The 144,179-nt window shown below is 39.7% G+C and overlaps 3 protein-coding genes, 2 long non-coding RNA genes and 1 pseudogene across 11 annotated transcripts in view; 2 read left to right on the top strand and 4 right to left on the bottom strand.

The window, feature by feature from the left end:
- Positions 1–3,567, top strand: part of LOC137636096 (uncharacterized) — a 59,102-nt gene extending 55,535 nt beyond the window's left edge. For 2 of the 7 annotated variants that reach the window (XR_011042924.1, XR_011042926.1), the window contains one exon: positions 693–3,567. The gene's annotated coding sequence lies outside the window, so the exon portion shown is untranslated. The remainder of the gene's footprint in view (positions 1–692) is intronic. The other 5 variants (XR_011042923.1, XR_011042925.1, XR_011042922.1 and 2 more) reach the window with 3 other exon arrangements.
- Positions 3,568–15,374: 11,807 nt separating this feature from the next.
- LOC137636095 (uncharacterized) lies at positions 15,375–25,586 on the bottom strand. The gene is made up of 2 exons (XR_011042919.1): positions 18,438–25,586; positions 15,375–18,182 (listed from the first exon to the last, which is right to left on the bottom strand). It is a non-coding gene; the product is annotated as an uncharacterized lncRNA (long non-coding RNA).
- A 43,397-nt stretch (positions 25,587–68,983) lies between these two features.
- On the top strand, positions 68,984–70,884 carry LOC137636094 (piggyBac transposable element-derived protein 4-like). Its single transcript, XM_068368514.1, has 3 exons — positions 68,984–69,294; positions 69,772–70,050; positions 70,603–70,884. Exons 1-3 carry the CDS (start codon positions 68,986–68,988, stop codon positions 70,882–70,884), a joined length of 870 nt encoding a protein of 289 aa, XP_068224615.1. The 5' UTR covers positions 68,984–68,985.
- Positions 70,885–74,560: 3,676 nt separating this feature from the next.
- On the bottom strand, positions 74,561–85,577 carry LOC137636093 (uncharacterized). Its single transcript, XR_011042918.1, has 3 exons — positions 85,531–85,577; positions 75,246–76,344; positions 74,561–74,753 (listed from the first exon to the last, which is right to left on the bottom strand). It is a non-coding gene; the product is annotated as an uncharacterized lncRNA (long non-coding RNA).
- A 7,415-nt stretch (positions 85,578–92,992) lies between these two features.
- Positions 92,993–95,113, bottom strand: LOC137636092 (uncharacterized). Its single transcript, XM_068368513.1, has 3 exons — positions 94,537–95,113; positions 93,581–94,402; positions 92,993–93,336 (listed from the first exon to the last, which is right to left on the bottom strand). The coding sequence occupies exons 1-3, from the start codon at positions 95,111–95,113 to the stop codon at positions 92,993–92,995; spliced, it is 1,743 nt and encodes a 580-aa protein (XP_068224614.1).
- LOC137636091 (WD repeat-containing protein 55 homolog) lies at positions 94,422–136,816 on the bottom strand (annotated as a pseudogene).
- Positions 136,817–144,179: the final 7,363 nt, after the last annotated feature.

Genomic DNA, 144,179 nt, shown 5'->3' with positions numbered 1-144,179 from the left:
CCTTCGGTAGAAGGCATTGGAGAGGGCGTAGAACCAACCCCTTAATATAGGGACAGTAGTGGGAAAGAAGATAAGTATCCAGAGTAGAAGTGTGTATCCAGGAAGGAGATACTGCTGTACTAGAAGATATTTCAATCCAGTGATTTCTTAAGGCTACCGAATGCAGGTTGCAGTACAATCCTCTCTTGCATCTTTGAACTTTGATGTTTTTGTGCCCAGCTGTTCCCCTTTTTTAGCTGTTTATTCCTATGGTGTCCACCTTACGTTCAAGTAAATTCTTGATAGCCTAGAGATGTGATTGCTTGGTTTTTCGAAGACTGTGTCGAGGAAGTCATTTCCATTTCATATTGTTTAAAATCTGATATCACCAAAATTTTATATGGTACCTTTTAAGGTAATTTATGTGAGCCTTAAAATTAGACATCTTTGTACCCAGCTGTTTGCTTTTTTAACTTGATATTTCTCTGGCGTCCACCTTTCCTTAACGAAAAATATCTCTATAGCATAAAGATATGATTGTTTGGTCTTTTGAAGACTTATGTCAAGGAAGTTAGGTTAGGTTAGGTTTACCATTCATGATGTGTAAGTTCTTCAATATCACCAGAACTTTTTTATCGTAGCTTTTCTGTGATAGTTCATGTGTACATCAACTTTATAATACAGTGATCTAATTATCTTCTCATATCTTTCAGGTATGCTTGCTCCCCTGTTTCGTATTTTGAAGGGGCCACGTTCCAGTAGTCGACATTCTCCTGTGGAGCAGCTGCACTTACTAGTTCGGCCTCATCCCTCGGCCTTGGACATAATCTAAACGTTTATGATATAAATAAAAGCTTGGTGTTATCTTTATAACCTTTGCAGTGAAGGATTTTGTTGTTTTTACATTTTTACTGCCAAAATCATGAAACTTAGTGGTTTTTATTATCTATTTTGACTCTGTTAGAGTGAAACAATTGTGGTTTTTGTCTATTTTGACTTATGAGATTTGGTTCTGGTATACAGTATATGTTTGCTTTGATCTGAAAAAATTTTCAGGTTGAGGAATATGTAGACAGTAATTTCAAACATTATGTAACTAGTCTTCTAAATCATTGGGAAAAGACTAATGAATTGGAGGTATGGGGCCAGAACCATTATAGGTTTATTCATGAATTATATCTTGGGTCAATGTTGAAAGCTGTGAATTGAGTTACTCTGTAGAGGAGTAATATATTTCAATAGGATTGCCCCTGTAGAGGAGTTGAAATAGGATTGCCTTTAGATATGAGTAATATCCTGTATTAGAATTGTCTTAAGTGGAGTAAATAGATTTTTTTTTTGTATTGAATATTTCTGCTAAAATCCCATTTTAGATTTTTTTAATTTGTGAAATGGAGACTAGATTCCAAACCTTTATGTTAAATTTAACTGGTGTGACAGGAGTTAAGTTGAAGGAAGTCAAAAATTCTTTGATTATTGATAACTTAGATGTTTAGTAAAGTTTTGTCCAATGTTCTGTCAAACTAAAGAGAAAATTATTAATCATTTTGTCTGTTGGTAATAGATTCGGTCTCTGACAAGCCATTGAACTCTTCTCTTTGTTTTCCGGGCATTCTTTCACCTGAATACTTCTACAAATTTAACATTATCATTGTTAACTTTTATAGACGCATTCGTTCTCAACTGTTTTGATCATTTATGACATTTCCATGCAGCCTTACAGTACTTACGGAAATGCCATGTCTTGGACGGTGGGGGTCAGTTATCTCCACCTTTCCCTCTCCCTGACTCTAGCCATTTGTATCACTTCATTTGTTTGTATAATTACCCTCAAAGACCACCACAATACTTTCCATGTACTTTATTCTCTGCTTTCCCTTCTATCCTCCCAGTGAGACATTATGCTCAATTTTCTCTTCTTATGAATAGCCCAAGAAAACTGTTTTGTCTCTCTTATTTCCTTTGCCATTGCTCTCTGCACTCCAAAACTTGCCATTATGTTTTCATTTGTTACTTTGTCCATCCAAGGCATTCTGAGCATACTCCTGTAAAATATCATTTCTGCTGTATTTACCTTGTTTCTCAACTCATTATTGTCCAGCTTTCCGACCCATCCGTAAGGGTGGACCACACATATGTTCTTAAAGCCCTAATTCTTGTTTGTACACCAACTCTATTATATGTCGGCATATTTTTTATATTTTGAAATGCATTTTTGTCTATCAGGATTATCTATTTCTCGGTTATTTTCTACCATCTTGAGTCACCATACTACCCAGGTAAACAAAGTTGTTTGATTGTTACTTTTTGGCAGTGTCAGCAATGATCACTGTCATATTGTTATTTATATTTACTCCTCCAATACTAATACTGTATCTATAGTGTTTCTCGAGGTATTTTCCCCATATATTGCAAATAGGTTTGGAGACAAAACACATCCCTGGTGCATTCCTCTCTCTATTTCTATCATTGCAAATAGGTCTTGGGACAAAACACATCCCTGGTGCATTCCTCTCTCTATTTCTATCATTGCAAATAGGTCTTGGGACAAAACGCATCCCTGGTGCACTCCTCTCTCTATTTCTGTCCTCATTGCAAATAGGTCTGGGGACCATACACATCCCTGGTGCATTCCTCTCTCTATTTCTATCATTGCAAATAGGTCTTGGGACAAAACACATCCCTGGTGCACTCCTCTCTCTATTTCTATCATTGCAAATAGGTCTGGGACAAAACACATTCCTGGTGCACTCTTCTCTTTATTTCTATCCATGATATCAGATTGTTATTGATGTTGACTCCAGTATGTTGGAAAGTGTCTCTTTTTCCATCTAGGTTTAATCTTAGCAAGATTAGTTTTACGTGTGTTCCTCACTGTTCTATTTTGTTCACTTTTGGCCTTCATTTCCATTTTCTACTGTACTGTGATTGTTTGGAACTTGTAACTTATTAAAATGGGTCTTGTTACTTTTACGGGTTCATTTCTCGCCCTTCATCAGACACTAAAGTCTGTTCAGGCGGGCCTTGGTGTATGAAAATAATTTCTTTCCAGTTAATATTCTGCTCTGTATCTTATCAGTTATTTCGCTAGCATTTGTATTCAGGCTTAGTAGTTTTCAGGTCACTATTATAACACTTTCTAAAAAGATAAATCTTCAGGTTTTTCTTGAAAGCTGCCACATTTTTTCTATTCTTGACGTCAAGTGGAAGGTCAACTTTGTTCAAGAATTTATTTTTTATCTTGGGTCAACATATTCATCTGTAATTTCTGTTATCGGGCCTTCCTGTCACATTGTTTATGAATATCTTTTATAATCATGTTTTCAAACTTTTTCATTAGCTATAATTCTTCACTATAGTTAAAAGCATTTCTACATTGGCTACAAATTTTTGTGGAGTTACGCTTGATATGATAGTCGTCCACTGTCTTATTTTTGTCCTGTAATTCATACCCGAATTCCTTTTATGTCTTTTGTCCCCAATTTCCTGGGCCTTCTTACAGGTCTGCTTATAGTTATTTCCATATCTACTGGTTTTCTACAAATTTTTAGACATTCCTGGAATACTGTATCGTCTTGATTTAATCTTTTACTGAAGTGGATGTTGCAGACTTTATTTAAATTGCTAACTTTTTTTCTTTTTTTAGCTCTTGCTTGAAGGGCCACTCAGGCACAGTATTCTATATTATTTCTCTTCGTTTTATTTTTCATAATATATATATGAAATATCCATTATGTTAGTTTTTAAAAATACTTTATTTAACTATTCATTACTTGTAGTTTGTTTATTTCCTTGTTTTCTTAACTTTCTGTGCTATATTTCCCTGTTGGAACCCTTGGGCTTATAGCGTATTGCTTTTCCCACTAGGGTTGTAGCTTATCTAGTAATAATTATGGACTCTTTATCCTGTGTTTAATCCAATTTTCAAGTCTACTTTAAGAATTTCTTTTTCTTGGGTCGACATATTCATTGGGAATATATTTAACCGATTCTTCCTTCCATGTTCTATATATGAATATCTTGTTCAATACACTTCAAACTTTGACGCTAGACAACTCTTCACTACATATATAAACGTTTCTATGTTGACTATAACTTAGGGGTTTCTATGTTGACTATAACTTAGGGGTTTCTATGTTGACTATAACGTAGGGGTTTCTATGTTGACTATAACTTAGGGGTTTCTATGTTGACTATAACTTAGGGGTTTCGATGTTGACTATAACTTAGGGGTTTCTATGTTGACTATAACTTAGGGGTTTCGATGTTGACTATAACTTAGGGGTTTCTATGTTGACTATAACTTAGGGGTTTCTATGTTGACTATAACTTAGGGGTTTCTATGTTGACTATAACGTAGGGGTTTCTATGTTGACTATAACTTAGGGGTTTCTATGTTGACTATAACTTAGGGGTTTCGATGTTGACTATAACTTAGGGGTTTCTATGTTGACTATAACTTAGGGGTTTCTATGTTGACTTGATTTGATGGCTGTCCCCTGTCTTCTTTCTGTCTTGTAATTCATACCTGAATTCCTGGTGTAATTCAAACCTGAATTCCTTGTGTAATTCAAACCTGAATTCCTTGTGTACAGTAATTCAAACCTGAATTCCTGGTGTAATTCAAACCTGAATTCCTTGTGTAATTCAAACCTGAATTCCTTGTGTACAGTAATTCAAACCTGAATTCCTGGTGTAATTCAAACCTGAATTCCTTGTGTACAGTAATTCAAACCTGAATTCCTTGTGTAATTCAAACCTGAATTCCTTGTGTAATTCAAACCTGAATTCCTTGTATGTTCCCCCCCCCCCCCTTTATATTGTACAATTCTGCTCCCTGTTATTCCCTTATCTACTGGTTTTATACAAATTTTTAGAATTTTTCTGGAATACTCCGTTAGTCTTGATTTTATCTTTCACCAAATTAGATGTCGTAGACCTTTTTTAAATTGATGACTTTTCTCTTTTAGCTCAGACCTTTTTTAAATTGATGACTTTTCTCTTAGCTCAGACCTTTTTTAAACTGATGACTTTTCTCTTTTAGCTCAGACCTTTTTTAAATTGATGACTTTTCTCTTTTAGCTCAGACCTTTTTTAAATTGATGACTTTTCTCTTTTAGCTCAGACCTTTTTTAAACTGATGACTTTTCTCTTTTAGCTCAGACCTTTTTTAAATGGATGACTTTTCTCTTTTAGCTCAGACCTTTTTTAAATTGATGACTTTTCTCTTTTAGCTCAGACCTTTTTTAAATTGATGACTTTTCTCTTTTAGCTCAGACCTTTTTTAAATTGATGACTTTTCTCTTTTAGCTCAGACCTTTTTTAAACTGATGACTTTTCTCTTTTAGCTCAGACCTTTTTTAAATGGATGACTTTTCTCTTTTAGCTCAGACCTTTTTTAAATTGATGACTTTTCTCTTTTAGCTCAGACCTTTTTTAAATGGATGACTTTTCTCTTTTAGCTCAGACCTTTTTTAAATTGATGACTTTTCTCTTTTAGCTCAGACCTTTTTTAAATGGATGACTTTTCTCTTTTAGCTCAGACCTTTTTTAAACTGATGACTTTTCTCTTTTAGCTCAGACCTTTTTTAAATGGATGACTTTTCTCTTAGCTCAGACCTTTTTTAAATTGATGACTTTTCTCTTTTAGCTCGACAGAACATTGGTCAGAATTGTGCTTACAGTGAGGGAAGTCAAATTAAAATGTGCAGTTGATAGGTTCGATAACGTCAAAGCATAGATATATTCATTGACAGTTTTATAGCAATTAGAATTTCTTTGTTTTTGTTTTAGAAAACTGGTCCAAAGAAAATTAGTTTATTAGGCTTATATTGGTTGTCTGAGAGTTGGGTAATTTATAATTTGTGTATAGCCTCAGTGAATTTTTTTTTACCATTGGCTCAAAGCGTTTTTAATTTGTCTTGTTGAATAGAGTTTCATGATGAGTAAAATCAAATGGCAGAAGAAAGTATTTTAAGGTAATCACAATTTTGGTGCTTATTATAATTGTTTATTATATAGTGTATCTGGAGACAGTCACGAGAGTTTGTTCCAATGCAAATTGTATCTGGAGACAGTGAGTCATGAGAATTTGTTCCTATGCAAATTCAAACCATCGTTCAGATAAGGGGTATGTTTTCAGCCTGATGCTGGAGTGACACTGAATAGTTTAACTAGCAGTTAAGCAACAGGTTGGACCAAGGGGGGAGGAGTATCGCCCCCTTGTCAAGGTCTCTTCACTTTTGGTTTCTGGCCGCATCAAACTTTTTTCTTTCTTTTTTTTTCAGGAAGTGAATGCTGTCTACAGATTATGTGAAGTGAGACACTCGATTGTGGGAAGATGGACTTTACATCCAGGTTTATTTTTTTTTATATAAAACTGGCTGTAGATCCACACCCATTGCTCTAAGGGCATAATTATTTGCAGTCAATCCCATATGTCGAGTGTTGGTTGTGACCTCTTTGTGGTTGCAGACGCATGCTTTGAGGGGGAAGGAAGAGCTATGCTTTTTCTTCACGCTTATCAGGTGCGTCTGCTTTAGGCTGGAGGAACGTAGAGAGTAGAGGTCCCCTTTTTTGTTTTGTTTCTTGTTGATGTCGGCTACCTCCCAAAATTGGGGGAAGTGCCTTTGGTATATGTATGTACTTACTCCTCTGGCTCAATCCCCAGGGAATGTTATAAGAGCAAGGAGCCCTCTGATCTATGTCTGTGAGCTCTCAAGTTCTGGTGGCATATGCGGTTCCTATTGCAATCGCCCCAACCCTTTAGAGGTTGGAGGCTCTTCTACATTTGCCTACCACTGAGGATGAGTGTAACCTAAGGAGGTTTTGGTCCCCTTAAGTCTTCCAGGTACAGTAGGCTAATCATGTCATTGTTTCTGATGGTGTCTGCAGTGATTTCCCTCCTTCGGGCAGGGAGGACAGTTTCTCCGGTGGCAGGGGTTACCTGTGCATCTCCTTCACCAAGTCACCCATCCTACCTTTCCCTTGTGCTTCATCTCGATTTCTTATTTGGGGTTTCGCTCCCTGTAAATGTGACTATCCCTCCACGAGACATTATTCCCCAGTGTTGTGGTTCTTGTTGGAGCAACCCCTGTGGTTTCTTCCCTTGGGGAAGAGTTGTCTGAGTCTCTCAGACTCCGACTACTGTGCTTTTAGTGCCTGAATGGAGGCTGGGAAACATGCACGTTCTTCCTCGTCGTCCTCTTTGGTTTCCGACTAACTTCTTGGATGGAGAAGTAGAGAAAGTCTTGGTAGCTTTATGAAGGGCTCATTATTGACACTTCAATTCCCAAGGGCCAATGCAAAGGACGAGGGTCACGACCTCCATCATCTGCCCCATTAGAGCCAGGCTTGGGTCCCTTGCTACCAGAATGGTTTTATGGCTCTGTTTTTTTAGGCCCACAGGGCTGATGTACATGGTCTGGGTTGTGATCTTTGGTCGCAGCTTCGATCCTCGGTCCCACTGTGACTGTCCTTAGGTTCTGGACTGCCTCTATAGTCACTGATGCTACAGCTTAATACCCTCTTCTTCCCATTGTTCCTCTCCCCTTTTCTCTTTTTCCAAGAGTATACGCATCCATTCTTCCGAGAGCCCTTGCCTTGCAGGCATAGGTAAGAGGGAGTTTTGAGTGGATCCGCGAAAGAATCCCATAGGGTGACGACTTTATGCTTTCAGTGAATCTGAAAAATACATACTTTTATTACCTATGCATTAGATCATTATTAGTGCTTCCCTTCTGTAATGGTTTCATATGCTATTTTCGTGTCTCTGGGCTTCAATCTGGGTACTGCTCCTCAGTTCATTCAGATGATATTCTGGGTAGTAATTTACGGACCCTTTTTTGGAATACTGTACGTTCAAATGTGGATGTATTCCTCAAGTTGGCGATCCTGGTCTTCTTCATGTGTCAGTAGTGACATGATTAAGGTTAACTTTCCGCTTTAGTCATGATATTGTAATTGTGATAATTGAGACAGTTTAATTTCTTACCCAAGCTGAGGTTAAAACACTTGGCGATGCTGGTAAGTTATATTTGATTGCACAAAATAATCTTGGCTGCTGTTCTGCACTTGAGAAGCTAGTACGGTACCTCAAAAGCAAGTGGCTTTGCATGAGATCTCTTCAGGTACTTTTTGAAGAATCTGCTTCGTCACCGGTGATTGCCATCCCTCGTGCTGATGGGAATAGGACATGGGTAGATCGTGCCTCTTTGCTAAAGAGGAACCCTTGTATGAGAGTCCCACTACTTTGCGTCTTGACATGCAATGGTACGCGGATGTGTCACGGGTTACCGCACACCTTAATAGGGTTGTTATCATATTTGTGGTCAGATGAAGCAACTACTTTTAAAGTCCTGGAATTAGCAGCCGTTGTAGTGCTACAAGCCTTCCAATAATGTTAAGGAGACATCCAGTTAGTTGCTGACACACCACCACCATATGTGTAGCTCTACAAGCTGAGAAAGCAAATGCATTTCAGGACAAAATTACATGCCAGGGAGTTGTCGGTTGGGAACATTCCTGGCAAGGAGAATGGTCTGGCAGAATGACTAGTTGCCAATGGTCATATTGGTCCCTACATACAGATGTATCAGATAGACTTCTGGTTGTAGGGCTCTACGGAAATCGACACTGGTTCACCTTACGGCTAGATAATAAGTGCCCTAGGTTTCCCCTCCTTATCAACCCCATGATCTATCAAAAAGTTGCCTTCCAACATCCATGGGATCACTTAGATGGTTACACCCTGTCTCCATTCAATCCTGTTCCTTTTGCTATTCTGTTGTGGGGTATTAGACCAGTACACATTGATTCGAGTGGCTCCCAGATGGTCTCGTGGGAATGGTTTCCTTCTCTGCTTTGTCGAGATCCTCAACGAATTCTTGGCCTTCGAGTTGGAGCATTTCTACACCAGATCGCAGTTTCTGTTCATCCTGGCTGGGAGAAGCTCCTCTCGGTTGCCTAAGTCAAGGCTACCCTCAGACTTGAGTTTGGTTCTTCTGATGGTAGGAGAACTCGCCTCAGTCTTGCTGTTTTTCAATACCTTGTCCGAGCCTTTTTAGAGAAGACCTCACTCAAGATTCTGACTCGCAAGACTGTCTTTGTTGCCTTTTAATCGTTGAAAAGGTTAGGAGAGTGACTTGATATCTCTGCCTTAGTCTCCTATTCTAAGAGGTGTAGGAATTCCTTAGTCTATTACCAAAGCACATGGAAAAACTCTTTAGCTCATGGGACATAATTCCAGGTTTGAGTCCTCTATCCCATCTCTGTGTAGAGCCTGAAGTGGTACGGAGAGAAGAGGCTTTAGTTGCTCTTTTTAAGATTCTGCAGTGGTGTCTGAAGAAACCCGGTGTGTCTGTAACTTCACTAGCACGGGCAGAAAGAGTAAAGTGTCTAATACTATCGCTTTCAGACTTCAGGTGTCTATTAGTAAAGCATATACTGTACCTCGACTGCAGAGATATTTTAGGTAGGACTGGAACTCTCGAGATCTCTTCAGGTACTTTTTGAAGAATCTGCTTCGTCACCAAGGATTGCCATCCCTCATGCTGATGGGAATAGGCCATGGGTAGATCTTACCTCTTGGCTAAAGAGGAACCTTTGTATGAGAGTCCCATTCTACTTCGCATCTTGACATGCAATGGTACGCAGATGTGTCAAGGGTTGCCGAACACCTTAACAACAACAGGGTTGTCATATTTGTGGTCAGATGAAGCAACTACTTTTGAAGTCCTGGAATTATCAGCCATTGTAGTGCTACAAGCCTTCCAATAACATTGAGGAGACATCCAGTTAGTTGCTGAAACACCACCACCACGTGTAGCTCTACAAGCTGAGAAAGCAAATGCATTTCTGGACATTACATGCCAGGGAGCTTTCATTTGGGAACATTCCTGGCAAGGAGAATGGGCTGGCAGAATCACTTAAGTTGCCAATGGTCATAGTGGTCCCTACATCCAGATGTATCAGATAGGCTTCTGGTTGCAGGGCTCTACGGAAATCGACACTGGTTCACCTTACGGCTACACAATAAGTGCCCTAGGTTTCCCCTCCTTATCCAACCCCATGATCTGTATCAGAGTTGCCTTCCAACATCCATGGGATAACTTGGATGGCTACACCCTGTCTCCATTCAATCTTGTTCCTTTTGCTAATCTGTTGTGGGGGTATTAGACCAGTACACGATTCGAGTGGCTCCCAGATGGTCTCATGGGAATGGTTTCCTGCTCTGCTTTGTCGAGATCCCAAACTAACTCATGGCCTTCACTCCCAGGGAAGTGGGGCTTTTTCTATGATGGATATCACAAAAGATTCTTCTCAAGTTTGATCATTTCTACACCAGATCGCAGTTGGTTCTTCCTGGCTGGGAGAAGCTCCTCTCGGTTGCATAAGTGAAGGCCTCAGACTTAGACCTTGGTACTTCTGATGGTAGGGGATAGAACTCTCCTCAGTCTTGCTGTTTTTTAATGCCTTGTCCGAGCCTTTTTAGAGAAGACCTCGTCAAGATTCTGACTCGTAACTGTCTTTGGTTAGGCGAGTGATTGGATATCTCTGCCTTAGTCTCCTATTCTAAGAGGTGTAGGAATTCCTTAGTCTAGTACCAAAGCCCATGGAAAAACTATTTCGCTGATGGGACATAATTCCAAGTTTGAGTCCTCTATCCCATCTCTGTGTAGAGCTGCAAGTGGTGTGGAGAGAAGAGGCTTTTGTGGCTCTCTCTAGGGTTTTGCAGTGGTGTCTGAAGAATCCTGGTGTCTGTAACTTCTCTAGCACGGGCAGAATAGAGTAAAGTGTCTTGAATCCTATCTCTTTCGGACTTGAGGAGTCTATTAGTAAAGCATATACTAAACCTAGACTGCTGAGAGATTCTAGGTAGGACTGGAACTCTCGAGATGTCTTCAGGTACTTTTTGAAGAATCTGCTTCGTCACCGGCGATTGCCATCCCTCGTGCTGATGGGAATAGGAGACTTGGTTAGATCTTACCTCTTGGCTAAAGAGGAACCCTTGTATGAGAGTCCCACTCTACTCTGCATATTGACATGCAATGGTACGCGGATGTGTCACGGGTTACCGCACACCTTAACAACAACAGGGTTGTCATATTTGTGGTCAGATGAAGCAACTACTTTGAAGTCCTGGAATTAGCAGCTGTTGAAGTGCTACAAGCCTTCCAATAACGTCAAGGAGACATCCAGTTAGTTGCTGACACACCACCACATGTGTAGCTCTACAAGCTGAGAAAGCAAATGCATTTCAGGACAACATTGCATGCCAGGGAGTTGTCAGTTGGGAACATTCCTGGCAAGGAGAATGGGTTGGCAGAATCACTTTAGTTGCCAATGGTCATAGTGGTCCCTACATCCAGATGTATCAGATAGGCTTCTGGTTGTAGGGCTCTACGGAAATCGACACTGGTTCACCTTACGGCTAGATAATAGTGCCCTAGGTTTCCCCTCCTTATCAACCCCATGATCTATCAAAAAGTTGCCTTCCAACATCCATGGGACAACTTGAATGGTTACACCCAGTCTCCATTCAATCTTGTTCCTTTTGCTAATCTGTTGTGGGGGTATTAGACCAGTACACGATTCGAGTGGCTCCCAGGTGGTCTCGTTAGAATGGTTTCCTGCTCTGCTTTGTCGAGATCCCAAACGAACTCTCTTGGCCTTCACGCCCAGGGAAGTGGGACATTTTCTATGATGGATATCACCAAAGATTCTTCTCGAGTTGGATCATTTCTACACCAGATCGCAGAGTTTCAGTTCTTCCTGGCTGGGAGAAGCTCCTCCCGGTTGCATAAGTCGAGGCTACCCTCTGACTTAAGCTTGGTACTTCTGATGGTAGGGGATAGAACTCTCCTCAGTCTTGCTGTTTCTTATTACCTTGTCCGAGCCTTTTTAGAGAAGACCTCGGTCAAGATTCTGACTTGTAACTGTCTTTGGTTAGGAGAGTGACTGGATATCTCTGCCTTCGTCTCCTATTCTAAGAGGTGTAGGAATTCCTTAGTCTAGTACCAAAGCACATGGAAAAATTCTTTCACTGATGGGACATAATTCCAAGTTTGAGTCCTCTATCCCATCTCTGTGTAGAGCTGGAAGTGGTACGGAGAGAAGAGGCTTTTGTGGCTCTTTTTAGGGTTTTGCAGTGGTGTCTGTAGAAGCCTGGTGTCTGTATTTTCTCTAGCACGGGCAGAATAGAGAAAGGTGTCTCGAATCTTCTCTTTCAGACTTCAGGAGTCTATTAGTAAAGCATATACTGTACCTCGACTGCAGAGAGTTTCTAGGTAGGACTGGAACTCTCGAGGTCATGACTTTAGCCCCAACCTTATCTTCTGGGAATCTTGCAGGGCAATTAGGGATAGGGTGTGTATGCTGTAGACCATGTTCACGGTCTTTATTCTGCAAGAGTACCCGCAAGCCTCTTGACGCATTTGTTTGGTCCTGTGGTGGCTGCTCAATTACTGGTGTAGCTAGCCCAGATCCCTTACAGGACAGTAAGCATCTTGTATGTAGTAGCATATAGATGCAAGTCTGGTATGAAGCCTGAATGACTGGCACTCCTCCATTCTTTCTGCTCCTATCTTAAGGTCAAAGTGTTTCTATCTAGATCTGACTTTGTTAATGAACTAACTTTCGAGTTCCATTTTTTAGATCGTGAAGAACTTCTATCCTCCCTAGGTGAGGGTGAGGGTTGTGGAATATATACTAAATCTTGGGTCTCCACATGCCTTTTTTAAGTAATTTGTATTTTTCTTAGCTATACAAACCAGTCGTTTGGATTATACTTCCCTCAGCAACCACACCTCTTGGTTATTTCACTTATAACTATTGGTTTCCTGTTGTCATTTGTAGTTTCAACAGTTGAATGTTATGACACCATTAACTTAGGTTGCTTTCCTGGTTTTTCCTAGAGTTCCTGCACATTTCAAAGAAGTCTTTGAAAATAATTGGCCTGCATTGTGTCCTCTGCATTACATTTGATAAGCAAGAAGTAATGTTCTTTATTGTAACTATTTGGACCAGCTTTGCATTTTTCATTGCAATTTCTTTTAATTTTTCTTGACATGGTTCTTATCAACCGCCAGATAAATTCTATTGGTTGATGAATTGGTCACTCATTCAAAATAAGGGAATTATTTGTTAAATATATTTAAAGGTATGGTTATATCTGTACCTTGGTTTTATTTTTCTGCACATTGCTGCTGCTTTACTATGTTCCCAAGGCCTGTAGGAAACTACTGCTCCTGAGTACTGCTAATAATGGTTGCTTTTTCTAATTCGGGATTAGTTTATCAAAGGTTCCTGGACTTGATAGCCTTTTGCTACTCTGTTTGGCACCTTGCAACTGCACCTTTTATAATTGTTCAAGCTCAGTTTTCAACCTTTGGACCTTTATTCTATAGTCCAATTGTGTTGTTTTTGCCACCTTTCTTACAGCTGGGCTTCCAATCTTTGCTATAGTGCAACTGCACTGTTTTCTCTACCTTCTAGCTGGGATTCCAACCTCCTGATCTGTGGTTCAACTGCGCATATTGCTACTGTACTTGCAGCTAGGGTTCCAATCTGGACTTTTGACCCGTAGTGCACTTTTTGCCACCTTTCAAACTAAGGCTTTCCAACCTGTGGACCTCTACACTAGTGCAATTGTTCTACCAGGTGGGTTTCCAATCTCTGGACCTTTGCTCTAATGTACTTTTTACCACTTTTCTTCCAACATTGTTTTTAACCACTGGAATTGCAACAGCCAATTTATACCCCATAGTTTTAACTCTGTACTAAATTTCCTACCAAATGAACACTGTTGGAAGAGACTTATTCTGATAAATCTCTCCTTACACCCTAACCAGGTTTTGTACCACCCGTGTCTTTTCCTCCCTAATGTTTTATTGCTGATAGCTTTTATGCTTTAGCCTCAGTGACTAACTGACCAGATATAATCTTGTATACTTTCAGCCATTGTGTAGAGTAGAAAATATTACGGCACTAAAGTCCATTTTCAATTTGAGACTGTGCCAGTTCAAGGTATGAATTAATGAAGATCAAAAATGAAAAACTAATATAAGATAAATTGAACTTTGATTAAACGTACTGCCTTTAGTGCTTGCTGCTAGAATGAGTATAAACAGTAGGTCAAACTATATTTGCTTTATATAGTGTAGGCAATATTGAACAAGCTAGCTTTGCAACAAACATCTTGCACTAAAGGCATTTTTCCAGGGAGAGTATTTAATGTATACTGAATTGCATGTAAAATAATAATGTATAAGAGGATACAATAAAAATCAAAGAAATAAACATGGTAATTTTATTAACATCTCAAATACCTTACATAAGTTAAAATGCCTAAAAGCACCTCGGGTTGCATGGGGCAGGGAGTGCAGTGTGCCACCTGAAGAGGAGGAAAAAGTAAAGAGGAAGAGTTGATGGAGAGGTATGGGATCCCAGACACTTCTTTTTCATAACCCCCTTCTCTCTCCCTCCCTCCCTACCCCCTTTTCTTATTGACTTGTGTGTATGATTCTTTCCCTCAGTGTCTCTCCTCTCTCTCTCTCTTTCTCTCACCCAGGTCTCTTTCCAACCTGTTTTCTCCAGATGTTCAGTTCTTTAATTTTGGTCTAGAATACGTCATTTAATATTGCCATGTTAGGTGGTAAAATTGGCTTCCTGGAATATGATGTTTTAGAGTGACCCTTAAATAGTTCAAGTCAGTAAGTTTCAAGTGTCCATCTAAAAGGGCTTAGTCATGTTCCTCATAAAAAAATTTGGGTGAAATAAGTATTGCATTTAAGAATCATAAACTTTCTCAGAGTGAGGTTACTTTGATCCAATTATTTTTGGTACAGAAGTTTTCTAATGAATAAATACCAGGATTTAACCTGTGATATTATTTCTGTAGATTATTCAAATGCAAATTTAGAAATGGTGGTCAGAAAACACAAGTACATGATTTGATGTATATTTACATGAGAAAATAACAGACTTTACATGGATAAGGAAATATTTAAAATCCTTCATGTTTCCCAAAGGAACAGGAAAGCACTGTCTCTAAGACTTAGCAAGATTGTTTTTTTTTTTTTTTTTTTTTTTCTTTATAAAAAGAGAAAATGAAAACCCAACCAAGGCCCACCCCAGGTCCCACCTAGTAACAAATGATTAAAGCCGTTTTCATTCTTGAAAAAAAGGTGTCACTAGGTCCTTGAATGTTTTCATTTTCTCTTTTTTTTTTTCTTGTTTTTTTTTTTTTAGCAATTTATTTTCATACACAGATTCACATAGCATAATTATAAACTGCTGTTTTTACTGCTTACATTCTAACCTTCAATATCACTGGTTGAACAATCTCTTAAGAAACTTGAACAAAACTTTAAATTAAATTTTAAAAATCTATTCTAAATTTGCTGCTTGTCTTAAAATAATAAACTCAAACAAAACTTTAAATTACATTTTAAAAATTTACTTTAAATTTGCTACTTTGTCTCAAAATTTCTTTGGTTGCTAAAAAGGCCACATTATATTCAGAAGAGATAAGATACAAAATTTTTCATCTAAAATATCATCCTCGGTCAAACGCAAGTAAAAGTCACTTTAATAAAATGGTATCAAAAGACTTTAAAGTATTTCTCGCATTAGCAGTAATTGCGGATATATTTCTATTCAATTTCCATTAAAAATTGCCCGAAATCCGTAAACACCAAAATGTACAGACAGAGACACAGAATATTTCATGGGTCACACGCATCCATCTCTTGAGCCATGAGAATTTTCCAAAGAGAACCATAGCCAATATTTGACCGAATCCTATGCGAACCTCTTACGCTCGACTTGTAACAAATCCTGAATAGAAGAACCATGGTATCGCCAAGTGCTTATCAAAGCTATGTGAGGAAAACATCATCTGTTGAATACAGTATGAAACACTTGTGTAGGGTTGCCATTATTAATCGGCATTTTAACTCCCTTTCAGTTTTTTAATATGGAATGCTGATGCCCAGGGTATATGAGTCACCTCTGTTCAACAAACAACGTTTCAGAACCAACTTAAGAAACACACTTCCGAGTATTATGAAGTAAATGAAATCATGACAAATCAATTAAATTGGTTTTGCTTCAGCATGTAAATACAATAATTTTGTAACTATCTATGTTACAAGGAAGAAAAATACAGTACAGCACTGCAAGATACAAGAAAGGACAGTAATTACATAAGGGTCCAGACACCTACTGTAACTTCTCAAATCTTTGATCACAAAATTGAAGATCTGCTTCCATTAATTCACTACATAAGTAGTTTCATTGGAAAGTACCAAACTGTATATTAATGCCCTTCAGTTACATCTACTGAAGTTTGGCCAAACAATCTATAATTCAAGGTAAAGTCCAAAACAAAGAAGTGAACTATGCAAAAAACCTGACTACGAAACATGGTCATCGAGTTACCAAAATCCAGAAAATGTCGATACAAGAATAACTATTAAAAGTAAAGAATCACTTCTTGCATATGTTCTGCAAAGAAAGGGCTATTCATCAAACCTGTCCAAGATGTGAACTTGCTGTTAGATTAGATATAATCTTTACATTATTACATTGAAGGAATGTTGATGAAATCACATGCAAGAGAGTACAATATCCTACATTGAAAATTTCATTCAGCATCTCAATGCAATAAAATCTGAAACTGTCATCTAGAAAAGAGATCCCAGCTGGAATAAAGGTGGCAAAAACATACTGCATGTATGCAGTGTAACATGTTAATGATGCCATCCTCCAAAATAAGTTAATGTAAGTCATCGTGAACATAGATCAGATCTTTAAGGAAATTCCCAAACCAAGGAAAGAATTCTTTAACTGCGAAAGCAATCATGAGATTGGCACATGCCTAGTTCAAAGGATCATGCAACATTTCCCAGATCTAAAACCTATAGGGCTACTATGTAAGAAAAGATTATGATGGTATGACAATCTCAGAGGATTTTTTCAAGTACATAAGGCATAACGTGGAGCAACCTCATCTTAGAAATCAAAACTCAGAAGCTTTTTAAGAGAGACCTTAGAAGACTTGAGAAGTCAGTACAAGAAACTATCAAAGTAAGGTCACAAGTAGTCTATGTACTTGAGTGCCAAGAATACTTAAAATTTCATTTCCAAAAATGATTTTGGATTACAGACTGCATATATGAAATACCAATGAGGTTTTATGAGTCAATCCCACAAGGATACGAGGCTAAAGATGTACGAGGGCAATGCCTCTACTAGGAAATCAAGAAATGCTACTTTTCCAGTGCTGTAGTTCCCTCCTAATAGATTAGGAAGATGCAATAAGAGGAAATACAAAGAGAAGCAATTCCCTACTCAAACACCACTGCAAATTACAAAACCTTCACATTGCCAACAGTAAACCAAACTACGAAAAAGACCCAACCTCTCATCACTATACCTGGCAAATGTGGTGTACATGGATAAATACTAGAAATGGAAAAACTGATTCTATACGACTCAAGTTACCTTAAAGCATGAAATGACCTTCAACTTTCCACTAATAGGACTCCACCAAAGTAAAAGAATAAAAGTCCTGTCTATCGGCTTCTCTCTATGCACTTTTATAATCGAACAGTTCAACCACGGAGCATTTGGCATCCTTAATGTTGCAGATGCAAAACAAAGGATCAGCTGACCATAAAAAAATTGTATAGGATGTGGATCACTTCATCAATACTGGAGATTTGAGTACAGAACTAAGACAGATGTCAACCAACAATATCTGGTTTCTCATTGCCACTATCAATGTAGTTTCATTTATGGAATGAAAATAGAGGCTAATTCATTAGATTGAATTTGATATAAAAATATCTACAAATACATTTCTACCGTCAATATTTCCTTTCCAAGTATCCGTGTGTATGACCAATTCAAAATGGGAAACCAGACTCAAAACTTATTTCCAAAGAAACAAGGGAAAAAAATGAATATGGCAATTAACTTATTGTCAGAAGTTCATCAAAAAAGGTTATCTGCCACTAGAATTATTCAAGAAAAGTAACGAGAGGCAATTCCTTCACAGAACACTGAAACAAACAGCATTCAAAGATAATGCCCTCAATAATACAATTCAAACGGAATTTCATTTCCTTTCGCTCTTTCTACACCTGGCTATCTGATAACCAGACTTTTCTTGCTACAATTTTCATCTCTCAATAAAGATCCTCCGATGCCTTAGATGACCGCGGAGGTAGCAGCAGTAGGGGATTCAGCGTTACGAAGCTTCATCTGTGATGGATAACAGGGGAGGGTGGGCTGTGGCACCCTAGCAGTACCAGCTGAACTCGGTTGAGTCCCTTGTTAGGCTGGGAGGAACGTAGAGAGTAGAGGTCCCCTTTTTTGTTTTTGTTTCATTTGTTGATGTCGACTACCCCCCAAAATTGGGGGAAGTGCCTTGGTATATGTATGTAATAAAGAACAAATGATCCACTAGTCAAAAGAAAGTAGGAAGTTGTCTCGGTAGTCAGGTGGTAAAACTACTAAAACATTATTTAATCAGAAAACCTTTTTAATCAGCTTCAATTAAACAACAAAAGGCAGAGGATCCCCACCAACCTTCAGAATAAAATAGTCAATAAATAAGACTTAAAAGACTGATTCCATTTCAAATTAGTATCAATGGAGGCAGAAAACCACCACCGATATACTATTCATGCAGTTTTAACCTTCCTTTAAACAACATGACATTGGTTTATACTTGCAGCCATCCTGATTGGAAATGGTAATTAAAGTCACCATGGACATAGATGAGAAGTTCTTTAGGGAAACTCCCAAAGAGAAAAGATCTCTTTAACCAAGAAAGCTCTTGTGAGACTGATAGGCACAAGTCTAGTTCAAAGAACTATATAACATTTCCTAAACCTAAAACCTATAGGCTTAATATGAAAGAGAAAAATATGATGGTATGACAAATCTAGAGGATTTATTTGAGTACATAAGCCATAGGTGAAGCATCCTCAACCACAAAAAGAAAATTGCTGGAAAATCTTGGTTTGTTGGAAACAAGGAAAGGAAAAAATAAAGAGTTTTGCTGCAAACAACCTTTTTTTCTAATTCAAAAGGTTAATGGAAGTTATAACCTTTTTATAGCTCAAACACAAAAGAAAACAAGAAAAATTACAAAGAGTGAAAGGTTAAGGGAACTTAACCATTAAAGACAAAAAAGTCTTTCGTACCTCTTGAAGGAAGGAAGCCTAGACTAAATCAATTTCATTTCTTAAATGTAGACCAATGGTTGCCAAATCCCTTAATAGAAATCTTGAAATTAGTTTATGGTACAAACTATGGAGCATAAAGTTGAACCCTAATAAAACTTAAAAGTATAAGGACAAGTAGGTTGAGGACAGTGGCTCCTTAACATCCAGATCTCTACATTGGCAAGGTCTGTTAACGTTAAATGGATTATTTTCCCCGTTGGAGCCCTTGGGATTGTATCATCCTATTTTTCCAACTAGGGCTGCAGCTTAGCTGGTAATAACAATGATATTGATGTGGTGAGGAGGGATATAGGTGCGGTATAGAACTCAATTAAGTTTAGGTGTGATTCTTGATTGCAAATTCACTTTTGAGAAACACATTTAGTGTTTCTTAAATTGCACAGAAAAAATTGGCTTCTTGAGAATATCTTTTATGATTTCCAGTGATTAGTCTATCGACAGGGAATGTTTTAATTCTTTCATTCTACCATGATACAGTACTGTTGTCCTGTCTGGTCTTAAGGTGCTGACTTTCATATCAATTTGTTGGACAATGGTATATTAAATTAATTATTCCTGCTCTGGATATTCCCTGGGAACTTTGTTGAATTACTTCTTTATGCATATTACATAAGATTCTTAATTCAGATCAACCATTACATTCAGATCTTCCCAGTCTGTACCATCTTGTATGTAGAACTAGGTAATAAATTTTGCACATTTAGACATGTTTTTAATATTCAAATAAGCCATATATTATCCTCCTCCTAATATCTGGATTCTCTCTAAACCTCAGGATCAGAGACCCAAGGGGGAATCGACTCAAAGATAATAGCTTCTGGTTGGCCGGGGAATCGAACCCGGGTCCGAGAAACTGAGGTGACGGTGAAATACCATCTAGCCGTTAATTCTAACAGCTTTGTCTTCTCCATCAAAAGGCTCAACATTACACAGTATTCTAGAAATTTTATTCCACCTGTGACCAGATTGTAGAGTGACCTTCCCAATCAAGCAGTTGAATCAGTGGAACTTCCAAAGTTTGAACTTTTTACAAATGGTTTTCTGTTGGACTCTGTTGGACAGGTTGACTTAAGTCTTAACATTATTACTGAACCATGCTGGAGCCTTTAGGCTTGTAGCATCCTGCTTTTCCAACTAGGATTGTAGCTTGGTAGTAATAACAATATGTCAGGAAAAACAATGAAGAAAATTCCACATCGTGTACCTGGGTCTTGAAATAATAAAAGTCACAGGAACATGAGAAAGATTATCCAGGAAGATTGGCACCCTGGACAAAAAAGTTAAGGATATTGTCCCTTAACTTGTGAAAATTTCAAAAATTGAACCCTCCTAAGAATCAGAGAAGCAGTAATGCTATAACTGTACTTTAAAGTGAAGTACCATATAGCATTTGAAGTTTTACCCGTCTTTATCAACTGGGTACGAGAATATTCCTTTCTTTTTTCAAAATTAGGACATTCTACTCTGGAGAGGACTATCCGTCCATATGGAAAAGGAGATAATTATCTTCTTTGGTACAAAATTAACTACTTTGTATGCATATAAAATAAGCACACTACTACCGAGCATATTTCTTGAGAAGACAGACTGGACGTGAACTGTAAACAAGAAAGCTCCAAGTCTATGTGAGAAGAAACAAACACATGCTCATCTTTGGTTCAAAATGAACTGCTTCGTAAGCATATAAAAAAAGCATGCCTACCACCGAACATATTCTTTGAGACAACAGTCTGAACATGAAACGGTACAAAAAAGGGATTTTAAAGAAGGAAAAATCTATTTCTGGGCTCAACCTGTGTCGCCCAGTGAAATGCTCCTTAAAGCACCATTTCAAAGATATAGATACTGCTAAATATACCAGAGAAAAAAGTTGCATGGAATGCCAGGAATATATCCAGCTCGCTCACCCGTAAAGGGTGTCGGTACTAAAACTGGGGCGAGTGATACCACTACCAAAGGTCCCTTTCCAATTAGACTTCTCCCTCCTCAAAATCCCCCGTTACTACGAGGTGTCGTTCAAAAGCTTCAATGTACAGTATATGTGAGCTTATGGAATGTGGAAGATAAAACTAGAGACCTTCCCTTATTTTCTCTAATTCTGCTTTCTATCCTGAAAAATCAAATTTTCAGGATTCAATTTAATAAAGACTTCAAGAAGTCTCTGTTATAAATATTGCAGTTGCCATCTTCATCAACTTTTGCTTATCCCTTTCTTAGAAGATTCAAAAACAATATTTTTTCAAATCCATTAGATCATGACTTGAATGATAAGCAGATGACAAATTGAAACCAGTCATAATTTGATCTTCCAGAAAGGAGAGATGACCATTAAATGGGTCGCACATAATGTTTGCTCTTTCTTTTCCCACAGCCCTGGGTACATTAGGCTCTTTGAGGCGTCAATTTGAAGCCTCGGTTTTGAACGGTCGTCTGCTCTCTTAATTCTATCTGGTTGCATTTGTGTAACTTCAACTTTGTTCCAGCACTCACTTATTTCTAAGGACCAAGCCTATAGAATCCTATGAACCAACTAAGTGTTCTGTTCTACTACAATGGAACACTGTAATAACAATCTCAAATCGATAAAAACAATGGAAGAATGGAGAAGACCTTGAGCCTTTTACCCCCAGGCTCTTTGGAAATTTCCAACCCTTAACCCCCAGGGGGTTATTTTTTTCCCAGCACATTTTGCAATATATTTTTTTTTAAATTGCTCTAACAGCCTTAATTTTTGTCATAGAGAGGTCAGGTTGGTCTCATTCTCTTGGAAAATGCCTGAATTTTCTCAAAAAAAAACATCATCAAAAATATGAAAAAAATAATTTTTATAGCATTTTTTTGCAAGGACGTACCGGTACGTCCATGGGGGTAAAGGGATGGGTTTTTTGAAACGTACCAGTACGTCCTTTGGGGGTAAAAGGGTTAATAAAAGTTATAGGCATCCCCATGTAATGAAATGGATTGTACTGGTATAAGATTTAGGCAACAGGCCAGGAACTTGGACGGGTGAAGTCACTCAGCGCTATCATGAATAGTCAACGAACCATTCTTGTGGATATCTCTTTCAACACAGTACCTAGTGATAAATAGCCATTTCTAAGACAAAACTCAAAACAGTGAGCATGAGTTAACAAGAGCTAAGATTTTACAGCAGTAAAGACTGCTTTTTACTTTGTCCATTTGGGTGGATGGATGGAGTGAAGGAAGCTCTGGGTGATAGGAGGATAGATGTGAGAGAGGCAAGAGAGCGTGCTAGAAATAGGAATGAATGGCGAGCGATTGTGACACAGTTCCGGTAGGCCCTGCTGCTTCCTCCGGTGCCTTGGAAGACCGCAGAGGTAACAGCAGTAGGGGATTCAGCGTTATGAAGTTTCATCTGCGGTGGATAACGGGGGAGGGTGGGCTGTGGCACCCTAGCAGTACCAGCCGAACTCGGTTGAGTCCCTTGTCAGGCTGGGAGGAACGTAGAGAGGAGAGGTCCCCTTTTCTGTTTGATGTCGGCTAACCCCAAAATTGGAGGAAGTGCCTTGGTATATGTATGTATGTATTATCTCTCTCCACATTTGTTTAAAACATCGGAAAAGTAAAGGAACTTTCCCAATACACTAAATTTGTCTCAAAACTTGAGCCAAATGTGTTCTGCATACAGGATATGTATGTTTATTTATCATTTCCATCAGTAGTTTAACTATAATCTTTTGTCTTTCTTTGTCTCAAGACATAAGGGGTGGAAAGATACAGGACTTTGAGCCAGTTTCTTTGAGAATAATAATAACAACTATCTCCCAAAAACATGGTAATAGTACCAAGCGTTCTTCAAATACAACAAATAAACCGGGCATAAGAATGCATAAAAGTTGTCAGCACAGCGACTAGATGAGACTGAAGGCCAAACATCCAGAGCTTTGAATGTTCCTGGAACAAAAACAGGAAACAAAGGACACAAGCCTTTTCTGGGATACATAGAACAAATACATTGATCCCAATGATTCCTCCAAAGGTCCATACTATTCAACCGACAATGTTTCCTAGATTCCCAGACACCTGAAAACCCACCAGTTCAGCGACATAGCTAAGACAAGGACGAGACGACAACATGACACCCCTATTCAGAATTTCCTACAGGGCCGCTAAAGGTCTAAACGGCAATACTAACTATGGCCCCCAGTGTCCAACGCCCTGTGGACCAAGAGATCTCAACGCACCCGCAATATCGGCGAGTCTGTCTGTACATATGGTGAAAACAGTTGACGAGTATTCCTAATGACAATTTAACAGTTTTCAATTCAAATACTGCAGCTAAAGAATACGATACAGTCTTTTAAAGCCATTATACAAAAGTGGGTTTTACATTTCATGTGACTCGTTTAAATGATCATTTACAATTCATTTTACATCTCAGTTCAACTGAAAATAAGCGACATTTATATCAACCAAAGAAATGAAAAAACTTTCAATACTATTTAATTACAAAGAAATGCCATTATCCTTTTTTACTTTAAACACTAAGACTTAAAAATATTATCAACCAGATCACATTGGTTAGATTGTAAGTTGTAATTACAATCTTGCTACCCATTTATATGAGACAGTACATTTCTGTGTTCCTTAATGAGAACAAGAAGTATTTAAAATAAACCTTGAAAGTGTTAAGCACTACATGTAAAGTCATATTTTCTCTTGCAATACACATCAAATCATGTACATAATCATTTCTAAATTTGCTTAAAGAACAGAAATAGCACACAGGATAAAAATTACATATACATTCATTAGAAAAATTTCAGTACTAAAATAATTTGATCAAAATAGCTGCACACAATGAAATAAGCAAATGATTTTAACAAATGCAATACTCACTTCAGTAAACAATTTTTTATGAACATTATAGGTCCTTTTACTAAAGAACAAACTTACTGGCAAGAACCATTTAAATTCACTCTTACATATAATATTACATCGTCAATTTAACTAACAAGGCAATTAAAGACGTATTTCAGACCAAAAATTAAAAAACTGAACATCTGGAGAAAACATTGGAAAGAGACCTGGGTGAGAGAAAGAGTGAGAGAGAGAGAGGAGAGACACTGAAGGAAAGAATCATACACATAAGTCAATAAGAAATGGGGGTAGGGAGGGAGAGAGAGAGAAGGGGGTTATGAGAAAGAAGTGTCTGGGATCCCATTCCTCTCCATCAACTCATCCTCTTCTTTCCTTTTCCCTCCTCTTCAGGTGGGTGGCCACACTGCACTCCCTGCCCCATGCAACCCAAGAGGTGCCAGAAGGCAAATTGTTTTTTTTTTGTAAAACTTTCGGAAAGCTGTTGGGAAAAAATGGTCATAGTTAAGATTATGTACTTCAGCTATCACAACATAACTAAAATCCTAAATTTCTAAAAGTAATTTGTATTTTTCCTAGCTGTACAAACCTGAGTCCTTTAGGTAGGGAGTGTGTTTTCAGCTCAAAGCTGGATGGCCGCTGAATCGCTGAACAAGCAGTTAAGCAAACTTTTGGGAGCAAAGGCGAGAGCCCACCCCCTTACCTGTCATAGTCTCTTCAATTATAACCTTTTGGCTCAAGACTGAGAGGAGTGGTTAACCCTTTTACCCCCAGGCTCTTTGGAAATTTCCAACCCTTAACCCCCAGGGGGTTATTTTTTCCCCAGCACATTTTGCAGTATATTTTTGTTAAATTGCTCTAACAGGCTTAAGTTTTGTCATAGAGAGGTCAGGTTGGTCTCATTCTCTTGGAAAATGCTTGAATTTTTTCAAAAAATTATCAAAAAAAAGGAAAAAAAAAATTTGATAGCATTTTTTTGCAAGGACGTACCGGTACGTCTATGGGGATAAAGGGATGGGTTTTGTGAAACGTACCAGTACGTCCTTTGGGGGTAAAAGAGTTAACGGGTTAAGTATAATCTAAAGAACGCGGGTTTGTATTGCTAGGAAAAATACAAATTACTCAAAAAAATTGTGATTTGTTCCTACTCAAATACAAAACATCGTCTTTTAGGTAGGGAGACTCACTGCTTTAAGTGTCGGAAGTGGTACGTACTTTTTCTTCCCTGGAGATGTTCAAAATTTGTACTTGGAAGTGGTACGTTCTTTTTCTTCCCTGGACATGTTCAACATTTGTACTTGGAAGTGGTACGTTCTTTTTCTTCCCTGGAAATGTTCACCATTTGTACTTGGAAGTGGTACGTTCTTTTTCTTCCCTGGAAATGTTCAACATTTGTACTTGGAAGTGGTATGTTCTTTTTCTTCCCTGGAAATGTTCAACATTTGTACTTGGAAGTGGTACGTTCTTTTTCTTCCCTGAAAACGTTCAACATTTGTACTTGGAAGTGGTACATTCTTTTTCTTCCCTGGAAATGTTCAACATTTGTACTTGGAAGTGGTACGTTCTTTTTCTTCCCTGGAAATGTTCACCATTTGTACTTGGAAGTGGTACGTTCTTTTTCTTCCCTGGAAATGTTCAACATTTGTACTTGGAAGTGGTATGTTCTTTTTCTTCCCTGGAAATGTTCAACATTTGTACTTGGAAGTGGTACGTTCTTTCTCTTCCCTGGAAATGTTCAACATTTGTACTTGGAAGTGGTACGTTCTTTTTCTTCCCTGAAAACGTTCAACATTTGTACTTGGAAGTGGTACATTCTTTTTCTTCCCTGGAAATGTTCAACATTTGTACTTGGAAGTGGTACGTTCTTTTTCTTCCCTGGAAATGTTCACCATTTGTACTTGGAAGTGGTACGTTCTTTTTCTTCCCTGGAGATGTTCAACATTTGTACTTGGAAGTGGTACGTTCTTTCTCTTCCCTGGAAATGTTCAACATTTGTACTTGGAAGTGGTACGTTCTTTCTCTTCCCTGGAAATGTTCAACATTTGTACTTGGAAGTGGTACGTTCTTTCTCTTCCCTGGAAATGTTCAACATTTGTACTTGGAAGTGGTACGTTCTTTTTCTTCCCTGGAAATGTTCACCATTTGTACTTGGAAGTGGTACGTTCTTTTTCTTCCCTGGAAATGTTCAACATTTGTACTTGGAAGTGGTATGTTCTTTTTCTTCCCTGGAAATGTTCAACATTTGTACTTGGAAGTGGTACGTTCTTTCTCTTCCCTGGAAATGTTCAACATTTGTACTTGGAAGTGGTACGTTCTTTTTCTTCCCTGAAAACGTTCAACATTTGTACTTGGAAGTGGTACATTCTTTTTCTTCCCTGGAAATGTTCAACATTTGTACTTGGAAGTGGTACGTTCTTTTTCTTCCCTGGAGATGTTCGAGAAAATTTGTACTTGCTCAAAGGCGGGATCCCTTTCCCGCCAAAGGGGTTTGCAGTCAGGAATAATATACCTGGCTTATGATGACTAAGTGCTGGTATATAGTCTACCATCCTCATCCTTGTCTATGGAGGATGGATGAGAACTTTCATAGGTTTTAAAGATGGAGCTCAGAAGTGTAGTTCACATCATCAAGCCAGATCAAGCGAGTAACACTTTGACCACCTTGTCCCTAAGATAGAGGCAGAAAGAATGGAGGAGGGGTCAGTCATTATTCCTCCTTTACAGAGTTAAATTTATATGTTACCAGAGAGGAGATGCTTACTGTCTCCTAAGGGATCTGGGCTAGCAACCATCACAAGACCAAGCGCAAGTGTGTCAAAAGCTTGAGTACTCTTCAGGAATAAAGGCCATGAAAATGCTCTGGTACATAAACTACCCCCTTTCCTGCTGCTTCCTCCGGTGCCTTAGATGACCGCGAAGGTAGCAGCAGTAGGAGATTCAGCGTTATGAAGCTTCATCTGTGGTGGATAACGGGGGAGGGTGGGCTGTGGCACCCTAGCAGTACCAGCTGAACTCGGTTGAGTCCCTTGTCAGGCTGGGAGGAACGTAGAGAGTAGAGGTCCCCTTTTTGTTTTGTTTCATTTGTTGTTGGCTACCCCCAAAAATTGGGGGAAGGCCTTAGTACAGTGATACCTCGGTACTCGACCATAATCCGTTCGAGATCCGTGTTCGACCTCCGATTTGTTCGAGTACCGAATTTTTTTTCCCCATAAGAAATAATGGTATATATTCTATTCCGTTCCCAAGCACTCGAACAGGCCCAAAATATTAATAAAACGTGTACCTAAACAACAATAATTATCTAAATGTGTATGAAATTGGTCAGAAAATCCTATAAAACAATTTTAAACCATTTACTGTACTAAAATAAAACAATTTTAAACCATTTTCTGTACTGTAGTGAACATACCTTTGAGCAGCGGTTCGATGGCATACAGGGATGGATGTGGAGAGGATGGAAGGGGGAGGTTACTGCTTGGAAGGAGAGTCCCCTTCCATGATGTGGCGGGGTAGTTCTCCTTCAGGAGTTGTTTCTCTCTCCAATGAAAGGGTGGGCAGATCTATTTCAGGGGTTTCTTCTCTTCTTTGTCTCTTCTTTGGAGGAGAAACAGGCTTTGATGTAGCAGCTTTCTTTTCTTTTGTGAAAAACTGGTCTATTGTTAATTGTTTCTTCCTCCTCTGCAGTATTCTTCGAAAATGATACATGACACTATCATTAAACATATGCACTGCCCGGTTTGCTACTGCAATTTCTGGGTGGTATTTTTCAGCAAAAGCCTGCACATCTGCCCACTTGGAACAAATTTCATTGATGAGAGAACTTGGAACATCCTCCCTTACCTCATCCTCTTCTGAAGATTCCTGCTCCACAATCAGATCCTGCTGCTGTTGTTGTTGCAGGTGCAACAATTCCTCCACAGTCAACTCGGTAGAATGGCTTTCTACAAGCTCATCAATATCATCCTTGTCGACCTCAAGCCCCAAACTCCTGCCCATGACAACAATTTCCTCAACGACATCAGTGTCATCAGAAATTACAGGGGTAGCAGTGCTTGGACCCGCCTCTGGTTGGAAACCTTCAAACTCCCTCTCTGTGACACATGATGGCCACAGCTTACGCCAGGCAGAGTTCAATATCCTATAGGTCACACCTCGCCAAGCTTGGTCAATCATGTTAACAGAGTTGAGGATGCTGAAGTGTTCCTTCCAGAATTCCTTTAGGGTCAACTTCGTGTCACTGGTCACTTCAAAACACTTTCTGAAAAGGGCCTTGGTATAGAGTTTTTTGAAGTTTGAAATGACCTGTTGGTCCATGGGCTGGAGTATGGGAGTAGTATTGGGGGGCAAGAATTTGATTTTGATAAAGCTGTATTCTTCTTTCAAGTCATCCTCGAGACCTGGAGGATGTGCAGGAGCATTGTCCATAACCAGAAGACATTTCATTGGCAAGCTCTTTTCAATGAGGTAAGCCTTAACCTGGGGGGCAAACACTTCGTTTATCCACTCAGTAAAGAATTGTCTTGTGACCCAAGATTTAGTGTTCGAGCGCCACATAACTGGTAGTGCACTTTTACAAATATTATTTCGTTTGAACACCCGGGGGTTGTCCGAGTGGTACACTAACAAGGGTTTGATCTTGCAATCGCCACTTGCATTTGCACACAGCAACAATGTTAGCCTATCTTTCATTGGCTTGTGACCTGGCATCTTCGTCTCGTCCTTGGTAATGTACGTATTGGCTGGCATTTTCTTCCAAAATAACCCAGTCTCATCACAATTAAAGACTTGTTGTGCGATCAAATTTTGTTCATTTATGTACCGATCGAATTCCCCCACGTATTTATCGGCTGCAATTTGATCCGAACTAGCTGCCTCCCCATGCCTAGTAACACGATGAATACCTGTTCTATTACGAAACTTTTCAAACCAACCCCTGCTCGCTTTAAATGTAAATGAATCACTTTCACTGGTACTCGGACTTTTCTTCACTAATTCTTCATAGATATGCAACGCTTTTTCACAAATGAACGCTTCACTAACACTTTCCCCGGCCAACTGTTTTTCTTTAATAAATATTAAAAGCAACTTTTCCATCTCCTCAATCACTTGTGGCCTTTGCTTAGTTACCGCCGTAACTCCCGTTGCAACATTCGCCTTCTTAATCATTTCTTTATGCTTTAAAAACGTAGAAATGGTCGACTTCGCCATTCCGTATTCTACCGCTAAATCGGACACTCGTACACCATTCTCATATTTCGCTATAATTTCCTTCTTCAACTCGATCGTTGTTCGCACTGTTTTCCTCTTCTCCTTCCCCTTAACACTCATTACTTTCTTGGGACTCATTATGAAAGCTAAAAAAGCAATTAAAAGCACTGAAAATCACTAAATCACAACGAATGCTGATCGCGCGTTGTCTGAGTGACGCTCTCGAGAGAACTGATGCTTCCCGAACAAGCGAGAGTGGCCGAGATGGCGCGATCATCACAAAGCCCATGCGGTCGTCACGTGTTCGGCTGGTCGAGTACCGAATTTTTGGTCGAGCACCGCAGCAAAAATTTCTCGAAAATTTTGGTCGAACTCCGAATTGTTCGAGTATAGAGTCGTTCGACTACCGAGGTATCACTGTATATGTATGTATGTACATAAAATACAACAACCAAACCTTCACACTATGCTAACTGCAAGACTCCTCTTGAAGACGAGGGTGGAGCCTAGTCCCGGACTTTGCAAGTTCCCGGTCCTACCTGGAACCTAGACTCTCTCAGCAATTCAAGCGTTCCCATTACGGATAGACTTCCGAAGTCCAAAAGAGATTTTGTTATACACGGCTCTTTCTTGGTTCCGCCCGTGCCAAGGAAGAGTCTCCGTCACCCAGGTTCTGAGCAGTAAGACCTTCTTCAGACAGCACTGCAGAGCCCTCAGGGTGCACAAAAGCCTCTTCTCTCCGTGCCACTCCACACTTCATACAGAGATGGCATGGAGACGGGGTCGTATCCTGGCACTATTAAATTAATAATTTGTAAAGAAATAATACCAGTTTGTATGAAAATGAAATTAATTTATACATTTTCATACTGATCATTTTATAATTATAACACTTTAACCATAGTTTAGCAATCAGCCATCTTATCTCATGACTCTTTTCTTGTTTTTTAGGTTAGAAAAACGCCCAACTCGCAGTACACCAGGCAAGATGTACCAAAACTACATGACCTGAAATAACCCAGATTTTATTTGTGATGAGATCTGTGAAGTAACCTGCCTAAGTTGGCAATATACCTTATGCAGAGGATACTGTATATCATTTTATTGTAATCGTGTAAAGCCACAAGTCACATTGAAAACTGTGGAACAAGAATTCAGTCACAGTCCAGCTCTGAGAAAGCAGCCGAGCGACATTTCTCGTGTCGTCAATCCGGAGCAAGACCATCCTGGTATGCTCTGCTGTGTTCAAAATTAAATTTCTTGACATGTGTTGGTTGTAAAGGTTAGATGTGATATTTCAATCTGGTTTAATGGTCAGTGTGATGTCCTAAACCTTAATGAGAGACTTAATTTCATGATGAGCACATTATTATCATTAGTCATAGAATGACTGCAAATTTTGTATAAACTATTTTTGGGCTCAGGCCATGTCGTGCTGATGGAAGGGTTCCTATAGGTAGCCTTCTAAGGGATATTTTCTACAGTGATACTCACATAGAATTAAAACCAAAGGTCTCCAAGATTCCAACTCCTGGCACGAGTATCCAATAAAGGATATCGTGTAATGTCAGGGGACGTATTTTTAGATACGACACATGGCAATCTTCACCCCGAATAGATTTAAGACTTCGATGAAAGGGGGAAGAGTGGCAGAAAGGAAGGAGTGCCGTTCTAGGTACCCGTTGGATCCCCTTCCCTACTACTACAGTGACTCCATTCCTATTCTTGTAGCCTGCTAAGAGTGTGTGTGCTCTCCCTTAGCCCGATGTTTTTTCAAGATCTGGATTATATTTCAACATGCAATCATCAGTATCTTCGTCATCTGGAAAGTTGAGTATTCACTCTTTCCTGGGTGTAATTTTGGTTTCACTTTTCACGGTTAAATTCAATAATTTAAGTGTGTTTTGTTGAGGATTTCCGATGCCGGAGGCAGCCATTTCATGACTGCTGTCGCCCCTTATATTATTGTATATTATTTTGATAGTCTGGCGACCCTTTCCTAGCTACACGCTAATATGTTAGCTATTTAGGCAATTTATATAAGATGTGATATTGCATGCATGAATTTCAACTTTTTAAGTTATTATTTGATTTTACAGTAACGTATTCGTGCCGGAGCCCCGGTGGTACTCGATCGCCTTTGCGTACCACCGGGGCTCCTACCGGAGTAGAGTTACCTTTGCTCGTATTATGCGTTTGTAAAGTGTTTTCCCGTCTTTATCTTTTTTTTTCGATTCTGATGAGTTTATATATTCTCTCGAATCTATGGAGTATTCCAGATAAGTTACGATAAAAGTCCTCTCTCTGAGAGAAGAGGTTAATCCCTTCCTTCCCTCCCTAAGTGGTGGTGCCCCCGGCATAGGCGGCCGTCGCTGTCAGTCCTCGTTGTTGTTGAGTAGAACGATGTTCTTCCTGCCTCCGGCTTTGAGACAGACAGTATCACACTCAAGGTGCCCTTTTCTTGCCAACAGCAGCGTCGTCAGCACAAGAATTCCTACTTCCCAGCTCACTGTTTAGAGGAGGGCGACATGGACTGCCGCCACCTCTTTCGACAATGAGCTATAAGACCCTTGCCCCTCCCCCTCTGTCGTCTTGTCTTTCGCTGGTATTCTGACAATCACCCCAGCTAGCTGGGACGGTTGCGTTACCGGCAGGTGTTCTGCCGGTGGCAGTTAGATCCTTCGTCTCGCTGCTGCCTTCTCCCTGACTTTCCTTCCTTGATAGGAAGTTGATGAAAATGAGGGAGGGCTGAGATGTTCTCTGACGCACATCAGCATGAAACCTGATATACTTTTGAAAGTCCTCAGCTCTCTCTTGAGCTACCATTTGTATTCTTTAGCTGCCGGCAGGCTAGTATGCAGTTGGGTGGGAGCCAGAATCTGCCAGATTCTTCCGCCTTCCATTGGAACTTTAACTCTAGAAGGTAGATTGTAATTGGGCATATAGTCCTCTGATACTTCCCACTATTATGTCCATTCATAATAGTGGGAAACCCTCCTTCTTTGATCTTTCTCTCTTTCTTTTGGTTAGCACTGTCAGGTACTAACCTACTGCCGACGGTGACTGCCGACGGTGACTGCCGGCAGTCTGCTGAATATAATTATACAGTAGTATATATGTTTTCCAACATATCCTGTGTTCCCAATCCCAGACGATTGTAGAGACCACACTCTTTTATTGAGGTTGAGTAATCCCTCAACACCCAGATGGTTTTCTTTGATCATCTGGGATTTACAATACCCGATCTGTATTAATACAGTACTACAGGTGGATGATGTTGGTATAAATGACTTACTAACACTAACTCTACTTTCTAGAGTTTCTCACCCTTGTAACCTTCCCTATAAGGGAAACTTAGTATTAATACGGATGGAGGTCTCAGCAATAGTCTGGGAAGAGAATACACTCGGATATGTGTCTTTTCTTATTTCCCTTCAAGCTTACTATCCTAAGCTACCATATACTGTACAATAGTGATTACTATTGTTATTATATAATGCATGCTTTATATATCCCTGAGATACAAGATGTTATAATCACTGAAATCTTCTTTACAGAATGATCCTGGGGAGAAATGTGGAGCGATTTTCTGCAACCACAAGGGGAGGGACTTTCGTGTCCACACGAAGTGTAGGTCTCATGCCCCCTGCTGCATCATCACAGGAGTCCTGAAGTATTGGGACCCGAAAGGCTGCCCCATTTGCTCGACTCTTCTAACCAACGGCTTCGGCGAAGTCCCTTTAGTTACCCTACAGACTAGGGACACAGCGAGGGATACCCTTCGCAAGTGGGTAAGGGGGTTCCAGAAGAACTCACCGGGACCATACCTACCGAACGACTCCCTGGGGTGTATATTGTTCCCCAAGGCTCTTCCTAGCACGGTGGTGTCCCAGGAACAGCTTCAGTCTCCCTTCATTCAGCTGAAGGTTGACTCTGACACCAGTAGGACCGTAGAGGACATGGACATCCAGCAAGAGAGGATGTCAGAAGTGTTCTCCGACACAGAACAAGACCTGCTGCACGGCATCCCTGAAGAGAACGAGGATCTTCCCCTCATGGAGGAAGAGGAATCCCTTTCGACGGCGACAGAAGACCCCCAGTTTGCTTTGGCCGCCTACCAGTCGTTACCATCGACGTCCTCTGCACCAACTCCACAACCTGTTGCTCAGGCCAGTGCGAGTGATGAGATTCCGGCGCCTCTTAAACTCATGATGGAGTCGTTCCAACAGGAGCAGAAGGCCATGCAGGAGTCGTTCAGACAGCAGCAAAGGACCATGCAGAAGACTGACCGTCTCGGGGCCGTCAAGGGCACGTCTAAGAAGCCTCTTAGAGTGTCCGATCTCCCTCATTGCTCCGAAACCAATCGCTGGAGGTATGCGGAGCACATGCCCATGAAGAATGGGAAACTGTTCGTTTCTGAGAAGCTGGGAGCCAGACCTATTGAAGACCTCAAGTTCTGGCCTAGCTTCTTTGTTTATCCCGAGTGCTACGGAGACTGTGGGACGAGAGTGTAACCCGAGAAGAAACGGTCCCTAAAGAGGTCATCGTGTTTGAACACGATAAGGCGCAGGCCATCCTTCTGAAGACCCTGAAGGGATCGGACTATACTAATACTAAAGTTTCAGCGCTGACTGAGCAAGAAGCACGCTATTTTTCTTGCCCCTTCCTCGATCTCCTTTCCCTTTACAGAGAAAGTGTTCGACTCTGTCGTCAAGGCTGCCGACGAGGGAAAACCCTGCCCGACTTTGGAAGAATGCAAGCCATTCTCCCTTGCACTGCCTACTAGTGAAGGAAAGTGGAAGGATGTCCACCTAACCTTCTCCGTCTCCAAACTAGACCCGGAGATTGCTGGACAGCAGTTCAACGAGAACCTTCCTATGTTGCCAGACCATCTTCTGAAGGAGAAACAGGAGTCGAAGGAGAAACTTGTGGCCTCTCTCTCTCTTCAGAACTGCTTGGAACTAAGTGAGAGCAAGCATAATGCTCCAGAAATATTCCTTTTCCTGGCCAAGTCTCACATGGGTACCCATGTGAAGGACTCTTACGCTTTCCTCAGAGCGAGGAGAGCTTGCAGAGTTCATCCTGGCTGCAGTGACCATTCAGCACGAACAACGAAAATTGATTACATACTTTGTTGTAACTACATTTTGATAACCTAGTTCCCTAATAAAATACATAAACTGTATTTGCATTTTATTACTGCTCCCTCAGTTATAAGCTAATAAAGTATGTTGGAGTTTTTACTAAACCTTTTATGGTGTTTAGGTTCTTGAGGTCACAATACTATTTTCCTAAAGGAATAATCATGACCTTATAGACTTGAGGTAAGTTAACTAACGTTTCAAACTCTACCCTTTTTGTTCCGATGGGAAATACAAACCCTTATTGTCGAAATCGACATTTCCCTGCTGGGGGGCAGGATACACTAACTCGGCTTCAGGTTATGTATGGGTCAGAGATCATTGGATTTCCACATATAGGTCTAGTTGACCAGATGAGGAGAATCTATTCAAGGTAAAAGGCACATACACAAACTCACATCTAATAGTAATTTCAAGACATTTCTCTAGCATAGAGGGGGCTTGGGTGCTGATTATGTGTATATATGGTCAGTCTCTAGGGCATTGTAACTGTTCCTTGCCGCTGCCATTCATGATCGACCTTTAAACCTGTTTATTTTTTTCATATTTGCAGAGTTGGTGATACTTAACTCTTTTACCCCCAATCTATTTGGAATTTTCCAACCCTTTACCCCCAGGCGTTTTTTTTTTTTTTCAAACACATTTTGCAATATATTTTATTTTTAAATTGCTCTAACAGCCTTAATTTTTGTCATAGAGGTCAGGTTGGTCTCATTCTTTTGGAAAATGCCTGAAGTTTCTCAAAAAATTACAAAAAATATGCAAAAAAATGTATAAAACAGTTTTTTGCAAGGACGTACCGGTACGTCCATGGGGGTAAAGGGATGAGTTTTGTGAAACATACCAGTACGTCCTTTGGGGGTTAAAAGAGTTAAAGAGACTCCAATGAGGCTTTAACTTATGGAAAGTGCTTTATCCCAACTGTGATGGGTATTCTGGAAATCATGTTCATGAAATCATTCTTGTATTGTAAAAAATATTTCTTCCTCGATGAACAAAGATTGTCATATTTGTATAGATGCATTTTTTGCCCATGCATAATATACTAAGAATATGGTTTTGGTGATAAAAACATACCACTATAAGTAGTAAAGCTCATAACTTTTTCTTAGTGTTAATTTTTCCATTCTAGGCATTGCCTTTTAATTTCTTTTTTCCCATTATAGCACATTAGGTTTTTCCTTTTAAAAAATAAATATTTCTCTTTATATCCTAAGATTATTATTTTCCGACGATTGCGTTACTGATTCCTAACCATTTAGATAGAGCAAATTTAAATTACTGAAATCTACCTAAAGATCTCAATTGCTTGTTAGATCCACTTGCCCAGAACTAAATCAAGGGGACTGGTGCCTAGTGCTCATACTATATAGTACTGACTTTTCTGGGTACAATTCCCTTAAGTATAGTGCAGTGAGAGTTGGGTCGGCATCTAGAACAGTCAGTCTATGTGCTACATTCCACCGCGACCCACTAACCACTACAGCACTACACTAAGTAGCTCCTACACACCTCTTAAGATTGGGAGACTAAGACAGAGAGACCATGTCACCAACATAAACTCATTGCTGATTATAAGGTAGCAGAAACAGTCTTGAGAGTCTGAACCTAAACCAAGACCTTCTCAAAGGCTCGGATGAGGTAGAGAAAAACCATTCCCTTCAATCAAAAGACAATGTTCAAGTCTGAGTGATAGCCTTGATGGCCGCTACTGAGAGGAGCTTCTCCCAGCCAAGAAGAAGTGGAACTCCGATATCTTGTCTACAGATGATCTGACTTGAGAAGAATCCCTTATTTGATATCCACCATAGAGAATGTCCTACTTCACCATGAGAGTGGAGGCCAAGGGGTTCATCCATATCTCGACAAGGGAAAACAGGAAACCATTTGGGATGAGGCCATCTGGGAGCCACCTAAATCATCCTGAGTCCCGGTGTAATCTCATACGTTAAACTAGTTGACAAACCAGGTTTCATTGGAGACAGGGTGTAACCATCCAAGTGATCCCATGGGTGTTGGAAGGTGACTTCGAATATACATAGAGTTAGAAAGGGGTGAAAACCCGGGGTTCTTCTTGTCTAGCTGTATGGCAAACACGTCACTTCCTGGAGAACTCTCCAACCAGGAACCACTTCATTACGCATAGTAGGAACCATCTGATCCTACAAACTTCCTTTGGTTACTGTGTCACTTCCTGGAGAACCTTCCAACCAGGACCCACTTCGTTACGCATAGTAGGAACCATCAGACCCTACAAACTTCCCTTGGTTACTGTGTCACTTCCTGGAGAACCTTCCAACCAGGAACCACTTCGTTACGCATAGTAGGAACCATCTGACCCTACAAACTTCCCTTGGTTACTGTGTCTGCTAGCCCATTCCTCTTGCCCAGAATGTGATTGGCTGACAACTCACCAGCATGAAATGCCTCCCCGAAAAGCATCTGCTTCAGGTTATGGAACTACACGTAAGCCAATAAGGTGGTGTTATCGCATCTACCAACCGGATTCCTCCTCAACGCTCTTGGAAGACTTGCAGCACCATAGGATTGCTAAACCCAAGCCATTAAAGTAGATGCTTCTGCTGATCCCACTGCTGAGACAACTCGGTTGTTCGGGCATGCCCGCCTTCCTTCTTTTAATGCACCTGAGCATAGTTGCATGTAAGGAGTCAAAGATTTAAGTGGGATTCCTTGTTAGTAAAAAGGTAAGATCAACCTAAATCTCCCATCCCAACAGCACAAGAAGGGATGGCAATCCTTATATGCTAACCAGCGATTCTTCCAACAGTGCTTGATGAGATCTTTAGCAAAGGAGCTCTTAGAAGGATGAGCTTCTCCAGTTAAGAAAGGCGGCTGAGAAGATTCTGTCAGAGCTGGGGTAGTTCTGTATGACAGAATATACACACTACCTACCTCCTTAGGCTTGATGATGTGATTACCTAATTAGTTGAATCCGATGCTACCCACATGCCCAAGTGTATCAACCTTGGCTTGGGTAAGCAATTCAACTTTGCCTTGATTATCACAATCCCCAGATCATGATGAAAGTGGAAAGTCGATCTCAATCTTGTCGCCACGGCCACACAGAGGCAAGGATCACCCACCCGAGACATGCATCTACAGTCGTACATATCGCTTATAGTGGCCCCAGTCTGAATGAACGCCTGAGGAGCAGTAACCTGTTTAGCACCCAGAGGACTGAACTGGTACATAAAACTGTATTATCATTATCCTTAGCTAACTAGAGTGCGGGGAGCAGTCACTCTCCCCCCAGCTCCACCTCTTTGATGAATGCAAGAGTTGGTGGGAGAAGTACAAGAGGAAGGCCAAGGTATGGGTGGATGGATGGAGTGAAGGGTTTTAGGAAAATTCGCCGTAAACAAGTTTGCCGTAGGATAACTCGCCTCAGGAAATTTCGCCTAATAGGAAAAATCACCGCAAGACAATTTTGACGTAAAATAAGAAAACAGAAAAAATGCAATTTAAAAAGAGTGCAGATTCCACGCAATACTATGCAAATAGTCTCTTTTCTGTGCAGAATTGTACCCAATTACTTGTCGATGGAGTCTTGTGTTGACATCACTATATACCTTTTTCATTCCTTCAGCGTTTCCTCGGTCTAAGTCACACTTTTTCTTTCTTGCTGAAATCTCTTCCTTTTTTAGATACGAAATAAGCTTCCATAGATTTGAATGCACATTTGTCATTGTGCTTTGCAGTGCATTATGGGAGCCTTCTATGCTGTTGTTCGTTCTGCTTCTATTATGCTCAACTCGTTCAAAAACATTCCATAATGCATGAGTCTTTTTATAGTTTATATATGACATATTTGTTTTTGACGTTAATAGTTTATATATGACATATCTCTTTTGACATTACTCTTTTAGAATGATTTATTGTTAATTTGTTCTCTTCAGTTATTTATTTCCTTATTTCCTTTCCTCACTGGGCTATTTTTCCCTATTGGAGCCCATGGGCTTATAGCATCTTGCTTTTCCAATTAGGGTTGTAGCTTGGATAGTAATAATAATAATAATCATAATAGGAAAGTAGGCTCCACTCTTCGTCTTCGCTCTCCTCTATAGTGCGTTTCGAAATAAGATACTAATTCTTGGGGTAAATCGTCATCATCTGATAACTCGATAAATCCATCAATAACATCTTGCACAGGAAGGAAAGCTAAGGCGGTGAAACATTTGATTTTGTTGTTGAATTCTGCGTCTGTTTGATAACGCGATTTTAAACCGAGATCCACAATGTGCCTATAAATATTCTTAGCCCTATGAAATAAACAACCTGTTACTTTTATTGTTGGAAATACAGCAGAAAAGGCGTTAACCCTTTTACCCCCAAAGGACGTACTGGTACGTTTCACAAAAGCCATCCCTTTACCCCCATGGACGTACCGGTACATCCTTACAAAAAAATGCTATGAAAATTTTTTTTTTTCATATTTTTGATAATTTTTTTTAGAAAATTCAGGCATTTTCCAAGAGAATGAGACCAACCTGACCTCTCTATGACAAAAATTAAGGCTGTTAGAGCAATTTAAAAAAAAATATACTGCAAAATGTGCTGGGAAAAAAATAAACCCCTGGGGGTTAAGGGTTGGAAATTTCCAAATAGCCTGGGGGTAAAAGGGTTAACACTTGCTTTTTTCAAAATCGACCATCAATGTTTCGGGTTGTAATGATGGGAGTAAGTCCTTCAAGGCACTGAAAAGTCTGCTGTAAGTTACTTGAGATTTGTCTGGTAGCAAGACAAAAATACGTGGTATACTAATATTCTTTATAACAATATGTAATGTGAGCAATTGGTAATATATCTCTGGGCTGCATGTAAACGTGCCGTCACACGCCCAGTCCTTGTTTTTCTCAAGGTCGTCTAGCCCAGCTTTTGTGCCAAAAACTAAAATTCTGTCCGGGCAATCTTCCCCACTATCGTATAATAACAACTGATCACCATTTTCAAGAAATTTATATTCTTCTGGTATGTGTTGAAGTGGTTTGGCCATGTTGAGAGAATGGAAAATGGCTGTCTTCTAAAGAAGGTGATGAATGCAAGAGTTGATGGGAGAAGTACAAGAGAAAGGCCAAGGTTTGGGTGGATGGATGGAGTGAAGGAAGCTCTGGGTGATACGAGGATAGATGTGAGCGAGGCAAGAGAGCGTGCTAGAAATAGGAATGAATGGCGAGCGATTGTGACGCAGTTCCGGTAGGCCCTGCTGCTGCCTCCGGTGCCTTGGAAGACCGCAGAGGTAACAGCAGTAGGGGATTCAGCGTTAAGAAGCTTCATCTGTGGTGGATAACGGGGGAGGGTGGGCAGTATTAGCCAAACTCGGTTGAGTCCCTTGTCAGGCTGGGAGGAACGTAGAGGAGAGGTCCCCTTTTTTGTTTCATTTGTTTGATGTTGGCTACCCCCCAAAATTGGGGGAAGTGCCTTGGTATATGTATGTGATGTACTAGCTAACACCAAGGGCTTAAATGGAAAAATAGCCCAGTGAGGAAGGAAATAAGGAAAAAAATATACTATACGAGAAGTAATGAACAATTAAAAAAAACATTTTAAAAACAGTAACATCATTAAAATAGATCTTTCATACATAAACTATAAAAATAGACTTATGTCAGCCTATTCATCATAAAAACATTTGCTGCAAGTTTAATATTTTGTAGTAGTGGGAGAAGAGTCACTAAGAAGGGACTGATACTTAGGTAATAAAAGTACACATCCTTCAGATTTACTGAAAGCAAGAGGTCTTCCTCTGATGGAATTCTTTAAGCGTGATCCACTCCAACATTCCTCCTCCCTTTGTCTGAAAGGCCAGGGTCCTCGATGTTGAAAAAATGGATAAGTACTCTACTATACCTAAGATGCGGGGGAGCAAAGGCCTGAAAATGTTGGTAAGTAACCATCCTGAAGAAATCACACAACCCAATGCTTCTGCTGGATTGTCCAAGGCACGACAAGGAATTCCCCTACTCTTAGATGTAAGATGGGGGAGAAAGCTGCAAAGCGTAACCATCTTCTTCACTTCTTCAACAGCCCCACTGCCTGGAAGAAACAGGTAGGGTAACACGAAGAGCTGCATGCCCCAGTTCCTTCCGAGAAGTTGCGGGTGGTCCCACTAGTCTGGTACCTAGGCCCCCGGGGGAGGGGCAATCACTGCAGACATCATCGGGGACACACTAACTACGTCCTTCAATGAAAGACCTAAGGACCCCAATACTTTCCTTCATTCACACTTGTTATCTGCAGTAGCACAAATGGAGAAGAGCCTCCAACCTCCAATGGGGTGTGACAAAAACAGGAGGAACCCGACGTGCCACCGGGAAAGATCGCCGACTTAGGACAGAGGGCGACTTGCTCCTGACACATACTCCAAGGGGATTGAGCAAGGAGAGTAAGCACAGGAGCAGCGATAGCATTGCACCCAACGAACGAAAGGAAGAAGCAAAGCTCTCTTTCTCCCCTTTAAAGCATACGCCTGACACCAAAAAGGAGGCCACGACCTATAGTCGGCAACCAGAGACGATTGCAAACAATCCTCCCCCTAGCAAGGGCAGTGAGAATGTTTATATATAGCCGGTTAAGTTCATCCTCTCATGATTGAGTGCCTTGCTTAACCTTCTAAGGATCAACAGCCAGAATGCACTTTCTGAAAAAGAAAATGAAAAGTTCTCATACAGGTACACTGGTATTACTGTACTTGATGTGGCCAAAAACATAAGTGAATAAACTTTGATAGGTAAGGAGGCAGGGCTCCTCATCCTCGCTTTCAACCGTGGCTTAACTGCTTGTTAAATGATTCAACGGCCGTCAAGCTTTGTACTGAAAACATACTCCCTACCTGTAGGACTCAAGTCTGTATTCGCATAAGAACAAACACTCCCGATGAGTAGCTATGATCCAAGATTAAAAATGTTATTTTTATTAATAAAATAAATTTTTGAATATACTTACCCGATAATCATGTAGCTGTCAACTCCGTTGCCCGACAGAATTCTATGGAGGGATACGCCAGCTATCGCAATACTAGAAGGGGGTGTATTTACCAGCGCCACCTGTGGCCAGGTACTCAAGTACTTCTTGTTGACACCTCCTCAATTATTCCTCGGTCCACTGGTTCTCTATGGGGAGGAAGGGAGGGTCGATTAAATCATGATTATCGGGTAAGTATATTCAAAAATTTATTTTATTAATAAAAATAACATTTTTCAATATTAAACTTACCCGATAATCATGTAGCTGATTCACACCCAGGGGGGTGGGTGAAAACCAGTGTACAAGATTAAAGGATAGCTAAGTATCCCATATTTCATATAATCAGTTATCCACAATAACAATGAAATAATAAGTACCTGGTAAGGAAGTCGACTTGAACCGTTACTCTGCCTTTAATAAGATCGTCTTCCTTACTGAGCGCAGCGTTCCTCTTGGGAGGCTGAATCAACTCAAAGGTGCTAAAGTATACAGGGCTGCAACCCATACTAAAGGACCTCATCACAACCTTTAACCTTGGCGCTTCTCAAGAAAGAATTGACCACCCGCCAAATCAACAAGGATGTGGAAGGCTTCTTAGCCGACCGTACAACCCATAAAAAGTATTCAAGAGAAAGGTTAAAAAGTTATGGGATTATGGGAATGTAGTGGCTGAGCCCTCGCCTACTACTGCATTCGTTGCTACGAATAGACCCAGGGTGTAGCAGTACTCGTAAAGAGACTGGACATCTTTGAGATAGAATGATGCGAACACTGACTTGTTTCTCCAATAGGTTGCATCCATAACACTCTGCAGAGAACGGTTCTGTTTGAAGGCCACTGAAGTAGCCACAGCTCTCACTTCATGTGTCCTTACCTTCAGCAAAGCAAGGTCTTCTTCCTTCAGATGAGAATTTGCTTCTCTAATCAGAAGCCTGATGTAGTAAGAAACTGAGTTCTTAGACATTGGTAGAGAAGGCTTCTTGATAGCACACCATAAGGCTTCTGATTGTCCTCGTAATGGTTTTGACCTTTAGATAGTACTTAAGAGCTCTAACTGGGCAAAGTACTCTCTCCAGTTCGTTCCCCACCATGTTGGACAGGCTTGGGATCTCGAACGACTTAGGCCAAGGACGGGAAGGAAGCTCGTTTTTAGCCAAAAAACCGAGCTGTAAGGAACATGTAGCCGTTTCAGATGTGAAACCTATGTTCCTGCTGAAGGCGTGGATCTCACTTACTCTTTTACCTGTTGCTAAGCACACGAGGAAAAGAGTTTTTTAATGTGAGGTCCTTAAAAGAGGCTGATTGGAGCGGTTCAAATCCTGATGACATCAGGAACCTTAGGACCCCGTCTAGATTCCAGCCTGGAGTGGACAACCGACGTTCCTTTGAGGTCTCAAAAGACCTAAGGAGGTCCTGTAGATCTTTGTTGGAGGAAAGATCCAAGCCTCTGTGGCGGAAAACCGCTGCCAACAAACTTCTGTAACCCTTGATCGTAGGAGCTGATAGGGAGCTTACGTTCCTTAGATGTAACAGGAAGTCAGCAATCTGGGTTACATTGGTACTGGTTGAGGAAAACTGCATTGGCCTTGCACCAGCTTCGGAAGACTTCCCATAAAGACTGATAGACTCTGAGAGTGGATGTCGTCCTTGCTCTGGCAATCGCTCTGGCTGCCTCCTTCGAAAAGCCTCTAGCTCTTGAGAGTCTCTCGATAGACTGAAGGCAGTCAGACGAAGAGCGTGGAGGTTGGGTGTACCTTCTTTACGTGAGGTTGACGCAGAAGGTCCACTCTAGGAGGAAGAGTCCTGGGAACGTCGACCAGCCATTGCAGTACCTCAGTGAACCATTCTCTCGCGGGCCAGAGGGGAGCAACCAACGTCAGCCGTGTCCCTTTGTGAGAGGCGAACTTCTGAAGTACCCTGCTGACAATCTTGAACGGCGGGAATGCATACAGGTTGAGATGGGACCAATCCAGCAGAAAGGCATCCACGCGAACTGCTGCTGGGTCTGGAATCGGAGAACAATACAAGAGGAGCCTCTTGGTCATCGAGGTAGCGAATAGATCTATGGTTGGCTGACCCCACAGGGCCCAAAGTCTGCTGCAAACATTCTTGTGAAGGGTCCACTCTGTGGGGAAGACCTGACCCTTCCGGCTGAGGCGATCTGCCATGACATTCATATCGCCCTGAATGAGCCTCGTTACCAGCGTGAGCTTTCGATCTTTTGACCAAAATGAGGAGGTCCCTTGCGATCTCGAACAACTTCCTCGAATGAGTCCCTCCCTGCTTGGAGATGTAAGCCAAGGCTGTGGTGTAGTCGGAGTTCACCTCCACCACCTTGTTAAGCTGGAGGGACTTGAAGTTTATCAAGGCCAAATGAACTGCCAACAACTCCTTGCAATAGATGTGAAGTGTCCTTTGCTCCTGATTCCATGTTCCCGAGCATTCCTGTCCGTCCAGTGTCGCACCCCAGCCCGTGTCCGATGCGTCCGAGAAGAGACGGTGGTCGGAGGACTGAACAGCCAATGGTAGACCTTCCTTGAGAAGAATGCTGTTCTTCCACCACGTTAGAGTAGACCTCATCTCTTCGGAAACAGGAACTGAGCCTGTCTCTAGCGTCATGTCCTTTATCCAGTGAGCAGCTAGATGATACTGAAGGGGGCGGAGGTGGAGTCTCCCTAACTCGATGAAAAGGGCCAGCGATGAAAGTGTCCCTGTTAGACTCATCCACTGCCTGACTAAGCATCGGTTCCTTCTCAGCATGCTCTGGATGCATTCTAGGGCTTGGAAGATCCTTGGGGCCGACGGACAAGTCCGAAAAGCTCGACTCTGAAGATCCATACCCAAGGAGACAATGGTCTGGGATGGAACGAGCTGAGACTCCTCAAAATTGACCAGGAGGCCCAGTTCCTTGGTCAGATCCATAGTCCATTTGAAAATCTCCAGACAGCGACGACTTGAGGGAGCTCTTAAAAGCCAGTCGTCTGACGGAGCCGGACACAAGATCATGATACTGCTGCACAGTCTGTAAACTGTCAATCATGGGCAAGCGAGGAAGTACAGTGACAACCCGAATCTGTCTAGACTGTCTGGGTCGTACAGACAACTCCTTAACGGGTTGCTGAGGTTGCCCACTGCGTCACAACAAGTCCCTTCTGTTGGTTGTTGAACGTCTTCCCCGTGACACATTGACTCCGTAAACAAAAAATCCTCTAACAAGGACTAAGCTTGGACTGCATGTCATGCAACACAGCTCAAGGTCTATGGGAGCAGGTGTGGTAACAGACGGGATTAGCGGCTGAAGTGTAACCATTACCTTCCCTGTAAGCATGTTATGCTTAAATAAAAGTCCATAAGAGGTTATGCAGCTAAAGGCTCCCTCCAAATGACAGAGTCCTCAAGGGAATATCAGAAGGAGGGAGAAAAGAACTTTCTCATCTACAGGGACCTTATCCTAGAAAAGCTAAGTTCTCTGAGTGAGGGTTCACTGGTGCAAAGCAGCAGACTAGAAGGCAACGTTATGAAACTGCTTGACAGTCTAGTGAGTTGGCAACAACCCAAGATGTGTTGAGAAGCATGCGGTAAGGTATGCAGAGCATGATGTATGCAGAGTATGCTGTATGCAGAGCATGCTGTATGTAGAGCATGTTGTATGCAGAGCATGCTGAATGCAGAGCATGCTGTATGCAGAGCATGTTGTATGCAGAGCATGCTGAATGCAGAGCATGCTGAATGCTGAGCATGTAGTAAGTAGAGCCTGCTGTAAGCAGAGCCTGCTGAAAGGAAAGCAGAGCGTGTGCATGGCGTTTAACATTTCTCAGAAATTCCATGACCAGTGCTAGAGTGCTTTATGCATGCTTGCATGGGGTTTAAACCATGGTATGCTGAACAGCAGAGTCAGAACGAGCTGGAACAACAACAGAGGTTTCCTCAACTTGAGGGAAAACCTGAGGTTCAGACTGCATAGGCTGAACAACAGACGGAGCAGAAGGCAGGTGCAAGGGTGAAGGAGGTTGACTCCTAGCAAGAGTTGCACCCAAGGATTGCACCAGCTGAGCGGAGGACGGAGGCGGAGTAGTCCGTTCCTGTTCCTGAGAGATGAGTGGAGCATGAGAAGGTTGAGGCTGCGCAGAACAAGGTAAAGTTCTAGCAAGCTGAGGCTCCTGAGGCGCAAGTGCATGGTGTAGATGAGCTTGCCTAGATGAGGGTTGAACTCGGTGCAGCGCTGGTTGAGCAGACAGACTCACGGAGGGGAGAGGTTGTTGTACCCCAACCGAGAGTTGCACCACTGGTGGAGCAGCAAGGGGAGGAGGAGGAAGAGTGTAACTCTCCTGATCCCAAAGCAAGGGTTGCCTTAAAGAAGGCTGAGGCTGAACAACACTGTGAACAGCAAACTCCGAAAGTGGTTCAACATCGTACGCCTGGCAGATGGTGCTGCGACCAGGCGGAGCAGGTGCAGGCTGGGCGAGCACAGGCGGAGCAGGTGCAGGCTGGGCGAGCACAGGTGCAGCGAGAACAGGTGGAGGGAGTGCAGGAGGTGCAACACTCTCAGCCCGACACTCACGCATCAAGTCCGAAAGCTGTGCTTGCATGGACTGTAGTAGAGTCCACAACATCATACGCCTGGCAGATGGTACTGTGATCAGGCGGAGCGAGAGTAGGAGGAGGGAGTGTAGGCGGAGGCGGAGGAGCAACACTCTCAGCCCGACACTCACTCATCAAGTCCGAAAGCTGTGCTTGCATGGACTGTAGTAGAGTCCACAACATCGTACGCCTGGCAGATGGTACTGTGATCAGGTGGAGCGAGTGTAGGAAGAGGGAGTGTAGGCGGAGGCGGAGGAGCAACACTCTCAGCCCGACACTCACTCATCAAGTCCGAAAGCTGTGCTTGCATGGACTGTAGTAGAGTTCACAACATCGTACGCCTGGCAGATGGTGCTGCGACCAGGCGGAGCAGGTGCAGGCTGGGCGAGCACAGGCGGAGCAGGTGCAGGCTGGGCGAGCACAGGTGCAGCGAGAACAGGTGGAGGGAGTGCAGGCGGTGCAACACTCTCAGCCCGACACTCACGCATCAAGACCGAAAGTTGTGACTGTATGGACTGCAGTAGAGTTAACTTGGGGTCGGCAGACACTAAGTTCTGCTGAGGTAAAGCCTTAACAGCAGAGATCTGTTGTGGCAGAACCTTACTCCTCTTAGTCGGAGTGTAATCAACTGATGACTGAGGAGAGTCAGAGCTAACCCAATGACTGCATTCGGGTTGTGAACTTTAACTTCGTACGTCTGGCATAGGTCTGGACTTAACGTTTAAGAAGTCTTGAGACCTGAGACCAGCGTTACTCTGCCTTTATTTTCTCCCCTAATCTCTTCTGCAGACGAGCAAAAAAAAAAAAAAAGGGCTCAATCGTCTGCGGGTGGGAGTGACGGTCTCGGTAAGACACGCCCACAACCACCGAGAATACTTCTGTGCGCCGATCAAGGCCTGCTGAACCCTTATGCCCTTCGACATTGCTTCTCCCCTGGGCTTGGGAGCTTGCAAGAGGTCCCGGACTGGGAGGACGACTGGCGCGCACAAAAGTACCCTCACGCACTAATCACTTATCACTTTGATTTCTGTTTGCACTTATTTCACTGAACTCGAAACTTTAAGTGGTTTGTACCTGAAATACGCAATTCTATCCTTTCTCAAAGTTAGTAATTGCGAAAACAGAATTACAATGTAACAGAAAAATCTAATGAAAGATAATTCAGTGGTTGGAAAGAGACTAAACACTAGATCACTCTAGAAACGTTTAGTTTCTTCCCCTAAAGAGACTAGGGAGAAGAGCAAAAAAACGATAACGACGTTACTCGTACGCCTGGCAGGCTTGAATGAAACGTTTATCCTCTTTCTCCCTCCGTCTCTATCTCTCTCTCTCTCTCTCTCTCTTGACTTAGAACCTGAGAGAAGAGCCCAATCATATATATCGTTAAAACATATTATTGTTAAAGGAAAAAAACTGAAAAGTTCCTTTATTAGGATCAAAACCATTAAGTTAAGAAAGAATGAACAAAACGCTAGACACGGTTATTCTTACTGCAACGTGAAACCGTGAACATTCTTTCTCTATCGTAACGATAGAGTGCAAGTTGAACGTTCTGAACGTCAACAACTGCAGAGACAAAACAAAACGTTAGTTCAGCTTTGAAAACAGTACGAGACTGTCAAAGAAAATCTTTCAAACTCTGTGGCGGAAATAGCATAATATGTTAACAGGTAAAACCGAAATGACGGGCTCAAAGTTTATTAACTTCGGTAAAAGACCGCCTACTATTAGGAAGGTCGAATATAAACAAATATAAAAATTAATTTTAATGAGTTTATAATAAAAGGAAGTTAATCGAAGAGGCCTATAAGAGGCGGAGAGATATAAAATAAATCTATAACTTTTGTTAAGCAAAATTAAGAAAGAGAGTCTATACTCTCTTAGACACCAACACTTCCGTCTAAGGGAAGGGTCGGCCATTGAAAGGTGAACGAGAGTTCATACTCTCTCGTCACCAAAATTAATCAAATTAATTCCAAAAGCTAACTAAGCTAATATAGAAGTTTTCCAGTAAAGCGACAGCCGAAATCAAAGAGAAATACTTCACCAAAGTCGTGAAAATACTCCAAGAACATAAGCGTATCCCAGAACGTCTTGCCGGAAGCACGACAGAGGAATAATTGAGGAGGTGTCAACAAGAAGTACTTGAGTACCTGGCCACAGGTGGCGCTGGTAAATACACCCCCTTCTAGTATTGCGATAGCTGGCGTATCCCTCCATAGAATTCTGTCGGGCAACGGAGTTGACAGCTACATGATTATCGGGTAAGTTTAATATTGAAAACTTGCAAATTCCTAACTAAAGAATTTTACAATGGTTGCAAAGGAGTTTGGAAATAGCAAGAAAATTTGAGAGACTTTGACTTCTTAAACTTAATAACTATCAAAATGACATTGTTATTTCAACAAATGTTCAACTAACTTTTTTGTTAATACATGTTATTATGCTACGGTATTTCCATGGTCAAAATTTGCTAAAGCAAACTCCCACCCATAAATAGTAAAGTTAATTCTTTAAAATTCTACAAAATTAAGCATAAAGTAAAAATGAAATGTATACCCAAGTTCTCTATGGATGTATCTCAAAAAATGCTTAATGTTCGCAACATCATATCTTTTTTAGCATCTTTTTGAAAGATAGATAATGTTACACAAACTAAAATTAAAATATGTTTATCTTAGTTAATAGAAAAAACAATATCTATGCAGGAGCAATGCTGAGAATGTACAAGAACTCTAGTTACTGCAAGCAACATAAAAAAACAACCTAAATTTCAAGCATCGAGCAGAAGCACAAAACGCATTTAGCCAATGAAATATGAGATGATTCACTGAAATAAGAGGAGTTGGAACTAGGGGACACATCTAACTGCAGCTGAACTAAAAATATTTAAGCATTGTAAACATTGAAGAGTCAATTACCACAGTTACAACTAACCAAGTCAAGAGATCTCGCTACATAAAAAGTAAGAAGCCCAATAAGAACTATCAAACAGCACTTTGGCAACCATACCAAAAACTAACTCATCCCAAGAGATTAAATATATATGGCATTATCATTAAAAAAAATAATACAATAATCTAATTTTGTACTCTAAATTATTAGTGACCGACACTTGACTTAAATTCAGGTGATTCCGTCCTTCACTGAAGCAGTAATAAAAAGAAATACAAAACGTATTATAGATTTTACAAATGTGATTCCTTTGACCATAAAATTGTTTGGAAACCTGAAGGAATTCAACTACACACAATAAAGGAGGAAGCCTCCATGTTAATAATCCTTGCACTGATAACCATAAAGGGAACCCTTTCTGACTTACAGGGCCCGGTCGATACCTGTACCTACGCGGAAACTATTATGATTAAATGTATTATCTATCGCAATCATGAATTCTTAAAAATTGTATCATCTATAACTGTCATGAAATCTTAAACTATTCAATTCTCCATCAAATAATAAGGGGCGGTATTGTCTTGTACCTATTTTCTCCATAAACTAAAATTATTCAATTCTACATCAAATAATAAGGGGCCGTGTTGTCTTCTACCTGTTTTCTCCATAAACTAAAACTATTCAATTCTCCACCAAATAATAAGGGGCAGTATTGTCTTCTACCTGTTTTCTCCATAAAATAAAACTAATCAATTCTTCATCAAATAATAAGGGGCAGTATTGTCTTCTACCTGTTTTCTCCATAAACTAAACTAGAAAAAAGTCATAACATAAACATCAAGAGCCGACATAAAGAATATTGTGCAGTAAAAGCCACAATGCATGATTTATCTTAATCCTGTTTGAAATAAAGCGGAAGGACTCAACCCATAACTATATCCTAGAATTGTTTACAGAAATAACCTGTCAAATACGATAATGGAAACAGACAGCAATTCTAATATCAAAATCATTGAATACTGCCGGGCAAAATTAGGACCTACTTTTCTTTTAACCCTTTTACCCCAAAAGGACGTACTGGTACGTTTCACAAAACTCATCCCTTTACCCCCACGGACGTACCGGTACGTCCTTGCAAAAAACTTTTATTTACATTTTTTTTTCATATTTTTGATAATATTTTGAGAAACTTCAGGCATTTTCCAAGAGAATGAGACCAACCTGATCTCTCTATGACAAAAATTAAGGCTGTTAGAGCAATTTAAAAAAAATATACTGCAAAATGTGCTTGAAAAAAATAACCCGTGGGGGTTAAGGGTTGGAAATTTCCAAAAAGCCTGGGGGTAAAATGGTTAAATAACAAAGTGATGATGATATGTGTCATATGAAACAAATTCTACTTGTTTTACATTAAGGAACATCCTGTACTGTACATCATATAATTAACCTTGCACTGATATCTAAAATTAGAATTTTAATAAAATTTCTTATTTCTTTACTCATCTGATGTTCATATTACATCTACAGAAGCCAGAGTTTATCAACACTTAACCGTAAATTTCTTAAAATATTAAAATTCTTCCTTTTTTTTTCAAACAATACATGACCCTAACAAAGAAACAGAGCCCCCTAATATAAGTGGTAGAAAGCACAGGTTGTCACTTCAGGATAAGGATAGGATTATAGAATTTTGGCCTCAAGCCAAGCACTGGGGTATCAAAGGCCATTCAGCGGTATACGAGACGAATTAATCAACCGTATCCGTACACTCACACTTTTTGGTATTATTTCAAACTATAAAACCAATCACATCACTTTTGTATAATGTCTAAAAGTGAAATAAGTAAGGATTAAAAATATTAAATAAATTAAAAAAAACTGAAGCTTGTGATAAACCCCAATACTCTGTGTACCTTCAATCAAGTTCAGGGTATTACAATTTTCCACCAGTATATTTCTTAAAGGTGTGTCCCCCTCTCAGGATTAAAAACAGGAAAATCGACTAAAATATTTCTAAAATCAATGAATGGGAGTACCTTATTTCTAATTATATCCAGACTATTTAATAATCGTTTCACCCGAAAGCCATAAGGTTGAGGAGATTTTGGGTGCAACTCAAAGTATGATGCGTGTCTTACAAGGCTTGCAGTCTGAAAGGCTAGAGAGTTAGGGAGTCTTTGCAATCTAAACCAATACCGAATAGTGGAAGACATTCGGTAAAGGTCTAGAGGTAACTCTCCAGCATCAACAAGGAGACTTGGGATAGGCGAGGTTTTAAAAGCTCCTGTAGACAATCTAATACCTGCATGATGTATCGAGTCTAATATTTTTAACCGGCTTGAGAGCTATTACAAAGGGGGACCACCTGACTCCTTTCACCTATTCATTACATAACTGTGGGTTGCATGTGTACGGCCAATACGCAGCCTGGTTAAAATGATGTTATCCCTCCTACTTTTAGAATTACAAGATGACCATTAATCCACTGAAGGGTGGATTTTAAAAACTAGCTTTTCATTACCTTACTAGATAAGGTATTTTTACCTCCTACTGTAAAACATAAAACAGGTGGATTACACCAAAGGGGACACTTAGGACATCTTTCCTCTCCTATCTGTGCTGTTAACAAACCTACTCCTCAAGCATCATTTTTCAGTTGTACTTCCAAAAGCTTGGACACTCTAGATCTGTTAGGAGCTTGATTTAAAGGAGGCTTAACATACTGTTAGGATTGTTTTCATACTGAGAGACCTAGCTAAAAACCTCAAACTCAATTCCTCTCTTCAGATAGAAAGGGGAGGCATTCCAGAATCTCTTAACTAGAGAATACCTTGATGAAGTCATTGGGCTTCAGCATGGCATATCATTCCAATGCTGAAGCCTTGTGGCAGGTAAGAGGGCTCTCGGACTGGGGAATTTCTTTTCTTCAGTTTGACTCTAAATTTCTCTCATTCTATTTCTATCACTTATTATCGCTTCATCCTTTCAAGCAGAAACCACTGCAAGGCTAAAGTTTTATACTTGGACACCCATCCAAAGTTTGTAAAAATTAAAAGAATGTGTAGAGTTTGTTCCAAATCTTATCATGGAGACTGTACACTTAAGGCCAGGTGTTTAAAATGCAACTCTAATCATAAAACAACTGATAGGAGGTGCAAACTGTATAAGTTGGAGGAAGATGCCCTCAACAAATCCAGTTTAGAACATGTGTGGGACATGCAAAAAGACTGCTGAATAAATCAACTAGCTATGCAAAGGCCTTGAAATCAAAAGGAGATTTACCACAGGAGACATCAAACCCACCTAATACTGTGAATAATTCTAGAAAATGAACAATAAAATGCTGCATGACAAGGTAAACATATTGCCTTATGAGGCTTTGCCACCGTGTGTAACGCTGGGACATTGCCTATCTCAATGTACAACCTTCGTCCCCCATTACAAACAATGGTACAAACCTCTCTCAGGCCGTGTCCTTGCCTGATGTGATGGAGGTTCCACTTAAAACCAACTTACCTGGTGCACCTGTGGTGGGAAAGGGGCAAAAACCTGTTAGTTCACCACATCTTACACAAAAAAGAGAGACTTGCATCTCTCTTGGCCCCTTCCATAAGAAACATTAAAGTCATGACATCAAATAAATATGATGTTTTGTCTGTTGATGTTTCTGATCAACCAGGAGACAATTTAAAGAATTCAGAAATTCAAGTTGAGGTCCAACATCCCACTCAACAATTACATTGAAAGGATAAAAAGAAAGAAACACACAAAACCCAATCTATAAAGACTCTCCAATAAAACCACTGGGAAATAGTGTTAGATCAAATATTGCTAATGGGAAGACTACATTCAAGATGTCTTACACACAATAAACAATATTTTTTTCTTCCATTTTCCAATGGAACTGTCAGGGTTTAAGGATCAAATATGAAGAACTTAAGCTCCTCATTCATGAGCACTGCCCCATAATTATGTCTACAGAACAAACTTCTTGATAATATTCCTTGTCCTCACAAATATATTAGTTATACGACTCCATACGATCACCAAGTAAGGAGCCATGGCAGAAGTCTTACATACGTTCTTCGAGATGTTCCCCAAATACCTTTGTCTATTCGTACACCTCTGCAGGCAGTGGTTGTACAGACTGATATAGGGAAAAAATATACATTTTGCTCTCTGTACTTGCCTCCAAATGATAACATTTTGTATGATAGTTTAGTAGAGGTGATTCAACCATTCCCTCAACCTTTACTTTTATTTGGAGATTTGAATGATAGACATCCTTTATGGAACGATGTTTTAGCAAACACGAGGGACAATATCATATCATCAATAGTGGAAAATGAAGATGTGGGACTCCTTAATACAGGACAGCCCACACACTTTCCTGTTCAGACAGGTACCCTGTCATGCATTGACCTTTAAATTGCAAGCTTCAACTGCCTTCTCAATTTTGAATGGAGAACGTTAGATAATTGGCATACTAGTAACCATGCTCCAATTATTATAAATACAAACAATAATCCACCCTTAGACATCGCCACGATGAAAACTTGATAAGGCAGATTGGAATAGATTTTGGAAGATAGATAAAGGGAATGCAGATCAGTTTGAAAGTGTAGATGATGCCATAGACTTACTGAATGGAACTCTACATACAGCAGGAGTCAATTCAATTCCCAAAACAACAGGTTATTTAGACGGTAACCAGTTCCTTGGTAGTCTTCAGAACTAACTGCCCTCTACAGAGCCACACGAAGATTTTTTACTCAATTGCGTAGATGTCGTACTGAGGATTTAATTACATACAAGAAATGTAGACACAGTTCCGTCGTGCAATGAAAGAAGCTAAGCGCCAGCCTTGGAAATCATTTCTTTCCTTAGTTAATAGTAGAAGACCACCATCTTCTGTATGGAGGAAAGTCAAAAAAGATAGCTGGCAAATTTACCCCAATCCACCCACCTGTGTTAAGGATAAAAGGACAGTATGTGACTGGAGCAACTGAGGTTAGCAATGCTTTGACTCAATATTTCTCCGCCGTATCATAAAAGTTTGAAACAGCTCCTGGTTATCACTATAGAAGCACTGAAGAATCGAAACTGTTAAATTTTACAACAGAAAAGGAGGAATCTTACAATGCTCTTTTTACCAAAAGTGAATTTGATTCCGCAATTGCTACATGTAATGATACAGCCCCTGGACACGATGGAATTTCATATATGATTAAAAATGTATCTGCTAATATTTAGTCTTTTATTTTAATAATTATTAACAGAAAATGGCCAGATCATAGTTACCTAAGTGTTTGGGAACTAGACAATATTTTATCATTTTTAAAACCTGGTAAGGATAAGTTTTTAGCAGGAAACTATCAACCAATTGTATTGACATCTTGTTTATGTAAGACATTGGAGAGGATGGTAAATGCAAGACTGGTGTGGTACCTGGAGAAGAAAGGTATTTTATCATCTATCCAGCATGGATTTTGAAAAATGTATTGGTACAACTTGAGTCCTCTATTTGCGAAGCCTTTGCTTCCAAACATCACCATGTAACAATCTTTTTTTTACCTTAAAAAGGCATACGATACTGCATGGAGATATGGTATACTGCACTTAAAACCCTTCATAATTTAGGATTGAGAAGAGAGCTACAATTGTTCATTCAAGAATTTGTTTCCCATAGATTTTTCCAAGTTAGAGTGGGTGAAACTGTCAGAGAAGGATAGGTCAGGAAGGAGTTCTCCAGGGTAGTGCGCTACGCATAACACTATCTGCATTAGCCATTAATGGGATATCCTAGGTGATTACAGAAGATGTCCTCTCAACAGATGTCAGGATGCCAGAAAACCTTAAATCAATCAATCAGTCAATCTCAACACTAGAATGGCATTGGTTGACATAAAACTACAACTCTCAATTGACAAAATTATTCAGCGGGCTGATATGGATCAATTCAAGTTTTCAACAAGCAAAACTGTTGTCTATTTCTATTGTATTCGAGGAGTACATCCACAACCGGATATGTACATCAAAGGTCAATGGATCCCATGTGTAAGTGAAGTTAGATTTTTAGGATTAATATTTGATTGCAGGCTGAAATGGATTCCTCACTTACAAGCCTTAAAAGTAAAATGTCTACAGGCTCTGAATCTTTTAAAAGTTTTGTACATCATGAGGGCCAGACTGCAAAGCTCTTAGTCATATAAGGCTTTGATTTTTTCAAAAATTAGCTATGGGAGTGAAATTTACTCCTCAGCCACCAAAAGCCGATTAAAGATTTTAGATTCTATACACCATACTGGTATCAGATTGGCCACAGGAGCCTTTAGAGCCTTATCTATCCCAAGCCTCCTTAACGCTGGAAAATTGCCTTTAGACCTTTACCAAAGATCTTCCATTGCTGGGTATTGGTTTAGGGTGCAAAGACTTCCTAATTCTTTTGCATAAAAGACTGCAAACCTAGTAAAGCATTGCAGATACTTCAAGTCGCACCCAAAATCTCCTCGACGTTGTTTTTTTTCTGGTAAAGCAATTGCTACAGTCTTGATATAGCTAGGTGCTTCCATTTAAGATATCAACCCCTCCATGGAAATTACCAGAGATATCTTTCTGTAAATATTTTGGGTGAGATAGCCATGTCGTCCTGATGGAAGTTCCTTCTGGCAACTTCTACGGTAGAATATTTCTGCGAGTGATATTACGAGAGAATTACCGTCAGGTATCACGGGGTTCCAACCCCCGGAAACGACTATCCGAAGATATCGTGTATAATCAGGGACGTATCCTAAGATAACCATAGATATCTGCACCTCAAACAGTTCTTACCCAGTCTAATCCATTAAGGGGAAGGATAAGCAAGGAGCCACTACACCTCCTATCACCCTCGAGTGCCCCTATACGTTCCTGCTTCTCATTCCTTCGAACACAGCGGGTGGCTACAGTTCGGTTGACTTTTGGGGACTGACTCAGAAGCCAGGTCTCTTTTTATGGAACATGTTGCATAGCATAAAGAATCGACTTTTATGTACAGCATACTGATGGCTCCAAATCTGATGCTGATTATTGGATTAGGAATATATAGTAATGCTTTTAACTGTAGAGATACACTTTCTCTAACATCTATATTCACCACCAAACTATATGGCATACTAACAGCTACTGAAAAAATAGCATTAAAAGAGGAGGGAAATTTTACCATTTTTAGTGATGCAAGAAACGTCCTAAAAGCTTTAGAAGTTTTTAATTCTATTAACCCTTTAGTTTTGAAGATTTAGATTGGCTTTTTATTATTGGACTGAGAGGTTTAACAATTAGATTTTACTGGGTTCCAGCACATGTAGGTGCGTCTGGGAATGATAAGGTAGATTTACTAGCAAAGATTAGGCAGCTGTTGCTACCAGGAAGGTATCCCATCCTCTGTAACAATTTTTGACCCAGCATTAAGAATTATTTTTACAACAATAATTGGCCACAGTAATGGGATAGTTTAGATTAAAATGAGAGAAATAACGAATTCTATATCTCCTTGGAGGTATGACACGATGGCTCAAAAGTGGGAGACTACTCTCTGTCGTCTCCGCATTGGTCACACTCGACTGACACACAAGTTTCTGATGACTGGGCAACGTCAGCCATATTGCGATGACTGTTTGGTACCCTTTACAGTGAGGCACTTGGCAGAATGGCCCACTTTTAGTACCTTAAGAAATAGATATGTGCGAGGCTCAAGTTGAGGATGGCAGGTTCGTCCTTGCCAAGATTCTTGGACACGATGTGTCGTACCATGCTACCGATATTCTTAGATTTATTTCAGAAGCAGATCTTCTGAAAGCTATTTCACTTTTATAAGGATAACTTTACTTTTATTGCTTTAAATTGCATTTCCTTTTATTATTTGTTCATAACAAATGATATCGGCGTCAATGACCTTAGATGTCAGGAGGCCAGAAAACTATCAATCAAATAATCCGGAATCCATATACAGACTACCAATTGATGTTCTGAATGTACCAGCGAAGATTCGGAGCCTCACATTGTGAACAACGTCAAGTTTCCCAAGCAAAATCTTAGTAGCCAATCCATAAATTGGACATGCACAATCTAACTTGCTCAGACACAAAGATATATAAATTCTAAGCAAAGCTGTTCTATCAGCAACCAAATCAAAATGTGATATGACTTTCAAGATGTTCAGCGATTTTTTAACCCTGATGGATAGGTCATTTATATGGGGGAACAAAAGTTAATTTCTTGTCAAAATTACCCCCCAAAGAAACTTAACGATATTCTCATATGGCAAAATACAATCATTTAAGAAATATTTGGAGATCTCTTCTCTTTTATTTTACGAGTATAAGTAAAACGAATGGCTTTGGTCTTCTGAGGAGAGAATACAAATACCCTAGAATTATTATCATTATTATTATTATTTGCTAAGCTACAACCCTAGTTGGAAAAGCAGGATGCTATAAGCCCAGGGGCTCCAACAGGGAAAATAGCTCAGGGAGGAAAGGAATCGAAGAAAAAGAAAATATTTTAAGAAGAGCAACAGCATTAAAATAAATATCTCCTATATATATTATAAAAGCTTTAACAAAACGAGAGGAGGAGAATTAAGATAGAATAGTGTGCCTGAATGCACTCTGAAGCAAGAGAACTCTAACCCCAGAACATTAGCAAATGCAGAAGCAGCATTGATAGAAATTTGAAGCTTTTGGCTTGCTTGTAGTGCCAATGACACTAAAATAAATTGAAAAATCAACAACAAATAGTGATCCTTGTATGTTGGTAACTCGTGAGACTATTGGTGGCAACAGCAAATAAAGTCATACTCGCTGCCTTGGGGGACACCTTCTTGAAAGTAAGAAGATAGTTCTGACTCCTTACTTTAATAGAACGGTTTGATAAAAATTCTTCAATAGATTTCAGTTTTGAAACCAACATCACCCCTCCTCTAAATACTATTAGTCAGTATGGAGAGTGGGCATGTATATGAACATCAAGTGATTATAGAAATAAGAAATTATATTACCGAAATTCTAATTACTTCTATGAATCTCCCATGATGTTCATATTGCTGACTCTCAAAACATTATCTTAAAAAGCCAATCTACAGTATAGCACTGTATTTTCAATTACATAAGAGAAAACATTTGATAGTATTTCCTGTAGTATATTATAAAAAGATTCCGAGGCACTATTGGAGACCAGAAAAGATTGTAAACATTATAATGGAAACGCATGGTCAAGACTGGAGTACTTTAAGGTGGAATACTATCCCCGATACTGTTTATTTTGGTGATTGATTATATGAACAAGGTAATGCAAGGAATGAATGGTGTCATTCAATGGAAAGGGGACCAGAAATTGTGATCTTGAATATGCAGATATAGTTGCAATTGCCTCTACAATGGCTGAAATGTAGAAAATGATTGATAGGTTAGTACTGGAGGGGAGAAAGGTTGGATTGGCAATCAACCAGAGATAGATAGGTCATGCAGATTCAAAGTGGTTATCAAAGGAATTGCCTTATTTGAACCTCTTCCAAATATTTAGGAACCACCATTACCAGCAATGGGTCACAAGTTAAAGAATTCAAGGAGAGAACAGGGGGGCAGAACAAGCAATACGCATTGAGAAGGATTGTTTTCATGAAATGGCAGCAATATATAACATATGCCAGAATTAGCAAGATGACAGGGGTGCCAAATGTGAATGATAGATTATCAAGATGGAGATGGATGGGGCATATTTTGAAAAGGGAGGATGTACCTGAATGGAAGCTGCTGGGCAGGAGAGGACATGATCGACCAAGAGAAACATGGCAGATGACAATGCAAAGGGAGGTCGGATCTGAGAATTGGGTTGAGCTCAGAGAGATGGCACAGGAAAGAGACATACGCCTTGAAATCAATGAGGTCCTACCCATACCGTGGGTGCCAGAGGATTAAGATAAGACAAAATAAAAAATCTGGAATCCAGTATTTCAAACCGCAATTTAAATGGTTTATCAAAATAAGCTAGACACGTAATCTAGGCCAGGTATGTAACCTTAACCTCGTTGCATTGCTTATACTGAAATATATCCCTTTCTTTCCTTCAATTGTGCTCAGCTCCAAGGGAGATACACAGGAGAGCTTTGAATTTATATCGATATTTAGTGGTACAGAGTAAGCATTCTTTTTGACTGGAGTGGATTCATTCAATTTAGTAGAATGAGTGGCCATGATCAAAATAAAAGAATATATAGGACCAGAATTCAGGTTACTGTCAGGAGTTGGTCAGGGCAGTGTTCTCTCCCCATCACTATAACTCGAGGCTTTTGGGAGCATTGTACATGTTGTAGAGGCTGTTTGAGGTAAGAACTGCCAGTGATTTGAGCCATCTGGAGGCATTGTATTGGAACTTTAATAACAATTTCTTAATTCTATACTCGCCTGCTGTTCACATACATGCCCATCCTCCTCTCCACCAACTCAAGAGTATGAAGAGGATGGATAACGTCGACTTCAAAAATGAAATCTGTATTGCCCAAGGTGGCAACCTGGGCTTCCTACCACTTACAGCAGAGGGCTCTGTTCCTTTGCCAAGGGAATGTATTGTTTGAAGTAAAAGAGAACGGGAATATTCTATTTTAAAAATTCTACGGATAAGTGTTGCTTACACCGGGCTTCCGGAGAAGCAATATGAATATCAGGGAAGATTCGGAGAAATAATATTGAATTCTCAAGGAATTCTAGTTTTTCAATAACACTTTGAATACTACACAGTTTATGCAAATATGTTATTTTTATTAATAAAATAAATTTTTGAATATACTTACCCGATAATCATGTAGCTGTCAACTCCGTTGCCCGACAGAATTCTATGGAGGGATACGCCAGCTATCACAATACTAGAAGGGGGTGTAATTACCAGCGCCACCTATGGCCAGGTACTCAAGTACTTCTTGTTGACACCTCCTCAATTATTCCTCGGTCCACTGGTTCTCTATGGGGAGGAAGGGAGGGTCGATTAAATCATGATTATCGGGTAAGTATATTCAAAAATTTATTTTATTAATAAAAATAAAATTTTTCAATATTAAACTTACCCGATAATCATGTAGCTGATTCACACCCAGGGGGGTGGGTGAAAAACCAGTGTACAAGACTAAAGGATAGCTAAGTATCCCGTATTTCATATAATCAGTTATCCACAATAACAATGAAATAATAAGTACCTGGTAAGGAAGTCGACTTGAACCGTTACTCTGCCTTTAATAAGATCGTCTTCCTTACTGAGCGCAGCGTTCCTCTTGGGAGGCTGAATCAACTCAAAGGTGCTAAAGTATACAGGGCTGCAACCCATACTAAAGGACCTCATCACAACCTTTAACCTTGGCGCTTCTCAAGAAAGAATTGACCACCCGCCAAATCAACAAGGATGTGGAAGGCTTCTTAGCCGACCGTACAACCCATAAAAAGTATTCAAGAGAAAGGTTAAAAAGTTATGGGATTATGGGAATGTAGTGGCTGAGCCCTCGCCTACTACTGCATTCGTTGCTACGAATGGACCCAGGGTGTAGCAGTACTCGTAAAGAGACTGGACATCTTTGAGATAGAATGATGCGAACACTGACTTGCTTCTCCAATAGGTTGCATCCATAACACTCTGCAGAGAACGGTTCTGTTTGAAGGCCACTGAAGTAGCCACAGCTCTCACTTCATGTGTCCTTACCTTCAGCAAAGCAAGGTCTTCTTCCTTCAGATGAGAATTTGCTTCTCTAATCAGAAGCCTGATGTAGTAAGAAACTGAGTTCTTAGACATTGGTAGAGAAGGCTTCTTGATAGCACACCATAAGGCTTCTGATTGTCCTCGTAATGGTTTTGACCTTCTTAGATAGTACTTAAGAGCTCTAACTGGGCAAAGTACTCTCTCCAGTTCGTTCCCCACCATGTTGGACAGGCTTGGGATCTCGAACGACTTAGGCCAAGGACGGGAAGGAAGCTCGTTTTTAGCCAAAAAACCGAGCTGCAAGGAACATGTAGCCGTTTCAGATGTGAAACCTATGTTCCTGCTGAAGGCGTGGATCTCACTTACTCTTTTACCTGTTGCTAAGCACACGAGGAAAAGAGTTTTTAATGTGAGGTCCTTAAAAGAGGCTGATTGGAGCGGTTCAAATCCTGATGACATTAGGAACCTTAGGACCACGTCTAGATTCCAGCCTGGAGTGGACAACCGACGTTCCTTTGAGGTCTCAAAAGACCTAAGGAGGTCCTGTAGATCTTTGTTGGAGGAAAGATCCAAGCCTCTGTGGCGGAAAACCGCTGCCAACATACTTCTGTAACCCTTGATCGTAGGAGCTGATAGGGATCTTACATTCCTTAGATGTAACAGGAAGTCAGCAATCTGGGTTACAGTGGTACTGGTTGAGGAAACTGCATTGGCCTTGCACCAGCTTCGGAAGACTTCCCATTAAGACTGATAGACTCTGAGAGTGGATGTCGTCCTTGCTCTGGCAATCGCTCTGGCTGCCTCCTTCGAAAAGCCTCTAGCTCTTGAGAGTCTTTCGATAGTCTGAAGGCAGTCAGACGAAGAGCGTGGAGGTTTGGGTGTACCTTCTTTACGTGAGGTTGACGCAGAAGGTCCACTCTAGGAGGAAGAGTCCTGGGAACGTCGACCAGCCATTGCAGTACCTCGGTGAACCATTCTCTCGCGGGCCAGAGGGGAGCAACCAACGTCAGCCGTGTCCCTTTGTGAGAGGCGAACTTCTGAAGTACCCTGTTGACAATCTTGAACGGCGGGAATGCATACAGGTCGAGATGGGACCAATCCAGCAGAAAGGCATCCACGCGAACTGCTGCTGGGTCTGGAATCGGAGAACAATACAAGAGGAGCCTCTTGGTCATCGAGGTAGCGAATAGATCTATGGTTGGCTGACCCCACAGGGCCCAAAGTCTGCTGCAAACATTCTTGTGAAGGGTCCACTCTGTGGGGAAGACCTGACCCTTCCGGCTGAGGCGATCTGCCATGACATTCATATCGCCCTGAATGAGCCTCGTTACCAGCGTGAGCTTTCGATCTTTTGACCAAATGAGGAGGTCCCTTGCGATCTCGAACAACTTCCTCGAATGAGTCCCTCCCTGCTTGGAGATGTAAGCCAAGGCTGTGGTGTAGTCGGAGTTCACCTCCACCACCTTGTTAAGCTGGAGGGACTTGAAGTTTATCAAGGCCAGATGAACTGCCAACAACTCCTTGCAATAGATGTGAAGTGTCCTTTGCTCCTGATTCCATGTTCCCGAGCATTCCTGTCCGTCCAGTGTCGCACCCCAGCCCGTGTCCGATGCGTCCGAGAAGAGACGGTGGTCGGGGGTCTGAACAGCCAATGGTAGACCTTCCTTGAGAAGAATGCTGTTCTTCCACCACGTTAGAGTAGACCTCATCTCTTCGGAAACAGGAACTGAGCCCGTCTCTAGCGTCATGTCCTTTATCCAGTGAGCAGCTAGATGATACTGAAGGGGGCGGAGGTGGAGTCTCCCTAACTCGATGAACAGGGCCAGCGATGAAAATGTCCCTGTTAGACTCATCCACTGCCTGACTAAGCATCGGTTCCTTCTCAGCATGCTCTGGATGCATTCTAGGGCTTGGAAGATCCTTGGGGCCGACGGACAAGTCCGAAAAGCTCGACTCTGAAGATCCATACCCAAGGAGACAATGGTCTGGGATGGAACGAGCTGAGACTCCTCAAAATTGACCAGTTCCTTGGACAGATCCATAGTCCATTTGAAAATCTCCAGACAGCGACGACTTGTGGGAGCTCTTAAAAGCCAGTCGTCTGACGGAGCCGGACACAAGATCATGATACTGCTGCACAGTCTGTAAACTGTCAATCATGGGCAAGCGAGGAAGTACAGTGACAACCCGAATCTGTCTAGACTGTCTGGGTCGTACAGACAACTCCTTAACGGGTTGCTGAGGTTGCCGCACTGCGTCACAACAAGTCCCTTCTGTTGGTTGTTGAACGTCTTCCCCGTGACACATTGACTCCGTAAACAAAAAATCCTCTAACAAGGACTAAGCTTGGACTGCATGTCATGCAACACAGCTCAAGGTCTATGGGAGCAGGTGTGGTAACAGACGGGATTAGCGGCTGAAGTGGAACCATTACCTTCCCTGTAAGCATGTTATGCTTAAATAAAAGTCCATAAGAGGTTATGCAGCTAAAGGCTCCCTCCAAATGACAGAGTCCTCAAGGAAATATCAGAAGGAGGGAGAAAAGAACTTTCTCATCTACAGGGACCTTATCCTAGAAAAGCTAAGTTCTCTGAGTGAGGGTTCACTGGTGCAAAAGCAGCAGACTAGAAGGCAACGTTATGAAACTGCTTGACAGTCTAGTGAGTTGGCAACAACCCAAGATGTGTTGAGAAGCATGCGGTAAGGTATGCAGAGCATGATGTATGCAGAGTATGCTGTATGCAGAGCATGCTGTATGTAGAGCATGTTGTATGCAGAGCATGCTGAATGCAGAGCATGCTGTATGCAGAGCATGTTGTATGCAGAGCATGCTGAATGCAGAGCATGCTGAATGCTGAGCATGTAGTAAGCAGAGCCTGCTGTAAGCAGAGCCTGCTGTAAGGAAAGCAGACCGTGTGCATGGCGTTTAACATTTCTCAGAAATTCCATGACCAGTGCTAGAGTGCTTTATGCATGCTTGCATGGGGTTTAAACCATGGTATGAAAATGGAGGTAAGGTATGCTGAACAGCAGAGTCAGAACGAGCTGGAACAACAATAGTTGTGGTTTCCTCTACAAGACTCCGATGAGGGAACACCTGAGGCTCAGTCTGCAAAGGCTGAATAAAAGACAAGCAGAAGGAAGGCGCATGGGTGGAGGAGGCTGACTCCTAGCATGAGTGGTTGAACCCAAGGGTTGCGCTTGCTGAGCGGTTGGCGGAAGCGGAGTAGCAAGTTCCAGTTCCTGTGGTGTGAGCGGAGCGCGATGAGGAAGAGGCTGCGCAGAACAAGGTAAATTAAGAAAGAGAGTCTATACTCTCTTAGACACCAACACTTCCGTCTAAGGGAAGGGTCGGCCATTGAAAGGTGAACGAGAGTTCATACTCTCTCGTCACCATAATTAATCAAATTAATTCCAAAAGCTAACTAAGCTAATATAGAAGTTTCCAGTAAAGCGACAGCCGAAATCAAAGAGAAATACTTCACCAAAGTCGTGAAAATACTCCAAGAACATAAGCGTATCCCAGAACGTCTTGCCGGAAGCACGACAGAGGAATAATTGAGGAGGTGTCAACAAGAAGTACTTGAGTACCTGGCCATAGGTGGCGCTGGTAATTACACCCCCTTCTAGTATTGTGATAGCTGGCGTATCCCTCCATAGAATTCTGTCGGGCAACGGAGTTGACAGCTACATGATTATCGGGTAAGTTTAATATTGAAAAATGAATTATCCAACTTAAATATATTAACAAAGCATGCCATAATTATTAATTTTTTCATACTCTACTATTCCTAAATCAGTTTACCTTTAGTGAAGATATGCCTATTATGAAGTTATTCTCAAAATACATTTCTTATCTAAACAAACCATCATTTTAAACAAAACATTTTTGACAGAATTGGTTAATAAACCAAAGCAGTAAGATGATAGTGATAAACCAATCCAAGTACTGTACTTAGATTTACAGGCAGTCATTAATTAATATTATTGTTATTATCATTATCAACTGTCAAGCTACAACCTTAGTTGGAAAAGCAGGGGCCCCAACAGAAAAAATAGCCCAGTGAGGATAGGCAACATGGAAAAATAAAACATTTTAAGAAAGGTACCATTAAAATAAATATCTCCTATATAAACTATAAAAACTTTAACAAAATAAGAGGAAGTAAAATAAAATAGAATAGGGTGCCCAAGTGTACCATCAAGCAAGAGAAAGAAAAGAAAAGCTTGACTGCTAGATTTAAGTGGGGGACTTGAATATATTTAGTACACAAAGCAATTAGGCCGTCAAAAATTTCTGTCGCTGATTCTTTGTAAAAAAAAAAAAAAAAAAATGCACTGAGCAGTATATAAAAGTTTGTAGATTTTTCAAACGGATGTACCGGGTAAATTGAGACGTCATTGATCTCAAACAAAATGAAGACTAAAAGGCCAGATGGAAAATGAGAAAATTAGTCACAACAGACTTTTACAGCAGTCTCCCAAGTGGCTGTGCATAACGAATAAGTTAAAAATGTGAAAAAAGGAGCACATCTTCAGGAGGTTTAAGTTGAAGTTTCGACGAGAGAAATCATGCTTTGTTGACTCTCGACAATAAATCACTTGATACTGGAGAGGCAAACTGCAGAGGACATTTCATAATGTCTACACTATGCTGCTCAAGGTACACTGTAAAAAGGAAAAAGAGGTAAGTAAAAAGAATATAATATAATATAAACAATTAAACAAAAGAAGGTAAATGAAAAGCAGCATGTCAATAATAATATCTTCCAGCAAATACTTCACTCTCTTAATTAGCACTGGAATTAAGAAATTTAAAATTACAGTTTCCAGAGCATGTAATGTACATTTGAATTTGAAAAATCTCAAATTCTAAAAGATTTAATTCTCTGTTTTAGATACAATTTTAATTAGCATTAGAAATTTTAGAATATTTAAAACTGCGATTTTCGGTACTGTACGTTTAAATTTTAAAAATTTATAAATTGTAAAAGATGTAATTCTCTGTTCCACATACAATTTTAATTAGCATTGGAAATTCTAAAATACTTAAAACTGCAATTTTTGCACTACTGTACTGTAAGTTTCTATAAAAAAAATTACAAATTTGTAAAGCAATTTATATTTTACCTTACTATACAAACCTGAGCCCTTCAATAGGAGTATGCTATCAGCAAAGATAGATGCGGCTGTTAAAACGTAACGAGGCGGCGGTAGTTAGCTGGAGGGTGAAGGGTAAGCCCCGCCCACCTCACAGCTTAATGAGGTCCCAGTTTAACCTTAAACCTTGGACTCACAAGGTAGTTAAAGGATCCAAGTTTGTATACTTAGGAACAAGTAAAAAGACCAACCAGAGATTTCAGACCTTCGCCAATGAAGATTGTCAAAACTTTACTCACGTTTACAACCAGAGCTCTTCCTCTTCCATATGGTGACTGTGAATTAATCTACTGTATACAGTGAACCCTCGCTACTTCGCGGTTCGACCATCGCGGATTCACCACTTCGCGGATTTTTTTCATAACCCATATATATATATACATATTGGTAATAACAAAATCAACATACTGTACTGAATAATCAATATAATCGATGCAAAAACTAACCTATATACAGATGTGTACAGTAAATGCGTTTGTTTCTTCATTATGATCAGAGAAACGTAAACAAAACATTGGTTGCCATTTTTTATCGTGCTTTTTGGCGTTTAGGAAACGCATGATATAAAATCGCCTTTAATATTTGTGCCTGTTTTAGTTTAGGGTACTGTAGTACATGCATTAAGTGTTCTGTACATTAAAGGGTAGTTTGTTAACAGTACTACGTACAAAGGAAGGTTTTAAAAGTCTGAATATACATGTTGAATAAATAGGTAAATATGGTGTCACTACTTCGCGGATTTTCACCTATCGCGGCCGGGTCTGGAACCTATCTACCGCGATAAACGAGGGTTCACTGTAATAGCAATCATGAATCAGGATGCAAAAATCTAATCAATTCTAAGTTAAACCATTTCTGACATTTCCTGAAATTTTCATCAAAATTCATTTGTAACTTCTTGGGTCAGGCTGGCAACAAACAAACATAGGTAAAATCCCAAATTACTTCAAACTTTGTGATTTGTTCCTACACAAATGCAAATCTTCCTTTAACCCGAGAACTGCTACAAGCCTCTTGAGCGGCTGTATGGGAGACTGCTATAAGCCTCTTCACAGCGCAATTTTCTATCTCTTCTTGCAAATTCCCTTGTAAACTTAATTCGACTTCTATTATTTTTCTTATGATAAATCAATATTTCTGGTAGAAATTTTAATGTTTATAACTTTATTTTACCTATATAATCATGTATAATATAAAACCTTTCCATATACGGACTTTAACTTTTTTGCAAGGGAAAAAGGCGAATTGTAATTATTTTCAGTTAAAACTGGTTTTATATTAACATATTAGAAACATAAACGATGAAAAAATAAAACATATAACAACATACATACACATACACACTAACGATATCACATCGTAATATATTGTGTAGGAAGGGAAATAAAACCTGTGGCAACTCTCAAATCCTAAGTCAGGACGGCGGTTGCCGAGTTTTAAATTACGACAACAATACCGAATGTTTTTGTTTTGAATATCCGCGAGTGTTTGTTTACAAGGTATAATTTTATTATAAGTAACTGAAGGGTTGTTTACAAGGAGTATGAGTTACTATTATAATAAGCGTTTTTCTTTTATTGGTTATCTAAAGCTATTTTGATAACAATTTAAGTAATTTAGTAATCTTTTTTTTTTTTTTTTTTGTATGTCACTTTTTTTCGCCATGACTGGACGTCGTAACAATCCTTGGAAAAAGGAGACTGTGACATCTTCTGGCAAGCACTGCGAGACCACAAAGACTAAAAGGAAAATCTGTTTCTCAAAAGAGACAAATGCAATGTCACAAGGGGAAATTAAAACCCAGCAACAAGAGGAAATTGGAAGAAAGGGCGGTGTGAAGAGAAGTGTTACTGGAAAATATGTACCACAAGAAAAGAAGCAATACCAAAGTATTGCTACCGATGTCATACTGATACCACCAAAACACATATGTGATGCTGATGCAATACCTAGTACATCGGCCCCTTCCCCAATCATTAACCCTTTTACCCCCAGGCTCTTTGGAAATTTCCAACCCTTAACCCCCAAGGGGTTATTTTTTTCCCAAGCACATTTTGCAGTATATTTTTTTAAATTGCTCTAACAGCCTTAATTTTTGTCATAGAGAAGTCAGGTTGGTCTCATTCTCTTGGAAAATGCCTGAATTTTCTCAAAATATTATCAAAAATATGAAAAAAAAATAATTTTATAGCATTTTTTTGCAAGGACGTACCGGTACGTCCATAGGGGTAAAGGGATGAGTTTTGTGAAACGTACCAGTACGTCCTTTGGGGGTAAAAGGGTTAACAAAAAACGTCATTTACAGAATCTGACACCGAGCAAATTCTTACCCATGTTATTTTCTGAAGACGAAACAGACGAAGATATAGATGATAACATCAACTGTGGTGATAGTGATAGTGGTGAGATGGGGACCTCTGATGATAGCGAAGATGATTTTGAAGCCAGATTATTCCGTTCAGATGGAGGGGATATTGAAGAAAGTGAAGAAGATGAAGAGAATGAAATAGGTAACATGCATAAAATACGAGAAGGAAATATTCAGTCTTATATTTGGTCTGATGTCGATAACTTTATGCCCGACATTCATCCCTTTGATGGTAATTGCGCTGGCATAAGAAATGAGTGGCCTTGTGATGACACTGCAAGAGAAAATGAATATTATCTTGCGCTTTTCAATGAAGAATTAGTTGACCTTATTGTATGTGAAACTAACAAGTACTACCGGTGGGTAATGGAAAAGTTCTCTTTCACACAAATTTCACGAGTTCACAAATGGGTGGACGCAGATGCCCATGAAATTTATGTTTATTTTGCATTACTACAACTGATGGATGGTGTGAAGAAAGCTCTGGGTGATAGGAGGATAGATGTGAGAGAGGCAAGAAAGCGTGCTGGAAATAGGAATGAATGGCGAGCGATTGTGACGCAGTTCCGGTAGGCCCTGCTGCTTCCTCCGGTGCCTTAGATGACCGCGGAGGTAGCAGTAGTAGGGGATTCAGCATTATGAAGCTTCATCTGTGGTGGATAATGTGGGAGGTTGGGCTGTGGCACCCTAGCTGTACCAGCTGAACTCGGCTGAGTCCCTGGTTAGGCTGGAGGAACGTAGAGAGTAGAGGTCCCCTTTTTTGTTCTGTTTCATTTGTTGATGTCGGCTACCCCCCAAAATTGGGGGAAGTGCCTTTGGTATATGTATGTATGTACTACTACTGATGCCTCTCATGAAAAAACATGTATTACAAGACTATTGGAAACAAGACCCTTTGATTCCTACTCCAATTTTTCCAAAATTCATGACCCGTGATAGATTCTTACTGTTGACTCGTTTCATGCACTTTGCTGACAACGGGAGACCAATCGCAAGTGATCGAATTTGGAAAATAAGATCATTCCTTAGTTTAGTTGTTGCAAACTTCAAAGGGGTCTTTCATCCTTTCCAGAAAATTGTGATTGATGAGTCCCTTATACTTTTCAAAGGGCGACTTGTCTTCAAACAGTATATCCCAAGCAAACGTCATCGATTTGGGATCATCTTAAAAAGGAAAGTCTATGATCAGTGTATCCTCCCCACTGTCACCTATGGGGCCGAAACTTGGAATCTAACAAAAAAGCTTTCCCTTAAACTACGAACAATGCAGAGGGCACATGAGAGAATTATGCTAAATCTAACATGGAAGGATAGAAAAACAGCTAAATGGATACGTCAAAAAACTAAAGTAATGGATATCCTTGAAACCATTAGCAAGCTCAAATGGAACTGGGCAGGGCACATTGCCAGGATAACAGACAACCGATGGACATCACGAACAACCTTCTGGACACCCCGAGGATACACAAGAAACCGAGGAAGACAAAAAACTCGCTGGGGAGATGACTTAGACCAACATAAGCAACAGTGGCACAGAATAGCTTGCGATAGAAGTCTGTGGAGAAACCTGGGGAAGGCCTACATCCAACAAAGGACTTTTGAAGGCTCAAATGATGATGATGAATGATGATGATGAATGATGATGTTTGTTTTATGTGATTGTGAAACAGGAATAGTGGTTGATATTATAGTATATACTGGAACAGATATAGATATACCAAAAGAAGATCAGGGTAGTGGTTTGGGATTCTCAGGAGCAGTAGTCAAGAAAATGATGGCACCTTATATGGGTCATGGACATATATTGTATACTGACAATTGGTATAGTAGCCCTACACTGGCACAATTCCTTCATGACAACGCCACAGGGGCGTGTGGAACAGTGAGAGAAAGCAGGAAATATATGCCCAAATTTGATGTCCCATCCACCTTTTATGACAATCCTAGTGACAGTGACTCCCCTTATGAGGATGAAACTACAAACATAAGTCCATCCATCCATATACCAAAGGCACTTCCCCCAATTTTGGGGGGTAGCCGACATCAACAAGAAACAAAAAAAAAAAAGGGGGGACCTCTACTCTCTACGTTCCTCCAGCCTAACCAGGGACTCAGCCGAGTTTAGCTGGTACTGCTAGGGTGCCACAGCCCAACCTCCCACATTTCCACCACAGATGAAGCTTCATACTGCTGAGTCCCCTACTGCTGCTACCTCTGCGGTCATCTAAGGCATCGGAGGCAGCAGCAGGGCCTACCGGAACTGCGTCACAATCGCTCTCCATTCATTCCTATTTCTAGCACGGTCTCTTGCCTCTCTCACATCTATCCTCCTATCACCCAGAGCTTTCTTCACACCATCCATCCACCCAAACCTTGGCCTTCCTCTTGTACTTCTCCCATCAACTCTTGCATTCATCACCTTCTTTAGCAGACAGCCAGACAGCAGACAGCATAAACTAAAAAATAAGAGAGGAAAACAAAAGTCAAAACCGTACAACAAGAGGCAACTAACAAGATATTGGCTGTCAAGTGGATAGATAGAAAGCCTGTGACCCTTTTATCAACCATACATAAAGGTGACATAGTGAACACAGGTCAGGTCCACTACCGGACTAAGAAGAAAATCTGTAAGCCAGATGTTGTTGTTGATTACAACGAAAATATGCGCCTTGTAGATAAGAGTGACTGCCAGCTAAGTCGGACAGAGTGTACGAAGAAATCATTCAAGTGGTACCACAAAATCTCTTATTGACATCATTATGCTTAACCCTTTTACCCCCAAAGGACGTACTGGTACGTTTCACAAAAGCCATCCCTTTACCGCCATGGACGTACCGGTACGTCCTTGCAAAAAAATGCTATAAAAATTTTTTTTTTCATATTTTTGATAATTTTTTGAAAAATTCAGGCATTTTCCAAGAGAATGAGACCAACCTGACCACTCTATGACAAATATTAAGGCTGTTAGAGCAATTTAAAAAAAAATATACAGCAAAATGTCCTGGGAAAAAAATAACCCCCTGGGGGTTAAGAGTTGGAAATTTCCAAATAGCCTGGGGGTTAAAGGGTTAATGCATACAATATTTGGCTTGTAAAGACATCCGACCCAACTTGCAAGAAATTAAAATTTCGTAATTTTATTTATAACGTTTCATGCCAACTTCTTGAAAATTATGGCACCGTGACAAGTAGCAGACTTGGACGTCGTGGACATCCTTCGGGAGAAGTACCTGATCGCTTGCAGGGAGCAGCTTATATTAGCTATCATCATCTCCAGCACACAATATTTGATGAGGTCTAAAACAGGAAAAAACAACTAAACTGCTATGTTTGCGCAAATACTTCCCGGCGACCAAAGAAAAGAACTCGGGTTACAACCGCCTGTGCTGAATGTAATGTGCCTTTATGTCCAACTGACTGCTTTTGTCACCCAAATTAAATATTGAGAGAGAGAGAGAGAGAGAGAGAGAGAGAGAGAGAGAGAGAGAGAGAGAGAGAGAGAGAGAGAGAGAGAGAGGGAATAATCTTTTTAAGAAATGTTTTATATAGCCTGTATTCATTATTTATATCCACAATAGGAATTTTCTATATCTTTTGTATATACCGTATACAGTATACTGTATATTTTAATATGCGGTGATGCTTTTGATATACGCATTACTATATACAAATGCTTAAAAATGTCATATAAAAACCTATTGTCATTAGTCTGAACACATAGGCCAGGTCATGAGTTTATTAGTTACTATGTTCATCTATACAAGATTCCAATAATAGTACTTACGTTTTCAATATGATATAATTATTGCTCTCTTTATGTACTTTATCCCTTTTACCCCCAAAGGACGTACTGGTACGTTTCACAAAACTCATCTCTTTACCCCCATGGACGTACCGGTACGTCCTTGCAAATAAATGCTATATAAATTTTTTTTTTCATTTTTTTTGAGAAAATTCAGGCATTTTCCAAGAGAATGAGACCAACCCGACCTCTCTATGACAAAAACTAAGGCTGTTAGAGCAATTTAAAAAAATATACTGCAAAATGTGCTGGGGAAAAAATAACCCCTTGGGAGTTAAGGGTTGGAAATTTCCAAAAAGCCTGGGGCCAGTAAAAGGGTTAAATATTATGATATTTTAGGTTATAACTACAATATATATTTGTAAAAGACTATGATATTGCCTTACTTTTAATCAATTTGTTCCATCAAATATTCTAAGTTGGTTTATCAAAATTGTAAGTAAAAATATACATTCTCTCTAAATATGATATATTATTTTAAACAAATTTAAAATAATTGCAATGGTAACAATAGTCACTTTATGAATAGGGAGCCTTTGTAGGGTGACAGCCAGATCCCATAGAAAACGGGAATATTCTGAACTGTGGCCGTCGTTCTAAAAACGATTTTGGCGGGAGAAACTAACTTAAAAAACCCACCTAACCTATGCTAAAAGCCGTATCCTTACCCAGGGGGCCTTCCACCCCCCCCCCCCCCCCTTACACAACAGTTTCCTTACCTACGAGTACGACGGGAGAAGCTAACTTAAAAAACCCACCTAACCTATGCTAAAAGCCGTGTCCTTACCCAGGAGGGCTGCGCCCCCCCGGACCCCCCCTTACACAACATATTTAAGATCCGTAGACCCTTTCCAAACGTTTTTATTCTATACACGATAACATTCGGAGCGATAATAAGCAAATTAGGACGCTTGGCCGTAGCGCTACAAACTACCCATGAATAGATAAAGGAAAAAAAATGAAGCAAATAAAGTGTTTGTAAATAGTAAATGTTACTACATCAACTAAAATTATCATTATTATTTCAGGAATAGATACAATTCTATATCATAGGATTTGAAAATATAAAGTAATTTTTTTATCACTACTCTGCTTCCTCCGGTGCCTTAGATGACCGCGGAGGTAGCAGCAGTAGGGGATTCAGCAGTATGAAGCTTCATCTGTGGTGGATAGTGTGGGAGGGTGGGCTGTGACACCCTAGCAGTACCAGCTGAACTCGGTTGAGTCCCTGGTTAGGCTGAAGGAACATAGAGAGTAGAGGTCCCCTTTTTGTTTTGTTTCATTGTTGATGTCGGCTACCCCCCAAAATTGGGGGAAGTGCCCTTGGTATATGTATGTATGTATGTATGTACTACTCTTCTCAATATATAGTAAAGGCTGTTTGTTAACCCTTTTACCCCCAAAGGACGTACTGGTACGTTTCACAAAAGCCATCCCTTTACCCCCATGGACGTACCGGTATGTCCTTGCAAAAAAATGCTATAAAAAATCTTTTTATCATATTTTTGATAATTTTTTGAGAAAATTCAGGCATTTTCCAAGAGAATGAGACCAACCTGACCTCTCTATGACAAAAATTAAGGCTGTTAGAGCAATTTAAAAAAAATATACTGCAAAATGTGCTGGGAAAAAATAACCCCTTGGGGGTTAACGGTTGGAAATTTCCAAATAGCCTGGGGGTAAAAGGGTTAAAACCTTCATTACATAGTACGGAATGTAGTAAATAAAAATCGCTAACCTCTACCGGCCGCAAACAGTCCCCTGATACCGTGGGTGATACCCAACATACTATCCAACTGCCCCACCCATGAAAGACAATCCAGACTCACCCATTGGTCATCACGCGAGATTCCACGTCGCGCTTTAAAATTAACTTTGATGGTTTATAACAAAATAACAAATAAGATGTAGTATAAAATATTTGGATGATACATGCACGAAGTTATTACAAAAACATTGGTAAAGTTATGGGTTAGATTCTGAAACATTGCATTTTTGTCAAGATAGCCGCACCACGGGACTGTAGTAAAATGACATTGCCGCATTTCTCGGGTTAAGTCAAAGCAAATGTTAACCCTTTTACCCCCAGGCTCTTTGGAAAGTTCCAACCCTTAACCCCCAAAGGGTTATTTTATCCCCAGCACATTTTGCAGCATATTTTCTTTAAATTGCTCTAACAGCCTTAATTTTTGTCATAGAGAGGTCAGGTTGGTCTCATTCTCTTGGAAAATGCCTGAATTTTCTTAAAAAATTATCAAAAATATGAAAAAATAAATTTTTATAGCATTTTTTTGCATGGACGTACCGGTACGTCCATGGGGGTAAAGGGATGGCTTTTGTGAAACGTACCATTACGTCCTTTGGGGGTAAAAGGGTTATGCTACCTTGGGGGTGGCCTACTCGCCACCCGCCAACTACTACGGTACTACCTCGTTAAAAGTTTAACCGGCCATTTCCAGCCTTGCCGAAGTCGAACGTTTGTATTGTGTGTAGGAATAAAAAAGGGTTTATGAAGCACAAAATATTCAAAGCTTTTTGAAAACTAACAAAAGATTAGAAAACAGAAAAGGGAACACAGTGTTTGCTTACGGCTTGTATAAGTTATATCCACACTACTTACAATGGCATATTCACCTAAATATGATTTTTGTTGTCCATTGGAAGATAATTCTCCATGAGAAGACTTCCCATGAACTGGAGCTTCTTTTCCAAGATGAAATCCCTAACTTCTGTCGTTCGATATAGAGTCCTCACTTTCTTGCAGATACTCACTGCTGGCCGGGGCAGTCATAAATCAAATGAGGCATCATTCACAAGGTCTGCAAAAAGAAAAAAACAATAATCAACTTACTCTCAAACCAGAATACTTCCTAATTCTGATCTTCCTCAATATGAAGAAAATCCTATCTTCAATATAAATGCATCTATAAGGTAGCAAGCCTTGTCTTTTACTTAATTCTCAGCCTAATTGCAGACTTACATATTCGTTAAGCTATTCCACAATGAATAATAAAGTGTCTTCAAAATATGAACGTCTCGTCTAAAATCATGCACGTCCTACTCTCCAATTCCCATGAAACTTAAAGACTCATTTTCAGAGTACTGTTTTGTCTCTAACAGGCAAAACATCATAGGTAAATTCAGGCACAAAACCATAATAAAAAGTTTTTAGATTTAAACAGTGTTTTCAATAGACGCAACACAATCCACAAAGAAACACAAACACGTATACTTGACTGCATTGAATTCCCCCTCAGTATAATGATTAAGATTTCCCTAAATACAATACAGAAATAAAAATTTAAATATACCTATGCTGTGTAGGGACTTCTCTTTGAAGTGAGATTACAGTCATGCCTTCAGCTTCCAAATCCTGCCTTCGCGGGGTTTGTAGATAGAAAAGACCCGGTCTTTTTTCTTCCAACTAAAGAATGATGGAGTGTAAAACCTCTTCTTTTTCTTTCTCCAAAGGAAGACTTAAATAACTTCACGAAGGGATTTATCCGAATTGTGCGTCACAGATGCCAAAGAGACGTACATATCTCTCGAGTCGAGTGACTGCTCGAATGGTGTGAAGCTTCTTCTATGCTCCACTCGTTTTCTTCTGCTCACATGAAGATCTTGGCTGCCAATCAATAAGAAGTCTTCAGTAAAGTGCTGCCCACATTCTGTCAGTGCATCATTGCTGATGAGTTCTTCGATGCCTAAGAAAACGTTTTATGACATCCAAGACCCTGTCAGTTGATGGTCCAGATGATATATGTCCAACCCTTAATTCAAAATTTCATAGGATAGATGGTAAGTTAACCACGGTACTGTTACCATAGAGGAGTCCAAAGATCTTTTACGTAGTTGGCCTGAAGAGTAGCCAAAACCATGAAAATTCCAAGTTGGAACAACTAAATCTGAAAAGGCACAAAAAGTTCATCCAGTGATATAAGATACACGAAAAGGGAGTGCCAAAACTTGTGATAAGTCGTATTCACAACTTGACTAAACGACTAGAGTGGACAACTGCTCGATTAAGGATGACAATTTGATCCAGCCATTATATCAGGTGAACCAATTCCTCTTCTGTATCGATGACCATTCCCAGGTACTTGACTCTCATCACAGGTACTGTGATTCAGGGCTGCTTGACAAAAAGGGACACTAGGCTAGAATGTTGTTTACGCTCTTCCAACTGTTTCATCTCTTATCAGCCAGTCATGTTGTATTTTAAGGGCCTTAATAAACCTGGACACCCACGCTGCCACTGGCACAAAGTTATTTCGGAAGGGAACGGTAATAAATACGTCTCATTAATAGCGCCACCAGCTCTGAAGCTCAGTTTTAATTCATGTTGAATAGTGATGAGACTGACTGTATCTTGAATCATACAACGACCCCCATCTCTTGAATCCAACACATCTGAAAAAAGTTTAGACAATTAATAATCTTTCATATCATTGTATTCCAAACTTTTAATGTTATTATCTAAGTACTAAGATATGAGTATAGAATTTTTAAGCGAGTTAAACAATTATATTTATGCATTTGACTTTATGAATGAATTTAATGACACTAGCAATACAGAGGGACACCTGGGAGATCACTGAATACCTATGTTGTCCAAATCTCTGGCAAAATTTATAACAATATACTTGAAGACAATTAACATTACTGAGGGGACATTTCCACATCAGAATGCTTTCCACAGCACACTAGATATTGAAACACTGTTTACAGGTGGGGTCAGAGAAGGGGAAGTCACACAAGTTGAATCAACCGTTTTAATTTTAATTCAGGAAGTGGCATGTTTTTATTCAGCTGAACTACTTTCCTCTTGGTAAGGGTAGAAGAGACTCTTCAGCTATAAGCAGCTCTTCTAGAAGAAGGACACTTCAAAATCAAACCATTGTTCTCTAGTCTTGGGTAGTGCCACAGCCTCTGTACCATAGTCTTCCACTGTCTTGGGTTAGAGTTCTCTTGCTTGAGGGTACACTCGGGCATACTATTCTATCTCATTTCTCTTCCTCTTGTTTTTTTAAAGTTTTCATAGTTTATATTGGAAATAAAATATTTATTCAAATTTTACTATTATTAAATATTGTATTTAATTTTTCCTAGTTTCCTTTCCTCACTAGGCTATTTTCCCTGTTGCGACCCCTGGGCTTATAGCATCTTGATTTTCCAATCAGGGTTGTAGCCTAGCAAATAATAATAATAATAACTCATATTACAGACACAACCAAAACCTGAAGGCTATTTGAAACTGAATTCCATATAATACTATATAAATTGAATCAGGATACAATATAGATAGTACTTATCTTGGCATGAGAGAAAACCATTCTCATCTTGGGGCTTAGGATCAAAGACCGCTGCTCATCAACCCCGACTTCCTGTTCGCGGAAATGGTTATTCTTTGCTTGTAGAAATCTGGAATTAAAAAAAGAATAATTAAAATAATATGCTCTGAATGCTCAAGTAAAGCAAGCTTTGAATTTTCCTTTCAAAATGAATTAATATTAGCTATTGATTACAATTGCAAGTTTAGACTTTTACCTAGCCCTCAGTTCGTCTTATCTAAGCTATGCAAACTAGTTTTGAACAGATGAATAAAAAAACTAAAGAATTGAAAACAAGACCAAAAATTCAGGGGATATAATTTACAAACTCAGTATTAGTAACCCAAATATGAAAGAAAATAAATAACTACGCAATACTGTATTCCAACTGATACAAAAAAAGAAATATAAAATTTTTTTTTAAAAGTATTATGTATTTTTCCTAACCTGAGACCTGAGACCTTTAATAGAAACGTAGCATCATCTAGCACAACGTGTCTCCTAGATGATTGCACGAGTGCTAATATAGGACCTGAGATGTCGCCTGTTCTAACCCTCGTTGCTCAAACAAGCGTGTTAAGATATCCTGCCGCAGGACGTAAGGGCCCAACTGACGGACGCCGACACACTTCCGATGAACAAACTCCTGTCGAAGGCTCAGAAGCTCCACGAGGCCTCCAAAGCATCTCGCCTCGGGGCATCATCAGTATCATCTTCGTTCTCCTCCTTCAGCTGCTCTTCCATAGACTCTTCAGCAACGCCTCCTGACGACGAGGACGAGATCAACGCTCTGGCAAGGAGGAAACCACCACAACCGACACGTCCGAGCCCTAGGCCTAATCCAGCGTGGTGTTTCTACCATCAGCAGTTCGGCAGCGACGGCAAATGTGGGGCACCATGCAATTTCCCTAGAAGATGACGCCAAAAGAAACCACCTAACACCATCGCAGCTGCAGGAAACCAAAGCAAGAATGGTTTCTATATCCTCGACACCGTCTCCAACCGTAGACTCATGGTCGACACCGGCGCTATGCAGTCAACGTTCCCGCCGTCACAAGCCGACCTAGACCGTGGTCCCAGCAAAGACGTCCCCTCGTTAGTAGCCGCCAACGGGTCTCCCATGCGGTGTTATGGGACTAGAGTCCTCAGGATATCTATCATGGGCCGTTCGTATTCCTGGCCCTTCGCCATCGCTGACGTCAGTCAGATTTCCTCGCTCCCCACGGACTACTCGTCGACGTTGCTGGGAAACGCATCATCGACACAGGAACCTACCGGTCCCGCGCCCTAAGAGCCGGCCCTGCCACAATGTCCGTATCCGCTGTAATGACGCAGCCCTACGCCGACCTGCAAGAATTTCCTGACGTTTTCAAGCCCGAGCTCTGCCAATCGCCGGGATCCCCCTCCAAGCACGGGATCTACCACCACATCACGACGACGGGACCTCCTACACACGCCAAATTCCGCCGCCTCCCGCCCCAGAAGCTGAGGGACGCCAAACGCGCCTTTGAGGACATGGAACGCATGGGTATCTGTAAGAAAGCATCGAGCCCCTGGGCATCTCCCCTACATGTGGTAAAGAAGCCTGACGGGACCTGGAGACCTTGCGGCGACTACAGGCGCCTCAACCTCATCACAACACCCGACCACTACCCTCTGCCCAACATGCAAGACCTGACGAATGCGTTGCATGGCGCGAAATACTTCACCAAGATGGACCTTCTCAAGTCTTACTTCCAGGTCCCCGTATTTCCAGAGGACATTCCGAAAACTGCCATTGTGACACCGTTGGGATCCTACACCTTCGCATACTCAACCTTCGGTCTACGCAATGCGGGGGCGACCTTCCAACGCCTAATGGATAGCATCCTGGGTGACCTACCATTCTGCGTCTGCTATGTCGACGACATCCTGATATTCTCAAGGACCAAGGAGGAACACCAGAGGCAAGTCCGCGCCGTCCTCAAACGCCTGCAGGAGAATGGCCTGGTCGTACGTTTCAACAAATGTACGTTCGGCGCCGAAGGAGTGGACTTTCTCGGTCATCGCGTGTCCTCGAGTGGGGTAAAACCCATGACAACCAAGGTGGACGTCACCAGAATGTTCCCGACACCTACGACCACCCGCCAACTTCAGGAGTTCCTGGGGATGGTCAATTACTACAGGCGCTTCATCCCCAACACCGCACAGACCCTGACACCCCTCGACAAAGTCCTGAAGGGAAAGGCGAAGAAACTTGAGTGGGGTTCCCCACAACAACACGCATTCACCCGGACAAAGGACGCCCTCGCAAACGCCACCACCCTGGCTTGCTTCGACGACAACGCCCCTCTGCGACTGACGACCGACGCCAGCAACGTCGCCTGTGGGACTGTGCTGGAACAGCTCGTCGATGGTTCTCCTTCACCATTGGCATTCTTCAGCAGAAAACTGAAACCCGCTGAAACAAGATACAGCACCTTCGACAGGGAGCTCCTCGCCGTCTACCTCGCCGTCCGCCACTTCAGGCACATCCTGGAGGGCACACCCTTCACCATCGCGACAGACCATCAACCCCTCGTACACACCTTCACAAAATCGACAGACGCATGGTCCTCCCGACAACAACGTCATCTCGCAGCAATCGCCAAATTCGGGTGCACCATAAGCTACGTTCCCAGAAAGAAAAACCCAGACGCAGACGCCCTTTCAAGGATTGAAATCAACACAATCCACCTGAGAATTGACTACGCCAACCTCGCATCCGAGCAGCGCACCAACCTAGAGGCACAGAATCACCTGACGGGGCCATCTGTGCTCAAGATAACTGCAATTCCCCTCGGGCCGGCAGGAGTAACTATCCTCTGCGACACCACCACCGGCCGCCCACGTCCCTGGATTCTGGCTTCCTGCAGAAGAAAAATATTCGACTTCATCCATGGACTTTCACACCCCTCGGGACGCACCACTGCTCGCTTCCTGTCTGAAAAGTTCATCTGGCCAGGGATCAAAATGGACGCCCGGGAATGGGCGAAGACATGCATTAATTGCCAGACGACCAAGATCAGCCATCACACCGAATCGGGGATAGGTGATTTTCCCCAACCGAAAAGACGTTTCGGTCACATCCACATCGACGTCGTGGGACCTTTGCCGCCTTCGGGATCTGCTCGCTACCTGCTGACAATCATCGATCGCTCCACGAGGTGGTTGGAAGCATTACCGATGACCGAAGCTACAACCCAAGCATGCGGCGAAGCCCTTTAGTCGAGCTGGGTGAGCAGATTTGGCATTCCTGACGACATCACGACGGACAGAGGCCCCGCTTTCCTGTCAGAGATATGGCTTGGGAATGACACTCCACAGCACCACAGCACCACAGCATACAACCCTGCAGCAAACGGCATGGTTGAACAAACTCATCGCGCCCTCAAGGCGTCCCTGATGGAGAGCTGCACCGACGGAGACTGGAAATCACGACTTCCTTGGATACTTCTCGGCCTTTGTACCGCCCCTCGCGCAGATGGCAAGCCATCGCCCGCTGAAAAGGTTTACGGAGAGGCACTCGCAGTTCCCGGCGAATTCTTTCCCACATCAACCGACGACACGCCACTGGATCATCTCAGGGACATCGCCAGGAAGTTCAGGCCATGTCTTAAAACTTACCAGGACAGAATTAAGCATTTCGAGCCAAGGAACCTGGACGGCTGTGGCTATGTTTTCGTCCGTGTCGACGCCCATCGACAGCCGCTAACGAGATCCTATCGAGGCCCCTACCGAGTAATCAAGAAAATGACGAAAGCCTTCCTTCTCGACGTGCATGGCCAAGAGGACTGGGTCTCAATAGACCGCGTTAAACCGGCGTTTCTCAAAGGAAGCGACACTGCCTCCGCGGGACCTGGCAGATCCAGAATGCCACCTCAAAACAAGGCACCCAATGAGAAGAAAAGCAACAAACGACGACGAGAGGTAGCGATCCATACGCCGACCACCGACGCGCCCTTCGTTCAAGAACAAGAGGAACCCTCCGGCGCCCGAAACGATACGAAGACTAACCTCATCAGCCTCCTACGCCGCCTGATGTCTTGGGGGGGGGAGTACTTGTAAGGACATCGCTCCCTCCGTTGTCCAGCATTCTCATCAAATTCTCCATTTCATTTAAATTCTCCTTTTGCCCCACTGTGGCTAACTGTATATATTTGTTCCGCTCCCTCAGAGCTACAATTTCATGCATTTATCATTTCGCAACATATTTCTATTGACTTGTATTTCAAGCATTTGTACGTGTGAAAAAACACACATTTTGTGGCGGTTGGTTCAAGCCAGATTGGCGCCAGCGCGCATGCTACATTGCAGTCCGCACCTTGTATTATATTCTCGCACCTGTTTGAATAAACCGTCAGTTGTTGTTGGTGATAGCTCGTCTCACTGTCCTTACAGGGTCTATTTTGCACCAAGAAATACTATATTATCTATTATTGATGCCACTTTGCCTATATATCTCCTTCATGCACTTTACACCCAAAAGAAACAGACTTAAGAAGTTCTTTCATTTTGTATATAATTTACTTACCATGATGTGTAAAAGTAATTTTCATTACCACGGCTACTGTGTAACAATATACGAGTCAAAACAAACTTACAGTACTTTATTGACAGCCCGCCCATCAGGTAACCCATCGTAAATGTTCAAAATGTTTGTTTTTCTCATTGATACCTCAGATCAAATAAACTATTATGACCAAGCTGACACAAGCAGTGCTCAAAAACAGTATACTGTCCGTACAAATGAAGTACTGTAAGTTTATAAGAAGCAATACTGTACAGTATTTACCAAAACCTATTCTTAACTTTGATAGTAATGAAAGGATTTATGCCTGCTGTTGTTGCTTTATAAAAACATTACTGTATAAGAAAACAGTAGCAATAGAGCACATTTTGCGATGAAGAAAAAGGCTAGGATTGTTAAGAATTTCTTTCAATTTTGCCTAACCTGACTAGGATGGGTGCCCCATTCTTACACATTGTTCATTAAACTCTGCACAGTGAAGTTAGACCAATGTTCTTAGTTCTATGATAACCTTTGATAGTGTCTGGTTTCATATAAAGATTGGCCGGTAACAATTACAGCATAGTTTATTGATACGTAAATAGATAACAGGTGGTAACAACTCCCTAAGTAACTCTTTCTTACCTACGCTACACATAATAAGCATAAACGGTCAGTTATATCATGACCAAATTTAAAATAGGTAACAAAATATTCAAACATAGCCCACCACGTACATTAGTAACCGTGACTAATACGTTTATGTGCGATGTGGAATTCGGGATATAGGACCTGGCATTGGGGCCAAGGGAAATTATTTGGTGGTAACATCTCACATCAGTTTACCCAAGCACCTTTTTTAGATAGTTTGTGGTGTATGTATGATGGCCACAAGCCACTTAACTCCCTTATTTTCAACCCTATCACAAACTCGTATCGAATAAAAACTTCAGAATGTTTTAAATCCCGCAAGTAAGTACTTACCAGACAGATAGAACTTAAAACGACCCAATCAGACCCCACTTGACGGGAAATTGCCAAAGGGTTTTTTCCTACAGGTAGTAGGTTGGCCACCCGTTAAGATACTACCGCTAGAGAGTTATGGGGTCCTTTGACTGGCCAGACAGTACTACATTGGATCCTTCTCTCTGGTTACAGTTCATTTTCCCTTTTGTCTACACACACACACCGAATAGTCTGGCCTATTCTTTAGACATTCTCCTCTGTCCTCATACACCTGACAACACTGATATTACCAAACAATTTTTCTTCTCTCAAGGGGTTAACTACTGCACTGTAATTGGTCAGTGGCTACTTTCCTCTTGGTAAGGGTAGAAGGGACTCTTTAGCTACGGTAAGCAGCTCTTCTAGGAGAAGGACACTCCGAAATCAAACCATTGTTCTCTAGTCTTGGGTAGTGACATAACCTCTGTACCATGGTCTTCCACTGCCTTGGCTTAGAGTTATCTTGCTTGAGTGTACACTCGGGCACACTGTTCTCTCTTGTTTCTCCTCCTCCTTGTTTTGTTAAAGTTTTTATAGTTTATACAGGAAATATTTATTTTAAGATTGCTGTTGTTCTTAAAACAATTAATTTTTTCCTTGTTCCCTTTCCTCACTGGGCTGTTTTCCCTGTTGGAGCCCCTGGGCTTATAGCATCCTGCTTTTCCAACTAAGGTTGCAGCTTAGCAAATAATAATAATAATTAGAATTCAGTATTTCAAAACTTTGAACAAGGTACTGTGAGCATCAAGCATGAGTCAGAGATGTCCATTCTTAGCCCTTAAGACGCAAGGATGGCAATGCATTACTCCAAGAGCGACAAAGTTCAACCTGATACTTGTGAATCATTTTCTAAATCAATCAATCTAAAACTATCGAGTGTTACGAAATTTACCCAGCAAAAGGAATTTACATCTTATTGATATAAGATAAGACTCCCGGGTGATTATTCCGGCATTTGTTCCAAGTGTAGTGTTGGTGAAATACATCGTTTATGATGGAAAATCAGCGCACAATAGCAAGCCCACGTTTCTTGGCGATGTCCAAATAGTTGGTGCCAAATATTCCAACTTCAGGGAATTCGAGTAATGTAGGTACAGCTACTGTATTTTTGTTTCAGTTAATATAATTATAGGGTGAATGTAATTTGTTAGGACAAGTGTAAACTTTCTTATTAATTGTAAAATTTATTTCCTATATGAAATATGATTTTGTGTTATCTTGCCAGGAGTGAAGAGGGTTGGGAAGCAAACACAGGGTAAACTAAGAATACGCCAGTCTAAGGAAGGTAGGTAAGTAAGTTTAGACACCATTCTTGAGTTAGGTGAGGTGGGGAATCTTAGGTAAGGCAGTGTTCTTGTGTAGATGTTTTGCAGTGTGACAGACACAGGTTTTGCTGTACAGTACAATGTCCACGGCTAAGGACGACTAGAAAGTGGGAAGGCAATTTCAATTTTCTATGCACACAAGGGCCCCTGGCTGTCTATATACAAAGTCTCTGATACTTCTTTACCAATGTATAATTTTATATACTTCTTCATCCATATACCTGTTCTAAATCATTCTTGGGGTGTATGTAAGACCGCGGGCACCTGTATGTACACATGACAGCCAGCCTCCATAATTCCCTTACCTTACTAGAAGTAAAACGTGTTACGATTCAGATAAAGGGTAAGCTAAGAATACAGCAGGGTAATATTAAGGTAGAGTCCCACTTAGCGCCACTACCACTTGCCAGTACATAAGAGCTTGAAGTTTTTCTTTTAACGTGAGCGAAGCCAGCGCATGGCAGAGCAAAATCCATTAGATTTAGGTAATATTTTGATAGTCTAATGATTCCTGCTCTGCCGTACACACGCTTCGCTTGCCTAAAAAGATAAACATCAAGCTCCTATGTGTTGGCAAGCATTAATGGCGCTGGGTGGGACTCTACCGTAATATTACCATACGTCAGCATAAAGGGGTCACAGGGGGACATTAGGCAGCCCATTTAGGTGGGAAAGTTTAAGTTAGGTGGTATTCTAGTATAGATGTTTTGCAAAACGGACATAGTTTTAGTAGTACAGCTGTCATGCCTTACAAACAACTAGAAATTAGGAAGAAAATTCGGGGTGTACGTATGATAGCGGCCACCCGTATGTATTAAGTCAAACTTAGAATATGGCATTATAAGGGGGTGGCAGGGAGGCGTTAGCTGGCCCCCGTTAGGTAAGTAGGTCAGGACACGGCTTGTAGGTTAGGGGAGAAAGTTTAGGTTAGTTGATGTCCATTTTTAATAAACGCGTGAGGAACTGGCCGCTGAAATACAAAGGCTCCAAAAATTCCCATTTTCTATGCACGAGGAAGGATATGGCCGCTGATATACATAGGCTCCTAAATTTTTACCCATACACCTACTACCCTCTGATGATGCACATTCAAAATAACTTATTGCATAAGGTCTATGGGCTATTTCAGTTAAGGAATGACGTACAATGTCTATAATAAATGTCTATAATCTCTAAAAATCTTACGTAATGAGGTAAAGGTTATTTATCTCCCACATGCTTCTCTAAAATACGACAATTCCACACAGCCAGTCTAACCTTAGAAATGAAGCGATTATTGGGTTTAATGGCTTCATTGGTTATAACATCCCTTACAATTCCTATTTAAAATATATCCTACGTTATTATGCATGTCATTTTATCAATAAAAACTATATGTTAACCATAAAATAAGTTAAATAAAGCTTACCGAGTTACCGTAACTTTTTCACTTTTCATATTCAAAACGTGACTTTGTTTACACTATTAAAGAAGCTTTGCACTTGTGCGGTTCTTCTTCTTCTTGAGTGGCCGCAAACTTATTTTGCGGAGTGAGCAGTTATTCTTTACTTTTTATATATTTCTTCCTTAGATAAGATATTTCACATTATTTTCTTATTTTCCTCTTCGTGTGGCTGTTAAAATTCTTTTATCTTTCTTTAGAAATGACTCTTAATATATTTCTTCCTTAGATAAGATATATCACATTATTTTCTTATTTTCCTCTTCATATGGCTGTTAAAATTCTGTTTATCTTTCTTTATAAATGACAAAGTTAAGGTTTATGAATGGTAATGTTAGAAGAGATACGTGAGCTTAACACTTTTAGGAAGAAGTCATAGTAATAAAGACAAAGTTGCTTATGATAAAACTAAAAGAAAATTTATAGAAATAGGAAAGAAAATTATATGCTTTTTGGGTTGTGCAGTGAAGCATATGATACGACAGAGCATTTATTTATATATAAAGAACTAAGAAAATTTAGATGCAATAGCACAGAATTCAGAAAATTTTGAAGCAGTAGCATAGAATTAAAGAATTTAGCATTAAAAAAGATATATTGCCTAATATCTTATTATCATTAACATTATTACTTGCTAAGCTACAACCCTAGTTGGAAAAGCAGAATGCTATAAGCCCAAGGGCTCCAATAGGGAAGATATCCCAGTGAGGAGAGGAAATAAGGAAACTACACGAAAAGTAATTGAAAATTAAAATGAAATAGTTTAAGAACAATAACAGCATGAGAATAAATATTTCATATACAAACCATAAAAGCTTTAAAAAAAATAGAAGAGGAGAAATAAGATAAAATAGAGTGACTGAGTGTACCCTCAAGCAAGAGAACTCTACCCCCAAGACAGTGAAAGACTATGGTACAGAGGCTAAGGTACTGTCCAAGAGAAAGAACAATGGTTTGATTTTCCGGAATGTCCTTCTCCTAGAAGAGCTGCTATGGAAGTACACAAGTTGTACTCTCTTCGTAAGGGGTCACTAATAACAGTGAACTTTCTGCAGAGTAAAGCTCTTTGCACCTACACATCTAATACCCTGGTCAAAGTCATGGTTCCTGATTCCTAATTGCTCACTTTGCAAAATAAGTTTGACAGGAGCAAAGCCTCTAAACTTCTATTCAGTAATCCAATTGAGATATTTTCCTGTAAAGTAAGCAAATCTTAGTAAAGATCTTTCGTTTTAAGCTTATCATAATGTACCTTGAAATCAGCTGGGATATAATATTTTGTCAGTTTTGGCCTTATGGTACTTTAAATTCTTCTTTCAGATTCATGGCCCAGCTTATTTAGGTTTATATTGTATCCTGTTCCTTTAACTTTACTCATTTTTGGATGCAAATTAATGTTCTGCAATATTTATTTTGTCTTTGCATAGGTCACAAACATCATCTATGTATTTTTCCCATGATTTATTTTATTTTGAGCATTTTAACTTTGTTTTCCCAATTCTTTATTATCAGGATTGCCTTATCCATATCGATTTCTCTAATATATGGATGAGGGCCATTCCTTTGTATGAATCTGTTTTTTAAATTATGCATTTTCCAAAAACAAGGACACGTCCCAAAGCATTTCAATTCCCGTTTACTCTAAGAACAAGGGATTTCGAAACACCTTGAAATTAGAAGTAAAAGTATGTAAGCTGTGCAGCTTGTGTATAGATGTTGCCCTGTATATTAGACAGGCCCTTGAAATTAGAAGTAAAAGTATGTAAGCTGTGCAGCTTGTGTATAGATGTTGCCCTGTATATTAGACAGGCCCTTGAAATTAGAAGTAAAAGTATGTAAGCTGTGCAGCTTGTGTATAGATGTTGCCCTGTATATTAGACAGGCCCTTGAAATTAGAAGTAAAAGTATGTAAGCTGTGCAGCTTGTGTATAGATGTTGCCCTGTATATTAGACAGGCCCTTGAAATTAGAAGTAAAAGTATGTAAGCTGTGCAGCTTGTGTATAGATGTTGCCCTGTATATTAGACAGGCCCTTGAAATTAGAAGTAAAAGTATGTAAGCTGTGCAGCTTGTGTATAGATGTTGCCCTGTATATTAGACAGGCCCTTGAAATTAGAAGTAAAAGTATGTAAGCTGTGCAGCCTGTGTAGGAGTTAACTAATGATAATGAATTTTACATACTACACTTCTAGTAGTATGACCACAATCATAGTGTTGTGGAGAGAGCAACGAGGAACCTGGAACTTACGCTATATTAGACGTCTCAACGTCGAAGTTTATCTCAATTTTATAACTTTTTTGTGTAAAATATCAAAACAGAAATTGTGTTACTTAATAAAGTATCACTTATGAATAAAAATATGTTATACTTTAAAGGATAATACACATTAACTGATATGAAATCGAAATCCAAAGTAATTTACAATAGTTTATGATTAAATGATAAAGAAAACGGAGAATATGGAGGGAGAGAAAACTTTCCATTGGGGGACTAAATTATATTTGCTACATATTGGAGTTTCTCCATTACATTATATGGGTCTCCTAACAACTTTTAGACGTCAATGACTGCGAAAATATTATGATTTTTAGATTTTTTATCGTTAAAAAATAATTTGAACAACACTGCAAATACTCAAACCAAAGCAGTCACAGTAGACCTAACCTTACCTAACGTAGGTGACAGGTCGGTATTATTGTAGTGTATTACACGGCAATGTAACCTTGGAAAAGCACGATGCTATAAGCCAAAGGGCTCCAACAGGGGAAAAATAGCCCAGTGAGGAAAGGAAACAAGGAAATTAATGCATTACAAGAGAAGAATACAACCAAAATGAACTATCTTGAGAACAGTAACAGCATTAAATTAGATCTTTCATATATAAAAACTTAAAAACAAAAACAAAAGGAAGATAAATATGATAGAAAGGCGTGCCCCAGTGTACCCTAGAGTAAGAGAACTCTAATCCCAGACGGTGGAAGGTCATGGTACAGAGACTATGGCAATATCCAAAGACAAGAGAACACTGGTTTGATTTTGGAAATTTGTTGTGTCCTTCTCTTAGAAGAACTACTTACCACAGCTAAAGAATATCTTCTGGCCTCCATCTTGAACTATCTCTATAGTCCATTTCTTTTAGCGATGCAGATTTGCACCGACTCGCAGCGGTGCCCTTTTAGCTTGGACAAGTGTCCCGATCGCTGATTGGTTGGACGAGATAATTCTAACAAATCAGCGACCAGGAAACTTTTCCGAGCTAAAAGGACACCGCTGCAAGTCGGTGCAAATCTGCATCGCTAAAAGAAATGGACTATAGTTCTATGTATAAATTTCCAGCTATTACATTCCCATTTACAACCTCCATTAAGCTGTGCAGGAACTTTTTTCTTTGCAGGATTCTTGCTCTTTTCCTATCTGTCCATTAAGGCACAAAAGTTTCATCTTTTCATTTGCCTCTATATAACTTTTACAATTGACCTTTTCCTGAGTCACTCTCCTCAATACCTACTCATCTGCCACTTTCTCAGTTCATCTGACCTTCGACAATCTTGTGTAAATCACAACTCAGCTGTATTTATTCAATTTTTCAAGTTCTTGTTTAATGTCCACATTTCCCACCTATAAGTGTGGACCATACCTAGCTTATCAGTGCTCTAACTCTTGTCTGAATGCCTCTCCTGTTGTTTGTCAATAAGGTCTTCATACTGTTAAGAGCAACTTTTGCTATTAAGTATTCTTTTCTTTATTATTATTACATCTTACATCGTGTTATTATTTACTGTACCTAAATATACAAATATATATTTGGTTTATTGTTCCTGGGTCCATCATGATGATACAATTTGGAGGTTCCAGGTTTTTTAATTCTACTACCACCATTTTTTTCATGTTTTTTAGTCCCAAGTTCTCACTGTCGCGTTTTACAGTAGACCAAATTATTAAAAAAAAAAAAAATTATTAGAAAGTTTGGCACTGAGGAGGAACTATTGGAAATAAAGAGATGGGGATGGTGAAAAGGATTGCCGAAATATCACTACTAGAAATGAGGGCACAGCGTAAAATCCGGACGTCGGATGCCGTCCGGGAGAATAGAAAATCGCTTGTATCACCGGGAGAGACGCGAAAATACACCGCTTTTATGTGACTGGTAATGTTCACCGATACTTTCTGTTATTTTCTGAATAAATGCTCGAAAAATATTGGTTTATTTTCATGTTATTAAGAATAATCTCAATCGGACGTCAACATTACACTATTCAACTGCCCGCTATTTTACCCTGTTAGGATAAAAGCCGGACGTCGCCAATCAGCAGTCACAGATAAGAATTCAGGAGAACATTTATTCAGGAAATAACAGAAAGTATCAGTGAAAACTACCAGTGTCAAAAAAGTGGTATGTTATGGCGCCTTTACCGGTGATACAAGTGATTTTCTATTCTCCCGGACGGCATCCGACGTCTGGATTTTACACTGTGCAAGAAATGAGGGATATACATGATATAAGAAGAATGTGAGGTATAACTTCAGAAGTTCAAACTTGCAGCAAATGTTTTTAAGTTGAACAGGTTGACATAAGTCTTTTTATAGTTTATAAATGAAAGATCTTTTAATGTTGTTACTGTTCTTAAAACATATTTTAATTGTTCATTACTTCTCATATAGTTATTTATTTCCTTTCCTCACTGGGCTATTTTTCCCAGTTGGAACCCTTTGGGAAGCACACTGCTTTACCAACTAGGGTTTTAGCTTAGCTAGTAATAATAATCATCATTTCCTCCTACGGTTATTGATGCAAAGAGACTCAAGAATAAAAATGATGATGATAATGTAATGTAGAATGGAATGGAAGCCTGTCTGAGTTATGGAAATGATCAAAAGTACTAAGAACATGCCAGTGTTGGGGAGGAGGAGTGTGGGGCATCAGCAGATCAGATGGATGAACGTGGTGAGGTAGGATTAGGGAGATACAAGGAACAAAAGTATCTAGATGGAAAAAGTCGACACAAGCGCCCTCACAAGGGCAGCCATGACAGTAACTTACTGTATATACATAACTCTTTAGACTAATTAGTCTTTAGATTTATTAAAAACATCAAATCTCCAATATGTAACAATTCTGAAAAAGAATTTAAGCATTATCTGGGAGGTACCATAGATTTATCTATGAAATTTGGGCTTCATTCATAGCCTGTCCCAGGGGTCTGGGAGGGCCTTCAGTGCCAAAGTTAAACTGAAATAAAACTCAGCAGGTGAACTATGAAGGAAAAGCTAAGAAGTTGAATAGCAGAGCAGATATAAGAAAGTGGATCCCAGAGGTCAAAACATGGATCCACTTACAAGACAAAGGGATGCTGCATTCACTCGTTTGAGATTGCCTGGAACTTGTCTCTATGGCTGCGGCTGTTAGACTATAAGTTATAGCCCACAAGAGTAGTTTGGTTCTTGTCTGATGCCTGATGTGGTCATTGCTTTGCAGGAGGTACTCAGCCCAAGACTACATTATTATTTGGCAGTCTATTTAGGAAGTCCTTGGCAAGCTAAGGCCAGTTAAGAAAAAAAAAATTTACTTGACCTCAAGTACTTTTTTTCTTTTCTTAAATTGCCTGTTTATATATTACATGCCATAAGCAGCAACCCCTATGCAATGTAGGAGGTATACTAACCGCAATAGTCCTGTAGTTAAAACTCACCTTACAAGTTCCCTCTGTGGTAGCAATGGACGACCTTCGAGTTGCAACTCACCAACCAATGAGGCCAATAGCAGGAAAGGAACCACACCACCTATTCGCAACCTCAGAGCCATGGGGCAATTACCCTACCTGGACAACAGCTACCTGACAACTCCTCAATCGTTAATTACATTAATCACACAGCACGCCCACCTGATCTTAAGATCAACACGCATCATACATACATGCATACATACACACACACAAACAGCACAAGACTTAATCAGAAACATAATCAGCCATCCATACAGGTGGTTTTCTATTCCTCTGTGGCAGCTGATTTTCTCCCTTTTCTCTTTGAACACTTACTTGTGGTTCCACTGATTCTTCAGAGACTGAATCATCACTTGACATTTCGCCTGAGCCATCAGATAGGGAAGCTGGAACTATAACTGGTCGCACATCCAACACATGCCTTGGCATTCCATAAACGGAAATGTTGTTTGAAGAGTTCACATGAGTGACAATCCCTTTACGCCATTGAGTAGTACAATGGGCGTTTGGCGGCTTCACCCACACTTCCGCTCCCATCTTAATTAAAAGGGGCTTGTCTTGGCTGGTATCTGTTCCACTGGGGACTACTGAAGGATACCTCCACTCATATCTGTATACCAAAAGTTGTGGAACAGACGATTCAACTTGTCCAGATCTTGGTGTGCTGTTGTACCAAAATACTGCTTCTATAGGACTAATTCCTCCTCTCTCTGCAATAGCCTTGATGGTCCTATGATGTCTTTCAACTATTCCATTTCCTCCTGGTCGATAAGCAGCCCGAAACACCCTAACAGTGTTCCAATGAGACAACATATCTCCTAAACACTGCAACCTAAATGCTGTACTATTATCCAGTAATAGTTCGTCAACTGGCCCTCTTTCCAAAAAGATGCTATTCAACTCACCAGATTTTTCTTGAGCATCTCTCTTTACCTGCCTCCATATTGCAAAACGACCTGGACCACAATCCACCACTGATAAATAGGGTACCTGTCTGTAATGAGTAACATCAATAGCTAGGCGCTGCCAGTTTCTTTCAACACTTAATTCGCCACCTTTGTGCATCACAGGCGCTGGATCAATGGACTGACAACGATCACAACATTGAACTACCTTCTTCACACATTCTCTGGAAACTTGAGGATCCATCTTTTTAGCTAAATATAGTGTTCTGTCAATTCCCATATGGTGTTTATTACGCAACTCTGTTATACCAACTACAGCTCCTGCACAGAGATGTGCATCTTCAACTTCACTGCTCACCAACCAATTCTTCTTGACTTGTCAAAATATCAGCTTTATTCTTCTCTGAAGGCACCATCTGAACAACGATACTCAAACCGAACTCAGTAATCAATTCCTTCAATGTACCCAAGCGTCTTTTGATTATCATCTCAGCAGCTCCTTTTGTGTGGACACGCTTCTCAGCACCGACTATAAATTTCAACCATGCCCCCACGGTTGCAGAGTCAGTCCTCACCTCTATCGACTCTAAACCCCATCTAATGGCTAAATTTACTCCTTTCAAAACAGCTTCTAGTTCGGCAACATTGATGTGGTTGAAATCGTCCTTTTTTCTAAGCCAAGCAGCATCCTCAGCAATCTTGCCATTAATCTCCAAAACTACACCCATAGCAATTTTGCTGGCATCACACCACACAACACCATGCTTTACTCTCTGGACACACCAGTTTCCTCTCACAGGATCATCCAACTTTACTCCCAATTACTTCTTTAACCATCATCATGGACTGTTCACCAACAGGATCCTCCCAACGTGCTCCTGAGGCTCTTCTCTTAATGTAGCTACATGCAATTCTTAACCATCCAGCAATGGGATAATGACCCACTAATGTACCACAAACTGAAAACAATTCCCTCCTTGTAAGCATATCTGCAACTTTAGGCACCTTATTACCTCTCTGGAACATCAACTCTCCTCCAACTCTTTGCAGTTGCAATCCTAAAGCAGCACCTCCATTGATTGACTCAGGGAGCTTTGTTATCAACCCAAAGGTATTCAAATGTCTAATCACCTCATCAGCAGAGGCTATCGATTCATTCACAAGAATGTCATCTATATATGAACTGGTTGCTCTCTCTATTTTTTCATCCTTACTTAATATAGTCTTTAGTATCCTAGTCATAATCTGTGGTGCAGAGTTCAACCCGAATCCCAATCTTGTAAGGCAAAAAGTCTGTCTTATAGTTCACCAGTTGATATGGCCACAATTTTTCGTCAACGCTCAACTGTAAGTAGGCCGACTTCAAATCCACAACAGACACATTCTCACCTGTCTGTCGCCATTTCCCCAGTGTCTCACTGCATACATCAGTCACATCATCACCAGTGTGACACTTGACATTCACATTAAGTTCCCGAAAATCAAGCACTGGTCTCACCTTGTTCTTTGTTGGCTGTTCCACTGCCATTAGAGGAATGATACCAACGTCAACCTTTTCTTTCCATGGAACTAAAATACATTTGGCAATCCACCTGCCCACTTCCTTCTCAAATTCTTCCTTCTTCCAACCATCAAGCTTTTTATCATAATAGCTTACTTTATTCTTCAGTGTCACAGTTTCATTATTTTCCCAAAACCACCTGACTGTCCATTTCTGTCCATCAAACCTAGCATGAAAGTCTGGATCTTCAATTATAACTGTTGAACTATTTTTATCCCTCTCACCACCAAGTCTAAACTTAATTTCTTGACCAAATAAAGCAACACCAAAAGCACCAAAACATACCTTTCCTTGGGTCACTGTGACACCTCCCAATTGGTCAATAACATCAACTCCTAACACCACATCAACGCCATTAACCAGTTGATTCGACACTACACACCTCACTGTCACACATTTACCGTTCACACCCAGCTCCACACAATCTGCAACTTTACACTTAATATGACTCCCATCAAAAGCACTGATGTACACTTCTCCTTTACAGTGAGGTACAAATTTAGAATGTACCACAGATGTAGAGCAGCCAGTATCTACAGTCAAATTACCAATCCAAACATCAATTATAGGCAATGTATCAAGGTGCACCTTTTTATCATCAAAAGGGCGGCTACAGGCGCAGTAGTCACCCCTTGCTCGTTTTCCGCAACCTGTTCCTGACAACGACTGGCCATATGACCAATTTTATTACACCTAAAACACCTCACCTGTGTCTCTTTACAGTCTTTTATCATATGAGGGCCACCACATCGGAAACACTGACCCCTAAACTGGAAAGGCCTACCCGTATTCTCATGTTTAGCACCAACTCCTTCTCCACCCTTTCTGACAGTTACAGCTACCACACCATCTTGCTGTTTAGATGACAAAATCCTAGCATGGCTAATCAATTCACTCATTGCCATTGTCATCACATTTGGCAATTGCTGTAAAGCAACACTAATATTATCTGGAAAACCATTAACAAACGTTAGTTTTACAACATTTTCTAAACCAACCTTATCAAGCTTAGCTAAACCCGCCAGCCTCCTAATCTCATTAGCATGCACATCAACTGGTTCTCCCGTCCACTTCAATTGAACAAGTTTTCCAAAAGCAGAGAACGGATCATCAGAAAAGGCTACTTTCAATTTTTCTTGAATTTTTGCCGCACATTCTTGGTCTTCATCACCCATCTCCATATAAAGTGCTAGAGCATCACCCTCCTGATACAAAGGAATAAAACTGGCTAAGTCAACTTTTCTCTGTAGCTTAGCCACTAAGGTCACCTTCTTCAACCATGACACAACGTCTCCTTCGCCGGTGAATGGCTTAACCCTTTTACCCCCAAAGGACGTACTGGTACGTTTCACAAAAGCCATCCCTTTACCCCCATGGACGTACCGGTATGTCCTTGCAAAAAAATGCTATAAAAATTTGTTTTTCATATTTTTTGATAATTTTTTGAGAAAATTCAGGCATTTTCCAAGAGAATGAGACCAACCTGACCTCTCTATGACAAAAATTAAGGTTGTTAGAGCAATTTAAAAAAAATATACTGCAAAATGTGCTGGGAAAAAAATAACCCCCTGGGGGTTAAGGGTTGGAAATTTCCAGATACTCCGGGGGTAAAAGGGTTAATCATGTCCATTGTAATCTTAGATGCCATACTTTCTTGGAATAGGCCTAGATATAGCTTGTAGTTAAAACTCACCTTACAAGTTCCCTCTGTGGTAGCAATGGACGACCTTCGGGTTGCAACTCACCAACCAATGAGGCCAATAGCAGGAAAGGACCCACACCACCTATTCGCAACCTCAGAGCCCCGGGGCAATTACCCTACCTGGACAACAGCTACCTGACAACTCCTCAAGGTGTGAATGATCTAACCAACTCATAACTCTGTGGCAGTGTTTTCCAAGGTATATTACAAACAAAAATCGTTAATTACATTAATCACACAACAAGTCCCTTACAGCACCTTCAACAATGATGTATTTTCCCTTGATGGCAGTAGACTCTGATAAAGATATTGCATCACTAAATTCTTATAACAAGGTAGTTAAATAAAAGGACCGTAAATATTAATCTGTAGTGCGGCTTGGCCCCGCAACTGGGCCCCCTTCATCATCGGATTCCATCTTTTCGGGGATATCCGAAAAGAAATCGCAGCGGTTCCGTCGTTTTGAGGATTCAAGGTTGAATCCCTTGTCGAGTTTCTTGTGGCCCTGAAAAAACAATGGCATGAAATGCTTACAAATTCAACTCAACACGTAACTGTTAATGATTCCCTAACGTCAAGTTTCAAATGTAGTGCTGTGAAATATAAAATTACCAAAACAACAATACTATTTATAGCATGGAAGGAATTATCAAAATTTTGAAACAAGTCTTAATAAAATATTAACTCATGGCTGCCAAACCAAAAAGCACTGTATTACAAACCCACCATAATTCTATAAATCAAGTTCTTTATATTCCCAAATGTTAAACTATTAAAACTTCAAAAGTTCAAAGTGGGAGCAAATGTTTTTATGTTGACCAGGCTGACATGAGTCTTTTTATAGTTTATATATAACATATCTGTTTTTGACGTTGTTAATAGTTTCTATATGACATATCTGTTTTGACATTGTTACAGTTTTTAGAATGATTTACTGTTAATTTGTTCTCATCATCTATTTATTTCCTTTCCTCACTGGGCTATATTTCCCTATTGGAGCCCTTGGGCTTATAGCCTCTTGCTTTTCCAACTAGAGTTGTAGCTTGGCTAGTAATAATAATAATAATAATAATAATAATCATGTAAAAAAGCATCCAGCATTGCAAGCATATTCCAATCCTAAAGCCACAATCCTCCAATAATTTTTATATGACATACTGCTGCTGCCTCCGATGCCTTAGATGACCGCGGAGGTAGCAGCAGTAGGGGATTCACCATTATGAAGCTTCATCTGTGGTGGATAATGTGGGAGGGTGGGCTGTGGCACCCTAGCAGTACCAGCTTTACTCTAGTTAGGCTGGGAGGAACGTAGAGAGTAGAGGTCCCCTTTTTGTTTTTGTCTCTTTGTTGATGTCGACTACTCCCCAAAATTGGGGGAAGTGCCTTGGTATATGTATGTATGTATATTGTATATTGTACAGTACTAGAGAAACATATATATATATATATATATATATATATATATATATATATATATATATATATATTTGACCAAGGAAAAATGCTGGCTGATAGCTATAGTTTGCCCAAAGACATGACAACAAAGGTACACCAACACTTAGGACGTGGAAGCATCTACAATCAAAGTAAAGGTTACTTTGAACCACAAGATGCCAGTTATTATTATTATTATTATCATTATTATTATTATTACTAGCTAGGCTACAACCCTAGTTGGAAAAGCAAGATGCTATAAGCCAAAAGGACTCCAACAGGGAAAAATAGCCCGGCGAGGAAAGGAAATAAATAAACAACCTGATAAATAATGAACAATTGGAATAAAATATTTTTATAACAGTAATAACATTTAATAAGATATCTCATACATAAGACTATAAAAAAAACCTTATGTCAGCCTGTTCAAAATAAAAAGATTTGCTGCAAGTTTGAACTTTTGAAGTTCTCCCGAAAATGTATGCAAGAGCCCTAGTAACCTTCCTATGAAAATGAAAAATATGAAAAAGCAAGAGAAGACTGTTCTACGACAGAATTTCAGCTTGATTTTACTAGTTCCCTTGCTATGTTTATAGTAAAAGTGTGGCGAGAAGACACTACAGAAATAATGTAAGTGGGCATTCAGATTACTAAAACGTAAGACTGGCATTCAAAATTTATAATACACACTGGTAAGAGAATTAATGAAGAACACTTCCTAAAAATAACTGGAGAAAAGTATGGCGAGAAGATTTACTACAGTAATAATGTAAGTGGACATTCAGATTACTAAAACATAAGACTGGCATTCAGACTTTATAATACACAGATGGTAAGAGAATTAATGAAGAACACTTCCTAAAAATAACTGGAGAAAAGTATGGCGAGAAGATTTACAACAGTAATAATGTAAGTGGACATTCAGATTACTAAAACGTAAGACTGGCATTCAGACTTTATAATACACAGATGGTAAGAGAATTAATGAAGAACACTTCCTAAAATTAACTGGTGAAAAGTATGGCCAGAAGATTTACTACAGTAATAATGTAAGTGGACATTCAGATTACTAAAACGTAAGACTGGCATTCAGACTTTATAATACGCAGCTGGTAAGAGAATTAATGAAGAACACTTCCTAAAAATAACTGGGGAAAAGTATGGCGAGAAGATTTACTACAGTAATAATGTAAGTGGGCTATCCGATTACTAAAACGTAAGACTGGCATTCAGACTTTATAATACACAGTTGGTAAAAGAATCAATGAAGAACACTTCCTAATAATAAATGGAGAGCTAGAGAACCTACTTATAGAGTTGGCAATGAGGTTTGAGAAAGGATGAATTGATCTTTTTATTAAATCACGTCACCCAGAGGGATACCTCTTACAAGTGGCGCACACTGCACGATAATAGAGATTCTCTGAAACATCTCTTCTCAGGATTAGATTGGATTTATGAATTTAGTTTATATAGTCCAGTGCTGGGGCTTGTGAGACCCTTCAGTACCCAAATGCAACTGGGGAAAAACCCTTCCGTTATTATTATCATTTCTAGCAAAGCTACAACCACAGTTGGAAAAGCAGAATGCTGCAAGCCCAAGGGCTTCAACAGGGAAAATAACAAGAAAGAAAGGAAATGAGGAAATAAACTATGTATGAGAAGTAATGAATACATTTTCTTAAAATCAGTAGCAACGTTAAAATATATCTGTCATTTATAAACTCTGAAGAAAAACTTGTTCATCTCTTCATCATAAAAATCTTCGCTGTAAGTTTGAACTTCTGAAGTTCACAGAACCAACTACCAAATTACAAAGTTCATTCCACAATCTAGTAATACCTGGTATGAAATTTCTAGAATACTGTGTAGTGTTAATCCTTTTGATGAACAATTAGAATTACTATGAGATACAAGTTTGAAGAGTTGGAAGACCCAGGCCTACTTGGCTGAGGGTTATGAAACGTGAAGTAGGAGATGATGAAAGGAGAAGTATTGATTAAAAGCTCAAGATAGAGACGACTGGCAAAATCCAACCAAGGCCCTTTGCGTTAAAAGGGAGGAAGATATACATCCATATTTTCAGATAGATAGCCAGATTTCAGTAGGAAATATAGCTACATTTCAGGATGAAACACCATTAGGTTTCAGGATGAAACACCATTAGATTTCAGGATGAAACACCATTAGGTTTCAGGATGAAAAACCGCCTATTTTGGAATGATAAATAGCCAAATCTCAAGATGTTATGTAGCCAAATTTTAGAATATACCAAAATCGATTGTGACGCAGTTCCGGTGGGCCCTGCTGCTGCCTCCGATGCCTTAGATGACCACGGAGGTAGCAGCAGTAGGGGATTCAGCATTATGAAGCTTCATCTGTGGTGGATAACGGGGGAGGGTGGGCTTTGACACCCTAGCAGTACCAGCTGAACTCGGTTGAGTCCCTTGTTAGGCTGGAGGAACATAGAGAGTAGAGGTCCCCTTTTTGTTTTTGTTTCTTTGTTGATGTCGGCTACCCCCCAAAATTGGGGGAAGTGCCTTGGTATATGTATGTATGTATACAAACCCTCCGCTATTTATAGGGGTATACTTTCAGCTACGCCGAAAGTATACCCCTATAAATAGCGGAGGGTTTGTATCTACGCCAGAACAAAACTAATTTCAGAAGACAAACAGCCCGGTTTCAGAATAAATAGCCATATTTCAGGATAGTTTGCCAAACTTAAAACCGACAGATATCTGAAACTATGATGATTGCTTAAAAAATTATCGTTACCTTCAATGTACCATCCACTTCGTCATCATACAGGTAACTCATGTCCCAAAATTGTATCACGTCATCCATGGCACAGGAAGCCAAAAAGAGACCAATATATTCTCAACACCGAATCTCTTGTGCTGCCCAACAATGCCGACAAATCTATGAGCGTAGAGGTGCACAGCTCTGAGGGGAGAAAAATCAAAGAAGTTTATAATTAAAAGTCATCTTATGTCCCAAGAATTTACTCCAATGAAAATTAAACTTATAAACATCATCTTAACAAAATAATCTGTATTTCCATATTCATAGACATAAAGAGGTTTCATAATTCAATTTTTTTTCTTATAAGATAAGCTATTACATCTTCAAGTTGCAAGATGAGTTATGAGTGTTCTTAACCATCTGCTTAAAGTCCAAATACACTGGATTGAAAAATTATCGGTGCCAATTTACATGAAAGGTTTAAACCTTTAAACCTTTAAACTGATGTAGTGTCCTTACTGTGTTCTGGGAGCTGAGGGTCCATAATCCCTTGCTATCCAAAAAGGCTTAGACATTCCTTGTTAAAATTTAATCACAGAAGTGCACAAGGAATTAGATCCAAAAATCAATGCTTGCGAGTGAATGTAAATATTAGGAGTGTAGCACGTACTGATTTTCTTTTAAGGACATTTTTCTTTGGAAAGATCCTAGCAGCATAAAGACGTATTAAATAGGTATATACAAGACACTAACTTAAAACCAATCTACACTACAGTAATTTATTCTTATTTACTTTAGTAAACAAACTGGAACTCTGTATTCCAAACCATAGTTTGAATGGTTTATCAAAATATTCTAGACAAGTAACCTAAGCATTACTTGTGCTTAAAATTATCCTTCCCTTTCCTTCAATTGAGTCCCACCACCTACAAGTGTGTGGTAGTCAACAATATAAACATCAGTGGAGATTCATGGAAATAATCGGAATTTTAACCCATTTACCCCCAGGCTATTTGGAAATTTCCAACCCTTAACCCCCAGGGGGTTATTTTTTCCCCAGCACATTTTGCAGTATATTTTTTTCAAATTGCTCTAACAGCCTTAATTTTTGTCATAGAGAGGTCAGGTTGGTCTCATTCTCTTGGAAAATGCCTGAATTTTCTAAAAAAATTATCAAAAATATGAAAAAAAAAAATATTTTTATAGCATTTTTTTGCAAGGACGTATCAGTACGTCCATGGGGGTAAAGGGATGAGTTTTGTGAAACGTACCAGTACATCCTTTGGGGGTAAAAGGGTTAATAATGACATTTTTTATTTCCACAGTCAACTAAAGTTCAAATACATGTCCATCCTCTCCACCACTGACTTATAGTATCAAGAAAAGGGTTACTGAGAACTTCAAAACTGAAGAAAAGATTAACAGCCTGGGGTTTTCAGGAAACTGGAAATTTTTTAAATTCTATTATTAATATTTAATAACCCAATGTTTTTTTACACTGACGGCCTCGTTTTGCTGGCTTATGGATTCAGCAACGATACACTTTAATACCAACTTACTTGTAGTATAAGTTACACTGCAGAGGTACAGAGAAACACATTGAAATAAATACAGTACGCATTCGACACGTTAATTACTGACGATCGTAAGTACACCGGAAAAGAACTCAAACTGCAGATCATTACCTGATGTTTCCATCTTCGCATCCCGTCACCGATTGGAACGAGGCAGTTGATCTGTCCGGGATGGCCGGCATACCCATCAATGTGAAAACTGAAGTCTCCCCACTTGAAGATGAACATGACCCCTTCGCCGGATCCCACCACAAGGCGGGAATCGTCGCGAACGAGGGTCATGGCAGTTAGCTCGCTTTCGTACATTTCTGACTGAAAACAAAAAATTTTATGAATACCTACATACATATACCAAGACACTTCCCCCAATTTTGGAGGGTAGCCCACATCAAACAATTGAAAAAAGGGGACCTTTCCTCTCTTACGTTCCTCCCAACCTGACAAGCTCCATAAGTGGTGGATAAAAATGAATATATGAATAAAAATAATTTATATTGACAACACACATGACAAATAATTATTTCAAGTGATTATCTATACAGAAGGTACTCAACTTACAAAACATTCGTCATACAAACACAAGATAAGATAAAGCGATACTGAAATAAAACTTTATATCATTTAACCCTTTTACCCCCAGGCTATTTGGAAATTTCCAACCCTTAACCCCCATGGATAATTTTTTTTCAAGCACATTTTGCAGTATATTTTTTTTAAATTGCTCTAACAGCCTTAATTTTCATCATAGAGAGGTCAGGTTGGTCTCATTCTCTTGGAAAATGCTTGAAGTTTCTCAAAAAATTATCAAAAAATATGCACAAAAAAAATTAAATACCAGTTTTTTGCAAGGACGTACCAGTACGTCCTTGGGGGTAAATGGATGAATTTTGTGAAACGTACCAGTACGTCCTTTGGGGGTTTAAGGGTTAATACAGTAAGCAAACAATCATTTGTAATAACCTGATATCTATTTCATTTGAAACCTGACTATTTGTTGACTTTTGTAGCTGAAAATCATAGGCATGAGATTCAGGTTAAGCTTACCCAAAGACGAAATTTTTCAAATTTCTGACTTACACACAGCTTCATAATCATAAACTCTCTAAGCAACAATTCTTCTTCACCTAAGGGGTTAACTACTGCACTGTAATTGTTCAATGGCTACTTTCCTCTTGGTAAGGGTAGAGGAGACTCTTTAGCTATGGTAAGCAGCTCTTCTAGGAGAAGGAAACTCCAAAATCAAACCATTGTTCTCTATTCTTAGGTAGTGCCATAGCCTCTGTACCATGGTCTTACACTGCCTTGGGTTAGAGTTCTCTTGCTTGAGGGTACACTCTGGCACACTTTTCTATTTAGTTTCTCTTCCTCTTGTTCTGTTAAAGTTTTCATAGTTTAAATAGGAAATATTTATTTTAATAATGTTATTATTCCTAAAATATTTTATTTTTCCTTATTTCCTTTCCTCACTGGGCTATTTTCCCTGTTGGGGCCCCTGGGCTTATAGCATCCTGCTTTTCCAACTAGGGTTGTAGCTTAGCATATAATAATAATAATAACAGATCTTAGATAATTAGAGTTATTCCAAGTCAAATCTGATCTGTTGCCTTTCCAAAGATGATAGGCTTCCCATTTCTCCAAATACTGTATTTGCATCAGTCCACCTTCACCATGATAATCAGTTGGTTAGTTTGTAAGGCATAGTTGTATAATGTAGTTTCCTAACTATCACTCATGATTACCATACTTTCAAATAGTGATATAATAATAAAGTTTGTTTTATATCAACTAGTATACCCCCAAAAAGGATGGCAGATTGCCTACCTGTATCCTAACTTAGTGCGCAATTTATCAAGATCTGTTTGTCCATAACCCTAATTTGCTGTCTTTTTGATTTCCATCCCAAATGCAAAAGTATTCATTCTTCTAAATAACTTTGGCATTTTGAATTATGCTTTATCATCATGTGCTAATTTTCCATGTTTTGTCTTTTATAGTCAGTGTATCCATCATTCTTGATTTTGTGACTGGTACCATAATCTATTAATCATGAAGTCTGCCTATTCTCCTTCAAAATAGAAATATTCTCACCCTCATTACCAGAATACAGTCAGTGACAACAACTAAAACAAGACTATCAAACACTCACTGATATAAGGAAACTGTTGTCAAGAAAGTTCATTATCAAATATGCAACAGAATTTATGTTATATAATAGAGGAAGATGGGAGAAGTACAAGAAAAAGGCCAAGGTTTGGGTGGATGGATGGGGTAAAGTAAGCTCTGGGTGATAGGATGATAGATGTGAGAGATTCAAGAGAGCGTGCTAGAAATAGGAATGAATGGCGAGAGACTGTGACACAGTTCCGGTAGGCCCTGCCACTTCTTCCGGTCGCCCTGGATGACCGCGGAGGTGGCAGCAATAGGGAATTCAGCATTATAAAGCTTCATCTGTGGTGGATAATGTGGGAGGGTGGGCTGCGGCACCCTAGCAGTACCAGCCGAACTCGGTTGAGTCCCTTGTCAGACTGGGAGGAACATAGAGAGGAAAGGTCCCCTTTTTTTCATTTGTTTGATGTTGTCTACTCCCAAAATTGGGGAAGTGCCTTGGTATAGGTATGTATGTATAATAGACTATAGTATTACTAAACATGATCATTCATTTACCACTCATTAGGGCCATTTCCCAAACTATTAAAAAGACAATACAAAAGAATAAATGTAACTCTTCCCAAAAAATGAAAGGAGACCGTATCACAGTACTGGACAAGCAAATATGCACCTTGTTGAACTGCTCTGACGGCTCAAAAAAGCCACCCGACCAACCTCCTTCACATTTACCAAATCAAATTTATTTACGGGAAAAAGAAATGGAACCTACACTGTAACCGGTAATTTTCAACATGGAAATATGGATCAAAATAGAAATAAATTAGCAGGCAAGTACTGTGCATTACTTTATACAAATACAACTTACTATACTTGTGAATTTTACATTTCACTGTATATATAATATGACAAAGCAAGGACAACAAACAAGTTTTTTGTTTGTATATGTGACATCACTCTTGACCAAAATAAATTAATTATCATATTTCATTTAACCCTACCCTTTACCCCCATGGATGTGCCGGTATGTCCTTGCAAAAAAATGCTATAAAATTTTTTTTTTCATATTTTTGATAATGTTTTGAGAAAAATCTGGCATTTTCCAAGAGAATGAAACCAACCTGACCTCTCTATGACAAAAATTAAGGCTGTTAGAGCAATTTAAAAAAAATATACTGCAAAATGTGCTGGGGAAAAAATAACCCCCTGGGGGTTAAGGGTTGGAAATTTCCAAATAGCCTGGGGGTAAAAGGGTTAATATTTAAGCCACAACGCAGGGTTTTTTCCTTCTTATTCTTAAATTAAACATAAGGTACAAGTTACTTTTACAGTATATTCATAAACAGATATAGAGTATATATTATCTAGTAACATACTCGAATATTTCAGCCAACCGCAGAGGATTTCTTTCTATGACAACCCTTGGACTTTAACCATGAAATTGGGGACTACTGCCCATTCATTGTATGGTACAAAAGTATAACAAAGCCGAGGAAAGATGAGGAAGAGGAAGGAGTAGGTGAGAGAAAGGGATCTGCCAACTCAACACCACTAACCTGCTCGTCCACTGGTTCGACGTTGATATCCAGGGCGGAGACGTCTCCTGAGAGCTGGTTATCTTCCTCCAGAGGGATAGCCGCCCTGATAGCTTCAATCATGGGAGCGGCTAGGGCTGAAGGTACCGCCGCTGAGGAGGAGCCTGGAAAAAGACGGGAGGCCATGTCACCGTCAAGGAGATAAGGGCAGCCGGTGGGGGCGTTTCTCCCAAACCCTGACACCCAGGGCCGGAGGCTGGATTTGGCGGCCCGGAGAGCATCCTCATCAGCCTGGAAGTGGTAAAATACATTAGAACTAAGGAAAAATTTAACGTATTTCCAAATATAAAACAGTAAGATACATCTCAAAATTTGATAATAGAGCACTGAATTGAAATTCAATATTATAATCATAGAAGAAACAGTAAAAATAGAGAAATCTTACATCATCATTAAGCAAGACCGTTGAGAGGTCATAGCACAAGGTGCAAGCCTCCGGGAACCAGACCATGTAGGGGCCTGGCCCGGTTCACGGATGAAGGAGATCGCAGAGTGGGCGTGGGATCGGCAGACATCGTGGCCTATCGGATCCGTAAAGGAGGCGGAGCAACCCTTGACGACACAACGGACTATCTGTAATAAAAAGGTTAAATAAATTAAGACGCTCCCGGAGACTCTAAAATAACATGAAAATTAGAGAGAGTTTGGGAGGAATATGGTGTGCATGTAAGGTTCGTACTAAAAAAGGGGCCGGAGCCCCATTGTAATTACTAAACTGGTGAGATTTAAACTACTCCGTCGTGCGCCGGAGCAAAAAGTATATACGGGCCGGTGCCTCTGGGTAATTACAGCTAACACGTAGGCTAGTGCGTGCAAGAGCGCCGGAACAAGCCGGAGATCTTGGGCAAGGTCCCTTTTAACCGGGCGTCACAGGTATCTCCCCAGAAATATATTTTTCCTTTGTCAAAATCCCTTTTCCATTGAACATCACTGCATTATCAAGTTCATTATTTGCATAAAAAAACTATCAGAAAACAATGGAATACTGTATGGGACTCTGAAATTTATAACTCAATTTTGTTTCAAAACATTTCTGGTGCATCCCGCTAAACGTTTTCCATGTTCTATCATCGTCTCTAATAATTCCCCTTACGTTATGAGAGACCCAAAAAACCTACTGTGAATGCTCCATGTGACATCTCTGTCGAGTTGACCTAACAACTCTTCATTTTTACCATTCTAAGTGTCAAAAATACCATAGATACTAGACATCCTTTCTAAAAACTATATCTACACGAGTTATTCTAAATAGGAAATTAGGGTTTTCATATGGATTTCAACATAGAAAAGGCAACCCCTTAAAATGCCCTACCTTTGGATATCAGTAACAGGAGACCTCAGGGGGAAACTAGTCTCAGGGTAAAGATGAAATGTTATTTTCATTAGTAAAATAAATTTTTGAATATACTTACCCGATGATCATGTAGCTGTCAACTCTGTTGCCCGACAGAAATCTACGGTCGGGATACGCCAGCGATCGCTATACAGGTGGGGGTGTACACAACAGCGCCATCTGTGGTCAGGTACTCCAGTACTTCTTGTCAACACCACCTCAATTTTTTCCTCGGTCCACTGGTTCTCTATGGGGAGGAAGGGTGGGTCAATTAAATCATGATCATCGGGTAAGTATATTCAAAAATTTATTTTACTAATGAAAATAACATTTTTCAATATTAATCTTACCCGATGATCATGTAGCTGATTCACACCCAGGGTGGTGGGTGGAGACCAGCATACATGTTAACAAAGAAGCTAAGTATCCCGTATTTCATTTTATTAGTTATTCAAAAATAACATAAAATAAATAAGTACCTGGTAAGGAAGACGACTTGAACCATTACTCTGCCTTTATTAAGTACGTCTTCCTTACTGAGCGTAGCGGTCCTCTTAGGATGCTGAACGACTCTTAGGTGCTGAAGTATAAAGGGCTGCAACCCATACTAAAGGACCTCATCACAACCTTTAACCTAGGCGCTTCTCAAGAAAGAATTGACCACCCGCCAAATCAACAAGGATGTGGAAGGCTTCTTAGCCGACCGTACAACCCATAAAAAGTATTCAAGAGAAAGGTTAAAAAGGTTATGGGATTATGGGAATGTAGTGGCTGAGCCCCCGCCTACTACTGCATTCGTTGCTACGAATGGTCCCAGGGTGTAGCAGTTCTCGTAAAGAGACTGGACATCTTTGAGATAGAATGATGCGAACACTGACTTGCTTCTCCAATAGGTTGCATCCATAACACTCTGCAGAGAACGGTTCTGTTTGAAGGCCACTGAAGTAGCCACAGCTCTCACTTCATGTGTCCTTACCTTCAGCAAAGCAAGGTCTTCTTCCTTCAGATGAGAATGTGCTTCCCTAATCAGAAGCCTGATTTAGTAAGAAACTGAGTTCTTAGACCTTGGAAGAGAAGGCTTCTTGATAGCACACCATAAGGCTTCTGATTGTCCTCGTAAAGGTTATGACCTTTTTAGATAGTACCTAAGAGCTCTAACTGGGCAAAGTACTCTCTCCAGTTCGTTCCCCACCAAGTTGGACAGGCTTGGGATCTCGAACGACTTAGGCCAAGGACGAGAAGGAAGCTCGTTTTAGCAAAAAACCGAGCTGCAAGGAACATGTAGCCGTTTCAGATGTGAAAACTATGTTCCTGCTGAAGGCGTGGATCTCACTTACTCTTTTAGCTGTTGCCAAGCACACGAGGAAAAGAGTTTTTAATGTGAGGTCCTTAAAAGAGGCTGATTGGAGAGGTTCAAATCTTGATGACATAAGGAACCTTAGGACCACGTCTAGATTCCAGCCTGGAGTGGACAACCGACGTTCCTTTGAGGTCTCAAAAGACCTAAGGAGATCCTGTAGATCTTTGTTGGTGGAAAGATCCAAGCCTCTGTGGCAGAAAACCGCTGCCAACATACTTCTGTAACCCTTGATCGTAGGAGCTGAAAGGGATCTTACGTTCCTTAGATGTAACAGGAAGTCAGCAATCTGGGTTACAGTGGTACTGGTTGAGGAAACTGGATTGGCCTTGTACCAGCTTTGGAAGACTTCCCCTTTAGACTGATAGACTCTGAGAGTGGATGTCCTCCTTGCACTGGCAATCGCTCTGGCTGCCTCCTTCGAAAAGCCCCTAGCTCTTGAGAGTCTTTCGATAGTCTGAAGGCAGTCAGACGAAGAGCGTGGAGGATTGGGTGTACCTTCTTTACGTGAGGTTGACGTAGAAGGTCCACTCCTAGAGGAAGAGTCCTGGGAATGTCGACCAGCCATTGCAGTACCTCTATGAACCATTCTCTCGCGGGCCAGAGGGGAGCAACCAACGTCAGCCGTGTCCCTTTGCGAGAGGCAAACTTCTGAAGTACCCTGTTGACAATCTTGAACGGCGGGAATGCATACAGGTCGAGATGGGACCAATCCAGCAGAAAAGCATCCACGTGAACTGCTGCTGGGTCTGGAATCGGAGAACAATACAACGGGAGCCTCTAGGTTATCGAGGTAGCGAACAGATCTATGGTTGGCTGACCCCACAGGGCCCAAAGTCTGCTGCAAACATTCTTGTGAAGGGTCCACTCTGTGGGGATGACCTGACCCTTCCGGCTGAGGCGATCTGCCATGACATTCATATCGCCCTGAATGAACCTCGTTACCAGCGTGAGCTTTCGATCTTTTGACCAGATGAGGAGGTCCCTTGCGATCTAGAACAACTTCCACGAATGAGTCCCTCCCTGCTTGGAGATGTAAGCCAAGGCTGTGGTGTTGTCAGAGTCCACCTCCACCACCTTGTTAAGCTGGAGGGACTTGAAGTTTATCAAGGCCAGATGAACCGCCAACAGCTCCTTGCAATTGATGTGAAGTGTCCTTTGCTCCTGATTCCATGTTCCCGAGCATTCCTGTCCGTCCAAAGTCGCACCCCAGCCCGTGTCTGATGCGTCCGAGAAGAGACGGCGGTCGGGTTTCTGAACAGCCAAAGGTAGACCTTCCTTGAGAAGAAAGCTGTTCTTTCACCACGTTAGAGTAGACCTCCTCTCTTCGGAAACAGGAACTGAGACCGTCTCTAGCGTCATGTCCTTTATCCAGTGAGCAGCTAGATGATACTGAAGGGGGGGAGGTGGAGTCTCCCTAACTCGATGAACAGGGCCAGCGATGAAAGTGTCCCTGTTAGACTCATCCACTACCTGACTGAGCATCGGTTCCTTCTCAGCATGCTCTGGATGCATTCTAGGGCTTGGTAGATCCTTGGGGCCGACGGAAAAGCCCGAAAAGCTCGACTCTGAAGATCCATACCCAGGTAGACAATGGTCTGGGATGGGACGAGCTGGGACTCCTCAAAATTGACCAGGAGGCCCAGTTCCTTGGTCAGATCCATAGTCCATCTGAGAATCTCCAGACAGCGACGACTTGTGGGAGCTCTTAAAAGCCAGTCGTCTGACGGAGCCGGACACAAGATCATGGTACTGCTGCACAGTCTGTGAACTGTCAACCATGGGGAAGCGAGGAAGTACAGTGACAACCCGAAGCTGTCTAGACTGTCTGGGTCGTACAGACAACTCCTTATCGGGTTGCTGAGGTTGCCGCACTGCGTCACAACAAGTCACTTCTGCTGGTTGTTGAACGTCTTCCCAGTGACACACTGACTCCGTAAACAAAAAATCCTCTAACAAGGACTAAGCTTGGACTGCATGTCTTGCAACACAGCTCAAGGTCTATGGGAGCAGGTGTGGTAACAGACGGGGTTAGCGACTGAAGTGGAACCATTACCTTCCCTGGAAGCATGTTATGCTTAAATAAAAGTCCATAGGAGGCTTACGCAGCTAAAGGCTCCTCTCCAAATGACAGAGTCCTCAAGGGAATATCAGAAGGAGGGAGAATAGCACTTTCTCATCTACAGGAACCATATCCGAGAAAAGCTAAGTTCTCTCAGTGAGGGTTTCACTGGTGCAAAAGCAGCAGACTAGAAGGCAACGTTATGAAACTGCTTGACAGTCTAGTGAGTTGGCAACAACCAAAGATGTGTGACTGAGAAGCATGCGGTAAGGTATGCAGAGCATGCTGTATGCAGAGCATGCTGTATGTAGAGCATGCTGTAAGGTAAGCAGAGCATGTTGCATGGCGTGTGGCTTATGCTGCATGGGATGAGGCTCATGCTGCATGGGATGAGGCTCATGCTGCATGGTAAGAGGCTCATGCTGCATGGGATGAGGCTCAAGCTGCAAGGGAAGAGGCTTATGCCGCATGCGTTGAGGAGGATGTCGCATAGTATGAGGCTCCTGCCTCATGGGTTGAGGCGGTTGCCGCATAGCATGAGGCTCCTGCCTCATGGTTTGAGGAGGATGCCGCATAGCATGAGGCTCCTCAGAGCATGAGACTCCTGCCTCATGGGTTGAGGAGGATGCCGCATAGCATGAGGCTCCTGCCTCATGGGTTGAGGAGGATGCCGCATAGCATGAGGCTGCCTCATGGGTAGAGGAGGATGTGGCATAGCATGAGGCTCCTGCCTCATGGGTTGAGGAGGATGCCGCATAGCATGAGGCTCCTGCCTCATGGTTTGAGGAGGAAGCCGCATAGCATGAGGCTCCTGTGAGGTTCCTGCCTCAAGAGTTGCGTCTGCCTCAAGGGTTGAGGAGGTAGCTGCGCAGAGAGAGGCTCATGCTGTGAAGAATGCGGTTGCTGCATGCGTTGAGGCGGCTGCCTCATAGCATGAGGTTCCTCAAGAGTTGAGGCTCTTGCCTCAAGAGTAGAGGTTCTTGCCTCAAGAGTGGAGGTGGCTGCCACAAGAGTTGAGGTTGCTGCCTCAAGGATGGTGGAGGTTGCCGCAACGCAAGAGGTTGCTGCATAGCGTTGGTATCTGGCAACTCCCAATGCGGCAGCTCACGCGTGGAGGTAGGTTGAGGAACCTCAACATCATACGTCTGGCAGGGTGGACTGCGCAGAGGTGGAGTTGAGGTTGCTGCCTCGAGGATGGTGGAGGTTGTCCACCGCAAGAGGTTGTTGCCTCGAGGATGGAGGAGGTAGTCGCAACGCATGAGGCTCCTACCTCAAGGGTAGAGGAGGTTGTTGCAAAGCATAAGGCTCCTGCCTCAAGTGTTGAGGAGGTTGCCGCGTGGCAAGAGGCTCCTGCCTCAAGGAAAGTGGAGGTTGCTGCACAGAGCTGGTATCTGGCAACTCCCAATGCGGCAGCTCACGCATGGAGGTAGCTTGAGGAACCTCAACATCATACGTCTGGCAGGCTGGACTGCGTAGAGGTGGAGGAGCGCTCGCAGGAGGAGGTGTGTTAACCTTCTCTGCCTGAAACTCCTGCATCAACACCGCAAGCTGAGACTGCATTGTCTGCAGCATAGACCACTAGAGTTTAAGAAAGACAACAACAAACGGAGCTACTGTCCGTTGAGACTGAGGGTCTAAAACAGCTGGTGCGGCAACAGACGGAGCTACTGCCTGTTGCGATACCACCTTGCCTCTCTGGGAGGTGTGCAGTTGTCGTACTGCAGCAAGTCCGAACTGACCCAGTGCTAATGGCTACACCTAGGAGTTGGACTTGCGCGGAAGGGACCGACTTGCACTTAAAAGCTGCAAGATTTGGTCCATGGTTTCTGCGAGAAACCTCTTCCGCAGACGAGGAATAAAAGGGCTCTCTCGTCTTTGTGTGGGTGGGGTGATCACGTCGGCAACGTGTGTAGATACACCCGAAACCACGGAGGGAAACGTCTGTTCGTCGATCAAGGCCTGCTGAACCCATAAGTCCTTCGACATTACTTCTCCCCTGGGCTTGGGAGCTTGTAAGAGGTCCCAGACTAGGCGAACAACTGGCACGAACAGACGAACCCTCGAACGCAACACTGTAACACTTTGCGCTTATCACTTTATCACTTTTGATTTTCTGTTTGCAATTATTTCACTGAACTCGAAACTTTAAGTGGTTTGTACCTGAAACACGCAATTCTATCCTTCCTTAAAAGTTAGTAATTGCGAAAACAGAATTACAATGTAACAGAAAAAATATAATGAAAGATAAATAATTCAGTGGCTGGAAAGAGACTAAACACTAGATCAAATAAACTACGTTTAAACTCTCTCACCGCATAAAGCTTGAGAACAAGAATAAAACTCTAGAAACGTTTACCTTCTTCCCCTATAGAGACTAGGGAGAAGAGCAAAAACGATAACAACGTTACTCGCTTGAACGAAACGTTTATCCTCCTCTCTCTCCCTCCGTCTCTATCTCTCTCTCTCTCTCTCTTGACTTAGAACCTGAGAGATGAGCCCAATCATATATATCGTTAAAACATATTATTGTTAAAGGAAAAAAACTGAAAGATTTCCCAAATAAAAAGTTCCTTTATTAGAATTAAAACCATTAAGCTAAGAAAGAATGAACAAAACGCTAGAATCGGTTTACTCTTACTGCAACGTGACACCGTGAAAATTCTCTCTCTATCGTAACGATAGAGCGCAAGTTGAACGTTCTGAACGTTAACAACTGCAGAGACAAAACAAAACGTTAGTTCAACTTTGAAAACAGTACGAGACTATCAAAGAAATTCTTTCAAAAACATTAAAATAGCATAATATGTTAACAGGTAAAAACGAAATGACGGGCTCAATGTTAATTAACTTCGGTACCAAGAAAAGACCGCCTACTATTAGGAAAGGTCGAATATAAACAAATATAAAAATTAATTTTAATAAGTTTATAATAAAAGGAAGTTAATCGAAGAGGCCTATAAAAGGCGGAGAGATATAAAATAAATCTATAACTTTTGTTAAGCAAAATTAAGAAAGAGTCTATACTCTCTTAGACACCAACACTTCCGTCTAAGGGAAGGGTCGGCCATTTAAAAGTGAAAGAGAGTTCATACTCTCTTCGTCACCATAATTAATCAAATTAATTCCAAAAGCTAGCTAAGCTAATGATAAAACTTCCTGAATAGCGAAAGCTAAACTCTAGAGCAAATACATCACCAAATCGTGAGCAAAAACTCCAGAATCAACAGCGTATCCATGTAGGTCTAGCCGGAGGCACGACAGAGGAAAAATTGAGGTGGTGTTGACAAGAAGTACTAGAGTACCTGACCACAGATGGCGCTGTTGTGTACACCCCCACCTGAATAGCGATCGCTGGCGTATCCCGACCGTAGATTTCTGTCGGGCAACAGAGTTGACAGCTACATGATTATCGAGTAAGATTAATATTGAAAAATATTGATTTTGATTTATAATTTTGTACAACACTAAGTTCACATCTGTATTTTGGTAATGGAATAATTACGAAAAAAATGTAAATCAATAAATAGTATTTTTATGATAAGAAAAAAATCACAACAGATGCTCCAACTTTGACCTGGTATGTTTCATAAATAGATGACTGGTCCAACTTTATGAAAACCGCTGAAATTTCCCCATAAACGATCAGCAACTGAACATCAAATGCTATGGAAAAAATATTGCAGTTAAGACGTAATGATCGCCCAAGTAGTTTATTGATGACGGTTCTCGTCCCGAGTGATGTTAGAGGACTTTGAAAGTACACTATACAAACTCTAAATTCTTTATTCTTTTAACAGAAGATATATTTTGTAAATTACCTTTAGACTGTACCTATATGTCGTTAGTTTAATATAAAGGCCCGGAAATATTAATCTGTAGTGTGGCTTGGGCCCTGCAACTGGGCCCCCTTCATCATCAGATTCCATATTTTCGGGGACATCCGAAAAGAAATCGCAGCGGTTCCGTCGTTTTGAGGATTCAAGGTTGAATCCCTTGTCGTGCTTCTTGTGGCCCTGAAAAAAACAACGGCATGAAATACTTACAAATTCAACTCGACACGTAACTGTTAACCCTTTTACCCCCAAAGGACGTACTGGTACGCTTCACAAAACTCATCCCTTTACCCCCATGGACGTACCGGTACGTCCTTGCAAAAAAATGCTATAAATTTTTTTTTTTCAATATTTTTGATAATTTTTTTAGAAAATTCAGGCATTTGCCAAGAGAATGAGACCAACCTGACCTCTCTATGACAAAAATTAAGGCTGTTAGAGCAATTTAAAGAAAATATACTGCAAAATGTGCTGGGGGAAAAATAACCCCTTAGGGGTTAAGGGTTTGAAATTTCCAAATAGCCTGGGGGTTAAAGGGTTAATGATTTCCTAACGTCAAGTTTCGAACGTAGTGCTGTGAAATATAAAATCACCAAAACAACAATACTATTTATAGCATGGAAGGAATTATCAAAATTTTGAAACAAGTCTTAATAAAATATTAACTCATGGCTGCCAATCCAAAAAACACTGTATTACAAACCCACCATAATTCTATAAATCAAGTTTTTATATTCCCAAATGTTAAACTATTAAAACTTCAAAAGTTCAAAGTTGGAGCAAATTTTTTATGTTGACCAGACTGACATGAGTCTTTATATAGTTTATATATGACATATCTATTTTGACGTTATTACTGTTTTAGAATGATTTACTGTTAATTTGTTCTCATCGATTTATTTCCTTATTTCCTTTCCTCACTGGGCTATTTCTCCATTGGAGCCCTTGGGCTTATAGCCTCTTGCTTTTCCAAATAGGGTTGTAGCTTGGCTAGTAATAATAATAATAATAATCATGTAAAAAAGCATCCAGCATTGCAAGCATATTCGAATACTAAAGCCATAATCCTCCAATAATTTTTACATGACATATTGTACATTGTACAGTACTAGAGAAATAGATATATATATATATATATATATATATATATATATATATATATATATATATATATATATATCTATATATATATCTATATATATATATATATATATATATATATATATATATATATATATATATATTTGACCATGGAAAAATTCTGGTAGATATGAATGTGTTGAGGTGGTTTGGCCATGTTGAGAGAATGGAAAATGGCTATCTGCTAAAGAAGGTGATGAATGCAAGAGTTGATGGGAGAAGTACAAGAGGAAGGCCAAGGTTTGGGTGGATGGATGGTGTGAAGAAAGCTCTGGGTGATAGGAGGATAGATGTGAGAGAGGCAAGAGAGCGTGCTAGAAATAGGAATGAATGGCGAGCGATTGTGACGCAGTTCCGGTAGGCCCTGCTGCTTCCTCCGATGCCTTAGATGACCGCGGAGGTAGTAGCAGTAGGAGATTCAGCATTATGAAGCTTCATCTGAGGTGGATAATGTGGGAGGTTGGGCTGTGGCACCCTAGCAGTACCAGCTGAACTCGGCTGAGTCCCTGGTTAGGCTGGAGGAACGTAGAGAGTAGAGGTCCCCTTTTTGTTTTGTTCCTTGTTGATGTCGGCTAACCCCCAAAATTGGGGGAAGTGCCTTTGGTATATGGATGTATGTACCAAAAGACATGACAACAAAGGTACACCAGCACTTAGGATATGGAAGCACCTACAATCAAAGTAAAGGTTACTTTGAACCCCAAGGTTTAAAGGGTCACTCATGGATAGCTGAGGCAAGGGACAGAGACAATGCCCTAGAGACTGACCATATGTGATATGATCAGCGCCCAAGCCTCCTCTCCACCCAAGCTAAGACCAGGGAGGGCCAGGCAGTGTTTTTAAGATATTTTATTTCAATTGTTCATTACTTCTCAGGTCGTTTGTTTATTTCCTTATTTCCTTTCCTCACTGGGATATTTTTCCCTGTTGGAGTCCTTGGGCTTATATCATCTTGCTTTTCCAACTAGGGTCGTAGCTTAGCTAGTAATAATAATAATAAAAACAATAATAATAATAATAATAACAATAATAATAATAACTGGCATCTTGTTGAGTTGCTGTGGGCTGATAGGTAACGTCTCTGCCTGGTGTTTGCCAGTCGGGGGTTCGAGTCCCGCTTGGACTCGTTAGTGTCATTAGTGTCTGCAACCTTACCATCCTTGTGAGCTAAGGTTGGGGGGTTTGGGGGAGCCTATAGGTTTATCTGCTGAGTCATCAGCAGCCACTGCCTGGCCCTCCCTGGTCCTAGCTTGGGTGGAGAGGAGGCTTGGGCGCTGATCATAAAATATATGGTCAGTCTCTAGGGCATTGTCCTAATTGCTAGGGCAATGTCACTGTCCCTTGCCTCTGCCATTCATGAGCGACCTTTAAACCTTTAAACTGATGTAGTGTCCCTACTGTGTTCTGGGAGCTGAGGGTCCATAATCGCTTGCTATACAAAAATGCTTGGACATTCCTTGTTAAAATTTAATCACAGAAGTGCACAAGGAATTAGATCCAAAAATCAATGCTTGAGAGTGAATGTAAATATTAGGAGTGTAGCACGTACTGAATTTTTTTTTAAGGACATTTTTCTTTGGAAAGATTCTAGCAGCATAAAGGCGTATCAAGCAGGTATATACAAGACATTAACTTAAAACCAATCTACACTACAGTACAGTAATTTATTCTTATTTACTTTAGTAAACAACCTGGAACTCTGTATTCCAAACCATAGTTTGAATGGTTTATCAAAATATTCTAGACAAGTAACCTAAGCATTACTTGTGCTTAAAATTATCCTTCCCTTTCCTTCAATTGAGTCCCACCACCTACAGTGTGTGGTAGTCAACAATATGAACATCAGTGGAGATTCATGGAAATGATCAGAATTTTAACCCTTTTACCCCCAGGCTCTTTGGAAGTTTCCAACCCTTAACCCCCAGGGAGTTATTTTTTCCCCAGCACATTTTGCAGTATATTTTTTTTAAATTGCTCTAACAGCCTTAATTTTTGTCATAGAGAGGTCAGGTTGGTCTCATTCCCTTGGAAAATGCCTGAATTTTCTCAAAAAAATTATCAAAAAAATGAAAAAAAATATTTTTATAGCATTTTTTTTGCAAGAACGTATCGGTACGTCCATGGGGGTAAAGGGATGAGTTTTGTGAAACGTACCAGTACATCCTTTGGGGGTAAAAGGGTTAATAATGACATTTTTTATTTCCACAGTCAACTGAAGTTGAAATACATGTCCATTCTCTCCACCACTGACTCATAGTATCAAGAAAAGGGTTAATGAGAACTTCAAAACTGAAGAAAAGATTAACAGCCTGGGGTTTTCAGGAAACTGGAAAATGTTTAAATTCTATTATTAATATCTAATAACCCAATATTTTTTTACACTGACGGCCTCATTTTGCTGGCTTATGGATTCAGCAACGATACCCTTTAATACCAAGAATGTCCAACTTACTTGTAGCATTAGTTACACTACAGGGGTACAGAGAAACACATACATACATACATATACCAAAGGCACTTCCCCCAATTTTGGGGGGTAGCCAACATCAACAAGAAACAAAACAAAAAAGGGGACCTCTACTCTCTACGTTCCTCCAGCCTAACCAGGGACTCAGCCGAGTTCAGCTGGTACTGCTAGGGTGCCACAGCCCAACCTCCCACATTTCCACCACAGATGAAGCTTCATACTGCTGAGTCCCCTACTGCTGCTACCTCCGCGGTCATCTAAGGCACCGGAGGAAGCAGCAGGGCCTACCGGAACTGCGTCACAATCGCTCGCCATTCATTCCTATTTCTAGCACGCTCTCTTGCCTCTCTCACAGAGAAACACATTGAAATAAATACAGTACGCATTCGACACGTTAATTACTGACGATCGTACGTACACCGGAAAAAAACTCAAACTGCAGATCATTACCTGATGTTTCCATCTTTGCATCGCGTTACCAACATCCAGTCGCCAATTGGAACGAGACAGTTAATCTGTCCGGGATGGCCGGCATACCGATCGATGTGAAAACGGAAGTCTCCCCACTTGAAGATGAACATGACCCCTTCGCCGGATCCCACCACAAGGCGGGAATCGTCGCGAACGAGGGTCATGGCAGTTAGCTCGCTTTCGTACATTTCTGACTGAAAAGAAAAATTTTTATGAATACATACAAACATATACCAAGACACTTCCCCCAATTTTGGAGGGTAGCCCACATCAAACAAATGAAAAAAGGGGACCTTTCCTCTCTTACGTTCCTCCCAGTCTGACAAGCTCCATGAGTGGTGGATAAAAATGAATTTATGAATAAAAATAATTTATATTGACAACACACATGACAAATAATTATTTCAAGTGATTATCTATACAGAAGGTACTCAGCTTACAAAACATTCGTCATACAAACACAAGATAAGATAAAGAAATGCTGAAATAAAACATATCATTTAACCCTTTTACCCCCAGGCTATTTGGAAATTTCCAACCCTTAACCCCCAGGGATAATTTTTTTTCAAGCACATTTTGCAGTATATTTATTTTAAATTGTTCTAACAGCCTTAATTTTCATCATAGAGAGGTCAGGTTGGTCTCATTCTCTTGGAAAATGCCTGAAGTTTCTCAAAAAAATTATCAAAAATATGCACAAATACCAGTTTTTTGCAAGGACGTACCGGTACGTCCTTGGGGGTAAATGGATGAGTTTTGTGAAATGTACCAGTACGTCCTTTGGGGGTAAAAGGGTTAATACAGTAAGCAAACAATCATTTGTAATAACTTGATATCTATTTCATTTGAAACCTGACTATTTGTTGACTTTTGTAGCTGAAAATCATAGGCATGAGATTCAGGTTAGGCTTAACCTAAGACGTAATTTTACAAAATTCTGACTTACACACAGCTTCATGACACCACACTCTATAATTATAGTTATTCCAAGTCAAATCTGATCTGTTGCCTTTCCAAAGATGATAGGCTTCCCATTTCTCCAAATACTGTATTTGCATCAGTCCACCTTCACCATGATAATCAGTAGGTTAGTTTGTAAAGCATAGTTGTATAATGTAGTGTCCTCACTATCATTCTTGATTACCATCCATCCATCCATATACCAAGGCACTTCCCCCAATTTTGGGGGGTAGCCGACATCAACAAGAAACAAAACAAAAAAGGGGACCTCTACTCTCTACGTTCCTCCAGCCTAACCAGGGACTCAGCCGAGTTCAGCTGGTACTGCTAGGGTGCCACAGCCCAACCTCCCACATTTTCCACCACAGATGAAGCTTCATACTGCTGAGTCCCCTACTGCTGCTACCTCCGCGGTCATCTAAGGCACCATTCTTTCAAATAATGATAATATGATACAAAAGTTTGTTGATATCAACTAGTATATTCTGTAGTGCATCACACTTAGTATTCCCTCAAAAATGATGGCAGATTGCCTACCTGTATCCTAACCACCAACTTAGTGTGCAATTTATCAAGATCTGTTTGTCCATAACCCTAATTTGTTGTCTTTTTTTATTTCCATCCCAAATACAAAAGTATTCATTCTTCCAACTAACTTTGGCATTTTGAATAATGCTTTATTATCATATGCTAATTTTCCATGCTTTGTCTTTTATAGTCAGTGTATACATCATTCTTGATTTTGTGACTGGTAACAATCTATTAATCATGAAATCTGCCTATTCTCCTTCAAAATAGAAATATTCTCACCCTCATTACCAGAATACAGTCAGTGACAACAACTAAAACAAGGCTATCAAACACTCACTGACATAAGGAAACTGTTGTCAAGAAAGTTCATAATGAAATATGCAACAGAATTTATGTTATATAATAGAGGAAGATGGGAGAAGTACAAGAAAAAGGCCAAGGTTTGGGTGGATGGGTGGAGTGAAGAAAGCTCTGGGTGATAGGAGGATAGATGTGAGAGATTCAAGAGAGCGTGCTAGAAATAGGAATGAATGGCGAGCGACTGTGACGCAGTTCCGGTAGGCCCTGCCGCTTCTTCCGGTCGCCCTGGATGACCGCGGAGGTGGCAGCAGTAGGGAATTCACCGTTATAAAGCTTCATCTGTGGTGGATAACGGGAGAGGGTGGGCTGCGGCACTCTAGCAGTACCAGCCGAACTCGGTTGAGTCCCTTGTCAGGCTGGGAGGAATGTAGAGAGGAAAGGTCCCCTTTTTTTCATTTGTTTGATGTTGTCTACTCCCAAAATTGGAAAAGTGCCTTGGTATAGGTATGTATGTATAATAGACTATAGTATTACTAAACATGATCATTCATTTACCACTCATTAGGGCTATTTCTCAAACTATAAAAAAGACAATACAAAAGAATAAATGTAACTTCTCAAAAAATAAGGAGACCGTATCACAGTACTGGACAAGCAGATCTGCACCTTGTTGGACTGCTCTGACGGATCAAAAAAGCCACCCAACCAACCTCCTTCACATTTCTGGCTGGTCTCTAAACCTACAAGCGTGGCAGTTTCAGTTCTACCGCATAACAAAACAAGTGCAGGTGCTGCCCACCCATCAGGTAGCAGCAGTAGGGGATTCAGCATTAAGAAGCTTCATCTGTGGTGGATAACGGGGGAGGGTGGGCTGTGGCACCCTAGCAGTACCAGCTGAACTCGGTTGAGTCCCTTGTTAGGCTGGGAAGAACGTAGAGAGTAGAGGTTCCCTTTTTTGTTTTTGTTTCATTTTTTTTTTTTAGAATATAAAAATACATTGGTAAGACCAATAGTCATCTTGTAATTAATAGGTTGTCATAAACAAATTGTAGTTTCAAGTCTAGCAATAAAATTTGTATTTGCATTTTGACACCCAAAGGGGAAGAAACTGTCCAGCTTAAAAAGTGATTATTATGGCTACCTGACGTGAGGAGAGCACTAGATGAAACGAGAGTAGGAAAAGCGTCTGGTATGGATGGTGTGAGAGCTGAGATGTTGAAGGAAGGCGGTGTGACTGTACTTGAATGGTTGGTGAGATTGTTTAATATGTGTTTTGTGTTGTGCTGGGAGGAATGAAGAGAGTAGAGGTTCCCTTTTTTGTTTTTGTTTCATTTGTTGATGTCGGCTACCCCCCAAAATTGGGGGAAGTGCCTTGGTATATGTATGTATGTATGTATGTATGTATCTGTATTTTTTTGGTTTCAACTATACGTACATACTCTTCAGTCAAGATTTCTCAAGAGCCCGGATTATGTACCTAAAGGTATTTAAGACATCTTATTTGTTCGCATTGAAAATATGTATCCTTTTACATGATGCTTTAGACTATAATTTATAAAAAATAATTGGAAATAAACAATCATTATTATCATACACCTAAACATAACGCATACGAGACCTTACCTGGGCCTCCAGCCGCTTTACCCGTACGTTGATGCCCGACGGCGACCCATCACAGAAGGACGCTGCCTAGTAATTTTTGTCACCATACAGAGAATGGACCGTCTGTTTGCTGCATTTGTAACTAAATATGGAATTGTCGTCCCCTGTGGCACATGCATTTTCGTCGATTTCCACGAAGCTGTATATACTAGCTTCGTGAGCTTCTTTGTAGTGTGACTTCGAGGAAGAGTTTTGTATGTCTACTAAGGCTAAGGACTGGTCCTTACTGACACTGTAGAGAACTTTGCCGTCAGAACTATGGCACACGGTGCGGCACGGTTTGTCGTGGTGGGAGAACCTCGTCACGTCTTCGGTTGAATCCCGACTGTACCGATATCTAAAATATAAACAGCAGAATAATGCAAACTGTAAACTAATGACTAACTAATGAAAACAATTGATATAGCAACAAATTATTTACTTTATCTTGAACATAAAACTTTACTGGCTTCTTAAAAATCAACATTAATAAAAAAGTAATATACTGTAATAATAAACCTCTCATGAAGCAGTGACTTTAAGCCCAATTTATTCGTTGTTAAAGCACTTAACTAAAAATTTTAAACCTCATAGGACCTATCAAAGAAACTGAATTTCATTTATTATTATTATCATCATCACAGTTATTATCATTATTATCATTATTACTAGCTATACAACAACTCTAGTTGGAAAAACAGGATGCTATAAGGCCAAGGAACACAACTAGGAAAAATAGCCCAGTGAGAAAAGTAAATAAGGAAATAAACTACAAGTAGTGAATAATCAATATATAATATTTCAAGATCATAAACAATGTGAAAATATATTTGTTATATATTAACTACAGTCTAAAGAGAGACTTATGTCAGCCTGTTCAACATAGAAGCATTCGCTGCAAGTATGAACTTCTGAAAGTTTCACAGATTCAACTGCCAGATTAGGAAGATCATTCCATAATATGTCGATGACTGGTACTCAGTTAAACTTCTGAACAACAGCAAGACAATTATTATGAGTCATCCAAAATCAAGACAAAAGACATTCATCAATATTCAATCAGCCACGAAGTCAGCGTACCTCGATATCGGGTCCGTTTGATCCGATGGAAGAATCGTCTTCTTCGACTCCGTTCTCTTCCTCGCCCGACTCCATACCTTGGATGGCAACAATTGGAAAGCGAATGCCTTCTAGTGGAATTTCTTCATCGGACTCATCGGATTCTGGGGGATCTTCCTAGAAATCAAATAAAACGCATTAAACAAATTTACAAGCAAACGTTGGAATGTTCAGCAATCATCTCATGATGTGCTTTCAATCCCCTTCCAAAACAGAGCTACAGATCAGGTAAAATGTATATGATATAAACGTTTTAAGCTCTCAAAGAATCAAACTGGAAAGTCAAAATGGAGAAGTTAAAGCACTGGTGATCTTCAAAGAGTACTAGCAAGGAAATTTTATTTCTAAGCTTCAAGTTTCTTTCAAGCTGTGCATTAAAGATGCACTGATAACTTGCTGATATGATTTACCTTATATTGTGTTCATATACCAAATCAAACTTGTTAGATACAAAACAGAGGAATCTAAATTATAACCCGTAATTTTCAGTATTTAGTCATATGCTTTCAATCCTATTTAAGCTTTAAAAGAATCAGATTGGTAAATCAAACTTAAAATGTTAACGCATTGGCAAACTTAATACAGTACCAACATGGAATATTATTTCTAAATTTCATTTCGATTGCAAGCTTGACTTTCTAATATGCTTTGCAATATACTGCCTCCATATACCAAATCAAATTTATTTACGGGAAAAAAGAAACGGAAGCTACACTGTAACCGGTAATTTTCAACATGGAAATATGGGTCAAAATAGAAATAAATTAGCAGGCAAGTACTGTGCATTACTTTATACAAATACAACTTACTATACTTGTGAATTTTACATTTCACTGTATATATAATATGACAAAGCAAGGACAACAAACAAGTTTTTTGTTTGTATATGTGACATTACTCTTGGCCAGAATAAATTAATTATCCTATTTCATTTAACCCTTTTACCCCCCAAAGGACGTACTGGTACGTTTCACAAAAGCCATCCCTTTACCCCCATGGACGTACCGGTACGTACTTGCAAAAAAAATGCTATAAATTTTTTTTTTCTTCATATTTTTGATAACTTTTTGAGAAAATTCAGGCATTTTCCAAGAGAATGAGACCAACCTGACCTCTCTATGACAAAAATTAAGGCTGTTAGAGCAATTTAAAAAAAATATATACTGCAAAATGTGCTGGGGAAAAAATAACCCCCAGGGGGTTAAGGGTTGGAAATTTCCAAATAGCCTGGGGGTAAAAGGGTTAATATTTAGACCACAACACAGGGTTTTTCTCCTTCTTATTCTTAAATTAAACATAAGGTACAAGTTACTTTTACAGTATATTTATAAACAGATATAGAGTATACAGTATATTATCTAGTAACATGCTCGAATATTTCAGCCAACCGCAGAGGATTTCTTTCTATGACAACCCTTGGACTTTAAACATGAAATTGGGGACTACTGCCCATTCATTGTATGGTACAAAAGTATATCAAAGCCGAGGAAAGATGAGGAAGAGGAAGGAGTAGGTGAGAGAAAGGGATCTGCCAACTCAACACCACTAACCTGCTCGTCCACTGGTTCGACGTTGATATCCAGGGCGGAGACGTCTCCTGAGAGCTGGTTATCTTCCTCCAGAGGGATAGCCGCCCTGATAGCTTCAAACATGGGAGCGGCTAGGGCTGAAGGTACCGCCGCTGAGGAGGAGCCTGGAAAAAGACGGGAGGCCATGTCACCATCAAGGATATAAGGGCAGCCGGTGGTGGCGTTTCTCCCAAACCCTGACACCCAGGGCCGGAGGCTGGATTTGGCGGCCCGGAGAGCATCCGCATCAGCCTGAAAGTGGTAAAATACATTAGAACTAAGGAAAAAATAAACGTATTTCCAAATATAAAACAGTAAGATACATTTCAAAATTTGATAATAGAACACTGAATTGAAATTCAATATTATAATCATAGAAGAAACAGTAGAAATAGAGAAATCTTACATCATCATTAAGCAAGACCGTTGAGAGATCGTAGCACAAGGTGCAAGCCTCCGGGAACCAGACCATGTAGGGGGCCTGGCCCGGTTCACAGATGAAGGAGATCGCACAGTGGGCGTGGGATCGGCAGACATCGTGGCCTATCGGATCCGTAAAGGAGGCGGAGCAACTCTTGACGGCACAATGGACTTTCTGTAATAAAAAGGTTAAATAAATTAAGACGCTCCCGGAGACTCTAAAATAACATGAAAATTATAGAGTTTGGGAGGAATATGGTGTGCATGTAAGGTTCGTACTAAAAAAGGGGCCGGAGCCCCATTGTAATTACCCCTTTTACCCCCAAAGGACGTACTGTACGTTTCACAAAAGCCATCCCTTTACCCCCATGGACGTACCGGTACGTCCTTGCAAAAAAATGCTATAAAAATTAGTTTTTCATATTTTTTGATAATTTTTTGAGAAAATTCAGGTATTTTCCAAGAGAATGAGACCAACCTGACCTCTCTATGACAAAAATTAAGGCTGTTAGAGCAATTTAAATAAAATATACTGCAAAATGTGCTTGGAAAAAAATAACCCCCTGGGGGTTAAGGGTGGGAAATTTCCAAATACCCCGGGGGTAAAAGGGTTACTAAACTGGTGAGATTTAAACTACTCCGTAGTGCGCCGGAGCAAAAAGTATATACAGTATGGGCCGGAGCCTCTGGGTAATTACAGCTATGTAGGCTAGTGCGTGCAAGAGCGCCGGAACGAGCCGGAGATCTTGGGCAAGGTCCCTTTTCACCGGGCGTCACAGGTATCTCCCCAGAAATAGATTTTTCCTTTGTCAAAATCCCTTTTCCATTGAACATCACTGCATTATCAAGTTCATTATTTGCATAAAAAAAACTATCAGAAAACAATGGAATACTGTATGGGACTTTGAAATTTATAACTCAATTTTGTTTCAAAACATTTCTGGTGCATCCCGCTAAACGTTTTCCATGTTCTATCATCGTCTCTAATAATTCCCCTTACGTTATGTGAGACCAAAGAACCTACTGCGAATGCTCTATGTGACATCTCTGTCGAGTTGACCTAACGACACTTCATTTTTACCATTCTAAGTGTCAAAAATACCATATATACTGGACATCCTTTCTAAAAACCATATCTACATGAGTTATTCTAAATTGGAAATTAGGGTTTTCATACGGATTTCAACATAGAAAAGGCAACCCCTTACAATGCCCTACCTTTGGATATCAGTAACAGGAGACCTCAGGGGGGAAACTAGTCTCAGGGTAAAGATGAATTTGTCCTTTATGGATACTGATAAAAAAGTTAAGATTTAGGGCACTATATAGTAGGTTAGGTCAAAAACTCCGCAGGGTCCGAGCTGGAAGATGCTAATATGCAAATAGTTTAAGATTAAGGAATGTTACATTATCTAATTTACAGTGCTCTGAGTTAAGTTAGGTTAGGTAGGGAGGGCATCCAACACCAGATCAGATGAGGTAGGCACATTCCGTCAGGTCAAATTAGAGGTCTTTTGTAGAAGAGCGGTCCCATTTGGCAAGGGGGCTGTTAACCTTTAAAGGGGACAAAACTGGTACACTACTGTTTAAAAGGTTATATAGTTCTTGAATTAGAACATTCATTAACAATGTTGCTGTTGGTGATGGTTATTTGACCTTCATTGAAGTTATCGTCAATCACCGATATGACCCACTTTTATTGTCTCTACTTTGGAAAACAAATCTTTAACACACTGCCAACTATACTGTATTTATAAATAGCTTTTGTTGCTCATCTTAAAGTCAAAAACACTACTAGGACCACTTTCCATCATAAGCTCCAAAATTAAGATACCATCTCTGTATTTCACAATTAGATTCATGGGGGCCTTGATCGAGCACCGCATGATACCTTATGTTAAAGTTTAGGTTACGATACATACTGTATTCCCATATATTTTATTAATTACTGTAGTGTATACAAAATACCATATTGTACTTAGATACATGCTATGTATTTAGGTAACAAGATGGTAGGGTTGTGAGTCAACTTGCCGCAGACACTAACCACTTATGAGATGTGCTGTCTCACCTTTGCTAATCAAGCTGTACTGTAGTGATATTACAGTACATACATTACAGTAATACTGTACTGTCTTTATTGCACTATCGGTGGGTATTGTTACATAAAAACAAGGGTTTTCTTGTTACTTATATGTAGGGTGTCGTGGCGAAGACTTGGGCGTTGAGTCGTCTCGCCTTGTAGTAAAGCCACTAAGGCATTGAGTCATCTTGCTATGTAGGAAAGCTCCTTAAGCGTCGAGTCATCTTGCCTTGAAGAAAAGCCACACAGGCGTTGAGTCGTTGTGCCTTGTAGCAAAGACTATTAGGCGTTACATCATCTTGCCTTGTAGAATAACCGCCTAGGCGTTGACTTGTTTTGCCCTACAGAAAAGCCGCTTAGCGTTGAGTTGCCTTGCCTTATAGAAGCCGCTTAGACGTCAAGTTTTCTTGCCTTGTAATAAAGCTGCTTAGGCGTTGAGTTGTCTTGTCTTCTAGGAAAGCCTCTTGGGCGTTGAGTTATCTTGCCGTGTGATGAAGCCGCTTAGGCGTTGAGTCGTCTTGCCAATTTGGAAAGCCGCTTAGGCGTCGAGTCGTCTTGCCTTGTAGGAGAGCCGCATAGGCGTTGAATCATTGTGCCTTGTAGGAAAGACGCTTAGGCATTGAGTCATCTTGCCTTGTAGGAATGCTGCTTAGGCGTTGATTTGTCTTGCCTTGTAGGAAAGCCACGTAGGTGTTGAGTCGTTGTGCTTTGTAGGAAAGCCGCTTAAACGTTGAGTTGTCTTGTCATGTAGGAAAGCAGTACAGTATAAGCATCAAGTCATTGAGACTTGTAGGAAAGCCGCTTAGGAGTTAAGTCATCTTGCTTTGTAGGAATCCCGCTTAGGCATCGAGTTGTCTTGCCTTGTACGAATTGAGTCATCTTGCCTTAACAGTAAAGTAGTGTCCATGCATTGTAATAAACAAATTGATATGAACTAAAATACCATGATAGAAACCATGTGAAAACAATGTATTACAGTTACTTCACGGTGTTAGTCGACCGAGCATAGACAGTGGTCAGCTATTTTAGCGGTTTACGTGTAAAATCATCCTGGAGCTAAATATTACGTGATTTTTCGCTCTTCGCAAAGGTCTATGTTACCAAAGCCCCAACAATGACAGAGGACTGACTATACGTGAATAATTGGTGTTAGTTCCGCATACCATACACTGGAGCCTTTGTATAACAATGGACAGGAAACCCCTGCTTGCAGAGAACACCACCTAGCCATGTCAGAGCCTTTGTAATTTATGGGGACAGCCCTCGGACCGGCCGAAAATCGAGTAAAAAATAGTCCGAAATCGGCTCTTTTTCACGGGAATAATCACGGAATGAAATAATGTTAAAGTCACTAGTTTTGTAAATGCTTGTCCCAACAACTACATACTAGGACCACTCTGGTCATGGATGTCGGAAACGTGCGAGAAAAATGGACAACTAACCCAAAATTCCCCTCCTAACCTGGCCTACAAGCCATATCCTTACCTTCCTCGTGACCTAACCGGAGGGCTAACGCCCCCTGCGACCCCCCAACCACTGTCGCTAACATACGAATCCCACAAACCCAACCTAACCGAACCTAGTAGTTCCCAGGTCACTACCCCTACTCGGGGGCAAGACCCCGGACCCACTTCGTAAGTCTCTCTCCTACACAAAAAAAAAGGTATGGGCAGCACCCAAAATTATATCTTAACCACATTGTCATAGTAAAAAAGTTACTCAGGCTTACCTTAACCGTTTTACCCCCACCAAAAGGTTAAATTTTGAGCACATTTTGCTATATATTTTTTTTAAATTGCTCTAACAGCCTTAATTTTTGTCATAGAGAGGTCAGGTTGGTCTCATTCTTTTGGAAAATGCCTGAAGTTTCTCATAAAGTTATCAAAAACATGTAAATAACAGTGTTTTGCAAGAATGTACCGGTACGACCTTTGGGGGCGAAAGGGTTAATATTCGATGTTGCTAAAACCAAAATCCTCGGGTTCTTGCGCCACCAATCTTACACTTCTCACATGGACCCCTAAAATCACCTAAGAGCCCTTTTCGAAATAAATAATGAAAAAATTTGGGGCAACTCGAGTAAAGTCCCGTAGGTGTAAATACCTTATTTTCTTCAACGAATCAATTTGATCAATATGAGTGATAAACTCAACAACATCGCTCAAAGAGTAACTATGCGCAACACGTCTATCCATTACGGCGGTTAGAGTTGGAAAGGGTCGACTCCAGGTCAATCTCGGGTCATGTGGGGGGGTGTTAAAAATTTGAAATCATGCGGCCAACGAAAGGGTTAATTCAGTTGGTTTGTTTGACACTGGCTTTATCTACCAAAATATCTTTAACTAGATGTTGGCTAACCTAACCTTTGGTTGTATATATAACAAATTAGTATTCGACATAATTTCAGGACGTGTCACAATGAAATAACAATCTCAATAAGAGGTTAAAAATTACATTGTTGGAATTAGCGAAAACATAAGTCCTAACATTGATAACTGTTCAAGCTTGCGCCACCAGCTGATAGCCAATCAGCCCGCCGCCCAACGGGTGTTATTATAGTCAGGCAGGAAACAATGCTTGGAGGAAATTTTACGACTGATTAACTTGGCCGTGGCTTCAGCGGACGACGCATTGTAACGACCATTCCCTAACCTAAGTGAGTAGTGGAATAAAGCAAGGCTGTACTGGCTCTACAACATTATTCAAATTAATTACTTATCAGATTATAAAACAAGTAGAAAAGGAAGGTAATGGTTTTAAAAATGATATTATAAAGCTAGTAGTATTATTTTTTGCTGATGATGTCCTAGTGCTTGCTGAGAATATAGAGGATGCTGAATTGAACATAAGGAAAGTGATAGATATAGGAAAGCAGTGTGGTTTAGACAAAAGTAGCGTACTTATATATAATATGTAGGAGAAACCAGATACAGTGAACCCTCGTTTATCGCGGTAGATAGGTTCCAGACGCGGGCGCGATAGGTGAAAATCCGCGAAGTAGTGACAGCATATTTACCTATTTATTTAACATGTATATTCGGACTTTTAAAACCTTCCCTTGTACGTAGTACTGTTAACAAACCACCCTTTAATGTACAGAACACTTAATGCATGTACTACAGCACCCTAAACTAAAACAGGCACAAATATTAAAGGCGATTTTATATCATGTGTTTCCTAAACACCTAAAAAGCACGATAAAAAATGGCAACCAATGTTTTGTTTACGTTCATCTCTGATCATAATGAAGAAACAAACTCATTTAGTGTACACATATATGTACGTATGGTTAGTTTTTGCATCGATTATATTGATTATACAGTACTGTATGTTGATTTTTTTATTACCAATGTTTTAGTTTACGTATTTTTCTTAGGACTTCCAAATAAAATCTTTTTCTTTATGACGCCGCCTGAAACGACGGCGTGTACGCTCAGTAAACAACCACGCTCAGAACAAACAAGGCATTTAACACGCATGATGATAGTGATAAATAATGATACAGTACATACAGTATTTACAGTAAAAGCATTTACAAAATATGTTACCTTACAAATATAAATTATACAGTACTTGTACGTAGCAAAGCAGGAAAACAATTTGAGAGAGAGAGAGAGAGAGAGAGAGAGAGAGAGAGAGAGAGAGAGAGAGAGAGAGAGAGAGAGAGAGAGAGAGAGAGAGATTGTTTTACGTACGTAAATGTAAATTTTAAACAAAAAAAATATGATAGGTTACAACATGTAGACTTTTAAAACCTTCCCTTTAACTTAATGCATACAGTACGTACATTACTAAACTATAAAACAGGTTAAAGTAAAAAATAAAGATTGTTACTGTACTCACCACGAAAGAAGTTCAAGAAAAACTTGAATGACGATGGCGATGAATTTGCTGCACAGTAGAAATGATGATGATGAAGCTGATGATGTGTTCTACTGTGCAGTCAATGATAGTATTTTACGTCTCTTCAGACGGAGGTGTCTTTTCCTGGGACACCTCTTCAACTTCTTCAATTTCTTCCGAAGGCGTACTAGCAGGAGGAACTGGCTCTTTTTTGCGAGGCTGAAAAAACATTGTGATCGGAAGTTGTTGCCGCTGCTTCTTTTTTCGATCCAAGAGCATCCTGTAGGGAGTCGTGATGTCATCAACCTTGTTGCAGAATTGCATCGAGCGAACCATATCCTCGTCCCACTCTTGCAACATTTCTTTCGCCTCCTTCATATGGTTGCAGAACTTGGCGAGCCGTTCTAATGTTAAGCCCGTTTCTTCGACATTTTCTTGGGTCTCTTCCTGGGTACCCTCACTCTCTTCCTCACTTGCCGATTTCGTCAGGTCTTCGAGGTCTGCGTCAGTTAGGGGCTGGGAATGGCAGTCCAACAACTCGTCGACGTCTTCAGTCGTCATGTCGCCAAACCCGTCACCCCCAATTATGGCAGCCAACTGCACAGATTTCCGTATTGCAGAGTGTTGGATTTCCGACGGAGTAAATCCCTTGTCGTCGTAAACAATATCGGGCCACAGCTTCTTCCAGCTCGCATTTACGGTTGCAGGTTTCATCTCTTGAAGTGCCTTTTGAATATTCTGCAGGCACGTGGCTATGGTGTACTGCCGCCAGTACGCCTTCAAGTTGAAGTCTTCATCCTCGTCATCTTGGGCAGCATCCACACACGCAACGAGGTCCGCCAAGGTATTCTTCGTGTAGAGGGCCTTGAACGCCCTGATAACCCCCTGGTCCATTGGTTGAATTAATGACGTGGTGTTGGGTGGCAGGAACTCAACCTGAACGCCCTCACGCGACAGGTCAGTTGCGTGTCCACCAGCGTTATCCATAAGGAGAAGGATCTTGAATGGCAAGCCCTTCTCTAAGAGATATTCATGGACTTGCGGGATGAAACACTGGTGGAACCAGTTGGAGGTCAGCATCTTCGTAATCCATGCTTTTTGATTATGCATCCAGTACACGGGAAGGAGATTCTTATTTTTGTTTTTCAAAGCGCGAGGATTTTTCGACTTATAAATAAGCCCCGGCTTTAACAAAAATCCAGCAGCATTGCCACACATCACGAGGGTAACGCGATCCTTGAATGCCTTAAAGCCAGAGGCTTTGGCTTCCTCTTTGAACAGGAAAGTTCGCGACGGCATTCTCTTCCAAAACAAGCCGGTTTCATCCATATTAAACACTTGTTCCGGCTTGTATCCACCTTCAGCGATAATGTTCTTGAAAGTCTGGTTCACGTAAGTTTCAGCAGCGGCAGTGTCAGCGGAAGCAGACTCCCCATGCAGGGAAACGCTTTTCAGGGCGAAGCGTTTCTGAAACTTCGCGAACCATCCTTTGCTGGCGGAAAAACGTTGTTTCTGACGCTGGGAATCAGTGGAGGTCCCTGGTTGAGGATCATCTACATCATCATCTTCTTCAGCATGGTCGCCATCGTCGTCATGAGGTTCCTTTGCCGCAAAATTCTCATACAAGCTCAAAGCCTTTGTTCGGATGGTGTTCGTATCCAACGCTATGTTCTTCTTCCGACAGTCGGCAATCCACACAGCTAAAGCACCTTCCATGCGTACGATCGTTTTATTACGCGTTGTAACGACTCGCTTCGCTGATCTGCTAAAGGTGATTGCAGCAGTCTTTCTAATGTTCGCCTCGTCCTTCTTGATGTAGCGAACGGTGGATTCGTTGATGCCAAAATGGCGGCCGGCGGCCGCGTAACTTCTACCATCTTTTAACATGTCGAGAAGCGTAACCTTCTCAGCTATCGTCATCATTCTTCGGTGGCGTTTAGGCTCACTACCAGCCTTACTAGAAGCAGAACGCTTGGGAGCCATTGTAACAGAAAGTTCAACAAAAAGTTCAACTTAAAACAGTCGCACACAGCACAGATTAAACTTCACAAAGTTAAGAACGTCTACTCAGCAATACGCGGAAAGAGAAAGTGAACGATGCAGCCCCGCGAGAACTGTGATGCTGCGGGTAGAAGATGCGGGCAAAACACCAATCACAGGCTAGATAACAAAACTTGAGTTTTGATTCGTCATCTATCAGCGCTTGAACCAATCACAACCCGTCTTACAGTACATGGTGCGTTGGTTACTCATAGAAGATGCCCCGCGCATACTGAACGTACGTAGATTAAGTACAATACCGTAATAATAATAAATAATGATAATAATACTGTACAGTAATAATAATAATAATAATGATTAATAATAATAACAATAATAATTTTATTAACAACAACAACAATAATAATAATAATAACAATAATAATAAAAATTTACGTACGTACGCTATTTTACGCCTCTCTCTCTCTCTCTCTCTCTCTCTCTCTCTCTCGTACGCTTACAGTACTTATTCGAAATGTGATTTTTGCAACAAAGAATATTATTGGATGCAGTACTGTACTACGTACGTATACATACAAAAGATTCATGGAAAAGAAGCACATCCATTACAGTACACACCATTCTAATATGGTATGACTGCATCTGATTTGCGTTTCATGTTCGATTTAATTTTACTACGTACTGAATTATCGTATGATCACATTCTCTTTTCGTGTTTTATTTCTTTCTGTGCTGAATTATATATCATATGTAATGCAATGAACAATCAGTAAGAGCAGATATTACTAATTACAGTATTAATGGAATTACAGGTAACAAAATATCGTATTTGGTTATCTTCAGATTTCGCGGTATTTTCGAATTTTCCGGAAAATCCGCGATATGTATATATATATGGGTTATGGGAAAACCCCGCGAAGTGGTGAATCCGCGAATGTCGAACCGCGAAGTAGCGAGGGTTCACTGTAATATAGAGGGAATAAGAGTAGTACGCAATATTAAATACCTAGGTATCCAGGTAGATGATAGTAGGAATATGTTCAAAACACAGAAAAGTGAAATGATAGTTAAGGCGCAAAAGCTAGCTAATCTTACATAGAAAAAAGTTGTAATAAGATAATGATAGGGAAAGCATACTGGAAAAGTGTAGCACTACCTTCTATATTATATGGAACAAACGTTATTAACTTAACGGAAACGGAAATAGAAAAGTTGCAAAGAATAGAGAATGGAGTGTATAGAAGGATGTTAGGGGGCGTAAAGAATACAGCTATTGTAGCCTTGAGAGGGGATTTAGGAGCATCTGCTATGAAAACAAGGGTAATAGATGGAAAGCTGAGGTACCTTAATAGCATTTATAAGGGAGAAAAGGACTTACTATCAGCAATAGCCAATGATATGGAAGAAAAAGAGAGGAAGTGGTGGATGCATGTGAAGAAGTATGCTGAGGAATGTGGGTTGGCGACGAGAGAAGTCAAGAGATGTACGAAAGAGGACATAAAGAAGAGAACAAAAGAATGGGACACAAGCAAATGGAAGAGTGAAATGGAGTGCAAGGAGAGTCTAATTTTGTATAAAAACTGGAAAAGTGAAATCAAGGAGGAGGAAGTGTATGACAACACATTTTCGTCAATTTTATTATTCAGAGCAAGGACAAACTCTTGAATATAAAAAACAGACACCAAGATGGAAATATAAACTGTGTATTCTGTGATGTAGAAGAAAATGCTAACCACTTCATGTTATATTGTCCACAGTTTAGTGATATAAGAATAAAAAGCAATTGAGCTCCAACAACCATACGAAGAAGATAGTGCACAAACAGTTGGAAAATTCCTTTTTGGTGAAGAAAATATTGAAAATAAGAAAAGAGTACTACAACAAATGCGGATGAAAAGAGAAAAACTAGTGAAAATAAGGAACACACAAAACTAAAAGACACAGAGGCGCCGTTGAAAAGGCAAAGCCTCAACCTGAATCTGATCTGATCTTAAACAGAGTGGTTTGTATTTCAGTTATGGAACAAATGATATATATAACAAACGACATTATATTGGGTTTGTGACCTGGGAACTTCTAGGTTACGTTAGGTGGGTTTGTTAGGTTCTGTACCCTTTTTGTACCTTTTTATATATTGTGTGAAGGGTATACAGAAACATTCTTTAAAATACACATGATAATATTATCGTAGCATTGCTAATGTTAGCAATGCCACCATAACGTTGGTAACGCTGTGTATCATTAATAACGTTGCTAATGTTATCGTTCGCAGTACATACGTGAGTGAAGTGACACGGAATTTTAACAAGTCATTATATCTAAACATTTTAACAAATATATAATAAAAGACATTATATTTAAACATTTGAACAGAAAATATATGTTTTCCTGTAGTAAATAACGTGATTTGACCAAATTTGACCTTCATTTCATCCGTAATAACAGCAACAAGTTCGGCTACTTGAAGTTAGTCGAATTGGTTGTTCTGTTGGTTTGCGGTTGAAATTCGGTCAAATCACGTTATTTACTACAGGAAAACATATATTTTCTGTTCGAAATGATAATCTGTAATACAGTAAAACTTTACCAAAACTTTATTGAATTATTTTATACTTTTACCAGAAGACCAAGTGATTACATTGATGTTCATTCGGGAGATCAATCTAACCGTATATACGTTCGATTAAATACGGGAGGAGGGATTTATAGCACGAAAAACACAGGTACATACGTCCTAGGATTTCCGTACCGCAAATGCACGTAAAGGATTTGTCCATCCTTAAGCTTCCTTATTTCTTATAAAATATATTCTAATGAGGGGAAATATTTTTTATAATGATCTAAAATAGTATTTGCATAAGATATTTTATACGTAATAATATGAATTTATAGTTAAATTACGACTGGCTTAACCAGTATTTTCCTCTCAATGTCTCCAATCGACAATTTAAACTGGCGTCTTTAGACACTTTTACCTCATATTTACCAATTATATTCAACAAATTATTCTCCCAGATTGCTCACAGTTATCCTGCTGATATATAAGATAGGAAATATACCTTAAAATTATTAATAATTTACCTTAAAACAAGACAAATCGCTGACCACCAAACACTAAGTCACTATGGCTTAACCAGTATTTTCCTCTCGACAATCTAAACTGGCGTCTTTCTAGACACTTTTAACTCATATTTACCAATAATATTCCACAAATTAATCTCCCAGATTGCTCACAGTTATCCTGCTGATATATAAGATAGGATATAACGTTAAAATTATTAATAATATACCTTAAAACAAGACAAATTGATGACCACCAGACACTAAGTCACTATGGCTTAACCAGTATTTTCCTCTCGACAATCTAAACTGGCGTCTTTAGACACTTTTAACTCATATTTACCAATTATATTCAACAAATTAGTCTCCCAGATTGCTCACAGTTATCCTGCTGATATAAAAGATAGGATATAACGTTAAAAATATTAATAATTTACCTTAAAACAAGACAAATTGATGACCACCAAACACTAAGTCACTATGGCTTAACCAGTATTTTCCTCTCGACAATCTAAACTGGCGTCTTTAGACACTTTTACCTCATATTTACCAATTATATTCAACAAATTAGTCTCCCAGATTGCTCACAGTTATCCTGCTGATATAAAAGATAGGATATAACGTTAAAAATATTAATAATTTACCTTAAAACAAGACAAATCGCTGACCACCAAACACTAAGTCACTATGGCTTAACCAGTATTTTCCTCTCGACAATCTAAACTGGCGTCTTTAGACACTTTTACCTCATATTTACCAATTATATTCAACATATTATTCTCCCAGATTGCTCACAGTTATCCTGCTGATATATAAGATAGGAAATATACCTTAAAATTATTAATAATTTACCTTAAAACAAGACAAATCGCTGACCACCAAACACTAATTCACTATGGCTTAACCAGTATTTTCCTCTCGACAATCTAAACTGGCGTCTTTAGACACTTTTACCTCATATTTACCAATTATATTCAACAAATTATTCTCCCAGATTGCTCACAGTTATCCTGCTGATATATAAGATAGGAAATATACCTTAAAATTATTAATAATTTACCTTAAAACAAGACAAATCGCTGACCACCAAACACTAATTCACTATGGCTTAACCAGTATTTTCCTCTCGACAATCTAAACTGGCGTCTTTCTAGACACTTTTACCTCATATTTACCAATTATATTCAACAAATTATTCTCCCAGATTGCTCACAGTTATCCTGCTGATATATAAGATAGGAAATATACCTTAAAATTATTAATAATTTACCTTAAAACAAGACAAATCGCTGACCACCAAACACTAATTCACTATGGCTTAACCAGTATTTTCCTCTCGACAATCTAAACTGGCGTCTTTAGACACTTTTACCTCATATTTACCAATTATATTCAACATATTATTCTCCCAGATTGCTCACAGTTATCCTGCTGATATATAAGATAGGAAATATACCTTAAAATTATTAATAATTTACCTTAAAACAAGACAAATCGCTGACCACCAAACACTAAGTCACTATGGCTTAACCAGTATTTTCCTCTCGACAATCTAAACTGGCGTCTTTAGACACTTTTAACTCATATTTACCAATTATATTCAACAAATTAGTCTCCCAGATTGCTCACAGTTATCCTGCTGATATATAAGATAGGATATAACGTTAAAATTATTAATAATTTACCTTAAAACAACGAAGAATGGCAGACCACCAGACACTAAGTTTCCAAACTGGCGTCTTTAGACACTTTTAACTCATATTTACCAATTATATTCAACATATTATTCTCCCAGATTGCTCACAGTTATCCTGCTGATATATAAGATAGGAAATAACGTTAAAATTATTAATAATTTACCTTAAAACAAGACAAATCGCTGACCACCAAACACTAATTCACTATGGCTTAACCAGTATTTTCCTCTCGACAATCTAAACTGGCGTCTTTCTAGACACTTTTAACTCATATTTACAATTTATATTCAACAAATTAATCTCCCAGATTGCTCACAGTTATCCTGCTGATATATAAGATATGAAATAACGTTAAAAATATTAATAATTTACCTTAAAACAAGACAAATTGATGACCACCAAACACAAAGTCACTATTTGTTTACAATTGTAAACACAGAAGTCACGTGACACAAGGCGCCAGTCTTCTTCTTCTTTAAGATTTCGAGCAGGATTTTGGATCTTCTAAATAAAGAAACTTTTTATTTTCTAAAAATTAAACTGTATTTACACTGTGATATATAAATTTGATGGTGTATGCATATATAAATAATATATATCTGTGAGAATTATTAGAATAGAGGCTCTGATGTATATAAATATAAAAATGTAGACTACATTACAAAATTTTCTATTTTTTTTTATTTTCTAAAATTAAACTGTAATTACACTGTAATATACAAATTTGATGCTGGTTGCATATAGAAATAATATATATCTGTGAGATATATTAGAATAGAGACTCTGATATATAGAAATATATAATGTAGACTATATTACAAAATTTTCTAAACTTTTTTTATTTTCTGAAATTAATCTGTAATTTGACTGTAATATACAAATTTGATGCTGTATGCATATAGAAATAATATATAACTGTGAGATATATTAGAATAGAGGCTCTGATATATGTAAATATAAAAATGTAGAATATATAAGAAATATTCTAAACCTTTTTCATTTTTATTTTCTAAAATTAAACTGTAATTACACTGTAATATACAAATTTGATGCAATATGCATATAAAAATAATATATATATGTAAGATATATTAGAATCGAGGCTGTAATACTTATAATCATAAAATGTAGACTATAACAGTACTACTAGACATCTGAAAGACTGAAGATATTATGACTTTCAAGAAAAAAACTTTAGACTTAAAAACAATCAAGTTTTAAGTAATACTTACTTATTATTATTATTATTATTATTATTATTATTATTATTATTATTATCCTTATTATTATTATTATTATTATTATTATTATTATCCTTATTATTATTATTATTATTATTATTATTGTTATTATTATTATTGTTATTATCATTACTACTATTATTATTATTATTATTATTATTATTATTATTATTACTACTATTATTATTATTATTATTATTATTATTATTATTATTATCATTGCTATTATTATTATTATTATTATTATTATTATTATTATTATTATTATTATCCTTATTATTATTATTACTATTATTATTATTATCATTATTGTTATTATTATTATCATTATTGTTTTTATTATAATCATTATTATTATCATTACAAGCTAAGCCACAACCCGTAGTTGGAAAAGCAAGACGCTATAAGCCCAAGGGCTCCCAAAGGGAAAAATAGCCCAGTGAGGAAAGGAAATGAGGAAATAAGTAGCTACTGTCAAGAGATAGGGCTATTGGTAGATTATGTACTTAATAGGAGATATCGATACAATGTTATTATCAATGCTTATTTGAATATCGGTCGAGTTTACTAAACAGTTTTTTACAGTTTTTCTTTCCCACTATGTATAGATTGTGGTAGTGTTTTAAGGATAGGCCTAGATATAAATTATCAAAATGTCAAATACACACACACATATATATATATGTATGTATATATATACATACATATATATATATATATATATATTCTACATAATACATTATATTCTATATATATTATATTTTAAAAAGATAAATATTATATATAGAATATAATACATAGAATATATATATATATATATATGTGTGTGTGTGTGTGTGTGTGCATTATATATATATATATATATACATATATATAATACATTATAATTTATATATTTTATATATTATATCTTATACATAATATTTATCTTTTTTTATCCAATTTCTATTATATACTATTTTAAATAATATATAATTTATATATTCTAAAAATTCTATTTTTATATTTCATTTTACATCATACCATATTCTATGATTTATTATCTTTAATATTTCAAATATATATTGGTATATTTTTTGGTATGTCGTATATTATATAATGTATCATATACAATATATTTCATAATACATTACATTCTATATATTATTCCATACTTCTCTTTTCTTTCTTAATATTCTTCTCTTATAGCACATTTCCTTATTTCCTTTCCTCACTGGGCTGTTTTCCCTTGTTGGGGCCCTTGGGCTTATAGCATCCTGCTTTTCCAACTAGGGTAGTAGCTTAGCAGGTAATAATAATAATAATAATAATAATAATAATAATAATAATAATAATAATGATAATAATAATAATAATAATAATATATTCTTCAATTTTTCTCTTATATACTTTTTAAAACCCTCTTCTTATGATATATATATATATATATATTCTAATTCTTCTATCACGATATATATATATATATATTCTAATTCTTCTATCACGATATATATATATATATATATTCTAATTCTTCTATCACGATATATATATATATATATATAATATATATATATATATATATATATAATTTTCAATTTCTGATCGAAATTCATCCAAAAGACATATCCAACTATATACAATTCAAAGTTGTTTTTTTTCGAAAGGAAATTAAATATTTTTTTTTCTTTTTTGAAAATGTCCAATGAATTTCCTTATGTCGGATTTGTGCTATAGAAGATAATGGCTCTTCCATTTTTGCTCCTTGCAATTGTGGTATAGAAAGACAGCATATTATTCAGTTTATATATTTCTGGATCTGTTCTCTAGGCGTAGGGGTACACACACACACACACACACACACATATATATATATATATATATATGTAGTTCTTTAGTGTAATTTTATAAATCCATACTTACCAACTTCAATGTTTAAATTCACCTATTTCCCAATTAAGTAATTCATTTTCCATTATGTATTTGATATCAAATAAAATTACCCATTTATTCAATTCCTTCACACCAATGACAGACTGAAATTGAAAGACTGAAATTTAATCAGTTTCCTTTGAGAAAAAAAAAATCCATTTTCGAGTAGAATTTGAAATCGAATTTCGTCTGTTTCATAGAATTCCTTTAATATCTAGCTGTTATTATTATTAATATTTTTATTAACATTATTATTAACACTATTCCAACAAGAAGGTATGAGGATGGACTAGATAAGCTTTATCTTTCTGTATAAAATGAGATAAAAAGATAATTATCAACGTAAATGTGAAAAATGTCTAAAAATAAGAAGACTGTCTTGTGTGACAATTGTAAATAAACGCTTCAACATTCGTTATAAATTTTGTCTGAATTTTCATAAATTTCCGATTGTTATTATCTATTTCCAACTATAAATAATATTGATAAATATCTAAATATAAGATGTTTGTTTGAAAAATTATTGAATAATTAATATCATGACGTAATAAATCAAAATAATTGGGATAAATTGTTGAAATTATGCTTATGTTTCTCCGTTCTTTCTCCGACGCTATCGGCTGACAAAAATTATATTGAGCTAAGACGTTATTTTGATGTTTTGAATATTTTATATCTAATAAAGTAATGTTATGAATTCTTTAGTTTAAAATAATTGTTTTTATTATATATTTTATCATCTATTGTCTAAAATAGAAATGTTGTAAAGTTTATCCTAAATAAATAGTTTGTGCGTGCGTGAGTTTGTGTTTATTCATTTAGCAAGATGAAACTTAGACGTTTTGGGTAAGAAGGGCTCTTCTCCTCAGAAGCACAATCACTCGAAACCTATTATTTCGACTTCGACTTAAGTTTGACAAAAGTAGTTATCAAGTCACTTCTTTCTTATGCAAATAACCAAAAATTATTACACATTAATTACACTTATTACTTATATGATTCAAGAATTACATTTTTTATAATATTCATTACACAAAGACGTTATAGATCAAGTCGAAGTCAAGGCCAATTGATCTAAGCGGGAGGAGGGCGGGAAATAAAAGCGGGCAATCTCAGTTTGGGATTCTTCTAGAGATTGTTCGAACACTTCGTCTTGTTTTATTAACCTGAACATTGAGTAGTGTGCGCACGTATATATATATATATGCAGAGAGAGAGAGAGAGAGAGAGAGAGAGAGAGAGAGAGATCTTTCTCGGTGGGTCTACTGTGCCTATTCGAGCATTTGCTGTAATCTCTGAAGGAGACGAAAATAAATGGAAAAGTCTTATCTCAACGGGAAATACTGACTAAACCTTCAGTCGTTTCTCACAATGTTTCGCTCAGAACCATAAATGTTCAGTCATAGATACCCGTGAAGCACTCTACATTCTTCAACATTCCAAAGGGCGAAGCTATATGAAACTATCGCTCAATTCCGAGGAAAACTATGTGATCTTTTGGGCGAAATAATATGAGAATATCGCTCAACTCAGATGAAGAACATAAGAGAGGCTACCTATAGTCCAAGTGCTTTTGAAATAACAGTGAAGATGGATTAATATATGGAATCTCTCTCTCTCTCTCTCTCTCTCTCTCTCTCTCTCTCCAATTTCAAAATAAGAACAAGGAAATCGAACTGTATTTATGAATTTAATTAAACAACAAATGCAGCCGTTTCTAGTTCACAGCAGGACAACGGCCTCAGACATGTCCTTTTTACCACCACGCTGGCCACTGCAAATTAGTGATGGTAAGAGACTTTGGTCTGATCGCTCACAGCAAACCAACCTAGTATAGGTGGCCCTAAATAATAGCCTTACAGCTTTGCTGGTCATAGTGATAGGCAAACCCTTTCACTACGTCAAGGTATCACCACTCAGAAAGGGATATATATATATATATATATATATAGTTTCTTGTAGTGTCCGCAACCTCACCATCCTTGTGAGCTAAGGATGGGGTTTTGGGGGAGCCTGTAGGTCTTCCAGCTGAGGGACCAGCAGCCATTGTCTGGCTTTCCTTGGCCCTAGCTTGGGGGGAAAGGGGGCTTGGCCGCTGATCTTATGTTATATCAGGTCAGTCTCTGGGGCATTGTCCTGCTCGATAGGGCAATGGCACTGCCCCTTGCCTCTGCCATTCATGAGTGACCTTTAAACCTTTAAAACAACGAAGGAAATTGTTTTCAAAAGTCTTTAAAAAACGAAATGAAAAGAAAAATTTGAATCACAATGAAATGCTGTATTTGAATCCACTGTTTCCCAGAATGTTTCGTTCTAAATAGAATCGTTTGATCATGAAACTCCCGAGATGATGTTCTGTTGACTTCGCTACATAAAAACTTAAAATATAATATACTGAAATTATATATATATATATATATATATATATATAAATCACTAACGTCCAATTGCCATATCATGCAACTTGGAGCCAATATCTTTCCTTAAGCCTCTAACTCATTCTAAAGGACGAAGCAATATGAAACTATCGCTCATTTCAGAAGAGAATTACCCAATCGACCGGACGAAATAATATGAGAATATCGCTCAATTCAGAGGAAGAACAGAGAGGGTTCCCAGTCTAAGTGTTTTTGAAGTAAAAATAATAACTCTCTCTCTCTCTCCTCTCTCTCTCTCTCTCTCTCTCTCTGAAAACGTAGGCCTACACCTAACATCTAGGTCTCTTTTAAAACCTATTACAGGTTATATATAATGAATCTCAGAAGCCATATGTAAAACGTGTCATGTATTATAATTGGTATCGCAATAAAAACAGCATTTACACAATCAACAAGCAAGTACAAATTGACCGCTGAAATTGAAACGCCATCAACCGTAATCGGTTCAGGCCACTCTCGTCCAACTCCGACCATGTGACACCCGTCCCCCCCCCCCCCCCCCACAACCGCCAAAACCGAACCACACGCACATACACACACACACACAAAACACACAACACACGCGCGCACGCGCACACACACACATACACAAGGCCATGCAACTTCCCGCCCATTTCCTAGACTGGTCCCTCCAACTTTTTTTTCTTTTGTTAATCCATATATATTAGTATTTGCTTCTATATATATATATATATATATATATATAGATAGATAGATAGATAGATAGAGAGATATATAAAATGAACCAAATGTTAAAATACTATTATAACAAATAAACATGTAGCAATATGCTATAGATTTTATCAAAAACTTTTGAATCTATTCAAACGGAAATTGTTCAGTGGCTACTTTCCTCTTAGTAAGGGGTACAAGAGACTCTAGCTGTGGTAAGCAGCTTTTCTAGGAGAAGGAAACTCCATAAACAAACCATTGTTCTCTGGTCTTAGGTAGTGCCATAGTCTCTGTACTATGGTCTTCCTCTGTCTAGGGTTAGAGATCTCTTGCTTGAGGGTACACTCGGGGCACACTCTTCTTTCTTGTTTCTTCTCCTTGTGTTATTTATTTCAATGTTGTTATTATTCTTGAACTTCTTGTAGTTTGTCCTTATTTCCTTTCCTCAGTGGGCTATTTTTCCTGTTGGAGCCATTGGGCTTATAGCATCCTGCTTTTCCAACTAGTCCAATACAATATATTTTATTGTTTATTCTATCAAAATGAAGATAAAAGTAATTAGTTTTATAAACGTCAAGTTCACGTATTGAATAGTTTATATATGAAAGATCTAATTTAATGTTACATATTTTGAAATATTTTATTTTTGGTTATACTACTTCTCTTGTAATGTATTCATTGCCTTGTTTCCTTCCCGTACTGGGCTATTTTTCCTTGTTGGAGCCTTTGGGCTTGTAGCATCTTGCTCTTCCAACTAGGGTTGTAGCTTAGCTTCTAATAATAATAATAATAATAATAATAATAATAATAATAATAATAATAATAATAATAATAATAATAACATACACTGAATAGTCTGGCGTATTCTTTACACATTCTCGTCTTTCCTCTTATACCTGACAACACTGATATTACCAAACACATCTTCGATCAAGGGACTAACTACTATACTGTAATTGTTCAGTGGCTACTTTCCTCTTGGTAAGAGTAAAAGAAACTCTCTTTATCTATTATAAACAGCTCTTCTAGGAGAAGGACACTCCAAAATCAAACCATTATTCCCTAGTCTTAGGTAGTGCCATAGCCTCTGTACCATGGTCTTCCACTGTCTTGGGTTAGAGTT

Source organism: Palaemon carinicauda, unplaced genomic scaffold (assembly GCF_036898095.1).
Source record: "Palaemon carinicauda isolate YSFRI2023 unplaced genomic scaffold, ASM3689809v2 scaffold229, whole genome shotgun sequence".
Classification (NCBI taxonomy): domain Eukaryota; kingdom Metazoa; phylum Arthropoda; class Malacostraca; order Decapoda; family Palaemonidae; genus Palaemon; species Palaemon carinicauda.
The sequence above is the reverse complement of the archived record's forward strand: the minus strand, read 5'-3'. Positions and strand labels throughout refer to the sequence as shown.

What these genes read in the sequence shown, in the direction of transcription:
- LOC137636094 (XM_068368514.1), top strand. Translation starts at nt 68,986, where the DNA reads ATGAAAAAACATGTATTACAAGACTATTGGAAACAAGACCCTTTGATT. An exon ending in AACGTCATCGATTTGGGATC is followed by an intron (nt 69,295 to 69,771) that starts ATCTTAAAAAGG and finishes TGATGATGAATG; the next exon opens with ATGATGTTTGTTTTATGTGA. An exon ending in AATATATGCCCAAATTTGAT is followed by an intron (nt 70,051 to 70,602) that starts GTCCCATCCACC and finishes AAAAAATAAGAG; the next exon opens with AGGAAAACAAAAGTCAAAAC.
- LOC137636092 (XM_068368513.1), bottom strand. Translation starts at nt 95,113, where the DNA reads ATGGCTTTTGTGAAACGTACCAGTACGTCCTTTGGGGGTAAAAGGGTT. An exon ending in TGCTAAACATGAGAATACGG is followed by an intron (nt 94,403 to 94,536) that starts GTAGGCCTTTCC and finishes TGTCAGGAACAG; the next exon opens with GTTGCGGAAAACGAGCAAGG. An exon ending in GGGGAAATGGCGACAGACAG is followed by an intron (nt 93,337 to 93,580) that starts GTGAGAATGTGT and finishes ATGAATCGATAG; the next exon opens with CCTCTGCTGATGAGGTGATT.